Here is a 144179-nt window from a genome sequence, read left to right on the forward strand (position 1 = left end):
ACCACCCAGCCAACACATTCAAGAGGGGCCCAAATGGGTTGCAACTGGGCTGATCAAGAAACCAAACTGGGGCCCAGCCAGGTTTGACCTCAGTATTCACGGAGGCCCCAAAATGGGTTAAGAAAGGGCCGTTGATGGGATCCATATACACCACTGACAGGTGAGATGAACAACATTGATTATCTCGCTACAATGGCACCTGTCAGTGGGTGGGATATGTGAGGCAGCAAGTGAACATTTTGTCCACGAAGTTGATGTCTTTGAAGCAGGAATAATTTTCAGCGTAAGGATGTGAGCGACTTCGACAAGGGCCAAACTGTGATGGCTGGACGACTGAGTCAGAGCGTCTCCAGAACTGCAGCTCTTGTGGGGTGTTCCCGGTCTGCGGTGGTCATTACCTACCAAAAGTGGTCCAAGGAAGGAAAACCTGTGAACAGGCGACAGGGTCCCTGCCCTGGCCCCACCTCGCAACTTACAGGACTTAAAGGATCTGCTGCCAACGTCTTGGCTAACAGGTCAGGGCTGTTTTGGTGGCAAAAGGGGGACCAACACAATATTAGGTGGTCTCAATGTTATGGCTGATCGGGGTAGGCCTTCTGGGGTAGACAGAGCCCACTTGGGGCCCATGCAGTTTCCATTTTAGCTGTCTAAACTGTTTGTCCATTTTTATCCCATTTGTAATCTTCTATATGCCCATGTGAGCCCCACCACCAGCACACTTAAAAGCCCACTCTGGGCCCAGCTAAAGCTCACTTAACCCTGGTGAGTCATTTAGGCCCCACTTGGTCGTGTTTGCTGGGCATACTTTACAAAATGAGCATCATGCTGAACAGAAAAACACTTAAAACCACAGATTAAGACCCTGAACTCAATGGGAAAATGTTTCCACACAGGCTTACACATCAAAATAAGGCAATTTCTCATAGACCTCTATATAATCTGACTACTTTTTGCAACCATTTGCGTGGCCCCCTGCTTTATGTAGTCCATGCAGAACACATACATGTAAGGGAACACGCACACCACTATTGAACAGCACACTAGAGAGCACAGAGGAACATTTGTTGAGGAAGTCGGTCAGAGATAACGAACATCATATTAATGAACGCTTCACTCTTTCTCTCGTGCTCCTCCCTCTCTGTTTGTCTCTCTCTCTCTCTTGTCGCTGATTTTCCTTCTTTACTCTTTCAATACACGTCTCTCTCTCACTTCCTCTCCCCGTCCCTCTGCTGCCACCCTGCCTCAAATCCCTCTCTACCCAAACATCTTCTTCCTCTCTCTCTCTCTCTCTGTGCTTTGATGTTGCACTCTCTCGGCCTCTCTCCCCGTTGCGCTCTTTGGCTATTTTCATCTCCTCTGTAACTCAGAGGAGGGACCCTCACCAACTACACCTCCTCCCCACCCCCCACCCCCCTCGCTTTCTTTTCTATAAACTTTGTGCTGTCGGGCAATTAATCATTTTTTCCCGGGACTCGTTATTTTTTATACGGGAGCGGCTGATATCGGGTACGGACACCTAGTCCTGTGCCAGCTGGAAATGACATCACCCATCCCTCCCTCTCCTTCTCTCTCTATCCCTCTGCCTCTCTCTCCGCGTTTCCTCTGAAAACGCCATAAACACTTTTTCTCTGCTATCATACTGTCTCACATTTTCTTGGCTTTATATCTCTGCTGCTTTCTTAGAAATGCAAATGCACAGAATCCCTCTCAGCTAGCAAAGTGCGTTTATCACCACAGCTGTTAAGCAAAAACAAAGACAGCTAAAAGCCTGCACTAAATGTCACTTCCCTCACAAAACTACACTTGAATTTATCACACGTGAACACCAAATCCCATGGGACATTTTTTAGATAGTTTCATCTTCACTACTATCAGAACCTACTCAGTTCTTTTACGATACTTATTCTTATTCTGATACTTTGTAGTGTGTATTTTTACCTGCCCCGTTACTCTAAAGAACCACGATGCAGCTGTGCACTGCGCAGCAACTGACTTAACAAGCTTCTCTGTCTCTCTCTCCCTCCGTCGCTCTTGCTCTCTCCCTCATACAACACTCTGCTAGGCTGTGATCAGATAGGAGCTTTATTCTTCTGCTTAAATGCAAAGTGCAGCTGTTTGCTTTCCTAGCTGCAGAGAGACAGAGAGAGAGAGAGAGAGAGAGAGCCCATGGGATAGTCACATTATTGCCATGCAGCACTAAATTTGACAGCAATTTGCAAGTTACTGGTTAGCATTAGTCAGCTAATCTGAGCATAGGATGCAAATGGAGACAAGGAATGGATTGCCACAACGAGGAGACAGTGAGGGACTCTTAGGCTTTCACAATAAAATGTATAAAAAGATGGAAGACATGAGAGCTCCCCAAAAGTGGAGCCAATACATCTCTGTCGCCCTCTGCTGACTGGCTGCAGTATAGGTCATAAAGCCCGCCTCCTCCATGTTAACAGATAGGACATGGGTCAAACTATAAAATCAAATTACTCATCAAATACATTTTTCTCGGGTATCATATCATGCTGATTTATCCAAGTGTTCACTTTTCTGAGAAGTTTAGTCCTAATTAGTTATTTGATGCTCTATAAGGGCCATGATTGACAGCTTTATTGACGAATACTGCTCCTGCAGCGTTCTTTCCTCGAGTAGCAGAGAAGAGGAGGAAGAGAAGGAAAAGGAGACGTTAAAAACATTAACACTAGTCATTGAATTTTCCATAACTGTGAATATCTGAGTCAAACCAACAAAAGAAGCTGCTGTTTCTGCTGTTGTCTGTGCCAAGGTGAGGGATCTTTGTGGGGGGTTTTTTCAGCAAGCAAACAGCCGATCTCTAGTGTGCAGACTGCAAATGGGCAAGATGGCAGCTCCTGCTGTGGCGTGCATTTTGGCTTCTGTGTTTCTTTTTCACTGGTTTTTCATTCATGAAGAAAGAGAGTTCATATTTCAGTAATACTTTAATGATCAGACGTCTGTTGTCTGATATTACTTCAGAAAACAACTAGGATTACATCTTCTGACGAGCGATAGAGTACAAATGTTTGTTAACACCTAGAGGTTATCCAGTCCGCTCAGTACATCTCTGTTTGGAAAAAAAAGGTTTGTGAGTTTATTCATATTATTATCACTCTATTTCAGCAGAAATCCTGTAGCACCTATGGTTCTGAACAATTTGTCTATTTTGTGATTTTTAAAGATGATTTAATACATTTTTAAAGGCGGGGGTTTTATGCTAATTTCAAGCTTCACTCTTCACTCTGTGATACTTGTGGAGTAGCTTAGCATAATTTACTGTGCAGGCCCTTACACAGCCTCGGCCTGAAACCACTCAGTCGGATCTGTCCCATTAAGAAATCACGCCCCTATAAGCGCCCCTATACTTTCTTCTGATTGGCCAGCTTTGTGACATCACAAAGTGCAGCGTGTAGAAAAAACTATCTGAAACCTGGTGTTCACAGCAGCCTAAGCTGTGGGATTACTCCAACATACTTTTACCTACAGATTTGAAACTTCACCCACATTTAGTCTGGACATTCAACATTGTAAAAGTACATGTCTTAAAATGTGAAACAGCATAGTACCCCTCTTTAAAGCAAAACTAATATTCAGTATAATATAATATTCATTCTAACAAATATTCAGTGGTCCAGCTTCTTCTTGTTTTAGAAAAAGGGCAGGAAAGTTAATATTATTCTTTCATATAGATCAAATATATACAATATAATCAGTTAATTGATCAACTAATCCACAGCTTTATTGATGATGCTTCATTATAAATTACTTGTAGTTACAGTATAGTTATGATGTTGATTAACTTTTGTGACGTTTGCATTAAAAAGTTCGGTAACTTCAGTTCTACGTAAAGTCCATAGGAGACAATCTCAAACGAATCAATTCAATTCAAATTCTGCAAACAAGCCCACCAAGTCTGGGAATGTTTCCATGATTGAGCTGCTATAGACAATGAACCATGGTTTAACAAGGCTGCAACACGTGGTGATTGTTTCACGCTGCATTGGCTTTAATATTCCAACATGCTTTCATTTCAGCAGTCTGTGTGTGTGTGAGTGAGAGAGAGAAATACACAGAGAGAGAGAGAGAGGATTTTTGTGTAATCAACCTTTTTTTATACATAAATAATCACAGCATTCATCACTTGGTGATTTATAATTTTCGTCTTCATTTTCTTGTTTATTAATTTGCCTTTTTCAGTTCACTCTGAAAGTATCGCTCTCACTACCATTAAGCAGAAGAGTTTTGAGCATTGGTTTCTTTCAGCAGGTCATTAGACCTTGCACAGGACACTTAGGCATCTATTACTGGGCCATTAACCCCCCACCCTCACCCCATTTACTTGAGGTATCCATTCCCACTGCCTGTTTTGCTGTACCATATCAGCACACATATTGCCATCTCCCATGATATCTACTGCAATGTCCAATTAGATTGATTTTATCACCAGTGTTTGTTTTCATACCCGCTGCTGCGGTTCTACACTAATGTACCTGCACTGGGGGGATTGCCCTGCACTTTATGCTTGTTGCATTCCTGTAATGCACTGCATCATTTTTTTCGCAAAGTATGCTTATATATTCTGAATTAGGATTGATGTAATGAAAGACAATATCATTTTTTTCAGTTTTTATTTCTTTAAATGTAATGTGCGCAGGTCTATCAGTGCCTTTACAACATTTTTTTATCTCCTGAAAGTAAAATGATGTGTCTATAGAGCTGAATTGAGTCCTTCGAGAGTGTACAACTTAACAGGCTTACAATCTAACAGCCAGACAGAAAGCTTTTTTTGCAACATAGAGAGTGAATGCATTCAAGTAAACTGGATTAGCCACTTCCTCTCTGTTGCCTCCGGGTTTAGAGCTGGGCAATTACACCAAGTGGCCGGAAAAATAGAAACCCATGTCCAATGTAATACAATCCACCGCATTCTTATTGATAATATACGATTTTTACAGGCCAAACAACCTATTTTTCTGAAAGAGCATGAAAGCAAAGAAGATGTAGTGTCTTGTTGTGTTGCAATAGGTGGTATTATATTGAAAATTGTGCAGCATATAGCCATCTGAGTAAAGTTTATTCCAAGGCAAATTGTACTGCATTACATTAGTCACAGAGTGCTTCTGTGTCATTTCATTGGGATACAGGGAGACATGTTTAACTGATTTCATGTTAATTATCCGCCCCGTCAATTAACTCTAGCAAGTGTTTACAACAATCTTACCCCTCTCAGAACTTATAACAGAGTGAAACAGAGAAACAAACTCTGCAGTCCTTGTTTCAGACGTCACATTCAGTCTCACTTTTGACAAAGAGCAGGCCCAGTTTCAGACCAATAATTGAATTAGAGGGGAGAGTTTCACTCTGCCATTTGACTTATTTGGGGAGTTATTACACAGAAACACACTGAGGATGGATTCTAAACTAATAAATGGCAGCATACAGAGTGCAATTGTACTGATAATCTTGATTAGTGATGTCTCTCTTCTGATGGAAGTTCATATATTCCCTGTCTGACAGCTTACTCAGTTAAGAAGCTCCAAATACTGACTTTATATGACAGCAAAATTAGCTTGTGGCACTTTTATTTATTCAGGATAACACATTTAAAAAGTTACAACAATAATCAGTGGCAAACAGTGTTCTTACTGAGGTCTAAGCTTTTCTTTTTTCTTCTTTAGTTCGTTTTTTCATCATATTGTCACTGCAAAATCAGAATGATTGCTGTCCTTTCTTAATACACTGTTCAGTTCAGTATGCCATGCCAAAGTATTATGCAGTATTTTAAAATTAGATAGCCTATTAGTAAGGACCAGGCTATAACCATAATTACTGCAGCAGCTCCCAACAGATTCCTACCCTGAAGATAAATGGGAAAGTATGACTTCTAAATGTGAATATCAAGTAGGCTAGTGGCTGGTACGTTTCTGCGTAGAAAAACTACAAAACCCAGAAGCGTTCGCGCTTTAAATCTCTTGCTGTTGATTGGTCGATTCAGTCTCCAATCCGTGGGCGGAGACGTGTCTCACAGTCAAAGCATCCTTCCGTCATGGCGTCTGTTTGGGCTAAATCCATCGCTAACCTGCCGGTCTTGTCTGTTTTCTGCCTACTGCTGCTATGTCTGCCGCCCGGGGGAGGCCAAAAGAAGAAGGAGGTAACGCTTTAAGCCCTTAAATCAGTTTTTCATATACGAATGTTGTGTTGTTTAATGGAAAGAGTGTGCAAAATGAACCTGCCGGTGTGCGTTAAGCTACTACGGGTTAGTCAATATACACAGGAAGTGTCTCGGAGAGACCGCTGGATTGTGTAGTGTTTTGGGAGCAACAGACTCTAGGAATTGACTGGTTTACGTTTTGTGGTTATACCATTGACACCGTTTTAATATTAAAGATTTGCTTCACTTCTTCAAAATGTTGCTGTGTTGTCAAAAATGAGGATTTTATTTTTGAACTATTGAGAACAGGAAGTGCTGTTCTTCTTCCTGGTAACTTTACAGGGACGTTAGACGATGCTAGCGAGGATGTGACCACAATGGATTAGCTGCTTGCTAGCTGCGTATGGTGGTTATAGTGTATAAGAACAGCCATTGGCCACAGCTGGGTTAGTTACCGAGAATGTAATTTGTTTATTCAAATGAAATGAAAGTAGGTCTGTTTCGAATGAAACGGAAGTGAGAACGAAGCTCTTGTGGCTTGTTGCTCGAGCAGTAAGTTGTCCCTGAGCGGAAATGGCTGTTTCTGTGCCTGTCACCTGCTCTATGTTTAATTGACTGCAGTGACTTTTAAATACGCTGTTGGTTTTCATTATTATTCACTCTCTAAAGATATGAAACATGAATGTGATACATTTATCATAGGTGTGTTTGTAGCTGTATATAGGTAACGTGTTTAATGTATTTGAACCCCAAAAAGAATATGAAATCTTATCACACCATCTTACCCAGAATTATGAAATAACAATTGACCTTCTTTACATTTAGGTGCAAAAGTTCACCCTTTTTTCTTAGGAATAGCAGTTTGTTACCAGACATGCAATTATTTACTCTTCTGGAGCTCATGTTGAGATTGGTTTCTGAAAATATATTATTCTTGGCCTCTGTCCAATTACACTAGTTCAGCTCAATTGCAGAGCAGTTGTTTAACACCTAACAGACTGTCTTTACTGGCACCTGAGATGTGCATCATTTGTGAGAAGAAGAAAACAGACACATACAGTGACAAAGGTGCAGTCTTCTTCATAGTATGGTGATAAAGTCATAACACACTGTGGAGAGCCTGGCCTGTAAAACTGATTATGTTGAGGTCATGCATTTTTTTTGCATTTTATGAAGTGTGACAATAATTGATTAATTAATTATTCCAGAAGTCCAGCTAGAGTAACAGATCATATGTTTATACTGTGTTACTCTAACTGATTTAAAGTGTGCGAAAACACTGCACAGCTCTTTGTAACCCTCAAAGACTGGATTGTACAACTCTGGACAGTTATTGTGGCAATAATTGTTTTACCTTTTGTCACAAATCTCTCAATGATAAACAGTAGAAATAAAGCTGTGATAATACAAAGCATGTATCAGTGAGTGTGTTAACCTTCTCACCAGTATCCTGGTTAAAATTGGGTTTTTGAAATATCCAGATTTTGCGTTGTAAATGTAAACATCATATCCAGGATGTGCTACCTGGGGTCCGTTTCACAAAGCAGGTTCAACAAACTCTAAGTCTAACCCTGAACTCTGAGTTGATCTACTCTGAGATAGGAAACTCAGAGTTGATTGAACTAACTCTGATCAGCTGTTCTGGAACCGAAAACTCAGAGTAGGTTCAGCCGGAGTTAAGTGCGTGCACGCTGACTGTAAGAAGCAAGCATTAATGGAGCCCCGACACCACGATTCACCATGGCAACGGTACACAAAAAGAGGTCCTCCTACATCACACCAGTGGAGCTTGAAATCCTCACGCGGACGTTCAGCGAATACGAGCATGTTTTTAGAAACATAAAGTAACACGGCTGCAGCTGCAAAAGAGAGAGAAGCGGCGTGGGAAGAAACTGCTGCTCGAGTGAATTCGCAAGTTTGAACTGGTCTATTTATTTAATACTTAATCACGACCGGAAGCTAAAATGTATATTAATTTAGGAGCAATCCAGCGGGAGAAAAAAACGTACATGGAAGCAGTTAAAAATAAAATACCAGAACATCATTCAAAGGTACGGCTCAGGCAGAACAGGCTCATGGCTGAACCTCACTTCAGTCAGATTTTAAATATGAAACTAATGAAATATCATTCAGTGGCTGTTTTAATGTGCATTAGCTTTATCCCTAACATGATGCTGACTTCACATACATTATAATTTATGTTGATTAAACTGAATAGTGTTAGTTTAAAAAAAATAAAAAAATAATTCCAATAACTTACGGCGTCTTATTTGAGTGCTCTCGGCATTAGTGGTGGAAAATTTAAAAATGATTACTTTGACACAGATTTGTCTTTTGATTTTTTTTTATCATAATTATAAAAGACTTTTGCAAAGGGGTCAGAGCAGCACAGAGACGCAACGTTTCTTCTTTTAATTCGGTAATCGCTCAAACACACGCGTGAGACGGGCTGAATGAATGAGGAACTCGAATGAGGGTTTTATATTCTGGAGGGAGGAGACAGAGCGAAACTCTGAGTTTCCTGAAGAAAACCTGCTTGCGACCAGGTTAGGTTCACAGACACAGTTACCATAGTAACCAACTCAGAGTTAAAGTAACCTCTCTTTCTGAAACGGCAAACCCGAGGTTTCCCTCATTTCAGGGTTAACAAACTCTGGGTTTTCACTAAACCCGCTTTCTGAAACGGACCCCTGGAGTACTCTAATAGGAAAGAGGATGCTATGGAGAGTGGACACCATATTCAGGTTTCTGATCAGTCTTTGTTGGTATTACATGTGACGGGTTCATGTCCTGAATATTACCAGCATAAGGCTCAAACCTAGGATATTAGCATGTAAATACATACTGTGTAACAATCAGTGTATTTCATTGTCCATTGTGTCTCCATTGCATTTTGCGCCCTCTGTGTTGGCATTCCCCCCCACGCACACACGCAGGGCAGCAGTCTGTCTGACCTTAGCCGAAATCATTGATGTTTAGAGGGCAGCCTTGGTTTGTTGTGTGAATTAGGCCATGTCACAGTGCTGTTAAAACTTTATTAAAGCAGCAAAGTTACCTCGCCTTATCCTTTCCTCTTTGCATATAAATGGAAATAAAAGATTGAGTGGACAAATTACGGAATGAAATGGTAAAGGAATTCATGGACAAATACAAGACAGGTAAACAAATACCTGAATGAATGGGAAAAAATGAATATGTTGACAAGTGGATGAAGAAAGAGCTGACTGGGAGGAAGAATAATATGATGAATAAATGGACAGATTAACCACGCTTGGAAAAGCATTTGAATTAGAGAGCGAATGAATGAATAATTGAGACTGACATATTCGCCCTTCAGCAAACACTTACTCACACGTACACATTATTTCTATTACTTATTGTGATGGCTTGTGGTAGGTGTATGTGAACCATAGGTATAGAAAATGAACCGGTTTGCAATGTTAACTAAAAGAAGCATTGACTCCGAATACCGAATTCTTTCATTCGTTAATAAGATTTATCAGATCTTTTAGGGGGAAAAAAACCTTGTAGGCTGTGGGTGAATAAAAAAACATCTACTTCCAGTTGCTTAATGAGTTAAAACTTTACTTTTACAGTAAGTGACGAAAACTCTCTTATACAACTATCTTTTAACCTTTTTACTAAGGGACAGTCTGCTGACATCAGTGCTTATTTTCAGAAACACCTTGTTTCACATTCACAAAATGACACCAGGGAGCTGCCTATTATAGCCACAGTCTGCTGTTAGGCACTGACCGGCTCAAGGACACCTCTGCATTATCTAATGAGTGACAGAAGGAGCATTTCTCAATCACATACCCAGCTGCAGTGTAGCCTGCTGCTATGACTTTATGTCTGACATTGCAACTGTCTTTAAACGTCTCGGTTCGATATTTGTCCACCAAAATTTAACTATGAATATTGTGACTGAGTAAGTAGCAGCTATCCACACATAGACACCAGCAGTTACGCACATACACAGAAAGACTTCCAAGGAGCCACAGGAGAGATATTGAGGGGTTATAATGTGAGAAATGTTCTTTCCCAGTCGCCTGCCCGGGGCTATGGCAGAGGAGGTGGAGGAGGCGGAGGAAGATCTTATTTAGCTGGAAATGGACAAAATGGTGAAGCAGCATTTTGTATTCATCTCACAAACTTCTGCTCTCCCTCGCTGCTCTTCGTCGTGCCTCGGCCACCACAAGCTTTGGCTCTAAACTGAGTAGATTTTAAGTTAATTAAAGCTGTCATAGTATTCATTGTTTATTTGTTTGTTTGTCTCTTCAGATTTGGTGTGGATTTTCTCCCGTTGCCTAGATCCATAGAGTTACTCATCATCTTATAAATTGTGGCCTAACTGTGTTTTTATCTACTCTCATTATGTACACTATTTTGGTGCAGGATTTAATACCAACTTCTATCAAACAGGGAGTTACCCCTTGGTAGCTGATTTAATACTGTCTGTATGTGTTTCATAGTAAAAGCCTTCTAGTAATTTTGGGGTAATGTGCTTTCTTTAAGACCATTTTTAGTTGTTTCATATAGCCTAAATTGATTCCTAAATGTTGAATCACAGTTTCTTTGTAATACGCTAAATTGAAATGAGAGCAAAACACTGCTGGGAATGTAATGAAATCTAAAAACAGGATATAAAGTAAGGACGCACTTCCATAAGTCTCCTACAGGAAGGAGCAGTAGGAAGCTTTGGCTTTGTATTAAAAGTGCGAGGAATGAATGGACTTCATTACAACTCTGACAGCGTCGTAAGAGGGAGATGGAGCAGTGAGTGCTGTCGCCTCTATCTGTTGAGAGGAAATGAAACTCGCGACGACAGCCATACATATCACGAGGAGATGCAAAGTAAGGCCATGACTTCTACTTCTGTGTCTTAGGCTTACACAGTACCTATGGCAAACATGCATGCGGGCTCAGAAGCCAGTTTTTTTTTTTTGCTACATTGTAGCAGATGAGCATGTCCTCAAAATTATAACGACCAGTCATGAATAAAATAAATAGAGACGTTAATGAATATAACAAGGCAAGCCTTCCCATACCATTTTTTTCTTTTCAAAACCAATTCCAAAACCTAGGCTATATTTGGCCAAGTATCCCTCTGATACCAGTGTGATAAAAATAATTGACATTATTATTGCAGTGAAAACAAGCCCTGTGATTGACTGGCGATCAGTCCAGGGTGTACCCCGCCTCTCGCCCAATGACAGCTGGGATAGGCTCAAACCCCTCCGCAACCCTGAACAGGAAGCGTTATCGATAATAGCTGGATGGATGGATGCAGGAAAAGAAAACTAATTGCTGACCTTTTACTACCTTTGAATATCATAAGACATTCCACCATTACTGCACTGTTGTTGTTTGTTATTGTCCCATGATAATTTACCTGAAACCAGTTGATTTTTCTTGGCTGCAAATTTATTTCAGTATTGGATCGGTGCATTGACCTGCATACTTGCTGTTACCAGTATCAGTATGGATCTCAACTTAACTCTTGTTTGAACATGTACTAGGCCTTTATCTATTTATCAACAGATCAAATTGAACCATAGTCAAACCTATATCATACATATGGCAGGATTCTTCTAAACCCCTTGCATCAAGCATACATCCCAAGTGTCTTTTCTTCTTGTCTGCATGAAATCATAACTTTGGAAAGTCATCTTCCTGTTTGGCATTTTGGGATTGGCACACTTCGGATCTGCTTTGAGGTCAGCGTGGGTCTGCTTGGTAATCTGGCTCCAATAGTTTTGCAATGAAATTTCACATTCTGAACAGTACAGCACTACATTTTGCAGCAAAAGTGTGTATCACAACGATAAAAGATGGTATTGTCATGCCGACGGAAAATCGTTTGGTGGTATATTGTCGAAACCAGACCACAGAACTCTGATAGTGGAAAATGTTGGCCGTAGGTATTTATGCCCTAGACAGTTTCATGTTTAGAAAAAGTAAAAGAAATGTTCCTTTTCTTGCGTCCTATTTCTGTAGAGTTAATCAGATTATATGTAGGGATAAAGATAAAAATAGACTCTGATAAGGAGTCGGAGAAGTTAAGGAGAAAGTTAAGCAGCGAGATTGCCACAGACATGGGGGAAGAAAGAAGTAAATTAAAAGAGACAAAAAAAGAAGTTAGGGCAGCAGTGGTGGACCCCTGCCTTTTTAAATCAGGCTATATGCCCCTCAGGGAGTGGAAGAAATAGTCATGGAGAGAGAAAGAATATTTATATCCCTTCAATACTGCCTCGTTCATCACCCCGGCTCTGCTAGATATTATATCTAGCTTGTGTTGTGTTTCTGTCTTAAGGCTGACTACAGCACAAAGAAAGAACCAATGTAAGCACTTCCTATACCGAGGCACACGGAGTCAGGGGAGGGAAAGAGAGGAAAAAAGTCCAGGGCAGCGACTCTGTGGCAAGGAGAATTATATATCAAGAGAGTTATACATCTTCAGAGAGATGGAGATTGCAAAGTACCGGGCCTGCTACCACACCCAGGGACCAGTCTAATAAGTGGATCGGAATAATAAGAGCCTGCTACCTCTGCACACAGAGGCGCAATAAACTTCAGGGTAGAGCCTTCAGGGCACAACCTGAGCCACTTGCTGAGTTTAGACCGGGGCTTATGAAGCTAAACACTGTGTAAGCACTATTGACTCTGGGTTTTTCCGTCTGACCTGCACATTGGAGAATAAACCATAGCTCACTGTTTACACATTCTGCTAGGTGGGTTTAGATTTTATAGTACAGACAGGAGTGTGAGAATAGATGGCAACATGCATATTAAGTTGAGATTTAAAGGAGAAAACAAACTGAATAACTGGAAAAAAGTAGCAATACTTTTGTTATTATTTCCCAACACTTATGACGGTCCCAGACTTGTTGATGTCTGAGAAACCACATCTCACAATGGTGTCGATTTGGTGGAGCTAAAAGTTCTGGTGTCTTTGAAAACAAAAACATTGGTCCACTGAAATTTTGCATATTATGAGTTTTTATGTTGATCCATTGTTCCAAGTAACCCTTGCGATTTTTGTGAAATGCTGTACTTTTAAAGTGGATGTTTGCTGTATGTTCCCAGCGGGCCTGAACCTGGGATGTTGCCCTTACATGGTTTGCATGATAGACGACATTTAGATGCCCCATCATAGTTTGTCAGGCCTCCTACAGTAGAAGTGTGAGAATCACTCCAAGTGAATCCTTTCAAGTAGGCTACTTCCAACTTCCTGCAGATTTGGGAGCTCGTTTTAAAACTACGATCCCAATAAAAACTAGAAATCTTTAAGTTAGAAAAACCAGAGTAGAGCAGCTTTTAGGTCTTGACTTTAGCGCTTGTCCCTTCTCTTTGTCTTATGGAGGCCTGTTCTAATAAATATCCATTCAACATCATAAGAATGCTGTCTGTAGGATGGTTTTACATTAGAATTGTACATAAACACCAATAGCTCTTATTGATAGTGACTGTTATTTTTTTCCGACAGCATGGCCACCAAACACCTACATTACTATGAAACTATATTTAGTTTCCTTTTAAAGCCAGCTCTTAACATCCTATTTAACAACCACATTGTATTAATGAGTTCCTGTTATCGTGCTGTGTGGAGAAAGTGGACTGTAGTTTCAATAATGTCCCATGCTGTGAACAGTAGGTGCTGTTGTCGTGTTTGGAGCTGGGAGGAAGGAAGTTGTTGACTGTGTTTGCCTGTGTGTGTTCGTCATCTGTCCAGTGCAAGGCACCATACCGGGTTTGATTAGGGCTTAGTGTAAGCAACACTGAGTTTGTCTTTACATTTCTGTGTGTCTGCTGCACCTCCTTTTTCACTGCTTCCTTTCCACCTACTTTATCCCATTCTTCTGTTTATTTCTGCTTTTAGTTTCTCTTTTGTGAAACGGAACTTTTTCATGTGCTTGTAATCTTTTATGTATGTATGTATACAAAAGCTCAGTCTCGGTTGATTCTCCCTGTCCCCTTTTTCTCATGAAAATAAATGAATGTTTCAAGGGTTCAACAGAGATGAATATTGTATCCAGCCTCCTCCCCCGTTAGAATTGCCAAAAGAGGCCAAACTGCAGCTAAAAAGCAGCCATAATGTTGCCATATTTTGTGCAGTTTCAATGTTCTCTCAGTGAATTCAGGGGTGATTTGTTTGGATCTCGCTCATTAGCCATAGTCATCTGAATTATTGATGCGGTAGTGTCAGGCCTGCTTTCCCAATGACTGATGGCCTGTGTTCCCAAGTCATTTTCCTCCTCTGTTATTCCTCCCTCTCCTCCTCCTTCTTTTCCTCCCCTTTCCAACACTTCTATAACAAATTTTCTGAGTGGCAAAAGGATTTCCATCTCCCGCTTTCCATCGCCTTACCCACCCACTTCCCCTCCCATTTTACCTCCCCTGTGTCTTTTTACTTCAACTTCTCTTCTCTGCGCACGCCTTTGACATTTCTATATTTATGTGGTGTCATAAAATGATTTCTCTCTTTTCTTTTACTATGTTCCCTACTTTTATCCTCCATCGGGTCCTTCCCTTGTTCTCTAAAGTTGCTTCTTCCTCCCTTCCCTTGCCTCCCTTTCCATACTCTGTTGCCATTTTCCTGACATTTCGGGGGCTAATTTCTGGGCCAGCCCTGTTTCAATCTGAGAGGAGTGCGGGGTATTTCCATGTTGTCACGAACATTAATTTCACAATGCGTTTCCGGAGAAGTACAGCCACTTTCTCCGTCTGAAATGTCTTTCTCTCTTTTGCTGAATTAGCCATAGAGTCATTTACTCAATCAGGTTGTCAGTTACTTACTCAGTACGCCATTCAGTTATTTATGCAGTCAGTCATTCAATCAGTCATCCATTCACCACCTGCCATTTACTCAGTCAGTCCGTCATTTACTCTGACATTACCCCTCCATGTTACTTGGTTGCCCACAGCTTCCTGCTCGCTCATCAACAGGTAATAAATCTGCTCGTTCACCAAACATGGCGGCCATTGTCCTCTGTCTTCATTGTCAGGGTTTGGGAGCTCCAATGCTGTTACAAAGTTTTAGCATTATGTTGCAGGTTGGAAGTAAACATTATGAATTTTAAAAGTTTTCAAAGCCTCTCGTTTGATCCTTCAATAAATCAATAAATAAATCCTCCAATAGTGAAGATATTGTGGGAAATCGGGCATTATTTCAACATATCTGATAACCCATTAGCTATCGTTGGACAACAGCTCACATTAGCATTTAGCCTCTTCCAAGCTAACATTACCGTTTTCATAGTGTCCCACAATTTAGGCTTATGCGAAAGGCAAATTGTCGAGTTACATCACTGAATGCTATTAGCTTGAAAATTGCATCATGCTAATGTTAGCTGTTAGCTAATGGAAGCTAACTCATTACCGAAAAATATGGATTGTTCCCTTCGGGTGAGAAGAGAGGTACTGCTCCAAGCGAAGGAGTTCAAATATCTCAGGGTCTTGTTCACGAGTGAGTGTATAATGGATGGTGAGATTGACAGCTTGGTTGGTGCAGCGTCAGCAGTGTTGTTGGCATTGTACCAAACCGTCATGGTGAAGACGGAGCTGATACGTCAGGCGAAGCTCTCAATTTACCAGTCGATCTACGTTCCAACCCTCACCTATGGTCATGAGCTTTGGTGGCTGGACTTAGCCTGAGAGATGGAGTATAGACATCCGGAGGGAGTTCGGAGTAGAGCTGCAACTCCTTCGCATCAAAAGGAGCCAGTTGAGGTGGTTCGGGCATCTGATTTGGATCTCCTGGGTGCCTCCCCGTGGAGCTTTTCTGGGCACATCCAACTGGGGTAGATCCAGAGCCCGCTGAAGGGCTTTGCCTGCTGCCACCGCGACCTGACCCTGGATAAGGGGAGGAAAATGGATGGATGGAATATTTCCAGCCATCCCTCCAGATTTTCACTGTTAATTGTCTTTTCAAATGCAGATTAACTGGGGAGTGGTAAAAAGACAGTTGTCAGATACCCCAACATTTATACAACTCGCAACCTAGAATACAGCCATACGACATGAAAGCAGATCTTCCCACCGTGGGTGTGATGTCAGAGAAAATTGGCTGCCATGTAAAAATGGCATCACCGTACTTCCTCTTCTCTTCCTCCTCATCCCGCTTTCCAATTTTGTCCCCCCATCCCTGAACCTTTCCCTCTCGGCCTCCATGTCTCGACTCCCTTTCCTCTTTGCTCTCCCGCTGCCCCCCCCCCCCAACAGGATGACAGGCCTAGCTGTATAGCCGATATGAGGTGGCAAATAATCCCACTGTGTGTGCGGGAATGTGTATTTGTGTGTCTGTCTGGCTCGTGGCTGATAAGACGTCTCACTCTTATCCTCCCAGACAGACCTGTGTCGCTGTGATGGTTCGCAGGCCACACACACATTCGGATAAATACAGAAAAACACACACACATGCAGAAGTACACACATATGCACATACCTACACACACTTGTGACTATGCACCAGGTTGTTAGATTGAAAGCCTTATTGTAGAGCTTTTCCTAATGCTGTGTATGTGTAGCTGTGTGTGTGTGTACATGTTGCCTGTCACAGATATCTGATGATTCTCTCTTATTAAACTCTTAGTCTTTCTGCTTCACTGGCAGAAAACCTGTTAACACTCTGCACGGGGCTAAAGCCTGTGAATGTTTGTGTGTGTGTGTGTGTGTGTGTGTGTGTGTGTGTGTGTGTGTGTTTCTGTGCATGGTAGAGAGGCTGTCATGAGAAACGCCTTACTGAAAACACTTGTCATGAAACGGTTACACTGGAAAAGAAAGGGGAAGAGATAAAGTGAAAGAAACAGATTTCGTCTTCCCAGAGCTGTGTCTTGCCTTGTTTGACCCGAGGACCGTTCTCTTATGGCCACAGTAAATCCGAGTTAGGTAAAGCTACACCTCGAAATAATCAAAGTGGTTATGAATTATTAAAATGTGTTAACACAGCCTTTTGAAAGCATTTATTTGTCCAGGGAATGTCAAGTAATCACTGCGGTCTCTGTATTTGGCATCTCATTTTCCCAGTCAAACACAATCACGCTGATATTTTCAACCACGGAGCGGTATTATGGATGCAGGTGGAGCCGGGTGAGGTGGGACGGTGGGGGTGGAGTTTGGGATCTCTCTAACCTCTCGGCTCCGTTGGTTAATAAGGCAAAAGTCCTGGAAGAAAAAGTTAGAAAAGTGCTCATCCTCCTCCGCCGGGTTGCACTGAGATTTATTAGGAATTACAATTCTGTCTAAGCTTGCCTGTCTAACTGACAGGTTATTTATGGCCCCAAAGTAAGTTATTAACTCGCATGCAAGCACACACACACGCGCAGAGCAATACGGTAATATAACGTGATGAACCAGAGCAGTTTAGCATAAAGCTGCAGTCAGGATAAATGCTAAATGCCAGTTTGTGTCAGACCTGGTCTCTTTCTTTCTCCCTCTCAATTTCTCACTTTCTCTTCCACTCTTTTTCTCCACACCTGTTTTGTCTTTACTGTTTTAACTCTATTGGAATGCCACTTAATGTCAATGGGGTGACAGGAAGCCCACCGCACACGCATTAGTTCGCACAAGGTAATGTTTTCCAAGGCATATCAAGGCTATTTGTGAGATTTGTCAGCATTTTGCGAGGCATTGACCTTTCATCACATCATAAGATATTGAAGATATGTTATTTTGTTTGGCATTTGTTATGCATGTGTTCTCGTTTAAGTAGCAGAGCTGTACCTTGGGTCAAATTGGATTTGATGAACACTGAGACTGCTTCCTTTCATCAGAAGTAAAGCCTGGGTGGTTGAATTGTTTGATCAACAGTTATGCATTCATATTCATGCATAAAAAAAATGAAGGCATCAGCTGTTCCTTTGATACATTTTGCATTGATTGAGATGCGACGTCTTCTGTTATATGGACCTTCTTATTCTGTTTACAAAGATTTTAAGTGCAGCTGTGTAGTGTCAGTCTCATTAGTCGGTTTTGATCGTGATGATACGCAACGTCTATAAAGAGGAGAGTCTACCCGCGGCTCACCCGCTGCCGTGATAACGAGACCTTCACTCGCTCGGCGTGAATGGTCCTGAGTATTACCAGCTGCGTTCACACATCGGCTGCCACTGGCTTCCTCCTGACATTTTACTAGGAGGCTGGCAGGAAAAAGTCGGGATAAAGACGGGGTCAAAATTCGGACAAAGTCAGGAAATGTGCATGAGTGCGCTTCATGTGTGTAAGGGACGATGCAGTGACGAAGTCAGTAGCTTTGCTATTGCTGCAAACTGCAAATCATTATTACTTCAGTAGGGATGCTTCAGGTGTTAAAGTTTCTTTTCAGTACCGCCAACATGCCAATCATCATTTCACTTGTCTATAGATGGAAACATATTCTCAGCTGTCTCTGTTTCTGCAAGATGATCTTATTTGTTGTAAAAACACAGAGACAATTCAACTTCTAGATGCACTTTGATAAAAGCATCACGAGAGCAGTTTAAAGTGAAACAGCTGACAAACCCCCAGCTGGAATTGGTTCTAATAAACAAATTAAGAAGAGGAGGCTCTTTGAACTCCGGTTGACAGTCCACGTCTTTAATGAGGAGCTTGATTTGTGATGATTGTTGCAACCCTTGTTTCAACCGAGCAACTGGTGGTCACTCCCCTTCCCAGCTGTTCACATTATTGACCGGCCAATTAGTCTCACCAGCCGAGCTCGGAGCGCGATATGATTAGTGCAACTAGCTCACCATCTCCCTTGTGGGGCTGACACCACTTTGCAGTTGGCGGTAAGACAGCTTCTAGCTTGCCGGGCTAGGAGAAGTTACATTACTGTTATCAGCGCCCACAAGGCCGCCGTCAGAGCAGTTGGAGACAGGTAGAGCATTAATGTATGCACTTTTTTCACGGCTATAAAACAAGAAGGGCTCTGGACAGCAGCTTCTCTCTAGTGGCTTTATTACCAGCTCGATCTGAAATGAGCTCTTAAGTCGCTACGCCAGCTCAGTCAGGTCTAACTGATGATCAAACAGAGGCTCTGATAAAATGCCAGCACAATTGTCTATAGAGGTCGATATGTTTACATGGTTTGAACACGATTTCAAGTTGTAAAGTGTCCTCTCTTCTACGTGCAGTCACAGAAGTAATGTTCAATCCAAAGAGGCAGTCTTCATATTACACTCCTCTGTGTCCAATTCTGCAATTTATCGCTTATGAAAAATTACTTAATGCGTGTCAACCCTACTTTTCCCCACAAATTGCACACCACTCATACTTCTTGGCAGCATATTTAGCGAAGGTAAAGTTCTATTTTAAGGCGACAGTGTGAGTAATCAGTGTTTTGTATATTGAACTAAGTAGTACTTTCTCTCTGTGGGAAGAAAAACGTGTGAGCTGAGTGAGTCACTGGACTAATGTAGCACATACGATTTGGCCAACAAATAATAGTTTACATACTCATAAAATAAATATAACTTTACAGGCGGATATTAGGGATGCACCGATGATTGGACACTGATCAAGATAGGCCAATTTGGGCTCCAATTAGGGGAACGGTGATCAACCGATCACCTCTCAAAGTGTCGGTCTCTCACAAAATTATGAGCCACTTTCGCGCACCACACCAAGCAGAAAACATAAATAGGTAATATTCACACTCTCAACCAACGGGACAGGGCTGTGAATGACTTCGAATTACTAGATCACACTCAGTTTTCTAATTTATCAAACCGAAGGACGACTTTTTGTAGCGCCTGTTGTTAAAGTTGTGAAAGCTTGTTTGCACTTGTCTATGATGTGCAGCACGCTTAATTGTTCTGAACAGTGCAGTCAACTGCAATGGCTTATAAACACTAACATCATAATATATTAATTTCTCTCTCTGTTATGATTTTTATATTCTTAGAAAGGTTGGAAAAATACATTTAAATCGGTGATCAGATTGATGATCAGCAGATGTCACTATTAAAAAATCGGTGATCAGTATCGGCCCTAAAAATCCTGATCGTTGCATCCCGAGCAGGTATGTTAATTTTCCTGGCGTATTTTTATATCTCATTATTTTTCCAGAAAGACAATCTTCAGAGGGAATGAAAGGGACTGACTATGTAAAACAGACCCATGCAAACAGAGGGATTACTAATTGTAGTACTTTCCATTAAGCCCAATTTGATCTTTATACACTTTCCTGAGGTCTGATCTTCTTAATTCTTTACACAGCAGCTCTCCACATGAAGTCCTGAAATATCTTGTTAAAAGAAATACTCCTGCTAATCCCCTAAACTTCACTCTCCTCATAGATTTAGGTTGTAAATTTACCTTGAATACATTTCTATTTAAAAGTCAACTCACAAGGGTAGTTAGTGTTCCCTTTGCACAATGAAGTCAGATACACTTGTGATATTTTTGGAGGTATTTCTCAGAGGTGCATTCAAAAGCTTCTTTTCTTCCCAGTGTTAATAGGTCTAATGAGACTGAATGCTCACCTAAGCAGAAGTGAATAACAAATGTGAAGGGCTTATAAGGCTAATTAGGAGCACATTAAGCCTGCGGTTATTAGGCACCAATACTTGTGTTAGCTTCCAAAGGCTAATGAGGTAGCATACTAGGCCAATTACACCTGTATTTCTAAGACGCTTTTATATGCATTGTGCGCTTGGCCCTGACTTTGACCATTAAAACGGACCACTGCAGGCGGATTGGCACCGTCTGCATGCTGGACAGGTGCATAAAGTTAAAAGATGGAGAGAGAGCGGAGTAAATGGAAGGTTTAGAGGGAAAGGTCACACAGAAGTAACACACAGCACACCTGGGAAGCAGAAAAGAGGCAGGCAATAGACCCGGTAGTCCGACAGGCTCACAACTCCGTGACCTTTAGTGAGTCCAAACCCCTCACTTCCACGTTTTCTCTGCCTGGTGCTTTAAACATAAGCCAGCGGTTGCCACCTTTGTGTCTCCCGGTCTCTTCTCAGCTTTAAGTTCCTTTCTTTTTTTAAAAACACCAATTATTTTTGTAACTGTACTGTAGGCAGCAGAAGTGAACCCGGGTCAATCCGTGCTCTGTAGCCAGAAACAACTATAGGAAAGACTCTTTTGACTTTGTATTTGATTGGATAGCACAGCTCAGTGGTTAGAGAAGGATTTTATTGAGGCCAAGAAGTCAGAGATTAGAAAAGTGTTTGCTTTATTTTTTTCATAAAATGTATATTTTCTCTCATATGAACCTTTCCCACACTTAGATACCTGAAGATGCCTCACATCAGCAGCAGTGATCAGAGTCCATCCCCTTTAATATCTAACCAGCTCGCTGTAGCTCTTGTTTTATTTTGTAGCTTTTCCTCCCAGCAAAATTTAAAGGTTATCAGCAGACAAAGACACATCTGGCGAAATGCCATATCTTTGGCCTACTTTTATAAATTAGCCGTTGCTATCATTCTCAGGAAGCTATGGACCCTTCACAATAAAATCCTCAGTGTAGCACTTAGGGAAAACTGACCATGTTACCTGGTTGTTAAAGGAGATAAGTGCCTACTTGGACAGAAAATAGCTTATAAATAGAATAAGCTCAGCCACTCGGTGTGTGTTGAATTGCTGCAACACTGAGACAAACGAAAGACTCTTATTTCATTCATCTTCTGAGAAAGTTATCATCAATTCTCGGTCATGTCTGAAGTTTCAAATCTCTCAAGTATCAAGTCACTTTATTGAGTTGTGTCCTATTGGTAAATGGAAGTGAACAGGAATGTGTATCACTGAAGAATGAACCGCTGGTTCTCTTCTCATATTTAGCCGAAACTCTGCTTTATAAAATGATGGATTTAAAGAAATAGTGAAGGCCAACTAAAAGTTTTTCCTTCTTCCCTTAACTTTTAGTTTCTAATTCGTCTATGCAACGAGAACGTTCCTCCACATCATCTCCCCAACATGCCTCCATCACACTGCGGTTCCGCCTCAGCGTCTTAACGAAGCTCCGTCCTCATGCCACCTTTGTCATTTCGGCGTTGCAGAAGCAAAATGTGCGTGAGGTGTAAACTAATACCGCATGCTTCAAATACACTCACACACAGTGCTGTTCTGCCCGTCCGGCTCTGCAGTTTACACTGACGCCGTTTCGCCTCTGTTACTACCTCCGATGCCGGATCAGAGGTGGAACGACTTCCACCACAATTCCGCCCGTTAGATTTAGCAAATATCTCTTCACTGTCTGCTTCTCGGCTATTCTGTGTGCGTGCTGAAAAACTCCTCAACTTCAAACACACGCACATCCTCTGACATCATTTCACTAAAGCCCTTGACTCCTTTTTTCATTCATTTCATATGATTTCAGACGGATTCTGAACGGTTCTGTTTTCTATTCAGTGTTAAATAAACCTTGAGACCACCCACAGCTGTCCCCTGCTACCAAAATCTCTTGAATGCAACATTTGTATTCTTTATGCATGAATCATTTGATCACATAACAAACACACAGGAATGAATTTGAACACGCAAATGCTGCTCACGATCCACAATGAGAGTGTGACCCCCGAAACACCCAGAAATAATTCTATCTGGAGAGACAAGTTGGTAAAACTTTACTAACTTCATCTTTTCCTGAAGTAAGTTAAAGTTAGAGTACGTTGAAGCAAGGATAATAAGGTGCGGAAAGACTTGATGGCAACATGTCCCCTACATCGTGATGAACTAGCCATGTGTCGGAGAGATGAAGGCGGTCTCGTATCCGCTTTGGGTTCCTTTCAAATTCAAGTGATAGCTCTTTGCTGCAACCGACACATCTCCAGGGCTCCATTTATGTCCCTTTTTCTTTGAGGTTTCCCACTAATTTTCAGACTGGTTCCAAATCGTACTTCTTTTTATCTGAAATTGGTTGTGATTGTTTTGCTCCTTCCTTTCACTAAGGGCAGACAAGTATATTGTTGGCAGTGGTGTGGGTGTCTTTCTAAGTAGGATTTGTAGTTCTGACCTCTTCATACTTAACTAACTTTGGAAAAAACTAACATTGCTATATTGTTTTGTTCTGCAATATTTGTTGCGATTTTGAAAAATAGCCTACAGAAAATCATACCAGATAAACGCTGTGTGTTTTCATGTCCATGTAAAAAATTACCATTTACATTACTTACGTCGGGACTTTTAAGTCTGTTTTCTTCTATCCAAACAAAAACCCCTCCTGCATTTACCACTCTTGGTTCAGTGACTCTGACACCCGCATGAAAAAGTACAGATTTCAGATGGTTTCTAATAAAATGAATACAAATAGATTTGTGGGCTGTAGTTGTGTTATTTACACGGTATGTCATCTACCATTTTTAGCGGTGTTGTGTCTGTGTAATCAGCGTCATCAACCCAGAGACAGAAACTTTTGGAGCTGAAAGCTCACCATTGCCTACTTCCTGTCGGCACACGCAATCTCATGCACTGCAGGTGTAGCCGCTAAAAGTAAACACTCTGCAGCATTAACCAGCACCGGCGCGAGGTGTGGCGGAAACAGGAATAGTCTGGCGTAACGGAGCGTCTGCCTCTGTCATCCCGCTGATGAAGAGCTGCACTAATGTACCGTGCAGCCCTAAAAGGAACATTTCATAGCGGCAGATGTCTGTTCACCAATGAGTCTGGTTCTGCTCGAGGTGTCTGCCTGTTTTAAGGAGGGTTTTCCTTGTCACTGTTGCCAAGTGCTTATGGTGGATTTATGTTGGGTCTCTATAAATAGTATAACAAAGAGTACGGTCTAGACATGCTCTTTATTTAAAGTGTCCTGCTACAACTTTTATTATGATTTGGCGCTATATAAATACAAATTGATTAATTAGTCTCAGCCTGGTGTCTCTTCCATGGTGCCTGGCTCAAGGCTACCACAGATGCAGCTCCGCAACAGAGAACATTCCTGTCTTATATCCCTGCCATGAATTACTTTTTTCAAATCCTGTGATGCACTTTTTCTATTAAATTTTCCCCCTAATGTTTACAGCTCCAAGCTTACAGCCCCCCTCCACAATCCAATGTAAATCCTTGAGGAAGCTAATTTACACACAGATTTGTTTTGCCTCGCATTTTGCCAGATAATCACGCGCCCCCTTCATAACATGCTTTCGGCTACTACAGAGAAAAAGAAGGTGAATCATTGTGTTTGTTTGTTTGTTTGTTTGTTTGTTTGGGGATCATTACAGAAATGTAATTGTGATGCTCGTCCAAGTTGTTGGTGCCAAGACAAACACAGGGGATGTGACAGCAGCGAGGCTTTGGACACAATGTACTGTACTTTGTATTGTGCATGCAAATAACAGGTCTACATTTTTTCACTTACATGATTAATCCATTAGCTAATTCTGTTACTTATTCTTGCATCCAACCTACCTACAACCCCCAACCTCAAAAACAACAGTCACGCTGCATCAACGTTTCTTTCTCTCCATCTCTCAAGTGCTGTCTTTATTTATCATATTCAGTATCTACTGTTTTTTTCACCCTCTCTCTTTTTCTCCATCTCTTTCTTACTTCTTACTTGCCCCACTTTTTTCCTCCCATTTTTCATTTACTTCCCTCCCTCCTTCCCTCCATCTCCTGGCTTTATTACAGGAAGCAGTATAGTGACCATGTGCTCCCTGAGTACTCGTGTAGACTTCCTATTGTTCCTACAGTAGGGCTGGCCCCTTGCCCTGCGTCCATTCCAATTTTTATTTTTATTTTTTATTGGGATGCCTTTATAACAAAATCAAACCGTACAGATGCCCCATAAACCCAATTGCAGCTCCCTGCTTCCCATGAGAAATGATTTCTGCAAAGGCAGGGCAAAGAACAACACAGAGGGAAGGAGGGGTGAGCAGAGGTCAAGCTGGCTGAATAAACAATTAGCCTTGGCATTCTGCTCCTGCTGTATAACTTATGACTGAAAAAATGTAGCTATATATTTTACTCAGGGCAGTCATTTACATTTGGTCAGCATCAAACTACTAACTGGTGTGAATGCAGTTTGACCACAACATACAGTGCATTGTTAAATAGTCTCCCTTCTGTTGGACTAGAAACAGTACAAAAAAAAAGAAAAACTTGTTGTACATCCTAACCTTTTGATCAGAAGAAACAATTTGTTCACTGTACTAGATATAACAAAATAATGCATCACTCACTAAAGGTAGAGTTAAGATTAAATGTATGTGCCAGGGAGGGAGCATGCACCACCTCACTACCACGTGATCTCATGTGGAATTAGGGCTGGGCAATGTGACAATATATATGTTGTTAAAGCAATATGAAAATGTCTGTCGTATGTGTTTTTCTATGTCGTCTCTATTGTGATGTCACAAAACCAACAGCGGAACTGCTTTACTGCGATTTTCATGTCATATTGACAACGCTTTCTGTTCTTATCCTCGCACGTGGGAGTGAACCTGGTGCGAACCATACAGGGTGGCGCTGTATGGGCTCAGGCTCAGCCCAAGTGAAAGTGTCAATTATTTAATTCACACAGGATTATCCAAAAATAGGCTTTAACATGGGTTATTTCATATAGACTAATTATTTGTTAAATTACCAGATAACATATTATATATCGTGCTATCATTATCGTGATATAGGATTTTGGCTGTATCGCCCTATGTGGAAGCAGATGTAAACCGCTGATAGTGACTACAAGCTGCTGAAGTAATGCTCTGCAATGAGAAAGAACACAAGCAGAAGGTTGAACAAGTCTGGATGACAGAAAGATGAACTGGTCTGATCCAAACAACAGTTCTTATTAAATAATAACCTGTGTTTACTGCTTCACCTCCCAAAATTTCTCAACAGTAGCATGCTAGCTGTCGCTAGCCTCAAAGGGCTTAATGCTTACTGTTGCTTGGCAACACAATCGGTGGCTCTGTCTTCTGCTCTCCGCTCTCTAATTGGCTATATTGGGGTTCCACTTGGGAAGTATTGACGTAGACCTCTTAATATCCTAAATATCAAACCTGTTTGATATTATCCGAGCAGCTCCAATGAGTCAGTGCGCCACTTGGGATGTGTAGGTCTGGTTTGTAAACGCCTCACATCGCCAGATCAAATTTCTCCTAGATTTCTTTCCGATTGTCGGGATGGCAAATTGGGCATCAACCGACTAATAACTCCTGTAAGCCCGACCGTAGAACTCAAATAGATGGACATCAGTGCGGACAATTTTACGTCTTAATTTAGTTTTGGTTTCAATATACCCAACCTGCACCCACACCCAATGCATATTGCAATGTTTTTTCTCATTTGAACTTCATAAGTTGCCTTTTATCTTTTCGTTACTCACTTTTAAACCATCTGTACAAGTTTAAAAGTGAAGTTGATTAAACTCTGAGACACCCAAAACCAACGTAAACAAAGGACTAAGACAGGCGCCCAAGGGAACGGGAATGACAGAAGATTTAAAATGTCACTGCCTGCAAGGTTTAGAGAGAAGCTGTAATCTGTAAGCAAGAAGAGGCAGACATATCTTTAGATATTCTATAAGCATCACAGACAGAGAGAGAGAGACAGAGAGACAGAGAGACAACGACTGCCACTAATGGGGGGGGGAGATATAAACTAAAATAAAATCACCGGAGGATGACGGAAAGGGAGACACGTGGACAAAGGACGGGGGGGAAAATTTATTTATTTCAAATAATTGTTATTAGGCAGATAAGCTGACAAATCCCCTCCCCCTACCCCTCCACTGACAAGTCACGGTATTTCTGGGAATCGCAGATTATGGGCTGACAAATATGGAGCTGGCAATATGAAAGCACATTTGTTAGATTGAATGGAGGTGAGAGATGGAAACAATAGCAGCGGCGGGCAAACTGACTCACGCAGACACTGTCAAAGTGGGATGGTGTTTACATCACGCCACGCTAACATCATTCCCTCCTGGTATTCACTGGATTTCACTTATTTCCTCCCATGTTGTGAGTGTGTGTGGTATGCTAGCAAACAAAGTCATTGAGGCAGAACGCATGTTTATGTTTTGAACAATGCTCTGTGTATTGTCCCCTGTGTGCCTTTCTCCCATGTCCTCTCTATTATGGCTTCATTTATCCTCCCTTTTATTGCGTGTTTTCCTCCAACCACTATACACCTTTGTATTCCATTCTTTCTCTAACCTCTTATTCACCTTCTTCCCTTCTTCCATCATTTAATTGTTCCCCTTTGTCCCTGTAAAAATATAAATAATAATGAAAGTGAAACAAAAAAAATTATGAGTAATGGTGCCCATCCTTCGCTTCTCATTTGTTCTGCCCTCATGAGTTCCCTGTGTCTGTGTCTGTGTCTGTGCGTGTGTTTGTGTGTGTTTTGGTGTGTGTGTGTGGGTTTTAATTATTTTTGGTTCAACTCAACCCAAAAGTCCCCAAGTCATCATAAGGACACTATGATTACCAGAAATTGACTTGCAAGTTTTTGTTGGTTTTAACAAAGGGCTGAGCACTTCTTTGTGTGTGTGTGTGTGTGTGTGTGTGTGTAAGCGAGAGAGTGGGTGAGGGATGAGTCTTTGTTCCTTGTTATACGAAGCCAATTTCCAGTAATCCCCCTTTCAATGGGAGTGTTGGAAGAAAGTGTATAGGGGCTTGATGGCCAAAGCCGAGGCCCATTCACTTACAATGGACTTGTGTTTAGAGCGCTCAGAGCGAGGGATTGTGGATTGAACAAACGCTGTCAGCTTTTCATGAGGCTGGATCGCAGATCAAACCCCTGGCTGTCCCCCGTTCTTTAACAACAAGGCACCTTAAGGTAGCCTGTGGAGGGCGTTCAACCCCAATGTAACTGCTGTAAAGCATGATCACCACTTAGTCATGGAACAAAATCCCCAGCACTTTCTGTCTCAAACTTCCCAGATTGGCGTCGAAGAGAGGGAAATAATCAAACAAATCAAAGTGTTTCTGCTTTTCCACTGGCAGTGGAAATAATTGTAAGAGACACCAGTGACACTTGCTAAAAGGAGCGGTTTCTCTCAAGTGCAGACCACGCAGTTTGAACTTTGGGGTCAAGCACTCCCATTCAAAACAACTTGAATTATAAGAAGTGATTTGACCAGCTTTGCCATGATCCCTGCATGCGGTGGACTAGACCACATCATCTGCTTAACACTAAAATAAGTTCCTTCATTCGTTGAGTTTCCTTCTTTTGCTAGCTGCAGCATTTTTCCCTTAATATACAGACTGTTACAGACAGACTCGGACTGTTATGGCCTTGCCTGTTCTGACGGCATAATATGTATTATTTGGTCCATCTTATTCTGTGTTGAAAAGGTATGTTGATGTTGTAATATGATTATACCAAAATTGGACTTTTTTATATACGTTTACGGTTTAAATGTTAGTTTTTGATTTTCAAATGCAGGCTAACAACATTAACCCTCCTGTCATGTTTGGGTCAAATCTCTATATTCTCTGCAGTTATTCATGTTAACCACTAATCTGAGACATTGTTTACAGCTTAAAAAGGTATTACATAAGATTTGGTGATGATTGGTGTTCCCGGTCAAATTTGAGCGGTGTGTTGTAACTGCTCTTACATTAACACAAAACCATCAAAGGAAGGGGGGAGAAAAGAACACGACAGGAGGGTTAAGATGTCATCTTTCTGTATGGATGGATTTTATACAGCTACACTCGATTCAGTTTTTATAATCAATGCAAAATGTAAAGGCAGTGAGTTAAGAGGAGGTTTGTTTCAGAAAACTGCGCAATTTTCATTCTGTCTGGCTGCAGCGCCGGTCAGCTTTTTAAAATTACTCGAGTCATGACTGGGGCTGAACTAAAAAAAAAATATCTAATTGCGATTATTTTGACTCGTATTGCGATTTCGATATGATTTGCGATATTAAAGGGAATGATCACTAATACATCTTTATTCTCATTTTCATTGAAAAAACATATTTATGGTGTGTTTTTTTGGGGGGATCTGTACCAAACGAAGATATTTCATACTTCTGTCTGTGTATGATGTGTCGCCAGAACATCTCTGCGGCGCAATATTTAAATAAAAATGGTATTTTGACACACATTTTACCTTTTTGACAAATATTGCGCCTCCTGCGATTTGAAAATTGCAGTTGGTCATATTGCGATTTCAATCACATTTCGACTAATTGTTCAGCCCTGGTCATGACTAACCATTTAATCGACCGACCTACCTGCCTGCTTTATTCACAATCCTATCCTTTGAGGGACTGACTATCACTGCACAGACTTTCTATTTAGTCGATTTGCTAGCTAAATGAATGTAATGAACCCAACTGGCTGAGGGACTGATCATTGGTCTGACAATGTTTGGACTTACTCACTGGCTGGCAGAGTGACTGATCGAATAACTGGCTGCTACACTAACTGTCGTCTATCATGTCCTCCATAACCTCTTGCTGTGTGGTCATCAGAGCATGTGCAGTCCGGCCTCACACTCCGTGTGTCATCCTCAGTCACTCTCTTATTTTGTCCCCCTTCATCTTTTCATTTTCTCTCTTTATTTTTAGCGGTTGGAGTTTTATTTTGTCCTCTAGTTGTTCATCATGTCTTTTATTTGGTTTGTGGATGCTTAGTTGTGGAGACTATACTTTTTAAAGTCATTTTATTTACTTAGACTTGTATTCTCTATTTACACAAATATCCGGTTCTCAGCTTACTTTGTAGTCACTTTGCAGTACAGAAAAAACACCAGGGATTTTCTAGAGGATAATAAGAATACGAATGAGCTGAGGGGAAAAAAAGGAGAAAAATCAACTAAACATTAATTGGGAAAATGGACAGAATGAAAAAAGAATGAGAGAAAAAACCAGGAAATTGAGAGATATTTAGACCGGTGCTGCAGAGATTTGCCCCTTTGCCCTATAATGTCTCTGTGTGTGTGTGTGTGTGTGTGCATGACGTGATGACTTTCATAGAGTGAGTAACAGAGCATCAGATGATTGAAGCAGGATATCTGCAGACCATTTTTGCATCTCACTCGCACACACTCGAGCACATACGCACACACGCCCTAGATGTGATTCATTTTAGTGCCCTCTGTGCTCAGTGGGGTAGAAAATAAATGTTTTTAATGGTCCTGGGCTGTTTGAAGTGCTTATGTACGCTGCATGTTTGTGTGTGTGAGTCAGGTAAAGTAGGGAGCCGTAACGCTGATGTGTGGGAGTCACTTGAAGGTCTAACATAAGGTATTTAAATAGCTCCGCGCATGAATTGCTACTTAGACGAGTTTTTAACTACTTTATAGTTTACGGGGATCATTTTGTCCTAATATATACCTCAAAGACAGAAAACAAGTAGTGGGTGCGTTTACCGCCAAGTTTCTTCTTTACTCTTGCCTTCTTCTATTTTTACCCTTTGTAATGGTTAATTCAGCATAATGGTCACATTTTCACAGCATCCAAGGCACAACTGTAAACACATGAGAGCCTCACTGACAGACATGTTGATGGGCCGATATCCTCAGTCCAATATGCATCACATATATTTTTGTGTAGGCTTATATGTTTTCCGATAGGGGTGGGACAAAATAACGACATCGCGATATATTGTCGTCCAGACTGGTGCGATACAATTATCGCATCGCTGGCCCCGAATATTATATATATCATAAAATATATACATTTTAATTTAAATGAAATTCAGCGCTCTAATCAGATCTCCAGCCAGTTTGAGTCACCGCATCATTGTTTATCTCAATTTGTGTCAAAATCTGGTACACTGACAACTTCTTCTTTTGAGGGGCATTTTGAATTCTTCAGTTAATCAGATATGATGCATCATTATATGATTGTCTTGCAATATATCACTTATTGCAGAAACGCTATATCGTGATATTAACGTTAACGTAGGCCACGCATCGTATCGTAATGTGAAAACTTAAAACCTTTTTTTTTTTCCAAATCCTTTCACCACATACACTCTGGCTTTGTAGTTTACACGACTCTCAGCACTATCTGCAGCACATGTTGCAGAGCACAACAGCCTGCACAGTGGTCTGCACATCCACAAAGAAAAGTTCTGTATCTAATCCAGCTCAAAAGTCTCACTTTATTGGCCCCCTTATCAGTAAGTGGTGAATTGTCTCCTGTAGTTATCGGTTTCAAAAACAGCAGATAATTTCAAAATACACAGACACCAAATTTGTTTCTGTTTATCTGAGTTTATTTTTCAAGTAAAGTGCTCAGACTAAGCTGTCCCCAATTCTGCCTTTCAATTTGACGCTGCTTTTGATTCAACTCAAAATTTCCTGAACACGTTCACCTTAAAAATGTGCCGGTGGTTTTATGAGTGTGAAACGCTGTGAAAGAAAAACAAAGACACAAAAAAAACATGTTTTTGTAAAGAGTGACTGTAAGGCTGTCAATTTGAATCCCCCAGCGTGCATTTCAAAACATCAACAGGATAATCACCATTGTCTTCTTTTTCCAAATGACCTGGTTTGCCGTCCGCTTTGTTTCCCTCACCTTTAACATCTTTTACGCTTCCCCTCACAACTACTTCCTCACTGTGTTTCCAGGTCTGTTGTTTGCGTGTCAGTGCAGAACATGAGTGAGGCGGTGCATCATTACTGCCAGTATGATTGGCATCCAGGACTGACAGATCTCCTTTTGGGCCGAATGCACACGGGCAAATGCTCGGGAGATAAATTAAAGTCAGAACAGCAAAGGTGTACAAATAGCACTTTTTACACTCTCTGGACGTGCACACTAATGTGTTTGTGTGTTGTACTCCTTTGTGCTGTGTTTGTTTGTGAATCTCCTCCTTCATTATACATGACCCATTAGTGTGGTGTGTGTGTGTGTGGTCTGAATACAGCAGAAACACATCTTTGTCTTTCTCTATCTGTCTCACCCTCTTCTTTATCCTCTTCCGCTCTTTCTTTGCTGTTTGTCTGTGTTGATCTTCTCTCCAGGCGTTGTACTGGAGAGATTTTGTCTGCTCTGTATCTGCAGCCAAGCCGCTGACCTAATATGTGTGTGTGTGTGTGAGAATAAGCAGGAGAGAAAGTGAGATTTTGTGCCCGATTAGTAGCAGGAGTGAGGCGTTAGTGCTTAATTATTTAGCCCTTGTCTACTTGAGCCAACACTAGCCAACTTTTAGAAAGAGGCATGGAGAGGGAGAGACGGAAAGTTACTGTGCAGAGATGCTGCCACCCTTATGCATTACAGATTAAAACTGGTGTGAACTGGGAAGACATTTTTTGAACCTCCGCTCCTCTTTGCTACAGCCCTGCATAAAAGGCGCCTCTGCCCAGACGAGACTTGCATAACTGTGCATGCTGGCAGCTGAGGGCGAGAAGTATGAAGCGTGCTGTAGCCTTGTTGAAAAAGTTAGCGCACTCAGCTGGCTCAGTCGGCTCGACGTTTTAATAATAGATTTGGAAGTAAAGAATAAAATGGGCACCGCTATGTTAGTTACTTGTCCAGCAGAATAGAGCAAGCTCAGCATCAACAGTATTTTACAGTGTTTTGGCATTTAAGAGAAAAAGTCCCGAGTTAGTCCACTTTAAAACTTGTAAGAAGTCGTGCAGCAATAATATGCTTTGACAATGAAAGTGGTTCTTTTATCATCAGCTAATGCTGATGCTAAAGCTAAAGTTATACAGACTGCCTACTTCTTTCATTCTGTTTCAACCATGGTGCTTCTTCATATTCCCACTGTACAGTAAGGTTGTTGTTAGAGAAGTGGGTTAAGACAAGTTGTTAAAGATGCAAACACAGCTGACACGTCTTTAATGAAAAATGCATGACCAACCCTCACCGCAGATTTAGCGCAGTATGAAAAAAAAGAAATGGTCTTAATTGCAGTATGTCTCCTTCACAGAGTTTTAGCCGTACAGTTTGATCAGCAGAGGTTGGAAAACAACAAGTGTTTCATCAGCAGCCTCAGTATTTCATCACTCATCGGTTCAGAGCTCAAGTTTGCCTGGTTTCTTACAGCTTCATATTTAACAGTGTCCTGCTGAGAACTTCAGCCTGACACAATCTCACAGTGGATTTACAGCCAAACACACACACACACACACACACACACACACACACTGTATCATTACCGTACCCAACCGTATGATTCTGCTTTTATAAATATTTCAGCTTCAGAAACCTTGCAAAATCACTAGCTGATGCGTTTGTGTACACATGTACGCAGTGTGTTGTTTACCTTTTAGAGTTGTGTTCCGACGCGGACTTGGTTGTGACCTTTACGCTAAGCCGTGCAGGATTTAATCAACAGCACTCTCCCTACAATTCACACACAAACATGACCAAGAACTCCAGCTTTTCTGTGCACACACACACACACACACAATTCTAGACTGCCAAGTCAGGCCTCCTTTTCTGTAAATAATGGTTCAGTTTGCTGTATTCCAGATTCTTTGTTTGCACTCCATTATTCAGAATAGGCCAGGAGTCAAACCTATTAAAATTTTGATTTAGTAGCTTGCATATACAACAACACCTTGCTATGTATCAGCCTTGGACTTTCAAAGCTGGGAGAATATATAGTAGGTCTTCTTACTGGTTAAGAATTGAAGAAACATTGTTTTTCAGGCGAGAAAAGTTAAGGATTTTGATTTGTTCTGTGAGAAAGCTGAGCTGCTAGCAGGAAATGATTTAAATCGCTTTTTTATGGAGTGTACTGGATGTAGGGCTGTCATGGAAACCGCATGACCACAATAGCGCAGTTATGTGACGGCAACCGCAAATGGACCAAATGTCTTTTTTTATTATATAGACGTGATGTTGCTAGGCATAAGTCCAGCGTCTCTGACGCATTAAAATCTAAATGGATGCAGTAAACTCCCTATCCATATGTCCCAGGGAAGCACCTCATCTTTCCATACAGAATGATTCATTATGAACAGCAAACTCATTTTAAAAGTCACAGTAATCAGTAAAAGAAACCTGGCTGTCAGAGCGCATTGAGTTGCTGCAGACGAGCCCAGTGTGGAGTCTCGTGACATGCTAGTTTAGCCGATACAACAACAACTAGCCCATCACCACGGATTTTATTTCAACAAACAAGGATACGAACTTTGCGTTTCCACCGCTCATGCTGTTTTACCTTGGAGGGGTGTTAGTGTGTCACCGCGGTTACAAAAATTCACTACCGTCACAGCCCCAAGTGGATGTCACTTCTCTATTCTGTCATGCGACTATAAATGGCTCCTCCATTACAGGTGCATTGACATAGTGGTTGTATAAATTGTATAAAAATGTGTTTGAAGTTGATTTTGCTACTGTGTATTGTTCTTTTAAATTTCAAAGTGAAAGTAAGATTACTATTTCTATTATATATTACTGGTGAATCAATATGCAAGTTTTTTTCATGGTAGAGCTCAATTTGACCATTTTAAATACACATTAAATACACCTGTGAGAAAATTGTAGTTAGGAAAATCTAGAGGAAAATATTCTTATTGCCTGACACTGGAGTGGAAAGAAGCTTCAAATTTAAATACTCAAGTGAAGTAAAAGTACTTTCAACTTAAATCGTCTTAAGTACAATGATTCGGTTTTGCAGAGTGAATTCCAATGAATTAACAGGCCTTTATTTTTTATCTTCTGTTCCTTAGCATTGTTGGAATCATAGAAATAATGTTTCTACTTGAACTTAAAGGTCCTAAACGGATGCATTGTCCTCTCTGCCCTTTCCCTTGTCTGTGTGTTCAGAATCTGCTGTCAGAAAAGGTTGACCAGATGATGGAGTGGTCCTCTCGCCGTTCAGTCGTCCGGATGAACGGGGACAAGTTCCGCCGCTTCGTCAAGGCCCCACCCAGGAACTACTCTGTCATCGTCATGTTCACTGCCCTGCAGCCTCAGAGGCAGTGTTCTGTCTGCAGGTATGTACACGCACAGACACACACAAGTCTAACTCGTATAGTGTAGGGCACAGTCTGGTATAGCTTTCCCTCACCTCAACAGACATTCCTCTGTTCTTCTCTCTGTTTTCCTGTGAGTTTACTCAGTGCACTAAAGTTCACCTCTGAAATCTCTCACAAACACCAGAACAGGAACACGCAAGCCCTGGAACTCATCTGATATTTCATGTACCATCCTTCCACATACAGATATTTTCTTGTGCACCTTGGGAAACACAGCAAACAGCATTATATAACAAGAACCTCCGAGTCACTTTGACATTTGGATCAAAGGCACTCCAGCCAGCTGTACTTTCAAAGTGAAATGAAGAAATTGCACAGAACAAGGCCAACAAGATCTACGTACCTGCATGAGTACTCACTTAGCCTTTAATGCAGAGAGATCTTTCAAGAATCCCGATAGCGAGACTCTATATTAGATTTTTATTTACAAACTCAGTCTTGCATCATGTTGCAGCAGAATCAAGTGCAATGCAGCAAAGCCAAGTCAGGCCCCAAAGTGCCAATACGAGATTAGAAGTTTGATTTTTACTTTTTGTTCAAAGTGTATTTCCAATCTCAATCAAATAACTTAAACAATCCAGACATTTCAGCACCACGGACAGCTCCTTCCATTGCTCTGAAACTGCTTTGGATTTGTCAGTGCAGTCTTGAAATAAAGTACTAGGCATGAAGCCTTTCTACAATAGTCATATGTCAAACACCAGATAATTGTATTCACTACATTTTCTTTCCTCAGTTGTCTTTCACATGTATACCTCTGTACCTCTGTCGCTCTGATCGAAATTAACTATTGGCCTTTTAAATTCCCCTACAAATCACCATTTCTTTCCAGATGTAGTATTATATGGAAAACCCAGGTTTTTATTTATGTCTTATTTTTTGAGGCCATTTTTCTTTATTTGATAGTACAGTGAAGATAGATGGGAAATACTGTGCAGTGACAGGGGGCTATGACATGCACCAAAGGTTCGAGGGCCGGAGTCTAACCTGGGGCGGATGCAGCAAGGACTCAGCCTGTGTACATGAGGGTGCACGCTCTACCCACTGAGCTAAACAGGCATTTGTTTATCCCTGTATCAAAAATGACTAATATGGAAACTTCTAATTTAGATGTAATTTCTTCTGCTGTTGACATTCACCATATAGCGATGCATGGTGTATGTTCTGCAGGCTGGTCTTGAGGACTGCGTTGTCTGCGCAGTATAAACCCTGGTTGTTGACCCATGTCCTGGTGTCTTAGGGGATGCCCAGCTCGTTGATGAAATAAACATTGACTTTCTCCATCCTGACCCTGTTACTCTAATCGGCACACTCTTCTACTTCAACAGTCACTTGATAAGAACTTACTTATTACTCATGGAAGCACCCTCAACATCCTCTCTCTCCCTCTCCCTGACTCTGTCTCGATCTTTGCCTCCATTGCATATCTTTTAGTTCAACTGACACGTCATTATCAGAGTAGTAACACACCTCAGAGATAATCATAGTCTCTTTTTATTTCTTTCTTTCTTTACTATGCTCTAAAATTTAAATATGAATCTGCTTCATTGGCCTGACTATAATTATTCAAAGGATTGCCAAATCAGGTAGTATGAGACACACGCTCTAAATCTCACCATTTTCTGACATACGAAGACATGCACACACAACAACACAACACTTCTTATTTCTATTACATTTCCGTGATGCATTCATTAGTGTCAATCTGCCCTCATTTACTGTTATTCCATTATTTATAGTCCTTTTTTTCTGCATCCTCTCTTTTTATATCTGTTTCTGTTTCTTCCCCCCTCTCTCGCTCTCCCTCTCCTTCTGTTGTTTCATTTCCTCAGGCATTCACTTCATTAACATAGCAGATAGCATCACATCCTTAGAAAGAGAGCGACACACAGAGTTTAAGTGAGAGATGGATGTTAGATGGTGACCTCAGCGCTGGTATTGAGAGGACTATCAAGCAGTGACAAAGATGGCTAATCACTGGGGTCCTCCCACATCGCTCTTAAACTTTGTCACTGTTTCAAACTACGTAGTAATTCTAGATGGCTTTTAGCCAAGTTTTGCTTCCTCACTAAAAAGAGACAAAGTTCAGTATACTCACTGATGACACTCTTCACACTATATAAACTTTGAAGCTAGTCATTTAATGCCAGTATTTTTCACACAATGCACTATGGCATTTAAATGGTCAAGAAAGTCAGGGATGCAAAAAATGACTCATTGATTCTGCTGTTCAGCGACCGTTCAGGTTTTACCCCAAACCAGGAACTAGAATAGAGTTTCATGCAGAGAATCGAGCTTCTCTTTACTGGAATGATAGTAACTGTAGAGGGACATGCGTTTAGAATTATTTTTTTGACCGGTTAACCGACACACTTAACGGTTAATAACCGGTTAACCAACAAGATTAAAATTTACTTTTTGGATTGGATAAAAGTCTGTGACTAGGGATGCTAATTTAGATTAGTTTTTTTTCTTACCAATAACTGACACCCGTTAATGGTCATTAATCGTTAACGATCAAATCAAATCAAATTTTATTTGTATAGAGCCAAATCATAACCAGACCTATCTCGAGACACTTTACAAAAAGAGCAGGTCTAGACCGACTCTTTGTTATGTTATTTAAAGAGAGGCCCAACATGAATCACCATGAGTAGCACTTAGCAATATTCGGCACATTGGCAAGGAAAAACTTCCTTTTAACAGGCAGAAACCTCGAGCAGAACATAACGATAAGAATTAAAGATCATTTTGACCGGCAAACAAGCTCTCCATCATGCGTGCTCATTCTGATGCGCGCTCTCTCTAAGGGGGCTTTCACATTAGGGACCCGGGCCTGGATCCGAGTACACTTGACCCCAAAGTCCAGTTTGTTTGATTAATGTGAACACTGTGTACCGTACTCGAGCTTGATCCATGCCCAGGTTCGATTGAAAAGGTGGTCTCGAGTATGCTTCATGTGTACTCGGGTACAGTACGCATCAGATGTGAAAGCTACTGTACCAAACCAAGTGGACTGCTTTTTATAACGTTTCCTCTGAAATCCGTGTAAGAGCACAGAACCGCCGATCTCATCGTCTGAACTGCACGGCTGATTCTGTAGGAATGTAGGTGAGAGGGTCGTTCTTGAGATTTTCTCCAAAATATGATTAATAGTAGGCATAGTGCGAAGGTCGGCTCCATTGTATGGGCTTGGGATCATGTGATTCGCACGCTTTTCTTCACTGGAATGACAACATAAACAATGTTATGTAGTTGATGATTCTCCTCTTCTTCTCCTTGTTTTTGAGGGGCATTACCGCCACCTTCTGCTTCAGAGTCCTACAAGTGTACTCGGGTACGGAGGGAAATTATGAACGTGAAAGCTGACCGGTTGGGGAGGGGAGAGGGGGGTCAACTGTACCTAATATGAAAATGCCCTAATACTTGCAGAAACACACACATTCACACACACACACACACAACTAAGAGGTACATGTATTAATATCCTGAGACATAACTTCCTGTGGCACTGACAATTGTGCCCACAGATATTAATTGTCCATTAAGCACACCATGTGATCCAACAGCAACAATAAGTTAATAAACATTTACAGCCGACCTTTCTTTGACAGTCAGCGCACAGAACTTTAATAAACATAAGATCCTGTCCGGACCTGACGACAGCGTGTCTGGAGTTTGAAATAATGAATGAGTTACGCTGCTGTGTCTCGCGTGTAAACGTTAACATATTGACTGTTTTTGAGCAGAAATTAAACTAACAGCCTACACCAGTCCTTATTATGTAGGTGACAGTTTGTCTGCTGGTTTTGGTGCAGAAATAGCAACACGTCGACATGCTGTGGGGTTAGATTGGTGCGCACTCTGTTGACTGTGAGACCCGCAGCGGAGAATATGCGCTCAGACAGTACCGTGATGTCCCAGGAGCAGAGATATGCAACAAAACTTTTATTAACCGTTTAACTGCTCGTTTCATTTTGCTCTCCTCTCAGGCTCATCTCAGCTGACGACAACAAAACGTGTTTCCCAAATATATATGTATATTTGAAAAAAGACATTTTATTTAACTGTTTAACTGATTGTATTAACCAGTTAAAATTCTTAACGGTTAACCAGTTAAAGTGCACATCCCTAGTAGAAACACAGGTAACACCGAAGGTTGTCCACTTGAAGTTTTCTTTGTTATTTCTTTGTCTGATTGTATTGTCATTGTGTGCTCTAGAAACACTTTCCCCCATTGCTTATTTCATTACCCCTCTCTTTATTTCACTCCGCTTCCTTCACATTAGCTGAAAGGAAGAAATATTTTAGGTTTTGTCGTAAAAATTTACAACTATTTTATAGTAGTTTCACAGAGCTGCACAGTTTTTATTGATGCTGCCAGATGTGCTGATGTTGCTTGGGCTGCCTTTCTTCACATTAAGTAATATGAATGTGTACGCACATATTTTAAAAGAGGAGAGTTGTTGTTTTTCACTTTTAATGTGAAGTTAAATGGAATTTATATCTTGTTATTTTATAACCCTGTGAATTAAGCTTCATTGCCAAATGTGTACACTGAATCACAGACGGCCACATTCATTAATGCAGAAATTCCCTACTTAAAATGTGAAGGCACACCCCCTGTTAGGGGACTATTTGTATTAAGAAGCTTTTGTTGCACTACAGATGCTATAGATTGGAAACAAGCCTAACGAGTATCCTCTTCCTCTGAGTAGAAGAATCACAAACGCACACACGTAATTTAGTAAAAGCTTTAACCGCACACACACAAGTTTTTACAGCCCCATCAGGCTCCCTCATTGCAATATACTGCATTAATAAACACACTGTCACAGATGATAGTAATGAAAATATAATGTAACAATCCATAAACATCATTATAAACTACATCATTATAAAATAATAAGCGAAACAATTTAAATAATTGAGACAAATATAAATATAAAGACAAGAAACATGTCAGCTCACATTGTACCTCCAACAACACATACTGTAATACATCATTTATATTATAACATGTCGCTCTGAAAGATCGTTCGTGTTGGAGTTCACAGCAGTCTGTAACATTCTCATTACCACACTTGTAAAAAAAATAAATAATTGAAAGAAGTTTTTGTAATTACTAAATAATTCACATCCCAAGCTTGTTGTTCTGGTTAATTTATGTGAGTCAGATATGAAAACTGCTGTTGTTAAACTGGTCTGTTGTCATGCTCAACTGGATAAGCTGTAAAGCAAATAACAAAATCAAAACGTTTTATATCTTGTCATCTTTCCAGGCACGAAGTCGAGTTTGGGGATTTTTTTGTACTTAAATCAGTGAGGATAAGCATTTTACGGCACATTAATCTTGTTTCTAAGTGTCAAGAATCTCAATGCCTGACAAAAGTTACAAATCTTCTATGTCCTTTTGGGTTATTTAATAATATTCAATGAGAATAATACAATTTGGATAAGACGATTAACTACCTGCATGCTTCAGGATTGATTTTAAGATTCTTGTATTGGTTGATAAAGCTCTGAACAGGGCTGAACAATTTTGTAAACAATTGCAATTAATTTGAATAATATTTCATTATGATTTGCGATACAAAAGGGAATGATCATTATTTTCATTGAAACATATTAAAATGATAATGGTGTGATTTTTTTGACACTTGCATGCAGGCCAGAGCATCTCAGCAGCACAATAATTAAATACAAATGGTATTTTGACACTTTTTTTTTTTTTACCTCTAACAAATTTTGAGCCTCCTGGGATTTGGAAATTGCAGTAGGTCATATTGCGATTTCGATAAAACTTGAATCAATTGTTCAGCCGTAGTTCTTAACTGTCCTGCTCTTACCTCTTTATCAAATAGGTTCATCTTATGAACCTACTAGAAAACTCAGGTCTTCTGGAGTTTTTATTGTGCCTAAAGTGAGATCAAAAACCCACAGTGAGGCTTCTTTTTATTACTATGGCACACGTCTGTGGAACAGCCTTCCTGAAGACCTGAGGGCTGCACAGAATGTCAATATTTTTATAAAAGCAAACTCAAGACCTACCTTTTTAGTCTGGCTTATTTTATGTAACTTTATTTATTTACTTATTTTGGATTTCAGTCAGTTTTATTGATTTGTATATATTGTCTAATTCCATTGCATTCTTCTGGATTATCTTTGGTATTTTATCATCTTGTTTATTTCTTCCATTTTATTATTTCTCTTATTTTGCTATTTTAAATGTTAACATTTTATCCTACCTCAGTGTTTCCTCATTACACATTTATGATAGCGTTTCGTTAGTTCCTGTTTTGTCACGTCCTCTACTTTTTATTGTATTGGATTGTGGGATTGGGGTGATCATATTGTTTTTATTGATTTCCTTTTTATATAAAGCACTTTGTGTTACATGATTGTTGTCTGAATAGGCCTATACCAATAAAGTCTAATTGATTGATTAGCTTCACTGATTAGATATGCAGGTATTTACATCTGAAGTGTCTAATTATGAAACTAAATTGGTTTAACATAATATTACATTCCTAGTGCTGTATTATTTGTATTGAAACCATTAGGAATAAAACAAAATGCTTATCACTAAGACAGTTTTTGGAGATAAATAAACTGTAAAAATACAAGTTAGATGAATTATCAGGAAACTTGTAACCATATTTTAGTGACACCTCCACATCTCAAACCCTCTTGGTGTTCAGAGACGGAGCCGAACACGGCTGTAATCCCTGACAGTCTGCTGAACTGAGTTTCAACTTCATCTGTGCTGACTTTCTTAAATCGGTAGACACTTCAAAGGGAACACCCTAACATTAGCTGCAAAGATAACAATGTGACATACCTGCACATAACACATCCTGACAGACAATTTCTCACTAATTACAGCCAACACAAGAGGCAGTTGACATGATGTCAAAGTGAGGTTTAGCTGCAAGAGAGAGATGTACAGCTAAAGCCAGGAAGGGGGAGAGCGAGGTAGTAGAAAAGAACATATTGTCACTTGAGAGTTTTTCTTGTTGTAGGAGGATGAGATGACCATGACTGGTCAGAGTGACACCTTCATTTGGCTGAGTTTAAAGGAAATAAAAATAATATGACATGCGATTAGAGTGTCGTAAAGACTACTATGGTGTGACAAAGAGGGACACTCCCAAGGATGTAGCTTCTCCCCCTCATCCCCTCTTTCTCCTCCCTTTTTCAGTCTCTTCCACTCTGTCACTTTGCTTACTACTTCTCTTTTCACCACATCTCTGTCTTTACCTTCTGCTTGAGGTAACACGTTGTACTTTTTTTAGTTTATTGTCCTCCTTTTGTGTACCCCCGTTTGATTCGTCATGAATAAATGCATTCATTTCATCCTTTGTGTAGAGCCTGCACCCACGGCTCGGCAGAATTAAAATAATGCTTTCTGGAGAATAAAGAGCAGGTTAATGAATGGAACAAACTGACAACCAAAGTAACTCTCTGTGAAAATAAAATGTGTTTTAAAGGTAGAGGGATTTATTTGGAAACCATGTCAGCAGGGCATCTTGGGTACACAAGATTTTTCCTTTTCGTCCTCTCCAGTAATGGCTCCGTTCTATCATTTTAGTCTGTGGTTCGAAAACATGATACAAATTTGTAAATAATGCAATTCTAAATTACATTGTTTGCTAATTTAAGTATAGCATTAGTTCTACACAACGTTAGCACGATCTTATTATATCTTGAGTTGAGTGACATCTGACTTTAATGATATCTGCTATCCAACAGATTAACTTACAATTTAAAAGATCATTTTAAATAGATGTTGAATAATCGTCACAGTATTTGCTGAATGCTCTGTCTCAGTCACACATACTCAGTCTGTTTTTGCATCATGTAATGCGTATGAATTGTTTTGTTTAAAACCCCCTTTCAGTCATGAGTGTTTAACCTTGTAAACATCTCCATGTGGTGTTTTTCATGTGCTACAAGACATATCAGGGACAACATGAGCAGTCATCTCCATGGCTGGGCCTGTCTGCTTTTAAACTGCAGTGTACCAAGGACAGGCTGAACAACACGTTTTCAGATTGGCAGGTTTGAGACGTCACAAACCTAAGGTGCCAATCCTTAATGGACGGGGTGACCCTATGCATATGTGTAACCTATGGCAACCACTTTGGTGATGCGCTAGCCAGCTGTAACCGTCATTGTAATCTTTGCAAAATCACTACTGACTACTAACCAGAGATGTGGACTTGAGACTTGGTGACTTGGACTTAAGTCGACCCGAGTCACTGTTTTGATGACTGGCAACTTGACTTGACAAAAAATAAATGACTTGAGATACGACTTGGACTTGACTTGAGGCATGATAACTCAGATGACTTGCGTGAGTTCATAAGTTTGAATGTTAGCTGTTAAATATGAAATGATAAAATTCAATGTTGTCAAGTTTCTGTCTAACTATCAAGTATGTATGCAGCGCAATCTGGGAAACTTGACTTGACTTGACTTGCCCAAGAAAAAATGACTCGAGACTTGCTTGAGACTTGGACCAAATAACTTGAGACTTGAGCAAAGATGACTTGGTCCCAGCACTGCTACTAACTTCAACGTTACGACTACTTATTACTACATTTCAAGCTAGCTAAGTTTCAACAAAGTGGCACTAAATGATGGCAGAGACGTGTTTCTTTTTCGGCTGTAATTTTATGAAAGGAGAACCGTAGGACATAACGTTCAGGGACTATGCAGATTTAGGAATTTTGAATGAGGGGGAAGGAGGAGATGCCTTGGGAGGATTTTTAAAAGGTAATAAAAGGTATTTAGCTGAAAAAAATCAGACACAATTCATTATTTCAAGCAGAGCATTTTATATGTCTTAAAACATGACTCGAGCTGCTGGTTAACTTCTTTCCAGATTTCTCATGTCTTCTCTCTGTCTCTTTGTCATCTCATAGGCAGGCAAACGAGGAGTACCAGGTCCTGGCTAACTCTTGGCGTTACTCATCTGCGTTTTCCAACAAGCTCTTCTTCACTGTAGTCGACTACGATGAGGGGGCTGATGTTTTCCAACAGGTAAGCTAATATTTAGTGGATTATCAGTACTTAATATATTCACCAAAGCATTATGCATGTTGCAACTGGTAAGCTTTCTTTTTCCTCCTCCATCCCTTCCCCATCTGTCGGCTTACACAGAACACCTGTTAGCTACTGATCTACGTATTTAAAACTCGTCTTCTCCTTTTGAGGAGTTTTTGATAAATGTGGAAACTTTTGTACGATAGATCAGAAAGAAAACAGGATATTATTTGTTGTTATAGGGCTACAAATCAGTATGTAGTAAAACAACCCATATCAGTTGCTCAAACTTTAAAATATTCTGTTTTCAAATGAAACACTTGTAAGTGTGACCTCTGTCCTCTTTCATCTGTGCTGAACGGTCTCGGACAAAGTCAGGTTGCTGCCACACATGGCCTACAGTCATCCAAAACCTCTGCTCCCATCCCTCCCTCCTAACCTTGTTGACTCCGACTTCCTTTCTATCACATTCACCTTCAACCTTTTTTTCTCACCCTGTCAAACGATTCGCCTTTTCTCACTTGCTATTCATTGTTCCTTTATTTTCTCCCTCCGTCCTTTCGTTCCATTTTCCCTTTAGCTGATTTCCATTAGAAAGGAGTTGCTTCAGAACTTCGGCGGTAGATTAGCAAATAACCTTCCAGAAAAGCCAAGTGAAGCAGGACGCGTACACAAAGGACAGGAACAAACATGAACAAACACACAGACAAAGTATTGATATGCAGTGTTAAAGGACACACAAATGAAATGCAACCACATGCAAACAACACACTATACCCATACTTCTCTCAAATAAAGGCACTGATGCCGATATAAGGCAGCGTATCTTATTTCCCTAAAATTATACTGAACTGTAGATATGATCCACTATGACTATAAACGTAGGTAAATACCATAAAAACAGCATTTTATTTAATACCTACCAATAATCTAATAGCATGCCTCAAAGGGTGGACGGGCAGACACAAATTACAGCTCTGCTGTGCACTGAGGTTATGATCTACAGGAAGTCGTGACTTGAAGTCACAGTGTTTGTCACTTTGTCACTGTGGATAAACATCATGTACATTTGTGTTGTTTGCTACTGAAATGGAGACGATGGACGAGCTCTCCCACAATTTGCTCATTAAAAAGTACATTTATTGTCTATACACTACCATATAGAACTATTTTAAGTATTATATATGTTTGACACTATTAACACAAGTTTCCCCTTGCTTGCATTTCTTCAGTGTACCTCCTCTGATATCAGAAATGCTGGATATGTTAAAAACTCTTCAAGTCAGGCACCAGCACTGTCTGTAAGCTCCTGTACCTTAATGCAGAGAAAGATTGGAAATCTGGAGCTTAATTCCCTGTTGTCCTCTTTCATTTTACACTTTACACTCTCAGAACTTTAAATAGCTGCTCTCTGATGGAAATAGCTGTTTTTATTTTAGAATCATGAAGTGAAGATGAGATGAAAACATGCCCCTGACGTCTCTCACATTCTGCTTTTGTTCCTCTGCTTTTTAATTTTCAATTTTCTAATTCCTGCTTGGCATTGTGTCTTCTTACTTTATTAATGGAATGGTAACTTCCTGTCCTTTTTTTTGTACATTTCTCAAGGCCTTTTTCTTTTCACAGCTCCATCCATCTGCTCTTTTCATCAAAATATAGCACAAAGTTGAAATAACAGTTAACTACATGCAAATCCTTTGCACTTTTTTAGTGTTTGCATGTGTTGGTATGTCTATGCATGAATGCATGCTTTTGTATTGTCATCCTGGGAATTCACACATGTTCTTTCCTAACTCTGTATGCATATGTATTCATGCACACATGCATTAATTCACCTTAATTGCAAAAAAAAGGGTGACCTCCCATACAGATGATGTAATTAATATGCACAAGTCTCCTCTCGTTTATCTGCCCTCTCGCTATCTCTGCTCATTTCCTTCCTTTTCCCCTCCTCTCCGTTTTTCTTCAGGTGTCTTGGGGAAACAATAGAGAGTACAAAAGTGGACTTTATTGTTGTTGATAATTGTAGAGAGACATGGGATTTGGAGTTAAATAGGTGTGAAACATTGGGAGAGGGAGAAAAGAAGGAAGCAGGAGATCTTCCAATTGTTTGTTTGTGTGTGTTTAAGAGTAAATACAGAAAACACAGCAATTTATTTGTAAAGAATCTATTTATGCAAAGATGGAATTATTGGAGATGTTCTCTTTATCCAATTATTAGCTGTGATAGCAAAGACACAGATCAGTACACACGCCCTCACACGCACTCAAACAGACGCATATAAAACCATAAATATACAATACACTGATGCGGTTTCTTATCTCCAATAAACTTTCAGGGTTATTTCTTTATCGCTGCTTTTGTACTAAGTCATTCAATATTCTGCACAACAGAGTCAGGGCCCAATACTTTCCAAAACAACATGTAGCCGCAAAGTGCAATAAAAGGTCAGATTTGGGTACGATACTTTTACAACTGGGTGTTTCTAAAACAAACATCTCCTGTATCACATTATAATGTACAAAAAAAAGGAGAACAGAAAAAGATAAACACAAGAAGAAATTGCAATGCACACTTCTTTTTGTGTTTGTGCAAACCCAGGGATCAGACTCAAACAGCTGTGTGTGTGTGTGTGAAAAGCTTTCTAAAGGCATACTGTTACTTACATACGCACACATACTGTGTCAACATGTACGGTGTGACACAACAAGGGTATTCTTTAATTAACTGTCTTAGCCGGCTGCTGAATGTAACAACTGTTTGTGAACATTTCGAGATAACTAGGCTGTTTTTAAATATGAACATCTGAGTACAATTCTTACATGCATGCACCATATTAAGGGACTGGGTATTGTCAAATGAAGCCACTTATTAAGCCATTCACCGTCTGGTGTTTGGAAATAGGGTAAGATAACTAATCGTTTACGTCAAAAGAACAAAAGGAACTTTAGATAATGGCCCTGGCATCAATTTTTCTGCTTGTCTTTAGCTTTTGCTGATGTTTGACAAGTCAGAATGACATTAACTTTACATTAACCACCCATATTTTCCTCTTTCTCTCTAGTTGAACATGAACAGCGCTCCGACCTTCATGCACTTCCCGGCCAAGGGAAAGCCAAAGCGGGCCGATACGTTCGACCTGCAAAGGATCGGTTTTGCTTCGGAGCAGCTGGCCAAGTGGATCGCGGACCGCACAGATGTTCAGGTACTACCTCATTCACATTTACACATTAGCAAGGAACGTCCACAGATGGGAAAGATTGAAAAGTAACAGTTAATCAATAAAATCACAATATAGTTACATATACATACCTGATATTTGGAACCACTGTGGATCTGAAATATAGCAGACATTGTTCTGTTTACTGTTTATACAGATTAGATATTAAATTGCTTAGAGACAGGATTAAAAGTCTATACCGCTGTTTTATTGACAGCTTCCACTCTAGCCTTAAAGGGGGACTCAATGAGTTTTAAAAAATCAGTGTCTGTTGGGAGTTCTCGGGAGAACTGCTGTTTATTTTAAAAAAGCTGCATAAAACCTTTTGTGGCCTTTTAGAGAGAGCTGCACAAAATCTGATAAGTTGCCTCTAGTGATCACTAGATTGCGTCACTTGCGGCAAAATGACATGGGCTGCATAATTGTGTAATCCTGGCCTGAAGCTACCAGCTCAAGCTAAATTTGTTTAGCACTGGTGGTCAGTCCTCAGGCATTGTGGGTAATGTAGGTGCCAGAAATTTGCAATGAAGAACCAATAACTATATATAGATGGATGATGAGTCTACATCTACTGTCATTGTAAAAAAATTTGAGCCAAACCCCCCCCCCCGTGACTGGTGCTGCCATCTTGCGATGGTGACGTCATTTGGAGCCAGAGCTACGCAGTAGAGATCGGCCGTTGTCGCCAATTCCGCTAACAACAACAACATACACTTAATGTTTGTCAACAGAGCTGTCAATCATCCTTTTTACAGCATCAAATAAGTAATTAAAACTAAACTTGTCAGAAAAATGAACACTTGGACGTAAATCAGCATGATAAGAACTAACTATAATGACAGAAACCATGTTTGAGAAAAATGTATTTGGCGTGTATTTTGAATTTATAGTTTGACTCATGTCCTATCTGTTAACATGGAGGAGGCGGGCTTTAGGACCTATACTGTACTTGGTCACGTATAGTGAGCTGTCATGTCGTCCATCTTTTTATACAGTCTATGGGAGAACAGGTTAACTAAAAGAAGAAGAAGATATTAAGGACTGCTGCATCAAATGTAATGCACTTTTTTCAACTGTGATTGTTAGGGAGTTTTTTTGGATCACACAGGTCAAGTCAGAATGCACCCTTAGGGCAAAAGCTATATTAAGCAGGTTGTAGGCCTCTAAGCTTCAGGAAACGGGGTGTTACACATTGAGGTGGGTGTGAGATGCCCCTGCTTCGTGGCGTTTAAGTTGTCGGCACCTGAGAGCTCAAACCTTCAACCATCGCTCTACAATTTCTTCTGCCCTGAACAACCTGTCAGCCGAGTAGTGGCAGAAATAGTCCGAGCATCCCGCAGACATCCTGTTGATGGGTCTGAATTCAAAAGGCCTCCTTTCAGAGAATGCGAGGGGGAGCACTTACACTAAGTGCTGGCTTTCAGACACTTCAATGTGACTTTACTGCATGAATAAAGAGGAACACAGACAAGGAAATATTAAAGGACATATATATGATCGAAAAAGAAGCGAGATGGACACATTAGCTTGTATTGTTGTGCCATGTCAGCCATCAGTTCTTGCCTTTCTTTTCTGTCCTGTTCTGTTCCGTATGATACCCAGCATTACAAAGATGCTGAATGACTCAATGTATTACTAGACACCTTGTTTTTTTCAGGTCAAGGAGGGCGTCACATTATGTACACTGTTTTGTGCACATTATCAGAGCTCATTGTATCTTTCAAATCTTTTCTTCATTTTCATTAAAAGATTAAAAATATATATTTGTATGTATAGTATTTTTAACATGTCTCACAGCGTATTATATTCTTATATACAATTATCATGTTGCATGGTAGACTGTAGCCTCATACAAAAGGTTGCACAGCTTTGACTACATCTTCTCCCTTTCTCTCTGTATTGTGCATCCTTTTCTTTAAACCCAGTAACGCTTCGAAGCAGCAGATGGTACACACTTTTTGAATGGTGGTATAATCAGTGTTGGTGACACATAAGCGTTCTCTGTTTTGGAAAACTTCACCCCTGCATCTGCTAATAGCAAACACAGTATGTCTTCTGTTTGGCTTTATGGACACACAGAAACACAGACTCACAAACTCTCTCTCTCACACACACACATGCAGAAAGAAAGAGAGAACAAGTGAGAAATGTGGAATTAACAATAGAAAGGCTTTCAGGTAATGGCCATGACTATGGTTATAAAATATTACAATTCTGCAGAGCCAGTTTTGTTTTTATCTTCTTTGAATATATTTGTTTTATCCCTGTTAAAACGTTTCACCATCATTCTTATTTGGTTTTTAGAGTCTTCACGCTATGCTACAGCTTACCACTGTTTAAACACATTCCAATGGGTGAACCGTTTAGGGCCCTGAAAATAATTAATTAAAAATGTGCCTCAATATATACCAGTGACTGAAAGATGGACCAAGTGTCTCCATCTGCTCTCATTGTACAAAAATGAAGCCAAAGCAGCCCCTGGTGCTGGCGCTGCCATCTTGCAATGGTGACTTCATTTGGAGCCAGAGACGGCATAGCCGCTAAGCAGCTAACCAAAACACACACTTAACTTAATAAAGTTATTTAACAGCAGAACAGCTTCTTCATGTTGGTCTGAAGCAGACGTTCACAGATATGGAAACTTCAATGACTGTAGTGATTGTTTCAGTTACGTCTCCTCTCGCCATTCATCCTCCACTCTGCTAATCCGGAACAGATCGGCTGCAGGAGCTGTATTGGTCAACAGAGCTGTCAATCATCCTTTTTACAGCATCAAATAACTAATTCAAACTACACTTTTCAGAAAAATGAACACTTGGACGTAAATCAGCACGATGAGAACTAGCTATAATGTATTTGGTGTGTATTTTGATTTTATAGTTTGACCCATGTCCCATCTGTTAACATGGAGGAGGCGGGCTTTACGACCTATACTGCAGCCAGTCAGCAGGGGGCGCTCCAAATGTTTTGGCTTCACTTTTAGAGAGCTGTTATGTCGTCCATGTTTTTATACAGTCTATGATCAAAACACATCATTAAAAAAAAAAATTGCCGCAAACTATGCATTTGAAATGTTTTAATATAAAATGACCACAGCGCAGCACAAGTGTCATTCAGAATAAGAGCATGGCCAAGTACTCCAGTATTCATGAAATGGTTTAGAGCAAATTCAAAGGCTATTTGGTTGTACTGAATGAATTTAATTACCAATTTGTTGAAGATTAATAGCGTTTCTCTCTCTGGCTCTTTCTCTCCAGATCCGTGTCTTCCGGCCTCCAAATTATTCAGGAACTATTGCTTTGGCCCTGTTAGTGTCTCTGGTCGGAGGTCTGCTGTATCTGAGGAGGAACAACTTGGAATTCATTTACAACAAGACCGGATGGGCCATGGCTGCACTGGTATAAAACACACATATACACACACAAACAAGTACACAGGAACACACACACATAATGGGTTTCAGTTGGGAAACTTCAATCTCGTCCACTGTAAGAAGATATTGTTTGTTCTGCCAAAATACTCCACCCTCACAAGCCAGACATTAAAGAAGAAAAACTGCAACTGAACCAATATGAGTTTCAGCAAGTGACAATCTCCTTCCTGTTTGAACCAAACTAAAGAACTAACATAAGATTTGTATGCCTAATTTGAGTCATATGTTGAGATAAATCCCACTGTCTCAGTTACAATCTTGCTAGATTGCTGTTTCACCCAAATGAACCCTGTCTGTCTTTGCCTCTCTCTCCGTGACAGTGTGTAGTTTTTGCGATGACATCCGGTCAGATGTGGAATCACATCAGAGGTCCTCCCTACGCCCACAAAAACCCCCAGAATGGACAAGTGGTAAGAAACACGTTTCCTCCATTTCTCTATGCATCAGTGCCTGTGTTGTAGTACTCGAGTCCAGGACTCGGACTTGGACTCTGAATCACGCTTTGACAGCATTCGGACTCGGGAGATGGAGAGAAGGACTCAGACTTTGTTATTGATAAGAAATGTTTTATTGTTTTTAACAATTGCCTCAGTTTCGAGCGAGAGCATGTGTGTTCACTCACTCACTGTCCTGTTCCTGCCAGGATGCCTAAAGAGGCGCCACGTATTGGGTGTTTTGCTTTTAAAGATTTTACAGTAAAGTACAGTTAGAAAGCTACCTGGATATTTGCAAGTGCACAACAAGAATATTCGCATACTTTGATGATGTGTGATGTTAATAAAACCACAGTTTAATGTACGACTGCGTTACTGTCACACTGTAAATCTGTAGATATGTGTATGCAGCCGGCGCAGCCAATCGTGTTGAGTCCCCCCTTACCTTGCAGGTATTGTAGAGTTTATTGAACTCTCACATGATAGCGTCTCCCCGGCACGGTGCACATTTACGCAAGACGAACAGCGCTGTAACTTCATTGATAATATAAAATCTCTGGACACGCAGACAGGATGAGTCAGAGTCTAATTCTAGTTGAATGAAAGGTGTTTTCTACACATCCAACAGGTCCCACACAGTCAGTCGAGGTTACAGTGAAATAGCGGTCCTCCTTTTAAATCCTGAGCTCCATCAGAGCTGTCCTCAGAATGTTATTTTAGATGCTTAAAGTTTATTCAGTTCTCTCTGGAGTTTCCTCTGTCCTGTCAATTTATAACATTTACAGTTGCTGTTAACAGCACACAATAAAGAAATCACCTGGAAAGCTGCACCGCTCAACATCATTCATAATAATTTGTTGGTCATTTCGCTCCGTGTTTTAACAATATCACACCCTCTCAGACCTGAGTACAGTATAAACATGAGGACTCACAGATGATATGATGAGAGTTAAAGCTCAGCTTAGTAGCTTTTAACAAAATTAAACCTTGAGGACTTGGACTTGAAGACTGGGGACTTGACTCGGACTAGAGGTTTGGTGGCTCGACGACAACACTGATCAGTGCATTACATCTATCACCTCACATATTTTTTATTGCCCTCCTTTTATCCTCCACTCTAATTCCTTCTTTCCTGCCTTTCTTTATTTGTTCCTTGGTTGCTAGCTTCCTTTTCTGTTATTGTTTTTGTCTTGAGAATTGGACAGTGTGTTTCCAGCAAAAAACAATATTTTAAGGGTTGAATCAACAAAGATAGCATCTGTAAGGCCTGGGGAACGTGCACTAGCATGTACCACTACCACCTGCTAACAGGGCAGCGCTGGGGCAGTGTGTGTGTGTGTGTGTTACTGGACAGCTGGGAGCAATCATCAAATTTCTTTTATCTGTCTCATCTTTTTTGCTTAAAAAAAATGTTATTTTTTTGGACACTTCATTTCAAATTTGTGTGCAAACACTCTCACGCACACACACAGCATTTGCAGATATAGTTTTTGCTGGTCATCATTTAACTTTGCTCATTCAAGTGTGAAATTAAAATAAAAATATGACCAAAACTGAGAAAATGAGAGAGGAGGGAGATAAAGAGAGAGAGAAGAAGAAAGTGAAGAACATTTTCCTCCAGACATGTGATTACGTACCAACTGTGTGTTATGGTATAGGCCACGTGTGCAGTGACATAAACACACACACACACAAAACACCCTTCCACAGTGAGTGACTCATGGGGTGTCAGACCATACAAAGCGGTGTTGTTGTTGTAGTAGGAAAAGTCAATTGAGCTCTTGCAGACACTGAAAAGGATTGGTATTCCCTTTAGCCAGCTCTCCTAGAGAGGATACACAAACACACAACAGAGGGGAGAGCAGAAACACACTCCCCTAACGTCAAAAGAGAAAGAAAATAACTTCCAGCCTCCTCTTGCCCCTTCCCATCTTCTATTCCGTACGGTACGGTCCCTCTCTCTTGTTGCGTGTAAAAGGCTCTATATTTGTCGGGCTCTGTTGGCTCTCTGTCATTTTTCAGTCTGTTTGACAACAAATAGGTTTAACCCTTATCTTATGCAGCTTTCAAGTGTAACTCCCAGCCTCCCATCCCCTTTCTTAGACTTTCCCTGTTATTTCCCCGTCTCTCCACCCCGCTCTCTTTACAACCCACTTACATGTGAACCACTTTTATTCCTCTAAGAGAAGCATCTCCTGGCAGAAATAATGCCATGGTCATAGATTAAAGTGATGCCTTCTTTAACCCCAATAAATGTTAAAAAAAAGAGCGGCATTACACCAATGACGAGGCTTCAGACTCCTGATGTCACTAACGCGCAAACTGTAACCGATGTAAAAACTCCTACCTCAGTGTAACCTCTTATCACCTTGGGAAGTTTCGTAGGACTGATGCAACTTTAGAGAAAGACATTTACAAACACATGTACAAATTTCGGATTAGTCATATCATGTTATTTCAATATGTTACATGATCTTGCAGTCTTTCATGAATCCTTTCCTGTCCTCATACTGGGCTCCCTCGTCCATTTGAAACCTCCTCAGTCCTTTATTTTCCCCCTCTCTTCATCAGTTCATCTGTCCTCCTTTTTCTTCTCCTACTGCTTTGTTTCCTCCCTTTTCCCTTACTCTTGCACATCTCTGTCCATCCTCATACCAAGTTATAGTCATCATAAGAAATAAGTGCAGTCAGCTAGTTTGAAACATTGCTACCTTCCTGTCACTTCGCTCTCTCTTCCTTTTCTTGTTCTTGGCTTTGTTTGAGCCGAGCAGAGCGATGAGGGCAGCATTAAAACTTTGACACGGTGAAGTGTTGAAACAGCATTTTTAGATAAAGACAGAAATTAATTCTGTAACTGCAAGGAGCAATAGCCAAAGGCATCCGACTCAAACGCAAAGGTGAGTGGGTCATAAAAGATTTATTACTGAGCGAGCAGAAAACAAATTACACCAGTTAGAAGCAGAAACGATGAAGAGCTGGCAGGAGGCCCATTGTCTGCTCTGTTTAAGTTGGATTAATACTAGTTCGCCTGGAAAGCTATGCTTTTATAGATTGGGATTTTAGCAAACTGCAAAGGCGGTTTTTGAACAAGCCAAAAGCCTCCAAAGTAACAGTAATATGGGTCTGATTTAGTCAGACGGTTTTGCTCTTAACCGGAGGAAAAACACTGCTCAGCTGCATGCAGTGTACACACACATTTAGCTACCTTGGAATAACTCCCTAAAATCCCATCACTGTCCAGAATACAAAAACGACATATTTGCTGAATTATGAGCTGCATGTAAGAACACCACTTTAAACTTGTGAGGGTGCTAACCCGTCTGAATCACATCGTGTCATACTGCAATTAGCCAAGAAAAGTTTCACTGTCAACATTGACATTTGCAGCTCTTTGTATCATCACCCTTTTAAAAGGATATCACATTTACAGTGATAGAGAACTTCCACCAAGCGAACCCTTTAATCAGAGCGACGTGTCGATGGTGGGTAAACACCATTCATATGTGTACACTTTGACTGACAAGATAAAATATTTCACTGTAAATCCGGGAAGGTGAATCATCATGGAAATGGGCAATGTTTTATCAAGTAGCTTGTGGCTGCTAGTCCTAAAGACTTTTTTACCCAATTAAATAAAACTATGACAAATGCATTATTACTAATTTAAAATGTGTTCTTTAAGATCAAGATTATGAGGTATACCTGTACAGTCAGTCCACTTTTATGATGCCTATAATGTTTAGTTGTTCTTGATTTTCAAATAGAGGTGTTAACTGAATTATATATTTTAGCTTTCAGGTAAGACTTTAGTGCTGATGCTGCATTGTATTCAGAGAGTGATTCTAATACTCTTTCCTAGAGGTGGGAATCACAGGGTAACTCACGATACGATACGATAATTATCGCAGAATCACTGTATCGTGATTTTGATATATTAAGCGATCACATAATGATACATCACAATATCTGATTAACTGAAGAATACAAAATGCTCCTAAAAAGGTAAAGTAAACGTTTTTTTTTCAGTTTCACAGAATTTGACACAAACTGAGATGAAACAAGGAACGTGTTTTCAGTCAACTATAGAACTAATGAGGACTTTGGATTTGAAAGTGGCTGGCACATCTTAACTTCTTTCCACTGCTGTCTGACATTATCCCGCTGTCGTCTTCTTCTCCTTCTTTTATCCTGCGGTCTTCTTCCTCAGCCAATTAATTTCCGTTCAGGTTACCCTCCTTCATGTCATAAGCACTACCACAAGGAGTCAGAAAGTAGTGACACGGTAAATAGCAGGGAAATCCGTTTAGAGCGCTATGTATTTGTAAATTAAGATATGAATACTTTGTCTCACCCCTACTCTCTCCCCAACATGAATGTTTTAACTGACGCATTCACACCTAAACTCTGTTTGTTTGGTCTGAATCAAAGAGCAAATTGTTACAATGCTGCATTTTGCCTCGGGTTTCGTGTGTTCATGCGGCAGCTTTTACCAGCGCACCATAAGTTTTGATGCATAAGGAAACTGCTCTCTGATTGGTCAGAATTTCCAAGAGGGTAAACCCCCTGACGTAAACAGAGAGGGAGAACACACTGATCAATCACACTCAGCACGATCGCGGACGTTTTGTTGTCAGAGTTTTTTACTTTTAATCAACATCCTTCCACAGCTCAATCAGTTCCATTCATGTTTTGTTTTTCACTCAACAGTTTGAACACCTCCATGTTTTTTTTGCGTTTCCACAAGCATTTGTGAAATCGTTTCCTCGTCGCTCCCCCACGTCTGTCCTCTACTTATCTTGCTGCCTGGATGCTGCATTTCTATCTCTGTCAGTGTCAGCACCTAAAAGCAACACACAATGCACAGTTTTTTTCTTCTTCCTGTATTAGGTCCTACTTTAAGTCTGTTTATGTTCACACCAGAATCAAACTGGACCGTGGTTCGTTTGGAAACGGACCAAGACCTGTCTTTTCTAGCGGAACATGGTCTGGTTGTTTGGTCCGCACCAGAGTTTGATTCTGGCATTCACACCACCTAAACGAACCACACCAAGGGGATGAATGCTCCATGGTTCGATTCAATTGGTCTAAACAAGGCTGGTGTGAAACCGCCCTTAAACTAGGACCTCATTTATAATTTAATAATCTATTTTTTTTTTTTTTTTTTAATGTCCTAAGATATCACCAAAACTGACCATTATTAACTTCTCAGAAACATTTACAGTTATAGCTGGGCTGTTGTGTCCGTCAAAAATAGATGTACAGACGTACAGAGGACAGAGTCTATGTGAAGCTTTTATGTGCAATTATGTGAACCTCTTTTAGCCTGGCTCTAATGAGCCTTCACTTCCTGTTATTCTCACCACATGCCTAGCACTGTAGGCCTCATAGCCTAACCCTAATCATTGGTCTTCTTCTTTCCATTAACTCGACAGCTGTTACAATGACCAACATGCTTTAACCCTACCACACTTTCTTGAGCTTCCAGGCCCGACTGCTGGTCTGAAGTCATTCAACCCACATAGCAGCAGTGATAGCTACATTACAGTAGATCCTTTGTAAGTGGCCCTCATCTCGTTCTTATTTCCTCCTTCCCTTCAGACTCTATCCATCTTCATCCCCCCCCACTCTGCTCTCTTTAAATCTCCTCTCTTCCTCTCTCAGTCCTTCCACAGTAAATAGTTTGAACTGGGCAGACAATATTGAGGAGATACCTGTCTTATCTGCCCTGTTCTACCTCCCCCCCTTTTCATGTTACTCTCTCTCACCTCCCTCTCTAATCTCCCACTCTCTTCACCCTCCTTCTCTCCCCAGACAGTGTAATTCCTTTAAAATGATGAGCGAGCGGGACCAGGTAGACTACATTGAAAGGATTTGTCAACTGACGAATGGCACAAGCAAGCAGATGAAATTGTAGAGAGCGTCTCACTGTGCAGCCAAGAAAATAGTGCTAGCTCAGTTTTTCACACATAAAGTGGGGCATGGAAACAGTTGTGCTTTAACAGTCTCATACAAACATTAAAATGAGCACACACCATTCCCAAGACGAAATGAGTTTGCTTTGTGGATGCATTATTCTGTTGTTCAAGAATGAAAGACATTTTTATCCAAGAATAAACACATACACATGGATTTCTACCTAAATATCCGTATTTCACTGAGAACATTCACCTCTGCTCAACATATGAAAACACTGACACAGATAATAACATTAAATAGCACTCTTACTTACTTTAGATGGTTCAAAAGAATCTATAGGCTCTATAGAATAGGCTCTATTGGAAAGTGCGGCAGCAGCGAGAGTGAGGATAGTGAGTGTTATCGTTACATCTACTGGTGCATTTATTTGGAATACTGCCCTTTACACTGCCTGGGGGCTTTTTGCCAGTAAATCCAGTTTTTAAAGGGAAACTCAAGTGCACACAAACCAGCACCTAACCCTCTGCAAATTGTGTATTTAAGGAGGTAAAAACAAACACTCTGCAGACTAAGTTCTGACAGGTGTGAATTCTGAGGACAGAAAGGGTAGATATTTATCTGAAGTAGGGATGCACGGTGTTATCGGCATGGTATCGGTATATGACTCGAAAATGACATATCGCCATATTTTCCGCCGATAAAACAACGCTTTAATTCTGCCTAAATGCTCGATGACTCCCTAAAAAAATGAAAGGAAATTTTACAAACAAAGAAGTATAGCGTTTTGTACATAACTTAAGTTTAAGTAGTTTTCTTATATTGCCTGATGAATGTGTACATTTTTAAAAAAGCACTGTATTATGTTAATTCTGCATCTGCCAGTGGGCCACTACAATATGAGTAGGCATGATATCAATTCTACTACAGGGGAGACTTGATGTTCTCAGCAATTAGATGGGGGAAAAAGGCGCCTAATATATCGGTATCGAAATCTGCAACATAATCTTATGATAATTAATGTTAATTAATTAATGGTGAATAAAATGCCTAAGAAATGGGTATTTTCTTTTTTAAATGTTTTTCTCCACTCTGTCTTTTCAGTGCTTTTGCAGTGACCAACTGCTTTTTTTATTTGCCCACTTTTGGCTGATGACATTTACACATTTCCAGCTGATTTCGCATGATTGCTTGATGGCTTTTGGCAGCTGCTGGCAGCAGCCCTCTCAATATTACTGCTAACCTTTCATATTTTAAAGAAACACCGCTGTCACTTTTATTGGCTCTCTGCAAATAGTTGACTTTTGGTTTGCTGTGTGTTAGTGAGTGTGAGTGCCGCTTCTTATTATGCTTAACCTGCCAACCTCTTTGTGTGCGAGTGTGTGCGCTTTTGATTGACAGGGGAAATACTTGAGTGGGAGAATGCTTGTGTGGTATCTGCGTGTTTTGAGCCAATATGGAAATAATTGAACAGTTTTGTGAAGCAGTGCAGTAAATGGTCTTTTTTCAGACCAGTAGACACTGACAATGCCTCTCTGTCTCCTCCTCACACCCACAGACACTCAGAGCGAAACAGAGAGTGATTGGAACCAGTGTTTTAAGCAGGAATGTGTCATTACAAACCATATGTTGATCACACATCCAGTATATTCTGGAAAAAATAATTCAGAAAAACATTCACAGACTGTATTCAAAACATATATTCAATACATTCTGCACTATCTAGTTGGCTTTCTTCTGGTCAGCAGCACATATTTGCAGCTCAAAGTTGACCTTGATATAAAAAATACTCGCTTTGATTTGACAGCACTCGTTATAACACCTTTCAACATCAAGGTAATGCAAAGGGCTTTACATAAGGCATGAAAAAGGCACAAAGACAGGATGTGAAAGAAACACATGGCAATATGAAACACACAAAAATAGAATTTGAGAAAGGACTTTTAAATAAGTGATAAAAAAAAAGGATAGAGTAAACTAGCTTTGAACAGGAGTATGAAAACCATCATGCAGCTATAGTGTAAGATATGGATACATTTCACAGATTAGACGGACCTGAGATTGTTTAATATACTCTCAAGGTGATAGAAGGATGATTTTGTAATTTCTTCCATTTAGCGATTAAAATAAGGTCTGAGTACATATCCCTCTTCACACATGACCTCCTGACAATGTCCGTACAATTTCAGGACATTCTGTTCTTTGAACTTGATAATTCACACGTCGCAAACAGCGAGAGACTGTCAGCATCAGGTGCATTCTTACAACCTGAAATATGTGGTCTGCTGAATGACCTGGGGTCTTCACACATCAGCTCAACCTACTTTACACAGACTTTTTACCAGGGGGGCTGTCGGGGAAAAAAGTCAGCTTAAATGTCAGGAAATTGCAGTGCATGTGTAAAAGGGGCTCATGGCTACACCAGGATTTCTGGCTTGACTCTTGTTCCTAGCAGTGGAGATTGAAGCTGAGTGTTAACAACAGGTTTTGTTTGATCTTACTTTATCTGGAGGAAAGTGTGGCACACTCATGTAAGCCCTTTTCCCACTGGTCAAAAAACCCACTAACACTCGCTAAAATCCGTCTTTTTTGCTTAATGGGAAAGGTTACAATCGGCATTCAGACCCGGGTCAAAATTACTCTGCAGTAGACCCGGCAAAACCTGTGTCGACACGCTAATCTCTGCCCCTTTCCGGCGCGATGCTATGCTCCGTCAGTAACTTCTGCGACTCCTTGTCATCTCAGCTACAAATTCCCCCCCGTCTCCGTCCGAGCAGCGCTCGAACATCATTCCAAATTTGTCGCCACATACAGAATGAGTAATGGATACAATAAAGACCAAATCTTGTAACAGCTTCACTGTTTACTAACCCTGTTTCGGGTGCATTTGTGACGTCAGACAGTGACACAGCAGAAGAGAGACCGACAGGAGTATACTTCACTGGCAATGGGAAAAGAGACAATCGGCAGGTCTTCCCGGGGCTAATTTCGGTGGGAAAGGGGTATTATTTATTCAATGCACCTACTCACTGCTTAAATGGGACCATGACGAAAGCATTTTAGAAATCACTGTGTAATCTGCATATTAATGATATTACTTTGTCATTGTGTGAGACTTCAATATGGTGTGACGCGGTCTTTTCACTGTAAGACAGAGTTACTCCACGCCAGTTCAACTTGAGCTGTCAGCCACTGAGAAAGCTCATTGGAGCAGTTTGGGTGTTTCTAGCTCAAGGGCACCCTTAGTTCTCATAACAGGAGAATGTTAAGGTGTTTTATTTATATATTGTTTCCCTTTTCCCCACGCCCATAGTTACATGGACAATCTTTGAATGGAGACAGCATTTCCTTTATGTCACAAGCCTGCGTCAATGTGTGCACTCTTTCATCTTCTACACCTCATTACCACCACATAAAAATCCCACATATTTCCCAGAAAAACAAAACACAAATAAAACTTTTGAGCAGATGAGAAGTCACCTCACTTTACTGATTGACGTGTTTTGGAAAAAAGAAAACGGGTTCTAAATGGCTGTCATTGACTCTTGGGTAATTAAACTGAACTTTCCACGGAGTGTGAAAACACTGAATAGCATAAACAGAGAGTAGATAATGAGATTTTAAAGCATCACCTGAATCCCTAAAATAGACTTCCATATTTGTGTAAGTGAAGGGATCAGTGAACCTGCCCGTAGTCCCTCTGCTGTTGTGGATAAATAATCATTGTGTTGCTGCACATTCCTCTTTTAACTAAACATTTAAATGCTAAATAGCTATCAATCATGTATAATTTATTGCCTTATTGTCCACTCTGTAATTATTTTCTACTTAATTCTTCCAACATTTCCAGTTGAATCATTACTGAGTTTTAATAGTTGTATTTGTCGTCTGATTTATTCCACCTGTATCACTCAGCAAACAATCCCCCTCTCCCTTGGCTTTCTCTTCCACTCTCTTGATATCACTTTATCTTGTAGGTATTTAGCTGACACTCAAATCAGATGACCTTGCGAGGTTCACTTCCTACATCACCTCTCATTATACCCACTCACAACATCGCACACAGTCAAACTTATCCATGTATTGTATTGTGTATTTCAACAAAGCATCTATTTCCCTCCATCTTTTCTCCTCGCCGTTCTTTCTGCTTTGTTGGATTTTCATTTATCCCTCTTCGTGTCTGAGTGCCTCCTGACCTTTACCAAAGCAAACTCACACAAACACACCTTTGCGCACACTATACATGATACACGGTGGAAAAGGATGAATATGGCTATCTGTAAAGGTTATCTGGCTCACAGCTGTTAACAGCTAACACTGCTATGGTTGGGTTTAAGCTAGTTAAGTCAAAAGAAATCATTGCTCATGTACATTGTGTTGTCAGTGTCTGCATAATTAATGGCACCCATTCCATTTTCAGCGGTACTTACTTTCCTCTTATGTGTATTCCTTTTGATATGTAGCACAAAAGGTGCAAAATATTAAGCAAATCATTGACGGCTCCCTCCTCCCAACCTCATTTTAATATCATAATAAACAAGTTGGATGCCTCTGGCCCTCATCTATGTCTGAAAATACATATAGTACGCCTGCATGGGTGAAGACACCTCATTTGCTTCATAGTCTGACAAATGAGCAGCTTTATACAGTTCTTATATAAACAAGGCTTTTTAATGTCAATGTATTCAAATGAGCGCATGAACAAAGACGCTCAGTGCTGCTCACAGCTGCATTTCTTTAGAAGGGAGAATGTAAACACGTATATCCTCCAGTTCCTGCTCCTTTGAGTATGCTAATGAAAAAATACTATGGTAAATTATCCCCGGGGGAGGTGTTCGGTAAAAGGTCTAGACATATTTTAGCTCTAACGTTGATATTTAGTTTTTTAATTGAGCTAACCTTTTACCATCTATTTACTTCAGACCCGCCGGAGGAGTAATCTTATCGTCGAGTTCCATAGATTTTTCTTTGTGTCAGAGTTATTTAGTGCATTTAAATGAGCATCATACCCAAAGTCTTAAGTACAATGGTGGGTAGAATCCTAATTAACTCCACAGTTGCCTCAGACAACCTCCAACTGGAACATCACTGCTTTTACGCCGACGGAAACTAATGTGTTTTTCTTTGGCCTACAGAATGTTTGTACAATGAGTTATGCTGAAAAACAATCATAGCATAAAAATTAATCCTTTACAGAGTGTGTAATTCATCAACACGATGTCGGGGTAACTGACTCAGACAATTACATTTCCAATTATAGGAGCGGGTTTCTTTTACATATACATCATTCAGTGCTATTTAGAGACAAACGCACTTGATGTTTGGACCTTATGCACACACTAAAATCTAATCCATCAGATTAATTGGAGCAGTAGCAGATTAAAGTTGTACCGGACAGCTCCGCAGCGTGAACCTGCCTTGATTTATTGAGGTGAGCCATGATGAGGCTCCGTAACAGGGGGAAAAAGTGTTTGTCAGCATTCAGTGTGGTCTAAAAGAATGACGTATAACAGCTCTCTGTTTTGCTACTCAACAAAATATGAAGACGGCTTTGTTTCTGCTAAATTAGGAACTTTATGTCTGCTGGTATTTTGTATTTTTCCTTCTCATGTTATATTGTGTTTCTTTAATTGAGCAGGGACAATGCACAAAGAACATTATATATAAAACAAGGAGAGATGTACCGGGTTTTAGCAAATTGCTATTTTCCATCTGTAGTCAAATAATAAAATCATAAGAAGACATACAAGTTAAAAGAGTACAAAATACATCCTCAGCCCCACCCCAGACACACACAAGGTAACACACAAAACTAGACCATTAAGAGAGCACGCTAACCCTTACCCATACAGAAATAGACATTAAAAGAGCCCCCCACCCCGTCTCCCTAACGCACAACATTGCACATAAGACTAAACATGAACCTCCTGAGACCCGAGCTTTTGTTTGGTATGCATTTTTAATTTCTCCTGCCTTTTGGGGATTAATAGGACCTAATAAGTATAAAACCTAAGAATTGTCTTTGTGTTACATTGAAAAAGTCCCAATGTCCTCATGTGAGTACCTTGTCATAACGGTGTTATAGCTTGTTGCTATTGATAAAATTAGTCAAATTTGTCTGCCATATCAAGCTACAACTGTTAATACGCATTAAATAAACTAGTTTCAATCATAAAATCTGAAGAGGTTTTGCACCTGGTTGAGTTTTCTGAAGAGACCAACTGTAACACATTTTGGTCAGGATCACGGCCATCTTGACTGTACACCGATCAGTGTAATTTGCTTTTGTGACCACAGGGTGGTGGAAAAAGTGTCCATGAATGAGACCAACGGGTCTAAGTTTCGCAGAATTAAATATCACGGTGCTGTGAAGCCAAAATCTAATGCCCCCATATGAGTAGGCAGGGTCTCAGGAGGTTAAGAACTACACAATGCATCCCCATCACAATTTATCCAGGCATGTTGACTGACTTAGTATCCACTGTTCTGAAGTTTGAAAGTTTGTACATGTTATGAGTTCTGTTGGGGGAACTTGCTGTGACCTGCCCACTGGCTGTCGTTTCTGGGCGTCCTCTCTGAAAAAGTTTAACAAGAACTCTTTGAAAAACTTCACCATACATATCAATAAAAAACTTACCACTTACTGATAATGCAGACAATTATTTTTTAAGATGTGCTTTTAAGACTCGCTATCCATTTTGTGTTTTAAGTAAATGTTGTGAAGTTCTAACATTTTTAAGTCGGCTGTAATGGCTTTAGAGGGCTTTAATCTGACCCTTTCAGACATCCTGGCACTGTTGGATGCAAGACACATACCAATGAAGTGCTTTAATGCAAACATTTAAAGTTTTAGCCAAACACACCAGGTCTCTTTTTACTTCCACAGGTAAATCTGAAGTGCTCTTTAAAAAATATATTGTGGTAATTTGGTGTTGCCAGCGTTTAAAGCTGTCTTCCTGTGTATGTTACACAGGTGTTTTCACAGATCGATTTGCATCAGCGCATTGTCATTTAAACGCTTGTAAAACTGTCCATATTCAGCACCCGAACAAATTTCAAAGACCGCTTTGGCGTTCTCACAAGTGTTTCCATTAGTTTGTGTTGGATACCTGTGTTTCCCTAAATAAGAGAGAAGCAACAAGTTATGGAGTGTGACCGCTAAGTTAGCTTCTCCATTCATCTCCAGGTTGGCTCAGCAAGCTGTGGCTGCTTTTACTTCCAGACCACCTTGATGTCTCGCATCTTTCTAATGAACACACACACACACACACACACACACACACACATTTCCTTTCACACAGACAAATTCTCACTCTCATTTACAAACACGGATTTACTTAGTGGCTTTCAGCATACACATGCATGGACTGAAACGCACACGCTCTCAGCTCTGCACACTAATGAATGGAACTCCTGCATTCTAATCCATCAGATTAATTGGAAGTGCCGGGCTATGGATTGAGGAATTTTTCATCCTCCAAGCACGGCTCCTGCCCAAAGCCCCTGTCTGCAGTTACTTTAAATGTTGAGGGGAGCACACGCAGAGAGCTGTGCTTTTAAAAATAGTAATAGTAATGCTCTAGGAACGAAAGGACAAATATACCTTGGGATACGGTTTCATTCGTCTTTGGTTATTCAGGTTATTTTTTTGATCTGCTCGTACTATACTTGATTTAGAATGCATTTCTGTAAATGAAGAATGCAAACAATCAACTAAAAAGCACCTCAAGCTTGCTCTTTCAATTGTGATTTGCATATGGGCTTGTTAGTTTACCTCTCTTTCATTGACACGTGTGTGTGTGTGTGTGTGTGTGTGTGTGTGTGTGTGTGTGTGTGTGTGTGTGTGTGTGTGTGTGTGTGTGTGTGTGTGTGTGTGTGTGTGTGTGTGTGTGTGTGTGTGTGTGTGTGTGTGTGTGTGTGTGTGTGTGTGTGTGTGTGTGTGTGTGTGTGTGTGTGTGTGTTGAGCCCTGAGCCCTGTGCTTCCTGTAATTAAACATAAAAAAAAGATTCCCTTATTTTGTGAATATAAAAAGAAATCTGGTTGTTTGGACTTCCAAACATCTCATCTTAAAGTAACATTCTTGAAGATTTTAATTATATCTATCTTCTTTCTGCGGACTGAGTTGATTAGTTAGTCCTCCGAAATGTGGGATTAGAGCCGCATCCCTAGCAACGGTCTGTTCTTCATAACAACGGTCTGTTATCAAGAAATAGCAGACCTCTGAATGCTGAATGAGGTAACACAATGGTGTATGAGCCTATGGCCCACTGATGAAAGCCTTTGCATTTGCAGAATTACGGACTGGGTGTTGGTGGTGACTTTCGCCAGAATAATCACAAGCGGCGCCCAGTTAGTGACGCATTTTCGGTCACCAAGCAGTGGTTGGTCTGCCAGAGAGGATAGGCGGAGCTATCGCAACAAACGCACTTGTGTGTAAAGCGGCTGCTTTTCCGGTCGAAGTGTTGCGAGTAAACCGTGATCTACTATGGCTGAACAAACAATGAAAAGATCGATGAGTACAGATACAACTTCAAAAATAAGTGAAAATCCAAAGAAAAATGAAAAAAGTGTGCTCCCGCAATTACCGATTTGTCGACACAAGTGTTGCCAAAGAGAAAAAAAATGCAATGTTCAAGTTCAGCACTTTAAGCCTACTTCAAGTAGCCTTGTTTTGAAATATAAATTCTTCATTATATATCAGATGCACCATGTAAGTCTTGTCAAATACACAACCTTTATGAATCTTATAATATTGAGATTATAAGAGAGTGTTGATTCAACTCCAAGGTTGTCGTGTCACACTATCAAGTATCACTGTATAACATCCTTATGAATCGACTTGTATTGCGTTAGCTGGTGAGATGTCCACTCCATAAAGTTTCATAAAGGTAGGATATATTCGATTGCACTGGATGAAACTGGTTACTCAGGGAGTGTTTCGGCCTAGATAAGGGCTGGAAAGTCTAATTTTAAATTTTTCCTCCTGACCCCGAGTAAAAAGGATCACCTGCAAAACATTTTCACAATTTGGAACAGACAGGGCAATCTAAGGGCCCTATTAAAATGATCTAAAGTGCGTGGCGCAATTGCATTTAGTGCTTGTCCATCCCCCTTTTGCTAGTAAGTGAAGCATAATGTGCGCACTAAGAAGGGGAAATTGGTTATTTTCTTTATATTAATCACAGTTGTGTTTTGAGCAGGAATCAAACAGAGAGAGTCATCTCCACTTCATTTTTAAAAGCCAGGTACCATTACTTTTAGACAGAGCTGGGTCAGGCTGGCTCATTTAACTTCTTTCCTTCCACTGTGCCAATGTACATACACGCCACTGTGTGAAATATTGTGATGAGTAAATTGAAGTATATGCTGTAGTGATCCCATAGCAGCGGAAATGATAAGTGCGTCTCTGTTGCTGTCAACGTGTCTGGAGACACGCTGACAGCATTAGTTGGGATCACATCATCAGTGGGGAATAGACTTTCTGTGAAAGGTAGTGCGTAAATCTTTGTAGTTTCACTCTATATTATTTACTGCATACATAAAAAGGGCTTTTTTACAGCTGACTTTTTTACATCCAACAGGAGGAAAAGCATAGGTGTTTGTGGTAGCATTAATGATGGCTGTATTCCATTTAGCTGCCTCAATTTCATGGTCCTGGTTGTGTGCATGCTGACTGGCTGTCATGGCTTTCTCAGACACCTGAATAGAACAGAACCATTGTTAAAGCTATTATTAACACCGGTGCTTTTCCTCCTGTTGGATGTAAAAATGTCCGCCGTGAAATAAGCCCATGGACACTGGACAGTATATTTTTAAGCTTTTGAGAATGATTGTCACTTGCACTGGTAGCTATGTTTTAGGCCTATGTGAGCGGCTTCAGTCTAAAGTTTTTGGGCTGTGTAGGGCTCCAGCAGGAATCAACCAAAGCTTCCTGAGGTGAACGAGGTGAAGCTATGCGAGCATGTCGTCGTAAAACTAGCATCAACAAAAATGCCGCACAGTGCTAAAAGCTGTTTAATAATGTCAGGAATAAATCTATTTGATGAGCAAATGCTCTGTTCTTTATCTGAAAAGTTGGAGTCCCTGTGCGCAACATGCTCATTGAAAGTGCGTTGTAAATATGACGGCCCCAATCTTAACGAATGGCCCTTTGAATAGCAGGAAAATACTATTCTGTTGACTTCAGACCAGGTGTTTTTGGTCAATAGCAATGCACCTGACAACACCTAAGACCTGCCTATGGGCCTACAGATGGGCTTTAGTGCATTTGCTACTAACACACGGTGGGCACTGGGGTTAAAAATGACAACTGCGTCAGTCAGAAACTACCACTGACAGTTGCATTGCACTGTGTATTGCTCTGTGCTTGACTTTGCACCGTCAGAAAGGCAACTTCACCTAATTCCACACGGTAATATAATGATTTACTTGCTTTTAATGCTCGTTACTCTTGCTAAAACACTCGCTGTACCTTTGATTCACCTAGAATCTTTTTAAATTAAGGAGTGCTAAAGTAATCACTCTCCAATAATCAAATATAGTGCTGCACAACTAAAACAAACTTTTTTTCAATGTGGTTATAAAGGGGCCTTGGTTTGTCAATAAGGAAAGCATCTTAATACCAATTAAAGTCCCAGCTAATGCCGCACAACAGGGTTTTGTTGCAGACTAAAGGATCTGTTTCAGCCTAGTGCCTTTGTCGTCTTTATGTCTGCACTCAAGTGCAAAAAATCTTCATTTCTCTCCACTGAAGCAAGAAAAAGCTGTCCACCCTTTACTCCTCCTCCTTTGTCATATTCTATTCATCTTTCCATCCTTATTTCTGTCTGATAGGGAAATAAATGAACACTGGGGCAGTCAAGTGGAAAAACAGACCTTAGATGTGCTGTAAACCTAGACACTAATAATCTGCAGGGATTCAACAATGTGAAACTGACTGAAAGACTTCCTTCCCCTCGCTCCTTCTATTTGTCTCGTTTCCACAAGACTTACACTTTGTCTTCCTTTGTCTGCCTGTCTGAACCCCTCCCATCACACGCCGACAGATGCCAGTCGAACCAGGCCTCTGACATCTTATCACAGAAGCTTGCTTTTGCAAAGTTTGAATCTTCAGCGCTGAACTTTATATAGTGGTTCTTTCGATGGGTACTGACTGTAACAGACAGTGATGTATACTGAGACAAGTCACACTAGTTAGACACAGTTACAGACCAATAAATTCAAGAAGCACTGGTGGATGTCTGTGAAAGACTTTGAGAGTTTGAACTTAATCATGTCTTTGCAAAGAGGTAAAAACTGACTAAAATTGTTTCACATTTCAAAGCCTTCTTCACTTTGGCATTCAGCATTCAGAGGTCTGCTATTTCTTGATAACAGACCGTTGTTATGAAGAACAGACCGTTGCTAGGGATGCGGCTCTAATCCCACATTTCGGAGGACTAACTGTAATCAAATCAGTCCGCAGAAAGAAGTCCGGTAAATCTGACATCAGCTTGTTTACAGAGGGAAAAACAGAAAAGAGATTAAAACAGCAGAGAGAAAGCAATAAACGTTAAACGATACAAAAACTGTACACTACGACAGAGAGATATACAAAACTGAAGACGGCACATGAGGTAAACATTAAACAGAACACAGTACGGGATACGGCGAATGGGAGAAACTGTCAACAGACTCTGTGATGAGACAGAAAACTGTATCAGGTGCTGCGCTGATTCCTGCGGTCCTGTTCACCATGTCTTTATTCACCATTAGTGGAAATGTTTCCATTTAATGTGAGTAATGTTAGCTTGGTTAGCTCATTTTAAGAAGGCTACAGAGTTGACCGTTGCTATGGACGCAACTCTCACTGTGAGTGTAATTATTTTAAAGGGGACATATTTTAGCTTTGCAGGCATTTTCCATGATTCTAATGTGTTTTTAAATCACGATGGTAATGTATTTTTCGTTTGAAAAATTGTATACATATTTTAAGTTACTTATTTTTCGGAGCCTCTCATTCCTCCAAACCGTTTTGACATTCAAAGGTTAGACCTTAGTCACGATTGGCTGGCAGTATTTGGAGTGACTGCATACGGTGCATGACGATCGGTCGAATTCAGCCAAAGCAAGGTTCTACGTAGAAACCTGCAGCTGTTCTGAACAGCCCATTTCAGAGGCGACCTTTTTACATTTTTATTCTGGAAAAACATGGAATTGTGTAGTTTTCACTTTTTCACCGTGAACAATAAACACCCAAAAATGTAAAACCCATGCAACATATGAGAATATCCATTCAAGATATGGCCCCCTTTAAACAAAAAAAATATATATAATCATTTTTATGTCTATGAAGGTTCTCAGTCATCCGGGTCATGGTAATTCTAAGCTTAATCCAAAAGGTAACCGGACTTGGTTGAAGTTCTTGAAGACGTTTCACCTCTCATCCGAAAGGCTTCTTCAGTTCTAAACTGACTGGTGGGCGGAGCTAGAAATATAAGCCCAACCAAAAACGTGTGAGTGCAGTGCTACTGATCCCAGGTGAATGAATCGTCTGCCCTATTCAATTTTCAGTTTAAAGATTATTGTTCGACCGACTTTGTGTACTAGTTCTGTCATCTAAAATATTCAGAAGGGTTAGGGTTAAACAGTTGAAACCAGCTTTAACAGTGGGAGTCTCCATTTACAGGTTGGGCTGCGAGTGTGAATAATACAGATTTGTGTGTCTGTACGTGTGAGTGTTCCTGTTGGGTTAGATTGACCTCTCTGCCCACTCAGTGAAAAGGTGGCACCTCTGTCCGCCAACACACTACATGGCAGATATCTTTATGACTCACCAGCACACACGCAGACACACACATGCACTAACACTTAATCTGACCTGCACACACGCAAATTACACATCCTGCTCATACATTTAACAAAACCATGTGTGGTTGCATCAAAAGACGCAAAGGCACCTTGCTGCTGCCAAGCTGTTGTTGGGAAAAGTTTGAGACCTTCTGTTCTAGATTTCCATGACAAAGAAAAAGCTGAGATTAAGCCAGGAGAAAGGCGCCATTTTGGCTCTAACCAGGTCGTGTATGGGGATATCAGAGACCGTTATTGTTCGGGAGAAGATAAAGGGATGTTGGGCATCATTATAGGTCCATATTTGGGATGGTAGCAGACTGTTACTCCTTCTTAGTCCTCCTTACATGTGACTTCTTTTTGAAACATTCTTTGAACTCCTTTCTTTCTTGACTGTTTCCAACTTTTCTGTTTTAAATGAACCACTCTACAATCCTTTTTTTTTTTACATCATGTATCCCTCCAGGTCTGTCTTGTATTTTCTCTGAGGGTGTTACCTTGTGTATCCTCTTGTCGTAAGAAATTAACAACATTAACTTAAACGTTTGTCTCCCTCTCTTTTTCTCCCCCACAGAGTTACATCCACGGCAGCAGTCAGGCTCAGTTTGTGGCCGAGTCTCACATCATCCTTCTTCTCAGTATCCTTTTCAGCAACATGTTTGTGGTCGTATGTTTCATCTGTTGACTTGCATTGAAACATGGTTCTGCAAATTGCACATCACGCAGAGCATTCAGCTCTGTGTGAAATGTCCAACAGCTCATGCTGGCAACAAATCCCTTTAATTCTCCATTTGCTTACACACGGCACATAGAAAGGCACATTGTATATGTCTGGAATAGCATCCAATTTTCTTGTCTGCTACATTTATTTTCCCAACACAAAAACTCTATCATCTGTGTGCAGTCTCCACAGGGAGGCTGCCCGCTGGACTGAACAAACACACAATACAAAGACAAGAGATTGTCCTCTTTTAACTTCACCTCCTTGCCTGATTTGTTCCAAATTCAACCCCTGATGATAGGCTGCTTCTCCGCGTGTGTGTTTGTGGACTTTTTTTTTTTTTTTAGCTGAATAGATGTTTCTGTTGTGTTTGTCTTCTCCCCCGTCTGCTTGTGTGTCCCCGTGTACTTGCACTGCTGTTTTTATGTGTGTGTGTAACAGTACCGTTCATTCCTTGCTGTTGTGCGTGAGCCCATGGGAAATAGCAGGTCCAAGGTCGCACCCGCTGCAGAGCAATATTTGTTTGTCTGCGCTCTCGCAGTTTATTTTTTTATTTTCTGCACAGCTGATTACATCTAAATGAAACACACATTCAGACCCGCTGAAAGGCTAACACACCTACTCTTGTTGTCTGAGCAGGTGTTGTAAACACTTTTTATGACTCTCATAGATGCAGTTTCCCCATGGTTGTAACCTTATTTAATTCAAGAACAAACACCTGCATACCACTTGCAGTTGCATAGCTATACCATGTAAGATAAAAAAGAGACAGAGATACATTATTCTCACACATACACTGACATACAGACGGATACATGCAGCCATATGCTTTGTTTTTTATGAAGGATAGTTTTTAAGTATCTTAAAAAAAATATATATATCTTTTGTTTGTGAGGATTAATCTCTTGATTTGTATGCTGTCAAAATGTCCGACAGACAGACAGACAGACAGACGGGTAACATGCAAACAAACAGAAATGATTAATTTAGATGGCACTAACATTGTGACCTGACGACCTAATCCAAGGACTTAAACTGTCTTAAATGTGCTTATTTAGTAATAGTAAGTAGTAGTAAGTCTGCTCCGTGAGCGGTCCGTTTATGTGGCCACAGCGTTAACCGGCACGGGATTAGGTGCAGCTAATAACAGGAATAGTCTCACTCATAAGCCACCTCGCGTAACTCTGCCTCGATCATCCTGTAGACATGATCTGTGATGGCAGCAGCGTTGCCTGACTAGTGCGCATGCACACATCGCAATTGCAATTGTTAAACGATATATCATAGAGCCCTGATATATATCAATCAGTACTCAACAAAAAAAAAATCATTTTAAAGCGGATATTGAAAAATTCAAATCTAATATGTTTTATGCTCCAAAGGATATAGTGCTTAAAAGTGTCTAATAATAAGTTGACTGACATAAAATGAACACGGTAGAATGTGAATAATGGCCCATAGTGTGAACAAACTGGAACTTTCTTTGCTGCCTATTTGGTATTTAGGTGACATCTCGACAGTTGAATGGTTTAAATGAGGGGGAGTAGAAGCAATTGATTTAAATTTTTGTGCCCAGGAAAAATACAATTTGCCCTTTTATCTACCCGTCTTCTCCAATATTTTGTTTGATAATGTGCCCAAAAGCCCGTCCTGTTCAAATCAAACCAGCATTACAACCTGATTTAAATATCAACCAGTAAAGCAGGACAAAGTTACGTGTTATGCTGATGATGTACTTGAGTTTGTCGTTGGGGTATTTTCCAGGATGATAACAGTAAGGACAGTTTTTAAAAAAGCAAATGGCAGAGCTGACAGTAATATAGCCAGCGGTCTGTTTGAGCTAACCCGCTTCACACATTTGTGATGTCGTGTTGCAGTAGACACGTGTTGGAACGCCTGCAGTACAATGGAAAAGTATGTTTTTGTTGTAACACTATTATACACTTGTAGGTCTCCAATTGTTATCATGTCTTCATTATCACAATGTGGCACAGCTTCCTGCAACTACCCAAACTGCCACCTTCCATGGTCCAATTCTGTTGCTCCGTGTGAAGATATTTTGTTAGTGTTTGTGTCCCATATCAGAGGATGCCTCCCGTTCCGCTCTGTATCTCCCCATGTGGCAGCCTTTGTGTGTGCACCCTGTCAGGTTTTTCTAAACTATGTGGATTTGTATGCTGAGCATGCGGTCCAAAAGAAATCTGTAATTATGAGCCAACAAAAACTGTGCTTTGCACTGATTTTACAACAGCTCCAGTGTTAAAAAAGAGCACTGCTCACTTCTATGAAATGATGTTCACGTTATTTGAACTCAAATGTCTTTATTTCAACCAGTCATATAACTTTAACAATAGCTAAATACTATAAGAGCATAGTACAAATGTAGGTAAGCCAGTTGGAAAAATGACCAATTGATTTTTCAGTCAAGTCTGAATCAATATCACATAATATCTCAACTGGCTTTATACAATTGACCCCCCATCAGCAGTGGTCCTCGGCCCTGATCGAGCCCTCCACAAACACCAAGGAAAACTGTCTGAAAGTGTTCAGACATTCAGAAGAAATTCAGTCAGAGAACATTTAAAAGTAAGATTAAGAATGGTGATTATAAAACTGTACAATGTAATGCAGGCAAGTCAAAATAATCAGATCTCAACCGATCACCCTCACAACTTTTACCATATGTCTTGGCTGATAGGGAGTTTGTTTTTTAATTTACGCAGCAACTACTTTGTTTCTTTTTCAACAACTGGAATTGGCTCAGTCAAGGGTAAATTGTTATAACTTTCTAAATCTGTTTTCTATTGTAAACTAGAGCAATCTACAATACTTATATTCATATACATATAACAGGGGACACACAGAAAATAACTAGAGCAATATATAGAGGGAGACAAAACGACAGCTGTAAGGACCATGATTTTGACACGCGTATTCTGTGTCTGTATTACTCTGTTATGTTTGCACAGTTGACTCGATAAACCAAACTGTGTGGGTTTTTAAAAACATAGGAATGCATTATGTTTCCTTTCCTGGGTCAGGCTGTACCACTTCAGATATAGCTCCATAGTAAAAAAAAAAAAAAGAAAAACCAATAGCCCCCAAAAAGTTGATTAGTTTTTGTTGCCTGAACAGAATAACAACAAAACACTGCTTACACTGATTCTCTGATAACACATCATTCCTTTTTGCAATACTTAGGAAAAGGGAGGGGGACCTTACAAAAAGTAAATCCTGTTTGTATTTAAATTTTCTATTGCAGCATATGTATACGTCTTGTGATGCTATACACCATTAACTGCAGCGCTCAAAATTCGCAGGTTCATATGCTCCCCTCTGACACAGTCTCAACAAAACAGGAAGCTGTTATTAGATAAGTTAATTGTAGAGCCAATGCACTTTAATGTTTTATATTGCAACTAAAACTGTTAATGTTATTGTCTACACACACTTTTTCGATATATTTTCTGTTGACTGATGTTTTTGTTAAACAGCTTGAGTGCCTCTGTGCACATGTATGCCTGCTGTATCTGTAAGTGCATATGTGTGTCCAGCAGTTCTTCCCGGGGCAGCGTGTACCTCCCAGCTTCCTCCACTCCTGTATGCAAGTGTGTTGTTTCCTTGACAACCTTGTCCCAGATGCTGCAATCACCATGGGGATGGTGCTGCTAAATGAGGCTGCCACCTCCAAGGGAGATGTTGGCAAGAGGAGAAGTAAGTCGTGATGATTGTTCTTCGTTTTTTTTGTCACTTTTCTTTCCGTTGTTAAGCTTCAGTTCCCAAAGTTTGGGAGCATCCTGAGTGAGGCAGTTGTCAGGAGTGTGTGTGTGTGTTTGTGTGTGAAAGCTGAGTTATTAGAGCAATTGTGTAACTACCAGGTAAGAGATTTATCATTGCATTGCCCTATTTGTATGCACCAAAATCAATGTCTAGATTGCAAGGGTTAAATTTATTGTAGAACAAACGTACATCTTGTAAAACATTTCTTATTATAAGATATGTTATGATTAATTTTTCAGTCATAATCGGTTCACTTTTTTAAATGTCTTATCGTTAAACACAAGCCACAAGTTCAGTTATTAGCCATTTATTCTCCTGTCTCCTTACACTGTCCACTTAATTGCCGGTTTACAGCTTTGCCTCTTCAACTTCTTAGAAAAGGGCAGCCTCAGCCTGCAACATTAACTGCAAGGGAATCCGTTTTCCACTCAGTATCTTATCTGTTAGACTTACCCTGAATGCTGAGAGGATTCTCCTTCTCTGAGATTGGACTTACACTCACCAACTTCATAAGCAATTTTTTTGCGAGAGCTCTTGCTACCGTTCTCCATCACTAGAAAATTACATTTCATTTCTTGGCTACTTTACCGGTTACCAGTTACTAGGTTACTGTGAATAATACAGATGTCTTTGAAGCCTCCTCTTGTGCCTCAAGCTTAGTATTCTACGTTTTATTAAAATAGACGTCCTATTTGTTAAGCGTACTGTAATTTAGACCTCATGCTGAGAAAGTAGGGGAACTTAAAGACAATTTAACAACACGTGGTTGCTCATTACAGGAAGCAGTTCTTTTGTAGGTGCACAGAGTTATCCAGAAATCTATTTCTTCCCTCACTTCACACATGCAACGAAATGTTTTGTTCTTAAAAGTTTACACCCTGCATTGATTACATCCATGTGCACTTCTTCACAGCCAGTGCATGACTACTTTTCTTATTCGCAATTTCCATAGATCAAATGAGATACATTTTAGTGTCCAACAGGCAATAAAGACTAAAAAGTCACAGAAACTCGAGCCAATGAAAAGAGTTGTGAAAGTTCTTCTACTTCTAAACTAGCTAACAGTTAGCTCACATTCTCGTCATATTACTGTACTTAACAACATCAAACACCCCAAAAATACACTTATGGCCAAAGCCGACACTAACAGAGTGTAACATAAACATCAGTGCAAAACGAACATACACATTCATGGACGCACACACGATAAAGAGTCTGTCGGCGATCACTGATGTCTCCATAGCAGGTGCAGTAAACATGTCCGGGCATGTCTCCCTCGCTGCCGTGTTTCGGGGGGATGCTGCATTCAGGTGCACTCAGAAACGCGAGTGATCAGACACGTGACCTTTTGTACACAGCTCTTCCATCAAGCGTGAAGAACGGTGCAAGATGTCTGCTTTATGGCAGTTTTTGGCCACTTCAATAAGAGTAGGCATGACATCAATTCCACTACAGGGGAGACTTGATGTTGTCTGCAGTTAGGTGGAAAAAAACGTGCCTAATATATCTGTATCGAAATCGACAATCAGCAAAAAGGGTTGGGAAAATATCAGATACCGGGGAAAAAAACTAATATTGTGCATTCCTACTTATCATTGCAAGAAGTACCAGGCTTCAGTACTGTGATCAGTCTCTGTTGTAGATGTACATCAAAAGCTTGATGAATATCTTTCATGAATATATTTCATAAAATCACAAGGTAAAGAAGTGTGTTACCACTCTCTCCCTCTTTTCTCTCACGATCAGCTCACAGAGCTCCTGAATCAAGAGACCTGATTAGTCAGTGGGTGGTGATTAGTACAGGTTGGTCTGTTACGTAACCTGCTTCAGAACACGTTAGGTGTTCAGCATAAGTTACCATGATGATCTATCCCGGTAAGAAGTGAACCACTTTTGTATCACTGAAAACCCAGAGTTGACCCTGAAGTTACCTCAAAAAACGTTATATTGTACTACTTGAGGAAACTCTTCCCATTCCATTGTGTTTGGGGGAAGTTTCATAGGTAGTAAAAACATCCTGCATTTCAGTATGAGAAGATATCTCAGATTCCTTTGAGCCCAAAGTGAAAAAAAATCGCTGTTAGTTGAATCTTGATCAACTTAGGAGACCAGAAGAGTTAAGAAAGAAACACTTTCAAGCCTCCTCTTGTACCACATGGTGCTCCTGATGAAGACAAATGAGTTGAATCAAGAGACACACTGAAGGAAAATAATTGTTTAATTACAGCTTATAGGAATGTTTTGACCATAAAAATTGCTTTTAGGACTGAGAAAAATAAGTAAGAAAGTTCTGTACATTACAGTTGAGACAAGAGGTTCCTCTACACATATTCTCACACACGCCTGAATGAACCTTCATAGCTGTACTTTCATTAGCGTGACGTGTATTTGCATAACTGTCAATTAGCTGCTGCAGCTCTGAAAATGAGAAGCACTTGTTTTGCTTTGCAGTTAATCACTGAGATGACCCCTCACCTGCTCCATAACTGCCTCTGAATATACAATACGAACAATATATCCTCGTGTTAATCTTCTGGAGCTGATAAATAGCAGGTAGATTAATGAGCTGTTATCAGAATGAACCTGATTTGGCTTGACAAGTAAATTATTTCACTTGATTGTAATTACCCGAGTTAAGCTTGAGACATTAAAGGTCTCGAGTCTCTTCTGATAGGTCAAATGTTTTTATCTTCACATACATGTAAAATTACCAAAGTTGCTCGTATTCTACTTCAGTAGCACAGAAGCACGAAGAGTTGCATATGGAATACAGCTGGCTCTGTCCATCATCTGTCAGATAAACTGGGGAAAATGCAGAAGCTTGTTAGTGCATATTACTCTTTGTACTCACAATCTGCTGGAAATTAACATCAGATTTAGTGTAGCAGAAAGTAATTATGCAATCGCCAATTTGTAACAAGTGAAGAAGAGCCTTAAAGGCACAGTACAGCGATGACTGGCAAGCTGAGTGAATCAGAAGTACGTCCAAACAGGCTGCTTATTACAAGACACTGAAACATTTACCAAGGCTGTGTGTGTCTGCTTCTCACAAAATTATAACATTGAAAGTTAATTAAAATTGTAACAATGCTTTAATAATGAATGACTAATGTTAAATGAAAGCTTTACCTGCAGCCAGATACACTAAACACTTACAATTCTAATTGTGCAGCTAACATATTCTTGTTATGTATGCATGTCTCTTCCTTATATTTGTTTTTATTAAGAAATAATTCACTATTTTAAGTAGCATTTCTATTATGTATTTTTTCCCTGCTGTATCATTTGTTCATTAACCGACTGATATACTGCATATTTAAAACTGCTGTTTAAGAAATGGAGCACTTCCTATTCAGCCCTGACCCCCTGCATACCTTTGTTAGTCCAGCTGCAGCACAATAAACAACACATAAATTAAGAGTAAGAAGTGCACTTGCCTGGTCACAAAGAAGGTGAATCACAGACAATCGAATTCCACGGCCGGTGTGTCACTGGGTGCAGTATGTGATTGTTTGCTTTTTTACACCCAAGGCCACACCTTTTCATTCTTGTAGTAACAAATGGTCTTTGTACGTTAATCAAGATTAATGGGACCTTTTGAATTGTGGAAATGTACTGTATTTGAAGGTGTTAGCAGAAGCAGAATTAGTTCATATAGGTAAAATGTATACTATTTATAAACATGTTATTGAATTTAATATAATTGGTTTTGTACATATTTTTTTTTGTTGCTGTTGTTGTCGTACAGGATAATAATAAACATAACACACACAACAATACAATGACATGCCGATGGGGCCTTGCACGAATGAGGAAGAATAGTAGGGGAAAAAACATGAATTTAACAGGAGGCCTTCAGTAATTAAAATAATAAGAAAAACAGTAACCAATACACATGAAAGGTACAGTGTAATTAAGGTTCTATGGAATCCCATACCTAACTAAAGCAACTTTTCCCCATTTAATATTGTATCATGCTTCTTTGTTATAGTTTATAGCGATTCTTTTTTTCTAAAGAAAACATTTTTTTTGCTATGTATTTTATTTATTTTTTTAACAAAACTTACTTACAAAACCAGTAAGATGAGATAGAACTTTATGAATCCCGAAGCTTTAATTGGCAACATGCCACCATATCTCACCTCCTTATTAAACCGGCCTCACAGTCAATATTCAACACGTTCTAGTATCTGCTGCTCGAAGTCCCACAGGTGAACACCGTATTTGGAAAAAGTGCTGCAGTCACATGGAACACTTTGCAATATTCAGTAAAACTTCACACATTTATACCTGTGGGTCAATTTAAAACGATGATAACAAACTAGTCTGCCTTTGTATGTTATTGTTTTTAATCGTGCTGTTGCCATTTTTTTGTATTTATTTCTATTTGTGCATATTGATTTTGTTTTGTTGTACTCTTGACATCATTGAAAATGAGGGCATGCCCTCAATGATTCCTCGAGATTTTATTAAAGGTTGAATGAATGAATGAAAAGGAAATTCAAGTGCCAGATTCCTTAAAAAATACAGCACAAAATTTGAGAAATACAAAAAACTACTCAAATAATATAATTGAAAATATAAAGTGTACGGGTTAATGCAAAAAATTCCATATCTACAAAAATAAGCAGAAAGTTAGAAAGTAGCAGTTAAATTGACAGTAATATTGACAGTTATACAGCAGTAAAATTCAAAAATAGCGCATGATATGATGTAACTGTTCATAATTGTACAATAAAGTACTATCTTATAATAATATTTGGTTGCCCCCAAGGCCACACTTTTCCATTCTTGTTGGAAAGAATAGAAGATCTTTGTAAGTAAATCATGAATAACCGTTGAACTGCATGCCAGTACTCTAACCTGCTTTTCAAAGGTAACATTTGTACTATTATAAAAATATTATTGAGGATATGATCTATAACAGACGGGCATTGAAATAGCAGAAATGAGTTTTAAATTGCTATGTGCAGGTCCGTTGACATGTGCTGTCACTTCATGTCAAAGGGAACCACAAATGTTTTCTGCTCCGACAAGACACGCCGATGAAAAAACCTGACACGTCTCCTGATTGAAGGGCAGATGGTCGCTGACACCTCCTGATGAGTCTCGTCTGGAAGTGTTCGGGGTGCAGCGCAGTTCATCATTTCAAACGGGAGCCAGTCACTTGACCACACTAATGACACGCCGGCTCTCAACCTTTTTCCGTACAGTCCGAGCAGACTTTCTGCATAATCCCCAGATTATGAGAAGGAGAGTTGGATATTAGATGACCTGTGCTGCTAATTACCTCAAGCAGGAGACGCAGCTACACACAAGTGGATTTTAATTAGAGTCTGTGTGATGAAAAAGCAATTCGAGAAGCCTCTCTGCGGCCACACACTTATGCATACACACACACAGACTCGCACTCAAAAAAAATTCTCAAGGCCAGATTTCCAACTTTTTGTTCTACTTTACTCATTAGTTCTCCTTGAGTCGCTAAAGCTCAGCAATTAAAATGATAATGACACCAAAACTTCCTCAAGATGTTTCTCATTGTCAGGCTGAACGAGAACACACACGTCTGCATGCATACATAGACACACATCTGTATGTGCTCGCATAACGATCACCCGTGTAACGCTGACATATCACGTGTACAGCACGGATGACTCATTTATCAATTCTCTCTGTGCACCATTATTTTCAACAAGTCTCTCGTTTCCTCTCTTTTCCCCTTTTTCCATTCTCGTTTCCTTTCCTTCTCTTATATGCGAAAGCAGTATTTTTTTACTGTATCACCTACTTTAATTCGAGGTCTCTCTTTGGATGATTGCCACCTGCTTATTTCTATAAAAGTGAAGCAAACTCATCACGCAGATTGCATTTTACCACAGCACAGGCATACTAATGCTGACACAAACCTGTTATGTAAAGCACACACAGCATCGAGACTCAAGCCTGCATGGAATAAACAGTTTTCTACCCCACTCAGCACTGTCATTGAAATGACACACAGTGCACGTATGGACACACGAATTAAATAAGTGCATTATAAAGCAGTGTAGAGAACAGTCGCCTGTCAGTAACAGAGAGAGGATTAGGCTTGAATGCTAGTGTAATCACTGTATGTGGGTGTTAAATCTGGCACATAGCTTCCTTACTGCCGAGAGCAGCCACAGGAAGTTATCTGCTGTTTCTTTGGGCATCTGCAGCAGAAATCACAGCGCACACACACACACACACTGCTTCTCAGCAAGGGGACATGTAAATGGAGTTACAAAATAAGATAGACGGAAGGAAGGTGAAAGTGAAAGGGCGAAATGTGAATAAGAATGACACATCAAGGCAGGAGAAGGGAAATTGAAGAGTCAGGGTCTGTAAAAGAACAAAATACAGTATAGACACCTTTTTAAAGTGAGGCTGCACCCCCAGAATTACCATAACTGTCTGGTGAAATGCCAACACGCTGTATAGCAGTGCCAGATTTCAAGACACACCAGAAACTTAATGAAATCCAGTCATCTAAAAAGATGATGCAATAATTCAAAAACTTTACTTAGCTAGAGGTTTGTGAAACTGCAGAATTACAATTCATCCCGCAGACCTGTGAAGAACCTAGAGGTAGTCAGTTTGCCATCAAACTGTTTTGTTGCACCTGCAAAAGTTTGAAAAAAAATCCATGAATGCATTATTTGGAAGCCTATGCTAAGCATAGCCATTCTGCCTATGTTGACTCTAGCTTTCCCCCTGACATCGGTCACATTCCTGTTTGGTCCCACGGGCTTCACTAGATACAATATTTTTGTTTTTATTCTTGTGTGTAGTTTGTGTTGGTGTTGTTGTGGGTGCCGGACATTTGTTGGCATTATCCGTCTCCATTTCACAGCTTGCGTCGTCTCGTGTTGTAGTGGCGGAGAATGAGCTCTCGGCAGAGGTACTCATGAACGTCCTCATCGTCACATCCTCTAGTTTCAGGCAACAGGCTGTTAGGGCCAATGGAGGAAGTTGGGGAAGGTCTCAAATCATCAGTTCCTCTACTATCCCTTCACACAATAAAAAATGATATTTGATTGATCATTACATGTAAAATCTTACATATAGCCCCATTAAAAATAAAATAAACCCTGGCTCACAAGTATTTACCCCATTTGGACTTTTCCACATGTTACAGTGTTGCAACCTGGAATTCAAATACACTTAATTTGGCTTAAAACGAGAGCTGTACAAAAAAACGACACTAGTTAACTTGAAAGTGCTTGTTGCACCAAATCTTCGTTGGTGGTTTTACAGCGAAGCCCTCAAAGCTTTTTATAATGTGATTGTAACACGTGTTACGGGGTTAATCTCCAGCACGACAGATAACACCTGTGCCAATTAACTCCGGCACTGCTCTCACAAGCCGCTCCCACGCATCTCTCCCCTGCACATGAGCCTCAACCACAACCCACTACCACAGTGAGTTATACATAATTTTTGTTGGTCCATTACATACAACCCCAATAAAATCCATTTGAATTTGCAATTGTAACATTAAAAAAATATCTGGAAAAAGTTCAGGGCTGCACGATGCAGAGGTTAGCGCAGTTGCCTCACAGCTAGAAGGTTCCGGTTTGGACGTGGGGAGTTTGCATGTTCTCCTCATGCATGCGTGGGTTCCCCTTCTTGTACTCTGGCTTCCTCCCACAGTCCAAACACTTGTCCGTTAGGTTCATTAGTGTCTCTAACTATTGTAGGCGTCAGCCCTGTGATTGACTGTCCAGTCCAGGGTGTTCCCTGCATCTTGAACAGAGTAAGCGGTATAGATAATGAATGGATAGAATCATATTAAATATTTTTTTACACCCCTTCGTGCAACTTTTTTGTTGGTCCATTACATACAACCTCAATAAAATCCATTAGAATTTGCAGTTGAAACAAAAAGCAGACATATGTAAAAGTTTAAGTACCTTAGGCAAAGCATTACAAACATCCAAACCAATCAGGCAGCAGGCTTCTCTATTACAGTTTAACTGTTATGAATGGTTGTGCCCTCAGGTTGAGTCAGTCAATGTCTCTGGAAGCCAGTAACAAGTCAAAGGATAAACGGTGAAGAACCATTTAGCATCACAATATCCATTCATATGTGTCCTAATGAGATAGGCTTAACTTAATATGTTTATTGGCTTCCTCGTGCTGCAGGGAAATGTAAATGTGTTTTTCCCATGCCAATATATCATGATTTGAATTGAGCCAAGTCACACAGTCTAAAGAGGGATTACCACCTTTGTCATTGAGGGAAATCATTCAGCTTAAACAACTTGTCTTTTCGCCAAGGTCATAAATCACTTTGCATATTAGCATGCTTAGTGCGTGCGTGTGCGTGCGTGTGTGTGTGTGTTTGTGTGTGTGTGGAACTGTCATTATCCATGGAAGCATACTGAAATACCTCTCAGTCATAATTGATGAGCTATGGGAAATACATCCCACTATACTTAATGAAGATACACAGACGTAGATGTGGCAACACAGGGGCACGAGGGCTCTCCCTGGAGACGCACTTTCAGATATGCACTGCTCTCAATCAACTCACTTATTCAGTCTGTGTGAGCGCGTGAGTGTGGGGCTGTGCGAGATGCATAAGCACTTGAATATGGCATACATTGCCGTCTCACTCACACACATTCCCTGAGGTTTGTGAGTGTGTGTGTGTATATGCGATTCTGATGATTCTTATGTTCAATTGTAACTGTAAGACATGCATGTAAAGCAAAGGAGCAGTGACAGTGGAGCTGACAGTAGCAGCAAAAGTAGTCCTATGCACACATGCATTACAGATCACACACACACAGACACACACACACACATTGGAGCCTTGCAGATGAATGGCAGCACATACATACAAATTGACACAACATTTTTGTAACATTTTCCAGCCAAATTTCTCACACATACACACACACACACACACACACACACACACAGTGAGAACAAGCACATATCTCACTATTTAGTCTCCAGGAGAGGTCCTCATCCTAATCCCTGATTAACAATATCAGTCTGTGGTGACAGTTTAATTTAACACAGTGCTTCTCAAGGATTAGCTGTTAACACGAGGGTGTGTGCGATACACTCCTACACCCACGCACACAGACGCACACAATTCCCTTGCAGATTAAAGATCATGCTTATGTATATTTTGCTCTAGAATAGCCACTGAGGAAATAAGATGATATTAGTTGCAAGCGCAATTTCCTGCAGGACAGCAATGTTCATGATGAAAATGAGGGATTGCTTAAATAAAGGTAAATATTAATAAGGTTCTGGCATGATGTAGAGCACCAGGTCATATTTAAGTCCTCTTCTGTATTACAAAGTGTTTTTAATCGTTTGGCACTGCCTTTGAAGGTCTTTATAGGTGCTTTCATGCGTGCGTTTGTGTGTGCGATCCGCCAATAAGAAATGAAGAGGGTGCTTTCAGTGTGTACCATGTCTGCAAGCACATTCAATTTGCACAGAGATCAAACAGGGAGTTGCATCAGCGCTAATAATGTGCGTGAAATGATTTAAGCGGTCGCCTTTAGCCAGGAATCAAACCTCCTCACGGGCCATTATGTGTTATAAATATTATGCATAAATCAGGGTGTCTGAACAAAGTTTGAAAGTGTGAAAACTTAGCAGTGTTGATGTAGTAATTTCAGTTGTAGAGAATCACCTCTTTGTGTTTACACATGTATGTGTCTATGTCTCTCTGCAGTCATCTGCCTGGTCGGCCTGGGCCTGGTGGTGTTCTTCTTCAGCTTCCTGCTCTCCATCTTCAGGTCCAAGTACCATGGATATCCCTACAGGTACAGTTACACAGCACCGATACTTGCACAAGTTTAATCTGGTGTACTCAATGGTTATTTCAAACAATATACAAGCACACAATGAATCTTAAAATCCCTGAAGTTGACGTAAAATCACTGCTAAGTTATTGCAGACACGGAGCAGAAATCCAGGCCAAAACAGGATCCATCCATTCCCATTATTTCATTGATCTTAAGACAGCCGTTCGATTGGAAACACTCCCTCCACAATGTACAATCCGCAGCACCAAGGTTCTTTCTCTAGTGAGCATTTTTCCAGCTAAAACTTTAACAGAGATTTGCAGTCTCACTTTGTTGCCTCAAGTGTTTCTTTGACATTTTCCAGCACACTTAATACACATTACATTCACATATTCTCTCCTTTCGCCCGAATATTAGAAAACATGGATCCCTCACGGATGATTTTCTGTAGGTCATCATACAGAGAGCGTGTTTGGACACTAAAGCCCTTCAGCTTAGTGAGCCAGAACAGCAGCAATTTGGTCCCACTTTGAGCTAAAGGTCGCCACTACATAAAAAAGATTTAATGTGTGACAGAGAACACTCCGCAAGTCCACAGTGTCTGGGTCCAATTCATTGCCACTGGAGCAGGTGTAGAATATTACAGCACAACAGCAGAACACCTCCAGCTGGAGAGACTCACCTCTGAAGATTGGATGGGTTCAAGATGTTGAGGGCACTCCATGAGGACAGATAATTGACTATCATGGGACCAAAATGCATTGTGCAAGCTCAGTGAAGGAGCTGTGTCATATGATTGTTGTCAAGTGACTTCAATCCATTAATAGAGTTCAGGTGTGGTCTATTATGCTTATTCCATGGTTTCCAAGACGTTTCCGGAAAAGAACAGTTATTTGGTACCAATTTTAAGTAAAATTGGGATCAGGTTAACTCTTGATTCATTTTATATTTAGAGTGTTTTTCTTATACATAATGAATCATATGTTTTCCTGAACACAAGGCGGACAAAAACTAAGGTTCCAGCAGCAATTAATTGGTGCTATTGAACTAAGGAATTATCGTTTCTTTGTCCAGATTAACGGCATATTTGGCAGCTTTAACATGCCCCAAAACTCATGAAACTTGTCATCCGGCCTGGCGAAAATGTAATTAGAGATTTTATTTATTTGAGATTTTATGGGTCTCCCACAGGAGTGGGGCAAAATGGCTCCATAGGGCCCCCTAGAAAATTCCCATAGAGATTACTTTCACCTACATGTTATGGTAGACATATTAAACATGTCAAGACTTTCAAAAAAGCCTCTTGCACCAATACCTAAAAACCTACAGGAAGTCAGCCATTTTGTTTTGATTTTCACAATAAGGTGTATTTTTGGCAATTTACAGGGTCCAGTCTTGAACAAGTTTTCATTTGACCTGTAATGAGAGCCAAATTAAAGATTTCTTGTCACAAAACTTTTTCCTCACATTTTGTCAACAACACATTCAAACTAGCCCATCCTTCTGGGCTCTTCCTCACCGGAAGCTCACTCTCACTCCCTTGTGCGAGAACACGCCCACCCCGCCGAGCTAACACCAACAGCATCACAGTTACCATTGCGCTAGCATTGCCGGTCTGAATGGGGCCCAGTTGCTAATTTGAACCACTGCCACACTCACCTATACGCTGTGATTGGCTCAGGGAACCACAACAGCACCCCTCCTGAAAACGTCCCGTGCAAAGCAAAACAACAGAATAAAAGCAGAGGGAAGGGTCTCATAAGGGTCTGCACACACACTCACCAACACACGTATAGTGATGATTTCCTTTTATATTTGTAAAAGTCTACATTTTATTTTTCTAGGAAAATCCTACTTATTATACCTTTGAAATAATTGGAAAGTTATTGGTCCATATCGTATACTGAAGCATAAAACCCACACTATTTGAGGTGAGAATTTGTTGATAGAACATGCTCCATTCCTGCTGTTTGTTATTCAATTCAACCATACAAATGAAAGATTATGGCACTATTTATGTGAAACGGGATTTGTTGAGCTGTAAAGTCGTGCCAGGCTCTTAAAAATAGACGCCTAAAGAAGAACAGCCTGAGAAAAACGGCTTAAAGATGCATTTTGTAAATCCTAAAACCCATAAGTCAGTTTACTGAACGTTGTGTGGCATATCAAACACGTAAGTATTTCATCTGGTTAGAAAAGAATGACATCAGTCTATTAAGTTTGATAAGATGCTTACATTTTAACTGCTGCACATGTTGAGCTGCAAGAAGTACTCTGTTACATTGGTTTTGACTGCTGATTAATTATTGATATGGATGTTTTGAATTTTTAATGGCATATATAGCTGTTTAGTGGCGATTCTCCCGCTGCGCATCTCTCCTTCCTGTTTGATGAAGACAGATGCATCTTCAACAAGCTTTTTGAGCAGTTTTGTCTGTTTAAATGCTCCCACAAAATGTTTTAAGCATTTTTAACTAGATAATCCCAAACAGCCACAAGTTTTTTACTTATATGATTTATGTCCTCTGCTAAAAATGTGTCATGTTACCACAACAAAAAAACACTCTTTTTATATCCCTTCCTTCTCTTTTGTTTCTCTCTTTTCTCTCCTCTACTCTTTTTAATCCTCCTCTGTCTCTCAGCTTCCTTATTAAGTAAAAACAGAAGAAGAGGAGGTCATTGGATGGAGAAGAGGCTGTAGGTGATGAGAAGAGGAGTGGAGAACATACTTGAAGAAGAGGAGGCAGCTTCACTATTCATGAGCTGTCTTGAGTGCATGGTGGGGTTTCTTTTTTGTGTTGTTTTTTTTTTATCCATTTCTATCTTAAACTCTTAGAGCTGAAAGCAAATAAATTATTCCTTCTCACACTGGAAAATAAAGGTGTTTGGCATGTCCCTGTGTGTTTGTCTCTTCTTTATCGTTCACTTCAGTGGTTGAATGTTCTGCATGGGGCTAATACGCCGGCCTGTGACCGTGATATATTGGTTATTATTACATTCACTGGATTTTAATGAGTGCTGTGTTACAGGTGAAGGCAGTGAGATAAATGAAATCAGAGTGCTTTATTAACAGGGTAAAAAAAATCCATGTAATTTGTTTATGTTTTATGTGCTTTTCACATCTTTGTCTCTTACAGTTGCATCACATGAGCCCCCTTCAAAGAAGCACTAATAAAGAGGGTAAACTCCTACTTCAGCTTCACCTGTAGGTTTGAAACTCAGTTCCAAGAGACGACCAGATTTGAATTAATATTACTGTAAAATTTGGAGTATAAGATGCACTTTTACTACATTTTCCATCTAAAAAGTGGGCTGCATCCTGTAAACCGGTGCGACCAATATACCAGTATAAAATGCAGAGATTGGGTTATAGTATTTTACCCAAACAATGGCGCTATTATCTAGTTAAAACTTCGTCAAGGACATGCACCATCATGATTGCCGGGGTGGCCGGTGCCACCCTCAAAATAGCAAACGATCAAAAGTCAGACAGGCATTGTTGTTAATCCTTTGCGAATATTTAACTGACGAACAAAAACATCTCTAAAAACGTACAAGTGATTAACTACATGTCACTTAGAGATAAATGTAGCCTATTTGCGCTTCCTGTCACCGTCCATGCTTGCTCTGTTTACATTTAGGGTTTTTTTTGTGTTCAAACTTTATTAATGTACAAACATTTGTTTACATTTAGTGAGGGGCTGGACACTCGCGTCACGTTGTATATGTCACCAAGTTGGCTATGAACTCTGGGTAACTACTACAGGAAAGTCTACAGAAAAGCTGACTCACGGAGAATCTGCAATTTGGCGTTGAAAGGTCAGTACCAGAGTCCTCACGCACTTGGGTGATTTGACAGTGGGACAGCACTAAGTGCTCACACACTCTCAGGAGATCAGGAGGCCTGAAGTATACTGGTCATTTTAACCAGAGATCTTGGGCCCTGCCCCTTTATTTTGTGCAACCCTACTGTCACTTGTAAACAACTTCAATTGTCAAGTGAGAATGCTGTGAGGGTCATATGCTCACCAGGGAGAGATCGAGGCCCTTCTTTGGGAAACAGTTATTTCAGAGTTTATTCACCACTTTTCTTTATTCAAAGCATGTTATGCACACTCAAGTATGTATGTATGCGTGCCTGTATGATTTCCGCGTCTTTTCCTTCAGAGAGGTGCTCTTAGCCTTTTTTCTAAAATGATTTCTGCTCAAGGTAAAGCCTCACCTTTTTTCTTTTACAGTTTTGGTAGCGATTCCAGAGTAATTTCCCCAGCCTTCCAACCACTAAGTTGATTTCCGTTAGGTTAAGCCTGAACATATTTCCGTTAGATATTTGTTAGTGATTCAGGAGTAATTTTCCCCAGTCTTCCAACTGTAAGCTAAAGACAGAGAAAGAGAATGAACCTGGCCTAGTGCTAGAGCTTTGATATTTATAACTCTGAGCAGAGGGTGCAGGTGTTACATTGGGTGTTGGCACCCACCAGCAATCCCTTCTGCATGTGTGCCCCCCTTACGTGTGTGTGTGCATGTGTAAACTGTAAAAAGTTGAACGAAAGTTGACAGGGAACGAGTTGTCCTTAGTTAACTCAAAGATCGTTACAGATGTTGGTGCAGGTTGTATGCCTCGTTGTGAGGCCTCTCAGCTCTGTGGCCTTGATAGGTGCTGAGACAATCAGCTTACTGTGTCTGTCTCACAGATGCAGGTATCCTCCCTTTTTCCTCCACCAGGAGTCGGTGATATACAGGTTGGCAAATTCTGATGCTCACTTCAAAAGTCCCCAGACTTCCAACACACATGTACTGGGAACGCGCTTCCATGAGTGTGGAGATTTGAATTTAGCCATTCAACGTTATCATAGGCTGAGTTCAACTACAGCACTGGTAGCTAGCATGATTGCAAACTCAACATGGGGAAAACAGGTGGTCAGATATAATTTGTGTTGTTTGAATGTGTTTCATATGAAAATAAATTGAAATAGTGTTGAATTAACTTTTAAATTAAAACCTTTTTTCCCCTCTGGAATACCCTCAAAAACAGATTTATATTCCTGTGCGACTTATATTCCAGATTTTACGGTAAATATAAAATATGAATGCCTCGAGCGATTAACAGTGTGAAGATATGGAATACATCCAGTCATGTATCATAGGTCGAAGGACTTCCGCTCTCAGGCTTGTACCCCAATTGTAATTTGACATTTGAGCTGAGACAGGTTGACTCACACTGAGCTCCTTACACCTTCTTGTGCAGACTCTGTGGTTGCTTCAGGTTCTTTATGACCCAGATATGTTTTCTTTTCCTTCTTTCCATTCCTGAAAAATCACAGAGCAGACATATTCGTCTGCCAAATGTTAAATTCCAAAGTCGCACATTTTAAGCAGCTAACACCACGGGAATGAGGTGACATTGTGCTAACAGATTAGTAGTAAAGAAGAAGAATTTTTACAAACCCCATGATGTTGGTGTCGAACAAAAACGCTTTAAAACCAGCCTCCACGTTTTTACTTTCTGCTTTACTAAACTAAATATTCCCTTCTGGCACTGAACTTGAATCAATGATGCAAAATAGAAACACATGAGCTGAGTTCACAGAAGACTGCCTGCCAGGGTTGAAAGTTTTCTTGCTGAATGTGAGAAGCATAGGTCATTTAGAGAATACACATTTCTAATTCTTTCACTGGTGGACTGAAGCACTGAGTGGGCTGGAGCATTGAAACCATTTATGTAACCTGCTATGCGTGGGCAGACAGGGAAATATTGCTGCACATAGACCAGTTTTGACAAATGTTATAAAAATATTCCCTCTCAGACTTCCCATTCTTTGCTATTTTTGTTTCTGAAATGTTGCAATGTTGTGTGTGCAACCTCGTCTTAGCAAGACACAAACATGCCATAGAGGTGAAGCAAACGTCGAACTTAATCAAAGGCTGCAGAGCACTTTTTCATACTAGAACACCTGCCTTCAGAAAATATATCTGCATATTCCTCTCTTTAAAGTTGAGTTACATGTTCAATTAGAAGTAACCCCTGCCCTCTTAATGCGTTTAAATGACGTTCATACTCAAAGTAAGTAGAATAATCACAGTGATAACCAGCTGGAGTTGTGGTATCAAGCTAAAAGTGCTTCAATACATTTGAATGAAGCAGTCAAACAGAGATGATCGTCAGCACTTGGAGCTGAATTTCCCTTCCCGCTGTCGGCCTTTACGTGTTGGATGGAATAAGCAGAACAAATGTCACCTTCAGGGGGGATAAGTGTTGGCAAATGAAGCTAAATCAACGTGGATATTAGACGTAGGCCAGTTGTCAAGTAAATGGCATAATGACATCTAAAGTAATCTCTCCACGGCTCAAAAAGTCACACTTTGCATGAGTTAATTAAAGGTTTGAATAAGACTACTAATGCACTAATTTCATCCTGCATTTACGCACATCATTCAGTCTCTGAGACGATGTCCTCTCAATCCTGTCTCGATGCAGGCATCCAGAAATTGAAACTAGAACCTAAAGGGGTTGAGTTTTATGAATAATATAATCAATATAAACAGTTTTTTTTCCCCAAAAGACCATAGTACTATAAGTGTAACAAAATGTACATTATATGTGCCATGGACCTGTGAATTCAGATGATACCGTGTTTTTTATTATTCCTAGCTAGTTGACTAACAATTTATGTTGCGAGAATTGAGTTGGAGGTGACTGGACCATTAGCTGCCTTTGTGTGCAGATATCTGTTTAGAAAGATTATTAAAAAGCTGAAGTGTCGTCAGATCACTACTGTTGGGTTTCTGGATAGTATTACAGTTTATGTGTTACGCCTCTTTTGCTCTACACACAGACAGTTTTCCTGCATATGACCAAAGTCCACTGAAATGCTACTGGACATTACTGACACCCAAGCTCTTGTCTATAGATGAAGTGGTTAAATATCATGTTTGGGAGTGTGGAGTTAAAATGTCACTTACATGTTAGCATGAATGGAAATGTTTTACTTTTCCAAATAATACCATGAGACGACAAAAAAAAACGACAAACAACAAAAAGAAACATTTCTCAGTAGACATCAGTTGCTTCAAGTCTATCCATTATCTACACCTGTCATTGGGCGAGAGGCAGGGTGCACATGGACTGATCACCAGTCAATCACAGAGCTGACACAAAGAGACAGACAACCTTTCACGCTCACATTCACACCTACGGGCAATTTTAGGGTCACCAGTGAACCTAACGAGCATGTCTTTGGACTGTGGGAGGAAGCCGGAGCACCCGGAGGGAACAGAGGCATGCAAACTCCACACAGAGGGCCCTCAGCTTGCTTTCTTCTTGCTGTGAGGTAACAGAGCTAACTGCTGCACCACCATGCAGCCTGCTCCATCTGCAACCACTGTAAGTACACTGACGTTTAACCCTTTAACTTTGCTTTACTCTTTGATTGTTGGGAGACCTTAGACCCTGTATTTATGAAAATGCAAATTTGGAAGAAGTCATGAAGAGTCAAACTGCTAAAATAATGTTAAGTATGTTTTACAAGTGGTTAAATAGGACATGCTGCCTCCAGGACCCCAAACAAAATTGTCACCAGCTTTTCTTTGAAGTCGAGCTGAAACGGCATTTCGAGAGTATCTAGCTTCCGTATCGTGACGTATTTCCGAGTGAAACGGGACATGCAGGCGGGACACATCATTAAGGGATTTGATTAGATCGTTGAGAAGTGGGCCTGGATGTTCTCCACAGCGCAGTAGCTAGCTAACTGACCAGGCGTTCTTGGTGCTCTGCGGCTAAATGTTGCAGATTGATTGGTTGAAATTGGTTGGTCCTAGCATACGTAGGCACACGTGATATTTTGTTTTAGTTTTACATGAAGAAAAAATGATCGGATTTTGATATAAGAATACGAAGAAATGGATTTTCTGTGGTTTTTTTGGCCTATATTGTCAAATAGATGCACAATATTACCAAGGATGTGATCTAAAAGGATTAAAATGACATTTATCATTTCACCTCGACTTTAAAAAGGATCACAAAAGAAAGTAATTACTGGTACTATAGTTATATTCAGTGTACCTTCAGTCCAATGCATGCTGGGATAGGCTTTTACCTGTTACTTGAAAATCCTTTGCACGATTCAAACGCATCACCTGTCTAAAATGAAATCAGTTGGGTCAAATGAGAATAAATAGGCTTTCTGAACAACACAAGAACACAATCTTCAAAAGCAGAAACCTTTTAAAAAAACATTAGTCCACTGTGAATGGTTTTTATTCTTCTTTTGTACCTGCTAATGTTTACTTCCATGCGAACGTCTGAAGATAAAGATTCAAAAGTAATGTAATTGGCATTTGGATGATGAACGGGACTGACGTTTGTTGAGGTCATGGTGGACGACATTTTAAAGTACAAACAGCCGACAAACTCTCCTTGCTATCCTCTAATAAAATAAAACAGCGTAATTGCAGGTTAGTTCATTTTATTTTTCTGTTAATTCGCCTGTGCTTTGATCTTAGTTTTAACCACTGAACTGGCCCTCTTACTGAGGTTGCACTGCACTGCCACAGGAACTATTCAAGGCCTTCAAAATAAGGTGATAAGTACATATGAGTGGTGTGTGCAATGGGCATTTTTTAACCATTAAAAACCATTAAGCCATTGGTGAACTACTGCGAGATGAGGCTGCTAATTATTGGGCTAAGCCTTGCATAACTTAAAAACAGCCTTGAATCATTTTTAAAATGCCTTTTGCCGTTTTAATGACCTTTTCAGTTCCCATTCAGCTTCTCCAAACTATACTGGTAGCATAATTCATCTTGAGTAAACACACAGCTTTTCTCAGCAGTGGAGCTGCAACCTGCCGTCAGACCTGATTCAACTCCACGATCTGACGCTCCTGTCGTATTTGACCTTTGTTTTGCCGTCCTGCTGCGACAAGACAAACTTTGAAGAAGCTCTTTTGGTGTCTATCTGATCAGGGCATGAAGCCACGTCACTGTGGCCCAGCCTCCCCTCTCATCTGCAGTCCACAAACACTTTCTGAAGGCGTCCACACTACAGCTACAGTAATTATCAGAGCGCGGCTCAGTCGTTGCTGTTTCGTTGCATCAGTGTCTGTGTTTGTGTGTCGACATTGGTGCTTGTATTTGAGTGTGCGTGTGTTTGTGTGTGTACATGCAAAGTGTGTGCAATTGTCCTTGAGTACATGCAGGATCCTTTTAAAGGGTTGTGTAAATTGCCATGTGTATTTGTGATTCCAGAGGAAACAGTATTAGAAGAAAAAGCCACTGCATGGTAAGTGGTTTCCCGGTTAAGGACTTTTCAAGACAGACGGCTGCAAATTAAAGTTTGAATGAGAAACTCCTAATATCTTTTCATTAATAAATTAAAAACGGGCTTGTAAAAATGGAGATAACATCAAAGTTTTCTCTTTTTCTCCTTCTTTATGACGCCGGGCTGCTTCTGTTGAGCACTTTTTTTCCCCAACATGTGTGAAGGTCAGTTCAGCTAATAAAATTACACAGAAGAGAGATGAGTCCTGCCTCTGTGTTTATTTTTCGCGTGTCAGGGACAGAATGACCTCTTAACAGATTCTGCATATGAATGCAGAGTATAAATGCAGAACATGTGGGTGAGGGACAAGATTTTCATTGTGAAAAAATTTTCAGCTTTCACTTTGTAGTACGTGTAGTATGGCCTAGTCTATATCTGTGTAGTATAGCTTAGTCCTCTATATTTGTGTAGTATGGCCTAGTCCTCTATATCTGTGTAGTATAGCTTAGTCCTCTATATCTGTGTAGTATGGCCTAGTCCTCTATATCTGTGTAGTATAGCTTAGTCCACTATATCTGTGTAGTATGGCCTAGTCCTCTATATCTGTGCAGTATAGCTTAGTCCTCTATATCTGTGTATAGCTTAGTCCTCTATATCTGTGTAGTATGGCCTAGTCCTCTATATCTGTGTAGTATAGCTTAGTCCTCTATATCTGTGTAGTATAGCCTAGTCCTCTATATCTGTGTAGTATGGCCTAGTCCTCTATATCTGTGTAGTATAGCTTAGTCCTCTTTATCTGTGTATAGATTAGTCCTCTATATCTGTGTAGTATAGCTTAGTCCTCTATATCTGTGTAGTATGGCCTAGTCCTCTATATCTGTGTAGTATGGCCTAGTCCTCTATATCTGTGTAGTATAGCTTAGTCCTCTATATCTGTGTAGTATGGCCTAGTCCTCTATATCTGTGTAGTATAGCCTAGTCCACTCTATCCGTGTAGTACTGCTACAGTAACTGCTAAGGTAGCTGTGTTTGAGCGAATATTTGCACCAGGACCAGTGCCAGAATCGGGATGCAGAATGCAATTACAGAACACAGTGGCTTTCATTAGATGATGATTTAGCTTTTTATTAATTGATATTAACAGATATATGCACATTAGTGAAGTTAATATCCCGTCGTAAATTCCCATCTCTCAACTCCATTTTCTCAAGTTGCTATTCGAACAGCGCAGGGAAACGGATGTCTTGGTCTCAGATTTTCTTTAGTTCTTATCTAGCTACTGGTAGACAACAATGTGCTGTTGTTCCCAGAGGATACATCTTGGTGACGTCATCAGACAGTAGCTAATGGGTCTCAGGATAGGGGAAGGCGTAAAAGGTTGTAAATTAATGTTACATGCACGTAAAGAAAATAAAACTAAATATAAGGATTCCGTTTCTGTGCTTACAAAATCCAAAAATAGTTCTTGGAAAGTCCTTGTGAGCCTGTTTCGAGGTATGTGAGGCTGAGCATTAATTCACATAAGCATCGGCACGCATCATGTGAGCCATCAAGCCCTGATGTTTTTAAAAGTCATTTCTTTTCATTGGACACAATCTCTGAAACATCATCAGTGGCTCTTCCCCGACTTCCTTCAGTAATCACGCCACTGATGAGAAAAGATACTTCAGGAAACCCATCGCGGGGAGGATAATTCAGCAAAGTATTTCCTTGATTACAGCCTCAAACCTACGCCCACCACCGACACCGCCATCAGCTGTCCTAGCGGATGATACCTGCCTATGGATAAGCAGAGATCTGCCCTGAAACATAATCATGAAGATTTACAGCAATCACGGCAGAATTACCAGTCAGAGAGAGAGAGAGAGAAGAAGCATGCAGAGTAAGGGCACGGAGTAAAAGCATAAATATGTGATATGTTTGCAGATAATACGTGATAACGCTGTGGCATGACAGCTCGTGCGGTACAAGATTCAGAAGAACCATCTGCCACATATTATATTACCACTTGTGGTTGCAGGGGAACTCATTCTGAGGAGAGACTTCAGCTCCGATCTCGTTTTCTGATGTATAATAGATAATCACAAACAGTAAGGAAAAAATCTGCAAGTGGAAATCGAGGGAAGAGGAGATGTAATGTTATCTGTCAAACTTTCATTACCTCTTTCCCTCTTGTTGCAAAACATCCAAGCAGGGAATTGAAACTTATTAAAACTTTCTGCTTCTCATAACTTCTTTCAACTCATGTTTCACTTTCATCAGATAACAAAGACAGTTATTGCTTTTTATGATAAAATGTGCAATTACACATGAAAATAACAATGCTGTTTGTCTTTGTTCATTGAAAACATGTTTTGTCAAATAGGATTATTCTTATCAATGTTTTCAACAAATCCCAGAAAAACAGAAACACTTATCAGTAACAAATGAATAAATTAAATTAAACATATAAAATAATCTTTAACAAAACGCTTTTTACACTCCAAACTCCAAACAGCATGTCGTCATATTTCACACACGAAAGACTCATGACTATAATGTGTTTCATTTCTACTTCCTAGTACTTGTAGTTCCCAGTCGGAAATTTCAGCTGGAACGCCCCCTGAGGTCAGATTTCCGACATCGGAAAGTCGGAGGAACTTCACCAACTCAGACCTCATATCTCCGCGCATCAACAGTAAATGAAAGCTGTAGTATTAACTGTTTATTATCACTTCTGTCTTAATTGTGACTCATTGTCTCAGTCGTACACACAGTACTGTCCAAATTTTATCTTTTATTTTTATGTTGTGGACCTCATATTTGTTCTGTAGTTGTCTGTATTCCAAGAGAGCAAGCACAATAACTGTTTTACTGGAGACTTCCAACTTAGTTTTCCCACTTGTTATACTGGAACGGGGTCAACTCAGGTGTGACGTCATTCCCAGTTCCGAATTCTGACTTCCGAGGTAAATGGAAAGCACAATTATATTGCTATAAAACATGTGTACAGTTGTTTAAGGCAGTGGTTTTCAAAGTGTGGGCCGCCAGGGGGGCTAGGGGGGCCTCAGAAAATAGGAGAAAAAAAAAATAAAAAATAAAAAAATATATATATTTTTTTATTTATTTATTTATTTATTTTAATAACCATTTGTCCTGAACCTAACAACACGTAAACTGCCTTAATCTCGGATTCTCAAATTCAGCAATACAGAAAAATGGCCATGATTGCCCGAAATGCGTCCTCTGTCTGGAGACCCTCTCAAACGAGTGTTTAAAGCCTTCGAAACTTCAGCGTCACTTGACGCAAAAACATCCGGCAGAGGCCGATAAAACAGTAGACTTCTTCAGACGTAAAGAAGAGCATTTGGTCAGGCAATCTGCTGCATTCATACAGCAAGCTACCGTGCTGAGCGGGCCCTGAAGGCATCATTTTTAGCCTCATACCACATTGCTCGTGCTAAAAACCCTCACACAATTGGAGAGGATTTGATTCTACCAGCTACCAAAGACATTGTCTGAGAATTGCTTGGTGAGGATGCTGCCAAAAAAAATCGATGCTGTCCCACTCTCTGTTGTCTGTGGGTTCGGGGGTCCCCGGCCAGAAGCTAATGCTGTTTGGGGGGCCTTGGCATGGAAAAGTTTGGGAACCCCTGGTTTAAGGTTTCAAGAGGATGAGATATCGGATGATCTGCCATGAAATTTGGTTTCATGTAGCTCCTACATGAAACAGTCAAATTTTCTTTCGTGGTTAATTGCCATGAAATTTGTTGCTCCCCACTGGAGAGAAGTTTGGCAATTCCATAATTTATAATCTTCCCCCATCATTATATATAAAAGAAAATTGTTCCTTGTGTTTTGACAAAATGTTTGCAACAGTAATTACATTTAGACAGTATGTTTGCGGACATTAGCACTTCACACAAATCCATGCTGACTCACATAATGAGTATTTTTTGTTATGTATAAACCCATCCACATCATACAGTACACATTTCACAACAAAAAACAAACATCTTAACATGACCTATGCATCAAATGCATAAAATAGAAAATAGGAAAAAACTCAACCCTATTATCTTGATAAAACATAAATCAATAAAAAAACCTCATTCAGATGATCCTTATAAAGGACACTCATCTATCTTTACATACTAGAAAATTATACACTTGGAAGGCACATAAATTCTGACACCATAGTATTCTTTGTACGTTATTTTTTTGTCCTGTGCTATCATACCTTTGCCCAACACAAGCAAAACATCAACCTTCTCTGATACATCACTGTATACAAAAATATACATTTAAATTAAATGTACTAAATGATGATCAAGCTTTCTATTTTCAAGTTTGCCATCCTAAAAAATATGAATCAAGGAATCCTTTATTTCCCATTCCAGAGGCTGCATTTTCCTATTACAGCTTAGAACTGTTGTTTATTAACAAACAAACGCAACAGGAGCATGCAGAGTATTGATAGGGGTCTATTTTTAATGGCAGAATTAATAATAATTTGTGATCATTAGCAGATAAATATTTAAAACAAAGTATTTATGGCCTCAGGGCACTATATTTTTGAAAAATAAGAATTAGTGCCCACGTTCATAAAACTTAATTGGAGGATCATTCTGTGTTTTTTATTTTTGAACAACGGAGCTCTCCGAGAAAAAAGATGAGTCTTCTTATGTTTGCTAATGGCCTAGTTCATAGGATTTGTTGACCAAAGGAAAAGTATCTAATATATTGTGTTTTAAACTACCTTAAATTAGTGACAAAGCGTTACCTTGTTCTTACATCTTCGCTTAGATATAAATTAGTAGGGTTAAAGTTTGTACAACCAAACAACATGTGAACAAAGATCGGCAAATTAAAGGTCGAACCCAAATCATCAAAACAATATGAGCTTTTAAACAAGACACAACAACAAGCTGTCTTCAAGAGGACGACTTCCATTTACATAGTAAGTAAGCTACAATTTCAGCTGGTCTGTTAAAAAAGAGTATTGAGTTGTTTGATGTGAAGTTGTTACATCTTAATAGAGAAGTCTTATTGGCTAATGTTTATTGGAAGTAATGCATATACATGAGGTAGTCTGAGTGTTTATCAGAGGTACAAGGATTTTCTGTGGTATGAAAACATGCAGGGCGTTTATACTGAAACTGACAATTTGTGTAATTTATAGTGTAGTCCTTCTGAACACTCAGAATGTGCATGTTTCAGTTTCTCAAAACAAAACAAGAGTTAGGATGCAAAAAAGTTACATACATTAACAAATGAACAGTATAAGTGCCCGATCAGACAGAACACGTTTTAGCAGCTGGGGGCGGCTTTTTTCCCCTGCTGTTGTTAAGGCAACCACCGAATCATTAGCTGTCATCAACCTAACTGTTATATTGTAAACTGACAGAAGGCTCGCCTCTCCTTTCATCCGATTGGACAATGAGAAAAAACACCCATGACGTCGGGCGCTTTTCTGCTTTGAGTTGAAGTTTTTTCAACTCGAGGCGCTCGGAGCGTTTCCTCAAAAACGCGAGGCGCACAGAGCGGAAAAAAGCACAGCGCTCTGCAAAGCAAAAGCAGCGCCCAAAAAGCGTCCCTCTCATTGAAAACAATGACAAAAAAGCCGCCACCAGCTGCTAAAACGTGCTCTGTCTGAACAGGCCCTAAGGCAGCATTTATGTCAACATATTGCACAGTTGAATGCTTATGTACAGTAAGAGTTCAGTGCACAGTTTAAAGTGGTGTCTGTGTGTCCGACAGTCAGAGGGAGGAGTTGTAGAGACTGATGGCCACAGGCAGGAATGACTTCCTGTGGCGTTCTGTGGTGCATCTTGGGGGAGTCTTTCACTGAACGTGCTCCTGTGCTTAACCAGCACATCATGGAGTGGGAGACATTGTCCAAGATGCCCTGTGAATTGGACAGCATCCTCTTCTCTGACACCACCGTCCATCTCCACCCCCACAGCTCCATCCCTTGTGGATCAGTTTGTTCAGTCTGTTGGGGTCAGCTACCCTCAGCCTGCTGCCCCAGCACACAACAGCAAACAGGATAGCACGAGCCACCACAGACTCATAGAACATCCTCAGCATCGTCCTGTTTCTGTTTAAGGACCTCAGACTCCTCAGGAAGTAGAGGCTCAGGCCCTTGTTGTAGACGGCTTCGGAGTTCTTAGCCCAGTCATGTACACTCCAGAGTACTTATAGCCCTCCACAATGTCCACACTGACCCTCTGGATGGAAACAGGGGTCACCTTTGCCCACATCATGGTCTTCAGATTTTACAGTGAACCGAGTAACGCCAGCATCTGTTACTACCTCCGATGCTGGCTCAGAGGCAAAACGACTTCGCCTCACCATTCCGCCTCCACGTGTTTTATATTAAAGGCGAGCGTAACAGCCCTGAACTGGCAGTGTAAAAAGGGGCTAGTATTCAACTTCCTCAGCTGTTTTTAATGAAGTTTCTACGTCCTACAACACCACAACACTGTCTTTGTGACAACCAGTGCCCTAAGACCGCTATGAAGTGCACCTTATATGATATTATTTGTATATTTTTAACTCTCACAGCTTTTAATTACGCTGTGTTTAAACAGGACTTCTCTACATGTTTTTTCTTTCCTTAGTTGAGATTTTCTTCTCTGATGTTAAAGCTTCTAATTGCACTTTGTAACACACACACATACAAATAGACACAGACAGTCACAGACACCTACACAGTTATACTCACATACACACTGTACCATCCAGACTGTAATTATGTGCTATTACAGTGACGGCCTTAGGACCTGTCAGGCTGCTGTTTGTTCCAAAACCTCAAATAGAAACACTGAATCGTGCTTAAATATAGTTTCACACACATACACACACACACACAGCCACAGTGATACCCAGCTGATGGAGATAAGTAAGGTTTCATCCTGTAAGCTCTTGAAAGACCCGAATCATTTTCTGTGAAGTGCACTTGTCGTACAGCAACATGTAATACACGGTAATTGTCGCTCTTTACTCCGCTATCTGTCTCCCTCACTTTACCACTCCCACTATTTTTATCTCACCCTCTCTATCGCCCCTACCCCTCCGTCTAAGAAACAGCCAGCAATCACATCCAGTCAAATCACTATCATCTCCTAATTGGCGGTGTAATTGTGGCTAATTAATAAATTAATTAAATTCAGAGGCAGGAAGCAAACAGACCCCTCCCTCTGTTTCCCTGACGGCAGTGAAGCCCCTCCCCCTCCCCGAACACAAACAAACGCCTCTCTCCGTGACTTCAAAGGGAGGGAATTAGATAGTCGGTGGCCGTCCTGCGAGAAAGCAACAAGCTAATTTTCTTTCACAAACAAACTGTCAAAACAGTCGTTTCATGCGGCGACCGGAGGGGTCTGAGATCATCATCAACGTGGGGACTTTAAAGAGAAGTGTTTTCTTTTTTTGCTGTGCAGTGGCTGGATGCTGAGAAAAAGAGCCCTTCAAAGGGGAGCCTTCAAAGGGGGTTTTAATTATTACATGGAGACTTTCAGGCTCTGTTGTCATCTCTCTCTCGCTCTCTCTCTCTTTCTCTTCCTCTCTCCCTCGCTCTTTCTCTCTCTGCATATATATATATATATATATTCCTGTCGTTCCCTCAGAAACAACCTGCCAGGTTTCAGATGAAATCTGGTGAAAAAGTAATAACCCCCAAAATTAGTTTTTAATTGTATCAACCCTCTGTATCTCTTGTCACCCACCACCTCCACCTCCTTCTTCCACACTTGCCAGATTCACTAACAAGGTGGAAAAAGTGCAGTGACACCCAGTTAGACACATGGTGAATTATATTAGACACACACACACACACACAGTCTCTCTTGTTCACTGGTCTTCAGCAAAAACAAGCCAGATGCAATGACTGCACTTCAGGCTGATGACTATATATACTTATTAATGTATTTGTGGGATATATTTATTACCTTTAATTTGACAAATATGTCATTAAAGATTGAAACTTTTATTTTCCCAAACAATCCTGATATGTCCATGACGAATGATCAAGACTTCACATTAAAAATCAAAACAGTGATAATTACCCATTTATGCCCATCTCATATCAAACTATAATTAAACTATAACTAAAGTTTTTAGCGACAAGTTACAATTTTGACATTAGGACACAGATCATGTTTTAACCCCTCCTCAACATGTAAGCTGTGTCTCAATTCAGGGGCTGCATCCTTTGAAGGACGCATGCTATAAAGGATAAGTCATTTGTAGCCTCCATAGACCGCGAAGGCTGAACTGAAATGAGACGTTCTGGTCTTCAAAGGATTTCCTGTGTCACCAGCTGTTCCTGCCATTGTGTCACCAAACGCCGCTCCTGTCACCTAGCAACAGGTAGCTAGCTGTCTAACTAGCTGTCAACTGGCGTTCCGTAACTTATCAAGGCCCCTTTCGTTATTTTTAACATCGCTAGGTGTTTGATTGAGTTGAAACAAAAACGTTTAAAAGTCTATTCCTGAATTGTCGCGCAGTGAATTTTGGGAAACGTTGGTTCCACAAAGGATACACTCGATGGATCCTTCACGGCCCGGGAAAAGGAGGATGCATTTGTCAGCCGTATCTGAAGGAGTCTTAGAAATGCGACAGCCTTCAATGTGCCGCTTGGACGCAATCAGCCTTCAAATGCATCGAAGGATGCGGCCCCTTAATTGGGACACAGCTATTGAATACACTTAACTACCTGCAAGATATTTTTCACAACTACAACCAACCAAAGCATGTAGCTTTAGCTTGCTTGAGAGGAAATGCTATGTATCTCAGTCAATTTTCTTCACAGTGCATTCAGGGAAACTTGACGGGATAACTTGAGACGGGAGAATAGAGTTGGATTTGAGAGGCGACATCAAAAAGCGAATCGTTAGCTGCACTTGCATGCAGAAGTCTGTTTATAGAGATAAAACCAAAGCTAACTGGTTGTCAAATGACCGCCACTTTTATTGTGCAGGAACCATTTTTCCTGCGTACACCATAGCCTGCTGATACGTGACTGGTCAATAATGACTACAAACACAAAACCAGAACACTTCCCATAACAAAATCCGGTCCCATGCCTATAGATTCTGTATTTTAATGCATAATCTGTAAATATAGATTATATAAGAGGATAATCAATAAACAGATACAGACTTTTTTTTCAAAAGTACCTGTAACTTTGTCTGGAATCCAATTTTATCTTTTTTTTAATGGTCTGAAGTCTTAGCAAGGTCAGTTTTGTGCTGTATCTTTAGTGAGATGCAGCTGTATCTCAAACCACAGGCCTGCCAGAAGAGCAGAAGAACATGGAGAACTGTTCTTTTGCTTTAAAAAATATATATTAAACTGGGAAAGTATATCAAAATTAACTGAATTGTAAAAAGAAAAAAAGAAAAAGTGAAGAGCAGCACTACTGGCACAAAGCAGTCATAAGCAGCTCTGTGTGCACTGCAGATTTAACCCTGTTTATCACTTCCTGATTCAACATTTTGAACTCTTTTTTAGCACCTCTTGTCACTTTTTATATTATTTATTAGTACAACAAACAATGTCTACCTCCTGCCTCGCTTGTGTCTTCCCTGCTCTTCTCCTTCACTTTTAGAAACTTGAAACATTTGAGCCTTCAGGAACCTTACCCTCCATCCCTCTCGGTTTCCCTGAAGACACTTCCTTAACAACCCCCCTGAGGCCCGGCTAACAGAGACAGCTGTGGTGGAGGAGACAGTGCAGGTACAGCTTCAGTTGTGCAAAAATAGTTACTATGGCAAGGAAGTTAAATTTGGTTTGGGTCACACACAGTCATGCACACACACACACACACACACACACACACGGTGACACTCATGGTGAGTGCCCGGTGCTTAAAAAATAAAGAAGTCTCAGAGGTTACAGCATTTAGAGGAAGTCCTGGGTAAAACATGGGCCTCATTTGCATGATTTAGATTTGCATATCACCTTTGTCAGTTGTTTTTGACGCTGATGAGTATAAAACTGTCTGCAAGGCTTCTCTGCTGCTTGACACACACATAGACAACAACACACATACTGTACACTCTATAAATAATTAAGACATAGAAAGAAACACACAAATCCAGAGCTGAGGTTGAAAGAACTCATACATAGTTATATCGGTACATTCAGTGCACACGAACACACATATTTTTTATGTACAATAACATGTTTCTGCTTAGATTCTTCACTTGCCTTAATAACGCATATTTATTTAATGTGTGTGTGTGTAGGTATGTGTGCTAGTTAAAAGCTGATATATGCTACACAGCTTGTTACCTGCCCTCTGTGGTAACAATCTCAACATGGTAACTGTCACTCAAGTGAATTACCATCACTCTGGGGGAAAAAAAAAAAAACTGAAGCAGAGAGAATCTGACATTTTTCTTTAAATCTGTTGTTAAAGTGTGTCTGTGTGACTCATGGCAACTTTTCATTGAGTGAGACTCTTAAGCAGACACTGTGTATGACAAAAAATGGTTACAACACATTCATACATGGCGCGACACATTGATAAAAAAAACAGGGCTGACCAGGCTGAAATCTCTCAAGTGGTTATGCAGAGAAGTCATTAATGATAGAAACTGATGAGAAAATGACACATGGAAACAAAAGAAAGCAACCCAAAACATGCCATGTAAATCCTATTCTGCATTAATGTTAATCCACCCACACACAACATACAGACATTACATAAAAGTCCTAGAACAGCATACTGAAACTAAACTAGCAACATGAATTATATATAAGACTCTTGCTTGTATACACTACAACACAACACAAGTGAACAAACTTCAGGCCTTCTCACACACATTCACAAGCTGGCATATATAGATGCAGACTCATTAGAGGGTGAATTCTGCCTCATCTTCTGACTTTATACTGTTCTCATTAGTTCAAATATCAGTTCAGTGAACAGAATGGTAATGGAGGATGGAGCGAGGAGGTGAATGTCAGATGAGAGAAAGTGAGAGTGAGGATAGAGAGTACAGGGGAAAGAGAAGGAGGAGAAAACAGGCCTGAAGGTGATTTGACACCTGTTTGCAGACTTATTCCTGGACAAAGAATATGCAGCTTGGGTAAGAAGGGCTTGTAGCATTGATTAAATTGGTTGTTTTTACATGAGCCATAGATACAGTAGACACAGGTTACTTTGTGTGCTATTTTTCCTATGGCCTCACAGTTAACAAGTGATTCTGTTGTGGTAATGAAATGTTTTCTGTCTGATTAGATAACATTTTAATGTTATATATAATATAAATATTTAAAACTAAAAAAGCATCAGGTAAAAAATTACAGTTCTGCATCTTTACCATAAACTACGACATCCCAGAATTAATTTTCAGAATTTTAGTCTAGTAGGAAGATAGATTTTTCGGAACTTAGTTTTTTGTAATCCCGAAGGTGTCTAGTAAGCAAATTTTGATGTTCCCAACCTGAAATAATGTCCCATGGGTCTGTTTGGCAGCCATTTTTGCAGCTTGGATTTCTGACGAAAATTGAAAATCTACATAACGTTTGAACTAGACATCATACAGAGACAAATGACCCCATTCTGTGTAATTGTGTCATCATCACTGTCATCATCACTGTCATCATCTCTGTCATCATTACTGTCATCATCTATTTCATCATCTGTCATTCCGGTCATCATCACTGTCATCATCTCTGTCGTCATCACTGTCGTCATCTGTCATTCCTGTCATCATGTCTGTCTTCATCCCTGTCATCATCACTGTCATTATCCATCAGTACATCAGTACAATGTTAATATATCAATTGTATATCATACAATTGTGTATCAAATGTAACTCAATTAATATTTCTTTGATTTACTTGATAATTTCACATGAAAAAGGAAAGTACAGACAAGGCTACCAATAAAATAGGACATTGGGGATGCAGCCATGAACTGATAATGACAGGGAAAAGTAACTAACCAAAATATATTCAATCCGATATTGCTGATGTTTCTGTTGTGAATAAATAAAAGATTCACTTTAGGCTGTCTCTGACTAATGGCATAAAATATTCAAAAACTCCATAACGTTATGTTACACTCCAGTGTCTGTCCGACCGAATTTCAACTAAACACATGATTAGTTATTTTAAACAGACAGAAATACTTTCCGTCATTTCTCTCCATGTTGTGACAGTTTAATGAAGCCATTTAATGAAGCTTTATCAAGAGTTAGCCTTAAATTAGCTTTACTAGTGCCGTTAGCTTATCAACAGCTTTACTACCAGGGTACACTGTCGTCCGCTGCTTTATCAGCGGCCCGGCTATGGGCCCATCACAAAACGGAGTGGAGAGAAAATAGACAGAGTTTCAGTGCATTATGTTCGTTTTTAAATGAACAAACTGTAAGAGTGCGTTTGTCCGCGTAAACGGACACTAATCTAACTTCCTGTAATTTACCACGTGAGCTTCACAAGCTGCAGCATTGGCTGGCTGCCCCCAGTGATGTTTTCACAGCACATGCCGTGCATCATAACAGAGACCCAACTAATCGATGATGAAATTCGTTGCCAACTATTTTAATCATCGATTTTAAACAATTTAATCGATTATGTTGCAGCCCTACTGTCATCATCACTGTCATCATCATCCCTGTCATCATGTCTGTATATATATAAATACTCACACACACATAGACAGATAGAGAGAGAGAGAGAGAGACAGAACAAGCAAGTTGTCATTGTTCCTTTTAGTCAAAACAGTAAAATGGGGTAAGATTTTGAGTGTAAATTAATCTGACTTTTTCATATTTTCTAAGTTTAAATACACCAAACTTGTTCAAATCATGATAATAACACTCTCAATCAATTCCTCATGCCAATTAATTTTGTCAGAAATCCTAGATGGTTGCAAAAATGGCTGCCAAACTGACCCTTGGGACAATATTCTGAGTTGGGAACATCAAAATTTGTTTACTAGACGCCATGAGGATTACAAAAAACTAAGTAAGAAAAATATATCCATGGGGTGTATGGAGACCCTATCTCCCTACTAGACAATTTAAGACTAGAGTTGTTGAAAACACTCTGAAAATAAGAAAACACAAAGGAATTCCAATACATGGGTTGTAAAAAATAATATATATATATATAGCTGTATCAATTGTTATTTTTGCAGCTCGCAGGCAGCAACAGTTTGTTAGTTCAAATCCTTATAGTAAGTTTGCAGACAAAAGCGTCCAATCGCACACTTTGCTGCAAAGCTCTTTTAGCTGTTGTTGAAAATGATTCAGTGCAAAATGTTTTACAGAAAATCTTTGATAATTTTACCTATTAATGTCAGAGGACAAAGTCATTGAAAAGAAATCAGGTAAACAAAACCTATTTTTTCCCCCTTGTATATTCCCAGTTTGATTTTCAGAAAGACGCCATGTTGTTAAAGAGTGCACTTAAAGAGTATGTTGAGTTACTCACTTGATGCATTGATGAACAATTACCCAATGTCAGAAAATGGCCCTGGTCTACAAGTGTTTACTATAACGTTTCACTTAATGTTAGTGATGCACAACATATTTTTGCATATAGTCTTTCTATATATATATCTATCTTTACAAATTGCGTTTACAACTAAAGTGAGCATTGTAAATATATAGATGTATCTGATTCTTACAAGTTATTTGTAACATCTTGTCAGACACGATTGTTTTTATTTTAGACACATTATAAGATTCAGTTAGTTCTAGCCTGCAGAGTGCCTATACAATTATTTACACTACTACTGATATCACACAATCATGTTTTTTCCATTCAGCCACAATTATAAGGTATCTAAAAATACGAACCTCTCCCAGAATCTCTACCTTAACATGGTGGAGTGGTTTGCGTGTCCCTGTGACTCTGGGAGCTGTTTTGTCGTTGGCACAAGCCCCTGGTAGGGTCTCCTAGTTATACAGTTGGGCTCACGTCCAGGCACAGCACTGGTTCTGCAACCAAACTCCTGGAGATTGGAGATCCACTAGTCTTTTCCTGAGGTACCCAGGGTGAGAGGCGCTGGGCAGGTGTGGGGATATTTACAAGCCCCCTGCTGAATGGCCCATTGTTGAAGTTCTCCTTGGGGAATGAGAGGGTTGCATCTTTGTGACTGCAGTTCAGAGTCCCCAGAGCTCTGCCTGAGGCTTTAATGCCTACATGGGCAATGATGGAAACACCTGTAAGGGGATGATTTGCCTGCCCGATCTGAACCCTCGTGTCATTGGACTTCTGTGCTCATGGATTGTCCATAACAAACACCATGTTCGAGCATAGGGGGATTCTTAATATTTGGTACTAGAACACCCTAGGCCAAAGATCGATGATCAACATTGTTGTGTTATCATCAAATTTGCAGCTGTATGTCTTGGACACTCAGGTAGAGAGAGGAGCAAAGCTGACAACTGATCTCTACCTGGTGGTGAGTTGGATCAGGTGGAGAGGCAGGCTGTTGGACAGACTCGGTAGACCCAAACATGTAGTGAGGATAAACTGGCAACATCTGGTGGAGGCCCCTGTCCGCAAGTTCTTCAACTTCCACCTTCCGAACAATTTCTTGTTAATCTCGGTGGAGGTTAAGGATGTTGTTCAGAGCCTCCATTGTAGAAACGACTGCTAGGAGTTAGAAGTTCTTGTGATCCTTTAGCGGATCAGGGGGGGAATTATGGCCTGGTTCAGGCTGTCATCTGTAAAGGAACTGCTGACCCTGACTGGGGTTATCGTTGAACACTTGAAGGAACTCCTGAACCTAACCAACATGTTGACTGATGTGGAGGCAACGATCCAGGCATTGCCTTATCCTTGGCAGAGGTTGCTAAGGTTGTCGAGAAGCTCGTCAGTGTCATGGTGCCAGGTGTAGATGAGATTCGCCCTGAGATGCTGAAGACTCTGGACATTGTTTGGTCATTATCACGCCCATACAGTCTACATATGTTTTGTCGATTTTAAAGGCCTACGATGCTGTCCCCTGGGAGTAACCAAAGTGAGAGTTGTGTCCGCATCCTCAGCACAAAGTCAAGCAAGTTCCTAGTGGGTGTTGGCCTTTACCAGTGCTGTCCCTTTTCACCAATTCTGTTTTTGATTTTAATGGAAAGGATTTCAAAGCACAGCCAGGGGGAGTAGAGTGTCCCGTTTGTGGATATTAGAATTTCATCTCTGCTTTTGCAGATGATGTGGTTCTGTTGGATTCATCAAGCTGTGACCTTCAGCAGGCACTGGGGCAGTTTGCAGTCGTGTGTGAAGGCCATGGTTCTCTGCTGGAAAAAGGTGGATTACCCACTGCAGGTGGGGAGTGAGTCACTGCCACAGATGGAGTTCAAGTATCTTGGTGTTGTGAGATTGACAGACGGGTTGGTGCAGAGTCAGCAGTAATGCATGCAATGTACCAGACCACAGTGGTGAAGATGGAGCTGACTTGTAAGGCGAAGCTCTTGATTTACCAGCCGATCAACATCCCAACCCTCCCTTTGGAGGTTTTTCCAGGCACATCGAACTGGGAGATGACCCTGGGGTAGACCTAGAGCTCGCTGGATTATATATCCCACCTTGCTTGGGAAGTATCAGGATCCCCCAGGAGGAGCTGGAAAAAGTAGCTAGGAAGAGGGGCATCTTGGCTAAGTTTATTAGCATGCTACCACCGTGACCTGACCCCAGATAAGTGGAACTAAATGGATGGATAAAAATATTTAAAAAGTTTTCTCTCGAGGTAATTATCTGGAGAAATGTTTACTACCAGGCAAACCCTGTTTTCCAGAAACTGCCTCATTAATGGCACAGCCTTTCCTAAATAGGTGTATCTAATTTTACGTGCATGTGTGTTCTCAAATAGAATCTCTGAACCTGTGGTGAATTTCTTTGAAATTCTTTTTAAAGCCTGCAGCATGCTTCACTGTCTGGCATTTGAATGAGTAAAGGGATTTTCTGGTATAATAGGGTTTAGCAGGTATTCTCTACGGTGTACCCAGGATAACACTGTTAATTTGGGAATGAGATTAGGAGTTTTTACATAAACTGCTGCTATGGCACTTCACTCACCATAAACAAAGGGCAGTGGTAGTTTCACCTGACACCTCATCTAAGTTTAATCTGGCATTAAGGGGTTCCTTGATTCCTCAGAGGATACAAAGAGAAAAATTAATTGGCCTGGTTGCAGCACCTTGTTTCCTATTCTGAGAATTGACCAAGCTCAGATATTTGAAATATAAGGGATGAAGTAAACATTGAATGAGAATTAGGTGTCTTCAATGATTAGCATTAGTGTTTTTAATACAGCGTCTTATTTGTTTGGTAAATCAATCACATGACCTACTCTTTCTTTAGCACAGCACTGCCTGTGCAAAGGCCACACCACAGGGTCATTATAAATGTTTTTTTTTAGTTCCTTGATCTTTCATACTGACATTAGCCGTGAACTTGAATGTTTTTTGGACTGTGTTGTTGAAAAGTTGTCTCAAATAAAACCTCTAAAAGGTTTATTGTGATGTTTATGTAGCATGGTGCTTAAGTTTAGTGATTCATAAAATGGCTTGCAGAAAACTCATTTTGTTACAGTGATTTGTTTGAACAGATCCTTGCTGCTTTTCTCCATAGTCCAAAGGTCCTAAAGTTACACAATTTCAAATGTATAACTTGTTATGCAGCTACACAATGTGTGATAGCTTCATATTCTGTATCTCTATTTCATCAAATATAAATTGGTCCGGAGAATTTCAAGCACAAAATATCACTTAGAAAACTACAATTGTCACTTTTGGAGTTTGAAACTAAAAGCCAATCAAATGGCCTCCTAGGGATTGCAAAGATCTGCGTATCTCCATTTTTGACCATACTCTTATCCAGTGATAGATTGGTCACCTGACTTTGGGATACTTGGAGCACTCAGAATAGGACATAATTGCATATAAATAGTCAACAACAACAAATAATAACAATATTTTTCTTTAGGATTTTGATTCAAAAGTTAGTTTGTTTCAAGGAACCCCTAATCATATGAAATACTTTTAAAAGTGAATGCAGACCCATTCTCCTGTTATCCCCCCGAAGTAGCAGTGAAAAGATCTGACGCTGCGTTTAATCAGTCATTCAACAAGCCCTCTTTGACTTCCCCATGGGGATACCCGCCGCAATGATGTTCAAATTTAAAACTGAAGTCAACTTTATGAGATCAGCCCTCTGATGGCTGAATGAGCGAGTCGTCGCTCCAGCGGTGTGTATCACCCGCAATGCATTGCAGGTAAGCATTTGCTGCAAAAAATACATTCACACCTTTTTTACAGCTTTTATATCTCACTATCCACAAAATGTTTCATTTTCACTCATTTTCTACCTGTGTTGTTGTTGTGTGGCTTAATTATCTTAAATGTATTCTTTTTCATATTGTTATGTGGTCTGTTGAAGTTCTGAAGTAGCATTGATGCTTTTTCTTTTATTAGTTAAGTTTTTATAATATATTTCATTTTATCCATATACATATTATAGTTCTGAAACAGTATGCTTACATTTGTATAGGTTCATTCATCCAGTAAGCATGTAGTTTAAGAAAAACACAACTCAGCTCTAGTTCGACATTTTTTTGAAAAATGTTATATAAGTACAGTAAATATTACCTTGGATTGTTCTGTTAAGATTGTGTGTCCTTTATATTCTTTATACTGTTGTTCATGCCACCTTTGGCACCCACGATGTACTTTATTATCCGTAAATGCCTACTTATATTAGATAAAGATGGTACAGTTGAGACTTTGCAGTCCATGTTGTCAAACCTCGCCACACACTGGAACACTCAAAAAAAAGTCAGATTGTCACAACATGTTGCATCAGAGATGATGGACGAGGACAGTCAGATTTACATTGATCAAGAGGAAATTGATCTAATGATTAAAATATGTGCAGCATCCAAGAACTGTGCAGTTTGTTATTGGCCTCTGAAGCAGTTAAACTTGATCACTCATTAGCGAGAGACTTGGCCTACAAAGGCATGAGTTTTTGTTGACCCTCTGCTGCACACAAGTGGCATGTGAAAGAAGTGTCTCCATATTAAAGTTTATGAAGCATTGCCTCAGGAGTGGGAGTCACAATTTGGATGCCTTCATGCTGATGACGATGATGATGATAAAGAGATCCAAATGGTAAATGGACTGTACTTATATAGCGCTTTTCTAGTTTTTGCAATCACTGCTGCTTTCACATTACATTCACCCATTCACACACTGATGTTGACGTCTACTTAAAGTGCCCAACTGTTAACACATTCCATTAACAGACTGAGTGAGCTGGGGATTGAACCTCCGACCTTCCAATTGAAAGACGAGCGACTCTATCACTGAGCCACAACTCTAACGATGTGATCGGTAATGTAACGGAACAAAGCCAAATCCATTGCAGCATGTTAACAACATAAAGGTAAGACACATTTATATATCATATATAGTCTGTGTGCAATGCTCTTTCCATATTCTGATTGTTACTGTAATATGCAATGTGGCTGTGTGCAGTGCAGTTTTGCTGTTTTCATATACTTCTGATGCAACTGTAATATGCACTGTAGCCATGTGCAGTGCTCTTTTCATATTCCTATGAAGTAACTGTTATATGCAGTGTGGCTGTGTTTTCAGATAGAGTTACTGTAATATGCAATGTAGCTGTGTGCAATGCTGTTTTTATATTCTTATGAAGTAACTGCTATACACAGTGTGCAATGCTGTTTTGATAATCTTATGAAATTGACTGTGGCTGTGTGCAGTGCTCTTCTCATATGCTTATGATGTTGCTGTAATATGCACTGTGGCTGTGTGCAGTGCTCTTCTCATATGCTTATGATGTTGCTGTAATATGCTGTGTGCAGTGCTCTTCTCATATGCTTATGATGTTGCTGTAATATGCACTGTGGCTGTGTGCAGTGCTCTTTCATTTGAGGTCAGAAGAATTTATTGTCTTTGACACATTGATAATTTAGAGCCTGCACTGAGAAATGATTCTATTTTCTGTTACAACATGTGTTTTTTTATTTTAACATTCAAAAATTCGACCCTCCTTCCCCTCCACTCCTCTGAGCTTTGGGTATAATGGTTTGAGCATTTCTTTAATGCATATCTCTCCAACTTATTATTTTTTCACTTACTTTCTCAAACATTCTCAAGCATTCACTTTTTCTCTCGTTTAGTCTTGCTCACCTCTCACCCAGCCCTGTGGCCTCTCATCGCAGTCTCTCTTTGTTAATATTCTGAGGATCCCGTCAGGTTTGACCTCAGGGCAAGCCTCTGAAAAGATCTCATTTGACTGGAAGGTACCAATAATGCCCTGATAAAGTTGTCAAGTAGGACCAGTAATAAAACACGAGCGCAGGCACACTGCAAACATACAATATTCAGTTAAAGCAAACATGTTTACTGCATGTGCACATGCATATTCACATATCAGACCTTCAACGACTGGAGCCTGAGCGTGTGAATGAATATGGTAAATCTCTTTATCATCAAAGGTAATAAACTGAGCTCCTTACAGTAAATGCAATGCAGGGTCGCTGGCATTTGACCAATTTATTCAACAATAAAGCTGTGAATATTGCAGCAGATCATTTTAAGAAGGCTGGACCATTATCTATGACTGTTTGCTGCTGTCTTAGTTTGGCCTCCATGAGGAATGAAGAACAGTGACTTCAAACAAGATAAATGTTTTCTTCCAGGATCCTGCTGGCATTGTTCCCTTCAAAGACATCCATTCCTGCATACAAATAAAAACTGGGAGGCTTATGATTTCTCTTTGAAGAGTCTAATTCAGAGCATATACCTATAAAAATCAAGTATCTGTATACTGTCAGTGATTAAACTTAATAGTTTATGTGTTAAGACCTTTGCAAATGAAATGATACAATTTAAATTATATCAGAGACAGTTCAAGTTAATTAGAACATGTGTGTGTGCATGTCAGTGTGTGTCAGTGGTTATACACGAGGTGTGTGGGTGGATGGTGCAAGAAATTACTGGCCTGGATAATCGCTGTTTTTCTTAAAAGCTCTTCAGCATCAGGCTGTGGTGTTGCCAGGTTACTAAGCCTGACATTTTATCCTGCAGGCTTCATAATTGCCCAGCTAAACACAAAGGGATCATTTAATCACTAATCTATAAGATCATATAAATATATTCACAATTATCTAACTCTACTTACACAGGGCTGTTTCTGAACAGGTACATGCCAATGACTGTACCTAAACATGGACCATGCATCTTTTACACAATTGAGGCCAAAATACCACCGTGTCGGGTGCTGCAATCTTGCGCTGGTGGTTTTTTGGAGCCGGAGCTGCACAGTAGAGATTGGCAGGTGGAGCCGCCGTAGCCACCTCCGCCAACCAAAACACACTCTCAAAATAGCTGGAAAAAACAGCAAAGATCCCACACGTCAGCGTCTTCTTGTGTTGGTCTGAAGCAGACGTTCACAGATATGGACACTTCAATGACGTTTTCAGATCAGTTACGTCTCCTCTCGCCGATCCCCCTCTGGTCTGCTAATCTGGAACAGATTGGCAGCAGGAGCCGTATTTGTCAACAGAGCTGTCAATCATCCTTTTGACAGCATCAAATAAATAATTAAAACTAAACTTGTCAGAAAAATGAACACTTGGACGTAAATCAGCATGATAAGAACTAACTATAATGACAGAAACCATGTTTGAGAGAAATGTGTTTGACGTGTATTTTGATTTTATAGTTTGACTCATGTCCCACCTGTTAACATGGAGGAGGCGGGCTTTATGACCTTTATACACTCTATGGTGCATGTTAATAAGGCCAGCAATATGTCCTTTGATTGTTTGTACTGCATTTCTCAACATAGACAATGCTAAGGTGAGGCTTTAATATGTGGGAGTTTGAACTTTTGTGTCCAAACTAAAACTTTTGGTACAAAAACCAAATGTCAGAATCCTTATTTACAAACATCATTGCCTGTTTCATTTGTCTTTGGACAAACATTCAGTAATAATTCGAGAATTCAAATAGAAGTAACAGCACATGACCAATCTCTGGGTTTTAATGGACTGACTGGAGTTGTATATTTTTAGGTTAAAGCTCCTGTGAGGAACTTTCTGTTTGTGTTGATTTTGGCGCCCCCTGTGGATAAAGCCGTACCTCTTATCTCTGTGCTGATTTTGTCCTGTGCATGCTTTAGTGGTGGTTTTTAATAAAAATCTCATCCTGCTTTCTTTAACAGTCATATGTATCATTCACTTTAAATGTTTGCCCTGAAAATCTAATGTTTACTCGTTATCAATCCACTGAGACTCTTCAGTTGGTTGATAACGAGCAGATCATTCAAATCAGGTGTGTTCGAGTACGGAGAAACCTAAAACATGCAGGAAGGTAGCTTTCCAGGAGCAGGGTTGGAGACCCCTGATGTAAACAAAGGCAGCATGCAGTTAATTGCTTCGTCTGACACCTCCCCCCCGCCAGCAGTTTCAGGCATCAAAAATGATTATATAGAAATAATAAATCTTGTCGCTGATGGTCTGGTTTGCTTTTGTAGGTCATATAGAGTCATCAGAATTAATTTCAGTCTGTTTCATAACCAGCGAAAAACGTCCTCACAGGAGCTTTAATCTGAAGGCGGTGGTTCTTTTGGACACACTTTCAACATTACACATCCTCATTTGAGCATATAGTAATATGGACACATTGGTTAGCTCAGCTAAGTGAACCTGCACCTTGCCTTCTGCACAAACATATCAACACTGCTGTTGTTTCAGCTCTTTCATAATGCATGTTGAAATTCAGTGACAGTCAATTGTGGCTGCTTGTTGAAAAAGACAAAAAAAAAACAAAGCTTCAGTCATTGCTTGGAGGATATTGTCATTAAGTCTGCAGTGTAACTGAGATGCAGTGGGAAGACAGACTGCATGTGTGTATGTGGGCTTTGAGATGGGTATCACTGTAGGCCACGGAGGCTTGGGCCGTTTATTTAAAGAGCCACTATAAATGTTGAAGCAGTGATAATGGCTGCAGGGCCGAGGGATGACATTTTGACAAACACGGCTTATTATAGAAATGGTTTTATCAATGTGTTTATAGTGCGATCCTAGTGGCAGATTGTGTCTGAGAGTGTGTGAAGGCCTGTGTATATGTGAAAACGTGTATGCTGAAGTGTGACAGAGTGTTTTTTGTTTGTGTGTGTGTGTGTGTATCTTGCCACTAGCCCATAGAATTCTAGGAACTGGATAGAAAGAAAGACAATAAACCCGTAAATGTGCTTCTTTTCTCTCATTTATTTCCTGATGTGGGTAGACAGAGGGGGAGGAGATGGAGAGAATCATCTAACGGCTACAAACAAAGGAATAAAGGAAGGAGGGGTGGAGGAACGGAGGAGGAGGGGCGCCAATTGAAGCGTAATAACTTTATACATCTTGTTTTTCTTTCTGTCGGCAACTTTTCCACTCTTGGGTTCTGAAACTATAAGGCATCGATTGTTCAGACAGTCCTCCACACAAACACACACACGCACAGCCTCACCCACACTGAGATAGACGTGCAAGCAGTCACGTTCACACACACACAAACACTTCATGGATCTTCCAATAACTGCCATGGCAACTTAACTACGCCGCAATCACTGCCAGCTCTCTTAGCGGGAGTGTCGTGTCATTTTAATGTTTTCTCCGTTGTGTGTGTGTGCTTACGGGAGGTGAGGCAGCATTGGTAATATAACGGTCACATTACTGAGGCATCACCACCAATTATAACACCTCCATGTCAGGGATTTGCAAAGTGATTGTGTGTGTGAGTGCACACAGGAATTAGCCTCCCATCTCTGTGGAATAGCTGATCATTCATTTGTGTTGTGACTGTCATGATTTCCCCTGTTGGGCTGTCAAATGATGTCACACACAGTCAGTCACAGGTGTTTGGGCTCCTCATGCTGACATTGTTTTGCTTGGTGCTTTTCGTGGGCCATTAATCTGCCTATCTTTCCCGTTTCTACCTGTCACCTTGCTCCTCCAGCTGCATTTACTCCGTCTTTATCCTTATATAAAGGTGAGTCAGCTTTAGTAAACACTCATTTGGTTAGTTAATTCCCAGGTCAGTGGTGACAGACAGACCCATTTCGGCAATTTCGGAAAGGCCGTTCTGCAGCGTCGGGGGTTTAATGAAAATAACCGTAACGTTTCTGCACTAAAGTAGTCCTGAAGGCCAGAGCACGTCGGCAGCAGATGTCAGATGAGAATGGGACTGACTTGTGTAAGTGGGAAGGTGTCCTACAAGTATGCCAAGAACAGTGTTGTACAGCAGCATGCTCTGCTCAGTGATCTCAAAGCCCACGACTCACTCAGCCACTCAGCAAGGAGTAAACAAAGGTGATTTCTGTTCTTTATAAGGAATAAAAGTAAGATAATGTTTTATACGAAATGGAGCCACAGTTTACACGTAATTCAGTGTTTCATACACTACAAACTATTGTATCAGCCTACTTTAATTAAAACAATACACCTTTATATGATTTCCTCTCCCGTTCATTGTGTCCAATGACCTTCTCCATAAACTGCTCTTCACAGTGTAGTTACATAACAATCACTTGTACATGAAGTCTCATTACCAGGAAAAATCTAATGTGGCATCTTGACCACCCACTACATCAATTAGCTTGTCCACCCTGTGAGATAACGCTGTCAGACTGTAAGGAGAATATGGCAGCAAATTGTTTGAATTGAAAGGCCAACACAGAGATAATTGCGAGGTTGTGCATTGATGCGAGCAAAGGAAGACACATCATGGCAGGAGAAACTAGGCCTGAAATCTTCCATACACCTGAGAAAAAGGCTTTTTAACTTACCTAACAGGTGGCTCTAATTTAAAGAAGCTTCTTTTACACCTGTTTTTAGTTTTAGTAAGATATATTTTCCTATTTTTCAGACATTTATTTTTGGCATTTGACTTGGCAAAAAACCTGGAGACGTTGTAGCATTCATTCTTTGAGGATCATGAATATGGGCTCAGTTCATAAACTTTACATACATGGGACTATTTTCTATGAACAACAGGGAATGCTGCTGTGTTGGGGATGCTAAGGAGGGAGTAAGATGTTTTCAAAGTTTGAAGCTTAATCCAAAAGGGCATCTGGACTTGGTTGAAGTTCTTGAAGATGTTTCACCTCTCATCCGAAAGGCTGCTTCAGCTCTGAAGAGGCTTCAGTTCTCAACTGAAGAAGCCTATCGGGTTAGAGGTGAAACATCTACAAGAACTTCAACCAAGTCCAGTTGCCCTTTTAGATTAAGCTGACTGAGAACCTTCACAGAGATGTCTTCAAAGGCTATAAGCTACGGTTGCAAGTGCAATCACGCTGCAATGACCAAAACTATTTGCATTAGAAGAAACTGGCTGCAAATTCAGAAACGGTGCAAATTCAAAAACAAATGCAAAAGACCAAAACAAATGCAACAACAAAAACGTGCTGCAAATTCAAAAATATGCTGCAAAAACCTGAAACAACAACTACGCTGCAAATACACAAAGTCTAAAACGCAGAAACCCAGAAAACACACAAAGAAGAACAACAAAAATGCTGCAAATACAGTCAACCCAACAAAAGTGCTCCAGGCCTCTAGGGGCACTTGTTGTAACAGCTTAGAGCAAAGTGTTATGCTAGCTACGGATCTAAGTTAGCCGTACAGCTAGTGGTGCTATTAGCTAACTCTGTCTGGTTGGACATGTTTATCCAAACCAAACTCACTGTTAAAACAAGGGGATAAACAACAATGCCCTTTAGCCCTAATGCTAACATGGCAAAAACAGAGAAATACATATCCTGACCTGTGAGTAATACATGATGTGGAACTGGCTGCTTTTTTAACTTAGGTCAATCAAGTTATTTTATTTGGTACTGCAGTCAGAAAAGTTAGAGTGTCTGCTGAGATTAACAGGAAACATTTGTCAGAAGATCAAAGGGTGGTGAGAAAAGGGGCCAGGACCTCTGAAAAAAGTTTCCAACATTTTTTTTAAACCATGACTTCTCCAAAATTGCGGTTTCTCTGGGCAAGAGTTCAAGTCATAAGTGCACAAAAGTGAGCACGGAGTGTTTTTCAGTGTTTACTGTCGTAACACTTTAGCTTTTCATGTGTTTGGTTTACTCACATTTATTCTAAGCACCCTCTCTTTCCTACTCTCTTTTTGTACAAGCACACACAAACACATGTGGCACATACACAACCCAGAAGTCCTGTTACCCGTCAGTTTTTCTTCACCCAGAAGATTATCAGAAATGCTTTTGCCTCTCCCTGTAGACCACTTCCTGTCACACTGTCCTAAATAGCAGGTAAGAGGCTTTGATATGAATTGATTGTACCTCGTGTAGCTGTCTTAGTGAAATCCATGCGTCATGCTTTTGTCTGACATGTTTTTGATGTCTCTTTTATTTTATTTTTTTGTGTGCGGCATCTCAACTCATCAACACACTCCAGCGCCTACAAGATGCAGCAGGTAAAATATCCCCAGAGAAGTCAAATCACAGCTTCATGAAATTGTTACTCCTTGAGGCACACATGTTGTTTAACTAGCACCTGTGAGGAAAATAATTCAGTTATATGAAAGTGTTATCACAAAAACAAATCACATCTGCACACAAAGAACATGAAATTAGACTTCATGATGACACAAAGACGCTTAGTTGTGCTAACTGTATGTTGCATATAACTTGGTTTTATTGGTAGACTTCATTTAGCAGACTCTTTGTGTCTGTTCACACACATTAAGACTCACTTACAATTACAAATAGCACTTTGACCCAGTCAGTTAATGTATTGTAATTTCTATTTAACAGAAAATCCATGGACAACTTAGTATATTTAATTGGAGACAATGAGGTGGTGTCTTGAATTTATTAAGCCAATTACAGTCAAACTGATGCAACATTGTGTTGGTTCAGGATTTAATGCTGAAAAACTAGCTTAAGGACAAAAGTGTTCTTTTACAAATTCAATTAAAGTCTGTGCTCATTCTTTCAACACTGGGTTGCAATGTTTGCAAGTAGATGTAGCTGTGAAAAACACCTGGCTTAGTTGTAGGTATCTGCAGTGGTACCAGTGGCATTAAAGGGATAGTTTGGATTTTTTGAAGTGGTGTTGTATGAGGTACTTATCAATAGTAAATATACTACATACAGTAGATAAAAGTCAGCACGGCCCCTGTTAGGAGAAGCCATACGGAGTTCCTACATGGAAGCTAAGCTAAGCACCACTGCAGGCGGGGTCATGAGTATAACATGCTTTAGCCACTTAAAAGAGTCTGTCACATTGACGTCAGTCAGCCCTTTCCCTCAGCACTATGTCTAACTCCTCGCAACGGCCCTGTTTATCTACGCATGCAGCGCACTGTATTGGATCAGCTGTTTGTGTCAGTGGTTTGTAGAAGAGACAACATATAAAAGAAAATACAATGTAATGGAAACGACAAAGTGCTGTTCATGGTGGTGATTAGAGGATATTATATGCATGTCGTGTATTATTATTAGTGTATTATACTGTATATCAGCTGTTTGGGTCAGAAAGTGCTGCGGCTAGCACAGACTGATATTGAACTTTTCTGAAGATAACACAGTTGGTGCTTGTGTTTTTTTCATACTGATTAAACAAAGAGTGTCCTGGTTACCTTATATATTACACCGTGTTCTGTTGAGTGATACTGGGGTAAGATAGCGGTGGCTAGCTCCGCTGAATGTAAATGTCAAAAAATGTTTTGACTCCGTCTGCAGCGGTGCTTAGTTTAGCTTCTGTGTAGGAACTCCGACTGGCCGTGCTGACTGTTATCTACAGTACATAGTACACTTACTATTGATAAGTACTCATACAACCCCACTTGAAAAAATGCAAGCTATCCCTTTAAAGCGAACCAGCAACATCAGCAAGATGACTGAACGAAGCTTGAAGGCTTAAGGATGTGATGGCACGTCATTATGTGAATGCCAATCATGGATTAGCCTTTACCTTTAAACTAAATGAGAGAGCGTTAACAACTGAGAAAGCTAATGGATTTATTCACTGAATACGATTTGGCTTTTAGGTCAGTCTAGGATAGTTCTATAATGTTTCCTAAAATTATTTGGTTGTTTCTGTATATATGTACATATATTTACATGTCCTAAAATCTGGAATTGGCCATAGTCTTAGAGAAAACCCAAAAACACTCTATCTTATCAGAATCAGAAATACTTTATTTATCCCCGGGGGTAAATGCGGGCGTTACAGTTGCTCTGACACAGAGAGAAATATAGGAAAGTATGTAAAGTATATATAAAATAATAAGAAATCAAGATAAAATATAAATTGCTGAGGAAAGGGCTCTATGGTGATTTAAATATGAATATCAGAATTGAATATAATTGTCAGATTAAGTACAGCAACATAACATTGTTAATTAAGGTCAATGTCCTATGAGAGAAAGGACCTTGTGAGGTCACTACAACCTATTACTCTGATTAAAACAGGCTTTACATAAAAATGATTAGCTCTTGCACCTTATTTAAGGGGCTCACTGCGATTGTGTGCCCCAAATCTGATCGTTTCAGATACTGCCTCACTTTTTCCTGTCTGCTGTCAAGAGTTTGAGATCTCAGTTGTCTGAAATGCAGAGTCCTTCTCCTTCACCTTTAGCCCGCAGAGCTCGATAATCTGCTTGAATAAAACTAAAAGTAGTTTTCAAGCTTTTAAGCAAAAAAGAAAAAGAAAAAAACGTTTGCAGTTAAATGGGTTTTTTTCATTTTTGATGTTGCAGGCCTTCATGTATCCCACCTATGTGACCTAGAGCGTGATGAGTTTGAAAACCAATTCTTCATCTATTGTAGGCATATGAAGCTGTTTTTAGCTTTGCTTTTTGTCCGTCAGTTGGCCTGGCTTTTTCATCAGGGTCATCCCAGGTTCAAATGTTCACTAACATTGTAAGAAAATTGTGAGAGCTTCACAGTTCAAATCTCAAGTGAATGAATGCAGAAGGAAGTTTCAGATGCAGTTTGAATGGTATAAATACATTCAGCAGCAACGGAGACTAACATCAGTATTTTATTTACGCTGTAGGTGGATAGTTCATTGTGTTGACTCAATGAAAGATACATGAAATACTTGACCTGGAGGAAAAACATTTCTGCGAACACAAACCCTCAGCCAGCGTGAAGTTAATGGTAGTTGATTGCACCAAAACTCAAACCTCAATTGTACCTTGTATTTAGGGCTAATTAGCAAATGTTAGCATGTTAAACAAAAAGTTAGCATGGTTAACATAACCTGCTGAACATCAGAGGCAGCTTTATTGCTTAAGTTTATTAAAAGACAGAACAGAAATTTGACTCAGTTCATGTGTGATTTCCTTTTTTGTGCAATCCACATGTTAGCATTGTCGTTGTTAGCATGCTAGCGCACTGACATTTAGCCCAAAGAACACATGTTGTACAAACGCTTGCCTATTGACCATATCATGTCAAAGAACAATTTTTTAAATTGAATAAAATAACAATCACTGACGAGTTCAAACATCAACAAAACAATGGAGCCAATTTTGGCTAAATTTCTAGGCTAAAGGATTCTTTATAGTTATTTATATTGTTCAAGCACCAAACCCATGTTAATTTCTAGAACCAGAATATCACACCAGATAAATGGGATGCTCACGTGAAGAACAGCAAGTGCACTGTTAATCCAGTGCAGCTGACAGTGAAGAACGAGAAGTGATAGCGCTGACTCATTTTTCGTTACTGACCAACTCAGCATTTGTTGGTTTGACTGGGACTACCATTAACATTTACTGAACCTGTGCACTCTCATCTCAGACACGGCTATGGATCACTGTCTTTAGCTAGCAGCAGCGGGGTGGGGAATCAGAGCGAGAGAGGGAGGGAGAATCTGTTTTGTTTCACGGGTGACTGCAATTCCCCTTCTGTTTCCTGCTCAAAGCCTGGTGGATTGGAAACACATTTTCACCCAAAGTCTGCACCTCTTCCCTGAAGGCTCACACACAAGCAACTATTATCACTCACACACACACACACACACACACACACACACACAAAGCAAAAAACACGCAAATCCCCTTGACTGCCGTCTTTACTCACACACACTCTTCATACCTCTGTTAAGTAAAAACAGCCAAAGGCCAGTGGTAAACAGGCATTTGCATTAGCCCGCCGTCCTGATAATCAACCTCCAATCAAGGGCTTATAGGATCGTTAAGGCTCGTTAAGGCTCGTTAGTGCTCGTTAGGCGCTGATTTATACACTGTGTATGGACGGTTCCAAGCCACTGCCTCATATTCATGGGGACATTAGAAGATGGACATCGGCATTTGCATTGATGTATTGCTCTTGCTTCCTATAACCCCATCGTTTGCTCTGTGATTATACGTGTGTGTGTGTGTGTGTGTGTGTGTGTGTGTGTGTGTGTGTGTTCCAGTCTTTTTCCTCAACAGCGGTGTCTGGAATAGTAATCTCGATCTTATCCTGTAATTTGCTAATTACCATAATCACGCATGACATCATGAGGGTAATCACACACACACACACAATGACAGACACACACTCGCAAAGACCCAGACTAACTTATGAAGACTCTTACTGAGGTGTAATAACCTCCAACCTATCGAAAGGATTCATCTCAACTTAATAGCCTTTTGTGTGAGATCATACAGTGATGGTGTGTCTCCAGTGTATATTAGCTCTTTGTGAGTCAGTGTGTGCGTATGAATGTGTGTATTATCAACACTTCAGAGTAAGATTTTACTTTATTTTAGTTGGCAGGTGAAAAAGGTCCTGCAAGGCGTGCTTTCAATGAGACATTTTGACACCACAATTGTTTCCAGTGTTGTTTGTGTTGTATCAGCATCACTAACAGGCTATAGAGCTGTTTAGACTATTGTGTATCAGCAATAGAAGATAGTGATACCTGAGACTCATTATAACTGGATGTCTCTTAAAAATAGCAGTCTGTAGCTGCTTAAAGGGATACTTCCCCTTTTTGAAGTGATGTTGTTTTTATAGGAGGCCCATGTTTGATCAAGCAGGCCGGAGCAAAGCTCTGTAAATCTGTGGACCGGGTTATGAGCAAAATATACATTAGCTATTTTAAAAACCTAATAAACGTTTTTATCACAGTAAGTGTTCGCCGTATTTTGGAATATTTTTACCTTCCTCTTTACCGTCAGACGGCCTTCGTGTCCTTTGGCGCTACTACCACATGTTTCTATATTCCTGAGCATGCCTGGCACTGTATCAGATCAATGTGAGGGTCAGCAGTTTATAGAAGAGGCTACAAATACAAAAAATTGGACACATTACAATGAAAAGGACTAAATGCCTTTCACAGTGGAGACATCAGGATACTATTATGAGAGTATACATAGGAATGAATCATGCAAAGAGGAAAAGACCGATAAACAAAGGGAAGACACTTTTGGTTGTTTCATTTTCTTACTTAACACTATCTTTCTTATTTTGCCGTGGTTCCTCTCACAAAAAACAATATCTGCAAATGTGTTGCTCCCCCATCATTGTTTACATTCAGTGCAGCTAGCAACAGCTATCTGAGGCCATAAACACTCAAAGGAACACGGCGAAATCCATATGATGACAAGGGCAGTTGTTGTTTGAACAGCCCAGACAAACACAAGCACACACCTTCTGTGAAATCTTTACAAAAGTGGAGTTCGATTTCAGTTTTAGCTCCCCATGGTACTTTTTCACAAAGCTTTGGTATATGATGCTCCACTGTTTCACCTGCGTTACGCCTCTGTTACTATCACCATTCTGCCTCTGTGACTTCGAACCGAGGTGTAACATTGAACAAGCTTAAATTTGAACAGACTGTGTAAAAGGACCTACTCACTGTTGACAAGCACCCCATACAAGGCCCACTTCAAAAACTCCCAAATATGCCTCCAAATATGTTTTATATTTAGTTGCTAACCTTGTCTATTTAACATTTGGTGCAAGGCAGTCGTTTATTGTACAGTCGTTTTATAAGAGCTTTTTCACTTTACACACTTCCTGCTGCAGCTCAAATTAAGATTGATTTGAAGGGCAGTGACACGGAGCCAAAACATAAAGTTGTGGGCCGTTAAACCAAAAAGACTGAACTGAAAAAATCAGAAACCTTCTGTAGAACTCGAAAGTACTGGAGTCAGCTGATACTTCTGTGTGTGTTTGTCACTATGAATAACCTCTTTCACATATTTTGATCAATTATAAATAAGGATTTTGAGCTTGAAGGCCATACAGATAAAGGAGTCTGAATCATCACAGTTGAACACTAAGGATTAATAAATACTTGTATTCTGTGCAAGCCTTTCAAGTTGTCTCCAAGATTTGTCCTGCTGCAGTTTTCATGATAAAGTGTGCAAAGTGAACGCAAGGAGCAGGACATGTTTTTAGTTTCAACCCAGTACACGTCTTCACTCACCTACAGTATGCTGCAGCTCCTGGCCTTAAACTGCATTTAGCTTGTGTTCTCAGCTAGCATCAACTGGCGTGACAAAGTCTTTAAGTGAAAAACGTTTGTGTATCTACAGCTAGCTTGTGGTGCAAAGTTAAAGATCCTGTAGAAAAATATGTCCATACTGTTGCCTTTGTTTGGAACATAGAAACGAATGCAAACTTTAGTGGGCTGCACAAAAACATTCAATCAAACATCGTAAACAACCTGTGAGTCAATGATCCTTATGTATATATCTAAAAGGAATTTTTGACAAAAAGTACAATAGTAGTAAAGCACGATTTGATATACAGATAGTACACAGTGAAAAAAAAACAGTTCTTTGAACTAAAAAAAGTTAATGTCCGACTGCCTTAAAACTTAAGTAAAACATAAGTTGAGATAAATTTGCATTGATACAAAATACAATTTCCCAGTCAAATTAACATGCACTTAAATCCTTAAGTTTCATTAACTTTTAATTATAATTTAGTTGACAATTTCATGATTGATTTTGATGGTTGATTTGTCAACACAGTATTTTAATTTCATTTATGGCTGAAATAGGAGGCGAACCAGTGACCTCCCAGCTCTGAGGCAAAAGCACTGACCACTGCTCTGTGCAGGAACTTCATGTAAAGTCAACTTTATTATATATTTATATAACTTCATTATAATTTATAATCTTTTTACTCACATTCTGCATTTCACTAGGCTCATTTTTGTATGTTGGAAAACTTCTAAGTTACTATGACTAATTGTTTTTGCAGTGTAATATTTACTCTTGAACAACTGCCCTCTTATAAATCTCCTTTAAACCTGCCTGCTTATAAAAAAACATGAATCATAGAACAGATCATTGAGTTGCACTTTTTTCAAATAGAAAAACAGCACCTTTGTGATTATTAGTGTGGCCCTAACATTACACCAACAGCTTGTGTGAACTTTGTGAAACTCCCTATTGGCTTTTCACAAAGAGTAAGCATCCCAAACTTAATGCTAACTGATGTGTCGAGCATTGAACGCCGGCCAACGCACTCAGGGGTGCTCGACTAATGGCCTTTTAAACTTAATGATCTGAACCAAGCATAACTGAATGTTTATAAACTTCTCATTTATCAGTGGAGTCCATTCGAGCGACCCTAATGGATGTCTTCTACAGGCCTGCTAAATGAGGTGGTTTTTCTTTAAATCTTCTGCTTAAATGGTATTCACTTCTTCGGTTCAATGCAAAGTGAGGGGGAATTTGTTTTATTCATTTCCTCTGTTTGTTTTCCTCCCATTAGGTTATCAGCGAGAACTTTCTCAGAGTAATGAGGTGGTAGAGGCAGGTGAGGAGTGCAGGATAGGCAAAAGGGAGAGGGGATTATATAACACTTCTGTGTGTTGACAACCCTAAATCGACAATAAAATAAACTCTACAGGAGTGAAAGAGAATGGTAGCAATCCTGAAATCATTTTGGAGTGGGCGTCACAAGGGTCCTGGGGTCATAATGGTACACAGCGCCACTTCACTCCCCGAGGAGGAACATAACCTTTTAGTTCTTTAAAATAAAATAAAAACACCAAGCTTTTACAAAGCAAAATGGCATAAGAGAGATGGATGTCTTGGTGAATGTAGAAACCCACAGAGAGGACCAGCCTTTTTCTCTGAAGCTTCATGGCGAGAGACTTAACAGGATTGCACTGATTTTAAGCCGCACTGAGTTATATGAACAAGCTGTTTTTTTCTTCTTTTTAAGGCTTTCTAAGGGTAAACAGGCAAATCAAAGGGAAAAAAAATGTTGGTACAAAAAAGTTGCGGAATAAATAAAGCATTCAGGGAAAAAATAGCCAGCTTAATTGGCTGTATGATTCATTGTTGTTCTCAGCACTTTTGGAACAAGATATTTCACTTTTTGTTTCTGTCTCTCCAAAAGAAGATACACATAAACAGAGCAACAAAAACACGGGCGAGGAGTTACATAAGAAACTCCACGACTCCGGTCTGTAATGAGCTGTAACAGCTCCCTGGCTGTGCCGTCCCGGTCTCCCTCCCTGCCTCTGCTGGAGCGTTCCACTAAATCAGTTGCTATATGTTTTTGCTCTCTGTTCTTCAAGCTAGGGGTCAAACAAAGAGGACATGACCGATGTAAAAATAAAAAGAGAAAAGATGCTGCTTCTGCTGTTCAAAACAATATGCTTCTTTATTGTACTGCATGTGCTTCAGGAGAGAGATAGCTTTAAGGCCCATACAGGTGCTGACGATGCTAATTACTGCCAATATTTTTGCACTGATATTCTTTGTGTATATTTCTGGCTATTTTCTTTAAATGTTATGTTTTCTTGTCTAAAAATGTTCTGGCACAATCTTCTTGTTTTCACAAGGGAAAAGCCTGGTAAACTTAATTGGGAGCATTATTAGACACCATAATAAGGTTAATGGATTTATTCTTGGATATCTGTAATACGATGGTTGAAAGTGAGGTTGTGTGGTGCAAAAGTACTTCAAAGCCTCAGCTTGTTCTGCTGCCTTTCCTCTGATGTTGACTGGGTGTTTGTGCTCTCTATAGGTGCACTAATGACGAGGTTTTGAGGTCAATGAGGTGGGTAATGGTGGGGTTCATGTTTCCCATTAAGGAGTGCTTGAATTACAGTGTTGAAGTGGAGAAATGTGTCAGTATGCAGCGGTTTACTATAGAACATTGACTACTTGTTTGGCTCAGCGGTTGAATCGGCGACCATATACAGAGGCTATAGTCCTTGATGCAGCGGCCCCGGGTCCAACTCCCGCCCTCTGCCCTCGGCCCTTTGCCGCATGTCATCCCCCACTTTCTTCTCCCCCATTTCCACCACTATCCACTGTCCACTGTCCTCTCTCTAAAATAAAGGCATAAAAAGCCAAAAATAGAATCTTTAAAAAAATAAAAAGGAACTTGAGGCACCTTGAGGTGCTCAGGTGTTTCAGACCTTATTAGGCAAGTAAATGGACTGACCTCACCTCCCCCTGTACAGCAGTGTTAGGGCACATTACCTGCATCCATCTGTGCGTGAAGGCCACCCAGCCTAAGTGCACAAGCTTGTGCACTCATGGTGTCCACACAGACAGCCTGTCAGCAGCAGCACTGCTGCAGAGCTTCTACTGCCAGCCCTTTGTTCCTCAGCTGAGTTTGATAAAAGCCATGAATTATTGTGTGTTTCATTTGATTTCATTATAAAATTAATTAAAAGTTAGTTCGGAGAGAAATCTGAAATGGATACTTAAGTGTTGAATCTCATGAAAAAGGTATAACTTTCGAGGTGTCTCAGACATACAGATATAGACATGGAAAATAATATTGTTAATAACATTGCTGGTATGAAGTAAAAGGCACAATGTTCTATGATGCACACCTGCTGCTCAGGCTGACAGTGTGGCCCAGGCGTTGCATAATAAAACACCATTTATAACTTTATATCTAATACTTCTACAAGACTTTATAGCAACACTCCCATTTATATTCTATCTGACAAATATTAAACACAGTCCATTGACCAAACATGATGTCATGATAGCTTGCAATCCAATGCCATCCTTGTGAAAATCTTTTCTTTTCTAAAACTAGACTTTAAAGGCATAAAAATACAAATGGCCCGGGTAAGTCCTCAGTCTTAGCAAGTAAATTGTTCATCACGTGTGTTACGCTCGGTTTAGGGGAAACCGGTGCGCAACATAAAGGTGACCCCCCCCCTCTTTCCTCACTCCCAAGAAAGACCAGTCAAATGAATATACAGTCCACAATCTCTGATTTATTTTAACAGACACAAAGTAGAAAACAATCGTCAGGGAGAGCAATGCCAAAACAACAAACAGAACATCTTTGCCAACAACACAAATTGTCTCACCTCAACAAAGAAAAGAAAAGAAAAAACAAATGTCTTACCTAGCTCCCTAACAGGAGAAAAAGGATGGATCAAAAGAAAAGGACCACTTCTAGGACTGTGTTTCCGATTTCGAATGTATTTACACTATTTACAAGATTTATAGAATGTCGCCGATTGCATAATCCACTTCTCTCAAAGACGCTGAAACATTGCGGCCGGGAAAACAGCCACCTGAAACACAGCACAGAGAAAGAAACACGCAGAGACAACAGCACCAACCCTAGGCAGGGAAGCAGAACATCATCACATTAATACAAAAACTTGACCCACAATATGACTCAGTGACCTTTTAGCTTTTTAACCTGTTAGCTTTGTCACTGCTGCTCTATCTATACTCTGATCCGCAGCCATTACAGGTTCCTTTGTGCCTTCATTCTTAAACTAACAACCACTTGATGGAAGCAAATAAAGCAAACCAGACACCAGACAGAGATGTTTTCATCAATGACAATGAAGGCTTTCATCACCCACACACCTCCTTTCTAAGGATTTATTGTATCTGTCTTCACATGTTTTATAACCCAGCATACAGGTTTCTGCACATGTGCTGTATATTAACTTTCTGCTGGCAAAGTCTATATTCCCTTGCCCTCTGCCCCCTTTTACATGATAAAAATGTCTCATATTTAAATACATCAAGGATAACCTGTCCCTTGTGACAGAGTTTAGGTCTTTAAATAACACAGTTATTAATGGGATTAGTGCTAATGACTGCAGGAAACATGGCCAAGGCAGAGAGTCTGTCATCCCAAGGAGCAGAGGACACGCCTCATCCCCAACTGGTGCCCTGAGGGGCAAAGTGGGCCGACTGTTCGAAAGCGAGGGCAAGGCTTATGAACAAATCCATAATATATTTTTCACCTCAGATGGCCTCTCTCTCCAGCACACTGACTTTCTGCCTCTCTTTCATCCCAACCTGAAAAAAAAAATCTATTAAATCAGGAGCTAAAACATCCCAGCTCTCCAGGTAATACTGCAGAAAAGATCTCCATGGCTTACCGTCGCTGCAGGTATCAGCCCCGGACCGGCTCTGAACATTCTATTCACAGCATGGGGCTGGAGGCAGACAATGAGCTGGGTTGTCATTCTTCCAGGAGGATTTGTCATCATTCATTTGTTTGACAGCCTGGAATCCCATCACTGTGAAATCAATGTGTGTGTTGGAATGTGAAATGAGGAATCATAAATTCATGTGGAGCAAATTCTTGCAAACGCATGCACATGTGTGTGAAACAGCCCTAAAATCCCCTTCTCAGTTTGCGGAGAGGGCCTTTTTTTAGGGCTTAAAACATGGTAGCATTGATGATTACATTACAGTGCACCGTTACTCATCCGCTTGCATTACTAGTAGCTCAGACAGACACTCATGAGATGTTCACATACACACAACCAACAATCGCCTTATCATTCAAACTGTGAGCCTGAAAAGCAAACACTGTGATGCAACACGCTCTTAAAAGGCTCCAGGGCCAGTGGTTGAGTTTTTTATGTTGAAGTTCATCGGCAGGTTAAAATGGGTTCTGGCCTGTAAAGTACGGCTCTCACCTGACACTGAAAACTTAATATCAGTAAGTGTAGTTGAGGAATTTTTATATGTAAATTGAAATTGCTTTTTTGGTTTTATGGACCTCAACTTTACTGTTTATGCTCAGTTTCATCTCCTTGTAAGAACCCTGTTTTAAGCTCTGAAAGACTGCCTGCACAGCACGACATAACAGTCAATAAGCAGCTAGCTAATCAATGGCTAATAGCATGCTGATACTTAAGAGTTGGGTATTTCCCATAGGGTTTGGTAGAGACCAAAAAAGAGCTAAAGGGAGAATAAAAAATTGGCCTCCTTTCGTCAGGCGACCAGAAACACAACTTCAAATGACTGCTTATGTTGCTCTGATTGCTGCATGTGTAAGTGGTTAATTGTTGTCACAACAACTTTATCAAGATAATACCATGTCCATGTTTTGATATCGTTTGCCAAGGTTAAGGTCCTCATTAACACTGGGAATATGACTCATCATCGGTTTAAGTCAAAAAAGCTAGTTAGCCTAGCTGACCTGACAAATTAACATCTGTCATAGAGGGGTAGGCTATAGTTGAGCTAGCTAGGAAGCAGACCTTCCATGACCATGAATCCCTTTAGATCTTCAGTGAAAGTGAAATAGATGTCACCTGCATTTGGAACCTCAGTCTAATGAAATTCTGTACGTAGGTTAATAATACAGTGAACTCTATTTGCCTTCTACAACATGTCAGTGGTGTGGGAAATTGTGTCTCTTTCTCCACCCATTGAGGCTAAATCCAATGCTGGAAATTAATTATATGTCCAGAGCAGCTGTGGCTCCAAAAGTGAAAGAAGAATATGAGGTGTGGAGCAGCAAAAGAGAACATTTAGACATCTTTTCCCCCTGTTGTTTCAAATTGGAGTCTCTCTGAAATACCCCGAACAAACTGTATCTAATGAAAGCCGAGAGTTGGGCTTGTGATACTGTTGTCACTGAGGTTGTTAATGATAGTTTGATGTTGAAGAAATCCAAAAAAAGAATGGACAAATAATGAGATGCAACAGGAATGCTGACCAAGGCAGAGATGTTTCTGGATGGTGTTATGTGAAGGGAAGAGATGAGATGATAGGATGTACCTGCTTAGGAAGAGAAAAGGAGTTAAGTTGAAGTGATCATTGCAACCCAGATTGTCTAATACAGTAGCATGGTCATTAGGGATGGGTATTAGGAACCTGTATTTGTTGGTACTGGTACATAATTGGTCAGTACCAAAATTACAGATTAGCCCATGGACCAACGGTGCTCCTATTGCTTTTTAACGTCAACATACCATCTTATTTAATGTCGTTTTCATTAAATCATTTCATCCTAATGTAGCTGGCATCCATCCAGGAGTGATGACCAAGCCGCCGACATCAGGCAACGACGTTGCATTGTTGTGGTCTCATGCTGGAGAAAGTCTAGTAGGTGTATATGGCGGACAGAGCAAAGCGTTCATGGTTCAGGCTCACTTTAGCAAATTTAACTCTGGTGCACCTTTGTGCAATTTCTGTAAAAAGGTAGTCACGTCCACAGAGGGTAACACCAGCAACCTCATGAAACACAAGTTCAATACTCTATAAATCTGAAGCAGTGCAGTGTGTTTGACTGCTTTAGCAAAGCAGCTAATGCTAACGCAGTTGCTAGTGCTACTGCTAGTACGTCCTCAACGCAGCCTCTGAGTCCTGGTGGCTCTGAAAGCAATGCTACAGATGGGATTGTCCAAACTACGAAAGCAGTTAAAACATGTGATTCTTAGAAATAAGCCTGTAGTTATTCAGTCACTGTTGTTAGCTAGCTTCAGTAATTAGCACTTCTAATTTATGTGCAAGTTTAATCCATAGACAGCGTCAGTCAAGCAGCAGCCCCAGCTTCATCTGCAGCGGGTAACGTTAGCAGAAGTCAGACACTGTTACGTGTTCAAAATTTCAGGAAAGGACCAAAAACACTTTATAGGATAAACACATCATTTTAATGAAAATTGTTGAGAAAATAATGCTTGTACAAGGACCTTTTCTGATTGGCTCTCTGCCGTCTGCAAGCAGTTAGCTGCACTCAACCGCCCAAAAAAGGATACCCTTTCCTAATACATTTGGTGATTATATTCTATGTGTGTGCATGTGATGCAAATTAGCCTTAGCAACTAAGCTTCTCATTGGACTAAACTGTTGGTGCTCGGGTTAGACCTAACCCCTGGCACACGAACCCTCCAATCAGCGGAGTCCACGACCTGCAAGAAAAACTTCTCTTTACTCTCTATCTTATCTTCTATATAGCAGCTGCTGGGTGGTTGTGGTTTCCAGCTATCTTCTGTGGTCTGGTCTGGTCTCTCGCCTGTCTCAGTTTCTTCCTGTCTTCGGTGTAAGTCTGTTCTTGTTAGCTTCCACTCTCAACCACAACTTTCTCTTTACCGCTTTGCAGGGGGCTTTTATGCATCAAGGCCTGAACTTAACCTTTCTACTTAGAATGACAGCCGTATATTTTAAGCACAAGCGAAGCAATATTGACCTTTCCCTGTAACCTGGCTTTTCTCTCGTATTAATCCATCGTAACACGGGACTAATGATTCCAACCAACTCATTAATCAACAGGTAACTATATCTTGTCTGGGCCTCGGGGACATATACAACTCTAAAAATAACAGAGAGTTTCATTACATAGTTTCACTCAAAGCAGATGACAATGTCGTGATGCAGCTTCACTCAAAGCCAACAACTATCTCATAATGCAATTTCAATCAAAGCAAATTACTATATCTTAATGCAGTTTCGCTAAAGCCATAACTCTCTCATTATGCAACTTATCCTGCCTAACAACACCCAAATGAAACCCATTCTCCATCGCTAACCGGTTGTCACAGAGCTGTTGCCAAGTTTAGTGTAAAAGATTTACTTCACTACAGTGGAGTCCAGTTGGTTTAGGTACGCTAGTAAGTGATAGCTCGCCTAAGTGTGCTTTTTTAAGTTGCCATGACAGCCAGAAAAAGATGTATGTATTGCTTATGATTGTTACTGTTACTACATTTACTGTAAATGTTAACTGTTGTTACTGTAGGAAGATGACCACAGCCCTTCACCCCTGTCACAACCCCCCCTTCCAGATATACATTATCAGACACCTTAATAAAGATGTGTCGGTATTGCTATGTTAACAATACCCCTCCCTAATGGTCATGTTAAAAATAACCTTAAAGCCCCGCCATGATATATTAATTCTGGAGAAAACACTGCTGATTCATTATTTTTCTAAAACTGTGAACATGACACCCTAGCTAAATATCTCCACATCCAACACACAGACCCACACAAACACACTTTCTGCTATGCACACTGGCAAATACATGAGCACACACACACACACACACACACATATAGTCTGACAGCTACAGTACAGCTCTCTGAGCAAAAGCCGAGAGCCTCTATTTAAAGTCATACATCAAATAAAGATATATTTATCATGACGCCATAAAAATGTATATATATTGTGTCCATGCGTTTATGCACAAACCAACACACCATAAAAATGAAACCATGCTGCATTGCCATTGTGATCAATCACCACATATTGGCATGCCACTCTCTAAACCAATAATGCACCATCACATGGTCTTGAATGGTTGGCACTGATTGGTTAAGAGCGTTATTTCTCAGGTTGCCATTTATTTCATGTTGAGCAATGACCTTAGGCCCTGGCAGCATTTGCATTATCACAAAGTAATTTATTTTCTCCCTGAGCCTGGAGCGGGGACCAAAAAAATATTGCTATGTTGAAGCATTTGAAAAAGTGATTGGAGGCGGATGAAAGAGCTGACATTCGCCCAGGTTAACTTTAATTAGAGGATGTGCTGTCCATGGTTACAGAGGATTCAAAAGAAGACATGGAGAGAAATAACCTTCACTCCATTTCAGATGCTACATTTGAACAAATTGCCTACTAAGTGTGAATAAAAGAGCCATTTGGATAATGGTGAGCATATTTAAGGCCTCATTAAAGGCTGGGCAGGGTGGCCGAGTGTTTAAAGATACCAACCTACAACCTGATTCACATGTATTATCCAACACCAACTCCTCATTCCTCTTTAATCCTGCCAGATCATTGTCACGGATAGTTGGTTGCTGTGACATCAAATTACTGTAAATTGGTAAAGTGGATTGGGGTAAGAGCAGCATGCATTTCAAGACACATTCACCCCCCCCCCCCCACTGGACATTGACAAGCCAAAAAAACTAGAAACAGCCCACTGATGAAAGAGGCAGAAGGAAGCTGGCACACAATTTTGCCAAGCAACAGATGTCAGCTGGCTGACCACCTCAACATTGGTTATAAAATAGCCATGAAGGAATCTGCAGCCTGTTGTACGCTGACAGAAATGTGGTTGGCAGCCAGGGTGCTTGCAGAAATTCCACTTCAGCAAAAACACAGGAGTGCACTAGGAAAACGAGTAAAACATCAGGTAATGGAGATTTTTTTTGTGACATCCAAGGTTTTCCTGTATTTGTAGCATAATTGGAGTGTGATTCGTGTGACAACGCAGGTTGGTAAAAAATTACAGACTGATAGATTCAGTGAAACAAAGAACATCCAACCTCTAACCACTGCTAATTGATTCTTCTATATAAAAATAGCTAAAGCAACAAAAAGTAGTGTAGAATAGGTCAATTGCAGACGCACAATGATCACTCAACTATGCGATTAGTGGAGGCGAGTGTCACAAACAGATAATAACTCCATCTTTATAATATATGCAGGCATCTTTGACAACAGGTTCCTGCATCTCTGAAGTCATGGCTGACTCTTCAGCTCTCAGCTCCAATTAAATGCAAAGGTTTCTCCGTGTCTGCTGGAAAGGAAGTAAGCAACAGGTCGCTAATACAACATCTTTATGAGATGATCAAATAACGTTAAATATAAGGAATGTTTCATTTACATTTTTTGTTTCCCCATAATAGCCAAAAATTCTATCAGTACTGCAGTAAGAACAATCCATATACAAGCTCTCCTTTAAAACTTAGCAGCGTCTGTGCGGTGTCACATATTGTTTTGTTGATGAAACGAATGTATGAGCAGGAATGGCAAACAAGCACAGTAAAGAATATTTTTTAATCTGCTGATGATTAATTTAATGATTGTTAATTGTATTTTGCCATTTTCTAACTGGAAGTTTCATCTTTTTTATTAATTAATCTTAACCCTGCTGTTACTGTGTTGTAATGATTTTAAGTTTGCATTAATTTAAATATAGATATGAATTTATATATATAAACGCTTCAAGGCAACTAGTCAACTTTACTGCTGTGTGATGACGCTTTATGCTTGATGCCGACTTGTCGCTTGTCACTTGATTAACTATTAATTGTTAGCTGGGTGTAAGAGCCAACATACTCAAGACAGACAGTGAGAATTGATGGAATTCCACAGTTGTCATGCTGCAGTGGTTTGAGGATGAAACAGTCACCAAACCAAGCCTCCAGAAATCACTTGCCATAAGAGTGCTGCAGTGGGAGCTGGTGGAACAGCTTATTGCAGCGCTGCAACCTTTGGCCAAGGCTACTGAAATTATGAGTGTTGCATGTGGGGTTATCTTTCATCTATCCAGGGACTCTCAACATGATCAGCCCCACTCTGCACCTGACCTCAGAGCCGTGTGCGCTTTCAAGAACACGGTTCGACAAGAGTTGGAAAAGCGGTTCAAACTGGAGTGCGATGAGCTGATCGAATCCATCCTCGTTGTGGCCTGTATGCTAGATCCACGGTTCAAGCATCTTCAGTTCATACCACAGAGTATAAAAGAGGCTGCTCAGAGCCTCTTCAACAGCCTGCTACAAGATGAGGGAGAGCCGTTTGTAGAGTGTAGATGTGTAATCAGGGTTGAGTCGTTAGTACCCTCCTTTATTGCGTTATGTTCTAAAATGCGTGGCTGTGGTAAACTTAGTTACTTATTCCATTCTAAATGAGGGTGTCCAAAGCCAGCTAATAATGAAGGTGAACCTGCAACAGGGCACGACTCCGCTGCACCCGAAGAAATCCGTGACTAGTGTTCACGATGACATAAGCGACTAGTCAGCGTCGACTCGACTTTAAAGAATCTGAAGTCGCACAACCTCTAGTGCATGCACTGTATCAAGGCATACTGATAATTCCATGACAATACATCATTAGCCTCTGGCCATTTGTCCCCTCCATGTCTCTCTGGGGGTAGAGAGAATTTATCAAACGGTGTCATCAACACTGCTATCTTGGCTCAGTGTTTACTCGTGTGTCTGTGTGTGATTCAGACATGTTTACTTTCCCCCGGGCAGATGGAGCAGAACCCCTGCAGACCCATATGGCCTGGCATATGGCTCCCCCTCTCCGCCCTACCCTGCTACTTGCAACACACTCGCACACACACGCACACAAAGAAACAAACAAACACGCTGAAAAAAAAATCTAAGCAGCCACACAGGATGTTCTTGCATGATGCAAACAGGTAGACAGAACACCCCGTCCTGCCCTGAATCCATCGGCTCCATCAGGACTTAGTGGGTGTTCAGTACAGAATCAGACACAGGTTCATTCCCTCCCTTTCTCTCTTATTTTTCTTTCAACAGAGATGAAACGTTTCATTTCATCTCTCATTGATTCAGGTAGATCTATCACTGACTTTGGATTGCTCTCTCTCTCTCTATCTCTCTCCAGTTTGATCTCCGCAGCTGCCTCTTCTCGCTAGTTCTGCATAACCAGTGAATCCGCTGGACTTTGATGAATCTTACGCAGCCTTGTAGGCATCGAAACTGATGCTTAGAAAAGTTTCTCTGGAAAGAAATAGGAGGGACGCCAAATACTGACATGTACTAGTAACAAAACAAACACACACACACACACACACAAATATGCAAACATAATTCCCACTTCAATCTAGTACTCTGCAGGGTTTAATGCTCTCTGATTCCAACGTGTAGCAAACTCCCTGCTCTGTATGTGTTTGTGTTTGTGTTTGTGTGTGTGTGTGTGTGTGTGTGTGTGTGTGTGTGTGTGTGTGTGTGTGTGTGTGTACATTTCTTTCTCTTTATCTGAACTATTAGACTGATCACAAACAAAATTCACCCATTTACATAAAAAAAACACACACACACAGAGTCCTATATTACAAAGTGGACTATCAAGTTACACCAACCAAGCGTGGACTTCTATGTCTGGTCGTTTAAAAAAAACTCTTTAAACTTAAATAGAAAGTTTACTTTAAATAACTTGAACCCCTAATATTACCACCTTTGTTTTTTTAAAGAAATGACAAAACCTCTCTTTGCAATTTCTTTAAACAAACACTAAGACTGATGTCTACCTATTAAAGAGGGGACCTCCATCCACTGTCTGTACCCAGCATTTCCCGCTTTTTGCATTGTGCATTTTTCATGTCATGTGTGTTGTTGTCTGAACCCCTGTCGGGTCTTTGCCACTGAGTCTTACGTGATGCTCAGATTCTGAGTGTAGTCTAGTCTAGCTAATAAGACTGTGCAACGTTTTGTGTGTGGACAATCTGATCTTATAAACTTAAAAGGAGTCTTTAAGTGCTAAATCTGACTTGATTTGATTTTACAAGAAACGCTCCATTCATTCATAAATTGAAGTGTTTTTTCCCCTTGTTTTCCATGCTGACAAATGTCCATGGTAATAATGGCATTTATTTTTTAATGGTGTTTAAGAAGAGCATATTATACTGTGCTTTAAATAGGTAAATGAATGTTTTTGAAGCATTGAACGATTTTGACCAATTGTAAAAACCACCACATGGTCATTGGCCCTACCCCTCGAAATCTGCCACTGTAGGCACCCCTCCAGCTTTGTTTGACACAAAGTCCCCTGAGATATACAGCTCCAGAAAAAATTAAGAGACCACTCCAAATTGTCCTTAAATCAGCTCACTCTACATGTCACGGCCAGCCCAATCCAGATCTGAACCCCATTAAGAACCTCCTGTATGAGATCAAGAGGAAGATGGATGATCACAGGCCATCAAACAAAGCCCATCTCCTTGAATTTTTGCACCAGGAGTAGCCTAACGTCACCCAACAGCAATGTGAAAGACTGCCGGAGAGCATGCAAAGATGCATGAACGCTGTAATTAACAAGACTGGGTCAAAACCTAATATGTGGCTTAGTGCATCAGGTCAATGTGTGCTTTGTTGGCAATGTGTTACAATGACGTGTTTGAAAGCAGGTGCGCGCTGCTGACGTAGGTGAGGACAACGGACGAGCAGCGGAGCAGAAACTACAACATTTAAACATATTTAGGTAAGAAGCACAATATTTCCCTCTGACACATGATGTGGTTGAAATATAGAGTAGCATAAAATGGTAACCTAAAGTAAATTACCTCAATAACGTCAAGGACAGTACTTGAGTACAATGTACAATGTACTGTTGATTAACATTGCGTATGTGCATGCTCAAGTATATAAGTGAACATTAATGTGAATGTACCATAAATATGCCTCTGAGAATATTGAATAGGTCTATATCTGTCGTAACCATCCCGGCTCAGAAATGTGCCATCTTTTCAAATCATGTTCCATTAATCACACTCTACCTGAAGACTGAGAGAGGGAGTGTGAGGATGAGAATGAGTGACGGAAGGAGGAGAAGAAGTAAATTGTTGAGAAATTGAGTCGGCTGTGTGAGTTAGCGACTGCCGTGCATGTCATCATATTGGAGTTTTTCTTATTGTAGAAGAAATGTGTCCATACATTCAACTTGTTATAATGATTGTTAGAAAACGACTGAGTGAGAAATGAAAGAGATGTTTGTTTGGTGAGAGAAAGGAAGAGACAGACTGAGAATTAGAAAAGTGCGTGTGTGTGGGTGCGTGCGTGCGTGTGTGTCATAAAGTGTCAAATTAGCTCTGGGAGCACACTACAGACTGAAGAGAGTATACATCAGGGAATCGCCTCAACAGAGCTTTGAATTTCTCTACCAGAACAAGGCTAACATTAAACATGGTTAAAAATTAAAATGTTACATTTACATCCACACTCATTCTCATGATGGTCTTCCTTTTAGATCATATATATTTTTTCAACGGGTTCACATTATATCCTGGTTTCAGAATTCCACATCAATGTTAGAAATTCAGATATATGACTTAAATTTGCACAACAAACAAATCTACCATCAATGCAGTCAGTCTGTCGTGAAATCCTGATACGTCTTTCCTAATGAACTTCGGGCAAGTATAAGATCATGAACACAGATGAACAAGGAATCTGTCAATAAATGCATATCCTCATCAAGTCTTTGAAGTTTTAAACACTATACAAGGATCACACACGACAATGATAGAGGAATCAAGGCCTTCTTTTGAGTGTAACATTCTGAGGACGCTTTGAGGTCCACCTGCAGATAAAAAGAGAAATTGTGTTCATATTCTTTTATAAGTTTGAAAAATTGGTTAGACGTTCAATAAAAGGCCATTTTATGACTTTTGGACGTGCAACTATCATTAACGTGGATAAGTTTGCCTAAATTGTTCCAGATTGGTTATTTTAGGGCCCCAGAACTACTTGGTTTGACTAAGGGAAAAGATCAAGGTTGGGTTTTAATAAGTAATAGCGTAAGTAAACTAATCTCAAAACCATATACGAGGTAACTATACGCGCAAACTTAGCTGCTACTACGGTAAGTAACGTACATTACGAAACCTTTAAGGAAGTCATATCCTTTAAAGGAGTCACCAAAAAATATTTGGTTCAAAAGGTAGTCGAATCACAGCCTTCAGCATGAAGGTACCCTTTGTTTGTTCCATCCAATCATCAACCGTCGAACCGTCAGTCCACGCAGACTTTCATGCTCCTCACACCAAGTTGCTTGACTTTAACACCACATCAAAACAAGAAGCTACGAGACAGCATCCAGAAATCACGTCAGAGGGGTATCCACAGCATCATATTTTGATGTGTTAAGCCACTGACCAAGTTCTATGTTTGAAAACAGGATGGGTTTAACATACATTCCACCTTCTTTCTGGAATAACTGTTAAAAGGAACTCTGTCCTCGGTTCCTTGCTGTATGTTTTTAACAGACACCCTCCAGCATGCATAATTAAGACAATGGACTAATTGAGATCTTTAAAGATTTTCTTTGTCCTCAGTGGTAAATATTCATGGTCTGATGAAACACCAGTGTGACGATGGCTCATTTCCATTAATACTACTCATGCTGAGGTTGTCTCAGATTGCAATTGCCTCCTTCTGAATAATAATCTTATATCAGGTTTTAGCATTACTACCAATTCATCTTTGTTTCATTTTATCATCTTTGTTGCAATTAAAACCTTCAGACGGTTATTATAATCAGTCTACACGGGATGATAATGAACTGTTGTGAGATTATGGATACTTATTAGATTATCAGCCAGTGTAGACTGATAGACTAGACAGTGATTGCAATTATCACCAGTCTTGATTTGCATATTCTTTAATAAGAAAACAAACAACTCAAACCGCTAATGTGATGAACACCAAGGTGGGTGAGATCAGTCATTCCAGTACAGAGCTGAGGCCTTTGAAAGCCTTTGATTGGGATGTGATGGGTAGGCAGAGGCAGGGTGATTTTGACACCCTCTGTGGAAAAGCTGATCACCCCTCTTAGAGTCAGAATGGTGTAGAAAAATGTGACAAATCAAATGCATTACAAAGCACAACCCTAACAGTGCTACTTGTCCCCCTGGACTTCCACTTGGGTAAAACCTATTCCTTTCCAGTGAAGAGGCAAGGACCTTTTTTCAAATGTAACTCCCTTGATCACCTCTGCTTTCACTAGAAAACTGCCTGCTGGGAGAAAAAAAACCCTCAGTGCTCACAGGTTGAATTTATGAGGTGCCATACCCTGTGAAGCGTCCTAACTACTGACTGACCCTTGACCTCATCGGGTCTAACACCTCTTTTCTCCTGTCCTCCGGCCATATTTATTTTCACTCTGTCAAAGTTCCACATTGTATCACCACATTTTGAATACTGGCTCTGAAGATATTAGCTTGTTTTGCACTAGAAATCCTGCTACATTGTAAGAGTGTGCTCAGTGATTTAGTGCGTGTCTGACCCACTTTTGCTAGTCATACAGCGCATCTGTTTGCAAACCGAGCCGCAAGGCTGTTGGCTTCAGTCCCTGGATTATTAATGCGTGTTTTCGGCATAACATGAATCAAACCAATCAGAGTGTCAGCTCTCATTCCCTTTAAGAGCCTGGTGTGCGTGTTGCTATTTACATGGCGGATCTAGTCATTCTTCTTATATATACCGGGCTAAGACGGCACATTTAACTTGTTTCTTTCCACTGTGCCCCTGAACACGCAGAAAAAAAAAACACAGGTCACTGCACGTCGAAGCACGGATTGATGTTACAGCCACTGAAGCAATCTCACTGCCCAAGAGAAACGAAGCAGAAAGAAAAGCTTTCCGTCTCACAGTTCTCTGTCCATAAACAACGTTGTTTCACTGTGTCAGCAAATACACTGCTCAAACAGAGACTCGCGTGTTGTCAACTTGCCGATGTTGGTCCACAATGCGCCCTCTAAATAGCCGAGACAGACTGCACCAGGTTTTAGTAGGTCTATGACGCAGTCACTTTCTGCGTCCTCAAGATAGTAACATGCCACCCGCTCGCCTGACCACGCCTCATGTTAGGACCAAGACGCCCATGGGCACTAATTTACACAGCGAGGGTGCTGGGCGTGAAAATGACAACTGCGTCGGGTGGGTAGGCACTTTGCGCTGGGTAGGGCCGAAGGGGATTTAAGATGATGTTCTGCTTCCATTCAACTAAGGCGTAAATGAAACACCATTCATTTTCCCCTTTATTCTCATAGTATAGAATTTTACTTACCTGACTTTATCAATCTCAGGAATGTCACAGATGTCTTTTTAACACACCAGCTTTATAGGCAAACAGTTCTGGAGCACCAGGTACGATTTTCTTTGATGAGAACATCAAGAGAAACTTTAAAGGTAGAATTATAATTAAAATAAAATATAGACTTTTACAAATATAATATAAATCTTCACTTAGGGGCCTCTATACATGTGTGTTAGTGAGTGTGTGTGCAGACCCTTGTGAGACCCTTCACTCTGCATCTGTTCTATTGTTTTGCTTTGCACAGGACATTTTTAGGAGGGGCGCTGTTGTGGTTCTCTGAGCCAATCACAGCGAATAGGTGAGTGTAGGAGAGGTTCAAATTAGCACCTGGGCCTCATTCAGACCGGCCAACATGGCGAAAGAGCGATGCAGAGTTAGCCTTCTTTCTGCTGGACAGGTAGGTGCCTCAAACCGGGTAGGACAAGCTAACCGGCGGTGGGGTGGGCGTGTTCTCGCAGGAGAGAGTGGGAGTGAGCTTCTGGTGACGAAGAGCCCAAGAGGAGGGGCCCAGTTTGAATGCGTTGTTGACAAAATGGGAGGAGAAATCCTACTTATTATAGCTTTAAACTAGGTGCTGGCCTGTGTGAAATTAAAGAATAGCAAACTATTTTGGTTCATAGATCATATCCATGACCATACTTACTACCTGAGTCAATATTGGAGGATTCTTTTTATTTTTAATAAGTGTGGCTTTGTAAAGTGCTTTGAGCACTGGCGATTCATAAAGAATAGCTCTTAGTTAAAATTACTGCGTACCTGAAATGACCAGAAGAAGTTGATTAAAATGTGTTGCTAACCCTTCTGAGCTCAGCGCTGAGGAAACCTTTCAACCATTTTTCTAGTTTAGGTTTAAAACTTTTGAACAATGAACACACAGCCAATATCATTTCAGAGTTCTAAGTGCCTGGGAGATTTTCAAAATTGGTATCAATTTGATGAATACTTGACATAGAAAATGTAATGCATATAAAATGAATCAATCAGAGAGCAAAGAACATTCAAAGCAAAATCTGTGACTTCATCCACGATAGGAAGAAGGATTTATTCAGGTCATATTTCATGCAGATTGCTTTGTAATTTATCTGAAAATGTTCACAAAATAGTGAGCTCAAATTTAATGGTACTTAAATGCCACGGGCCTTATTCCTTAATTTGTAATTTCAGAGATGTAAGAGTGATTTCTTTAATTAATAAAAAGCCCATTTTGAAATGGCGGATGATGAGGAGATCTTTTGTTGCGCGTCAGGTATTTCCTTGATCCTTCTCTTCTTCCCCAACATCCCTCATTTCTTGCAATTTTTGAACCTGTAAATGAATGCAGTTCCTATAAGCAAGGTGATAAAAATGTATTATGAATCGTGTGAACTTTTGAACTTCACAGCAGTCGAAAACGCATTAAAGTTTGCAGGAACAGAAGGAGACGGACCAAAAGAAAGAGCAAGAAAGAATGACGGAAGGAAACTTCATGACAGTGCGTCGTCAGCAGAAGCTGAACTGCAGTATGTCATATTGATGTGTGCGAGTGCGTGTGTGAAACCTGTATATCAGCCGTGATACAAGGTTGACTAGCAGAGGAGAGGATGATGAGAGGAAACAAATACAGCAGGTAATAACATTCATCAGGACAGATGAGCTGCACTTCAGGTGTCAGTGTGTGTGTGTGTGTGTGTGTGTGTGTGTGTGTGTGTGTGTGTGTGTGTGTGTGTGTGTGTGTGCGCGCACCATATTAGTGTGCAAAGAGAAAGTAATAGAGGATGCGTAGACCACACACACACGCACAAACACACACACGCACACCACTTCTGATTCATATGCGAGCGTCATATGGATAGATATTGTAATATCGCACTTCTGGTTGGGCATACTTATCTGAAATGAACAGGCACAATAAACACATTTATATTAGACCAGACACACACACACACACACGCACACACAGAGTAAGACTATTAACGAGGCTCATAGTTGATGTCAGCCATCACTTCATTGCTGTCTCCATTGCACTTATCCCATGAATAGCGACTT

General features: G+C 40.2%; 1 protein-coding gene across 1 annotated transcript; it reads left to right on the plus strand.

The window, feature by feature from the left end:
- The first annotated feature begins 6044 nt into the window (after window positions 1-6044).
- On the plus strand, window positions 6045-87046 carry tusc3 (tumor suppressor candidate 3). The gene is made up of 10 exons (XM_069665657.1): window positions 6045-6157; window positions 34770-34939; window positions 43909-44026; window positions 47095-47235; window positions 50508-50648; window positions 51004-51093; window positions 70434-70497; window positions 74220-74294; window positions 84079-84169; window positions 86794-87046. The coding sequence occupies exons 1-10, from the start codon at window positions 6053-6055 to the stop codon at window positions 86807-86809; spliced, it is 1011 nt and encodes a 336-aa protein (XP_069521758.1). The 5' UTR covers window positions 6045-6052; the 3' UTR covers window positions 86810-87046.
- The last annotated feature ends 57133 nt before the right edge of the window (window positions 87047-144179 follow it).

The sequence above is a fragment of the Semicossyphus pulcher genome, unplaced genomic scaffold, assembly GCF_022749685.1.
Source record: "Semicossyphus pulcher isolate SPU_LCO1_2020_fin unplaced genomic scaffold, fSemPul1.0.p SCAF_17, whole genome shotgun sequence".
NCBI lineage: Eukaryota > Metazoa > Chordata > Actinopteri > Labriformes > Labridae > Semicossyphus > Semicossyphus pulcher.

Bases quoted from the DNA above. Each gene is read 5' to 3' on its own strand.
- tusc3 (XM_069665657.1), top strand. From the start codon at position 6,053: ATGGCGTCTGTTTGGGCTAAATCCATCGCTAACCTGCCGGTCTTGTCT. The intron at 34,940-43,908 runs GTATGTACACGC...GTCATCTCATAG, and splicing joins AGGCAGTGTTCTGTCTGCAG to GCAGGCAAACGAGGAGTACC. The intron at 47,236-50,507 runs GTACTACCTCAT...CTTTCTCTCCAG, and splicing joins CGGACCGCACAGATGTTCAG to ATCCGTGTCTTCCGGCCTCC.